Source organism: Grampus griseus (genome assembly GCF_964374135.1).
Source record: "Grampus griseus genome assembly, chromosome: 6".
Taxonomy (NCBI): Eukaryota; Metazoa; Chordata; class Mammalia; order Artiodactyla; family Delphinidae; genus Grampus; species Grampus griseus.
This window is the reverse complement of record NC_139000.1, coordinates 10,322,206-10,453,835: the sequence shown is the minus strand read 5'-3', so window position 1 is coordinate 10,453,835 and position 131,630 is coordinate 10,322,206. Positions and strand designations below refer to the sequence as shown.

At 48.5% G+C, this 131,630-nt stretch overlaps 5 protein-coding genes across 6 annotated transcripts; 3 read left to right on the top strand and 2 right to left on the bottom strand.

The window, feature by feature from the left end:
- Positions 1 to 2,058: 2,058 nt before the first annotated feature.
- Positions 2,059 to 24,849, top strand: OLFML2A (olfactomedin like 2A; the record flags this gene model as incomplete). The annotated part of the gene is made up of 8 exons (XM_082656786.1): positions 2,059 to 2,196; positions 10,302 to 10,565; positions 15,128 to 15,235; positions 17,367 to 17,576; positions 19,376 to 19,622; positions 21,776 to 22,010; positions 23,077 to 23,258; positions 24,245 to 24,849. The coding sequence occupies exons 1-8, from the start codon at positions 2,074 to 2,076 to the stop codon at positions 24,847 to 24,849; spliced, it is 1,974 nt and encodes a 657-aa protein (XP_082512912.1). The 5' UTR covers positions 2,059 to 2,073.
- Positions 24,850 to 58,505: 33,656 nt separating this feature from the next.
- On the top strand, positions 58,506 to 62,597 carry WDR38 (WD repeat domain 38; the record flags this gene model as incomplete). The annotated part of the gene is given in 11 exon segments (XM_082657306.1): positions 58,506 to 58,574; positions 59,460 to 59,565; positions 59,568 to 59,569; positions 60,588 to 60,705; positions 60,820 to 60,917; positions 61,265 to 61,302; positions 61,304 to 61,343; positions 61,550 to 61,681; positions 61,815 to 61,964; positions 62,386 to 62,433; positions 62,526 to 62,597. Coding segments are annotated over 11 exon segments (873 nt in total).
- Positions 62,598 to 62,895: 298 nt separating this feature from the next.
- Positions 62,896 to 67,488, bottom strand: RPL35 (ribosomal protein L35). The gene is made up of 4 exons (XM_082656019.1): positions 67,416 to 67,488; positions 66,807 to 66,943; positions 65,568 to 65,649; positions 62,896 to 63,078 (listed from the first exon to the last, which is right to left on the bottom strand). Exons 1-4 carry the CDS (start codon positions 67,416 to 67,418, stop codon positions 62,929 to 62,931), a joined length of 372 nt encoding a protein of 123 aa, XP_082512145.1. The 5' UTR covers positions 67,419 to 67,488; the 3' UTR covers positions 62,896 to 62,928.
- Positions 67,489 to 71,138: 3,650 nt separating this feature from the next.
- On the top strand, positions 71,139 to 79,073 carry ARPC5L (actin related protein 2/3 complex subunit 5 like). Its single transcript, XM_082655831.1, has 4 exons — positions 71,139 to 71,402; positions 75,632 to 75,703; positions 76,932 to 77,108; positions 78,230 to 79,073. Exons 1-4 carry the CDS (start codon positions 71,253 to 71,255, stop codon positions 78,290 to 78,292), a joined length of 462 nt encoding a protein of 153 aa, XP_082511957.1. The 5' UTR covers positions 71,139 to 71,252; the 3' UTR covers positions 78,293 to 79,073.
- A 620-nt stretch (positions 79,074 to 79,693) lies between these two features.
- GOLGA1 (golgin A1) lies at positions 79,694 to 131,390 on the bottom strand. Of its 2 annotated transcripts, none has more exons than XM_082656944.1 (23): positions 131,275 to 131,390; positions 130,422 to 130,471; positions 129,284 to 129,581; positions 124,505 to 124,595; positions 122,436 to 122,510; positions 121,402 to 121,499; positions 119,960 to 119,992; positions 117,432 to 117,560; positions 115,989 to 116,158; positions 115,396 to 115,507; positions 107,937 to 108,062; positions 105,898 to 105,993; positions 102,073 to 102,168; positions 101,045 to 101,194; positions 100,388 to 100,483; positions 88,573 to 88,662; positions 87,655 to 87,757; positions 87,392 to 87,552; positions 86,909 to 87,055; positions 83,886 to 83,945; positions 83,158 to 83,328; positions 82,546 to 82,632; positions 79,694 to 81,960 (listed from the first exon to the last, which is right to left on the bottom strand). In XM_082656944.1, the coding sequence occupies exons 3-23, from the start codon at positions 129,416 to 129,418 to the stop codon at positions 81,880 to 81,882; spliced, it is 2,307 nt and encodes a 768-aa protein (XP_082513070.1). In that variant the 5' UTR covers positions 129,419 to 129,581; positions 130,422 to 130,471; positions 131,275 to 131,390; the 3' UTR covers positions 79,694 to 81,879. The 2 variants fall into 2 exon arrangements, with proteins under 2 accessions (XP_082513070.1, XP_082513071.1); XM_082656945.1 differs by having other exon boundaries at positions 131,172 to 131,284.
- Between the last annotated feature and the right edge of the window lie 240 nt (positions 131,391 to 131,630).

The following is a 131,630-nucleotide window of genomic DNA, read 5'->3' as shown; positions in this document are numbered from 1 at the left end:
TGAAAGAAGCTAATTTATACTGAACACCTACTGCACATGATTCTTTAATTCAACTGAGAGTTATGGACCACCTGACCTTGTGCTGAGCCAGTGGTTCTCAAATTTTAAATCCCCTGGAGGGCTGGTTAAAAACCGCAGATTGGGGACTTCCCTGGTGGCGCAGTGGTTACGAATCCGCCTGCAAATGCAGGGGTCACGGGTTCGAGCCCTGGTTCGGGAACATCCCACATGCCGCGGAGCAACTAAGCCTGGGAGGCACAACTGCTGAAGCCTGCATGCCTAGAGCCTGTGCTCCGCAACAAGAGAAGCCACCGCAATGAGAAGCCTGTGTACCGCATCGAAGAGTAGCCCCTGCTTGCCGCAACTAGAGAGAGCTCACGCGCAGCAACGAAGACCTAATGCAGGTCTTCGTTGCAAAAAAAAAAAAAGCAAATTGGATCATTTCACAGCCCTGATTTTAAAAAACCTTCTTTAAAACAAACAGATTGTTGGGACTTCCCTGGCGATCCTGTGGCTAAGAATCCACGCTTCCGCTGCAAGGGGCACGGGTTCGATCCCTGGAGAAGGAAATAAGATCCCAAAAGCCGCACGGTGGGACCAAAAAAAAAAAAAGAAACACACAGATGGTTGGGCCCCACCCCTGGAGGAGCTTCTGCTAGGTTGAGGCCTTATATTTGCATGTCTAACAAGTTCCCAGGTGATGCTGAGGCTGCTGGTCCAGGGACCACACTTTGAGAACCACTGAGCTAGCTGCTTGTGGACAAAGTATGTGGACAGGAAGGCCTTATTCCTCTCCCACAAGAGAAGGCATGAACAGACACAAAGAAACACATACCAACAATATAGTTCATAAAGTGATAGATTCCATGAGGAAAATGAAGAGGGTGGAGGAGTGCAGGAAGGGGAAGTGCTGGAAAGTAAGGATAGGGTAGGCGTGGAAGGTAGCAACACTTGAGGGCACAAATCAGTGTTCCTTTTTGAGCAGTTGAAGTTTACAAAGCCAGGCAAGCACACACAAGAGGAGGCTTCTTGGGCTCAAGGGAGGGGTAATCTACAGACGTAGTGAGGAGAGGTTAGAAAAGGGGGTCCACTCCCCCTCACCCCCACCCCCACCCCCACGGCGTGCACAGAGGCAGAAGGACTTGTAGAAGTGACTGAGTCGTCCGCGTTGAGATCCGAGGGCAAATCCGAGAGAGGAGAGTTGGAGAAGGGGGCGTGATCAAGAGCTGTGGATTCTGAGAGGGTAGAGAGGTGCCGCTTTGGATTGGGTTGCAGGAGGGCCCAGAGACCCCAACAAGGCATTTCCATAGTGAGACTGAAGACCCCTGGAGCGCCGGGATGAGCAGGGAATTTGAGGACTGGCGACCGCAGATGGTTCCTCGGGAAAGTTTTGTTGCTCAGGAAGCGGAGAAATGAGGCGCTCCCTCAGGCGGATGGAGAGGGTGTTTAAAAGGTTGCAGTGCTGGAGTTTAGTTGGGGGTTGATGGGAGAGATCTCGGAGGGAGGAAGAAATGGAACATGCAGGAGAGAGGGGTCTGAGCCTTGAGAAGGGTAGAGCTGGCAGGGTCTGAGTGTTCAGAGAACTCAAAAGTTTCGCCTGCCCTGGAAACATCACTCATCTGAAATTTACAACCAACTCCAAAAGGAAAGCACTATTTTCCCCGTTTAACAGACGAGCAAACTGAAGCTCAAAGAGGTGAAGAGACACGTCCAAGGTCCCACATCTCAAAGAACAGGACCTCACTCGGTGTAGGGAGCCCGCGCTCCTCTCACTACCCCCGCTGCTCCTGCGGGCTCCGAACAAGACCCTTTTTTGTGTCCTTACAGGGATGCCCTTTGGAGAGCCGCCCAATGGCAAAGAGGCCCGGCTGAGAGCGGGCCCGCGGGGTGGGGTGCCCCCCCTTCATCCTAGCTCCGCCCCCAGCGGCGCGGGAGGGGGCGCGGGGCGGGGAGCAGCGGGCAGACGCGGGGCGCGCGGGACTGGTAGAGCTGGCGGCGGCGTCCGGCTAGCAGTGCTGCCCGCGCTTCCCGGCCTCCGCGCCCACTGTCCGTGCCCGCCTTGCCCGTCCCACCATGGCCGCAGCCGCCCTCCCGCCCCGGCCTCGGCCCGGGCCTGGGCCCCGGCCGCTGCCTCTGCTCCTGCTGCCTCTGCTGCTGCTGCTGCTGCGTGCCAGCCCGGTGCGCGCTGACAGTAAGGTACGTGCGGCCCTCCGACTAGGGCGCAGCTCGGCGTGTAGCCTGGCGCGAGGGGGCGCTGTGGCTGGGGGTGCCGGCTAAGCATGGTGTCTGGGCCAGGAACAGAGGACCCAGAGAGGGGAGACTTAACAGGGAGGCCGCAGGGGCAGGGACCCTGGGAGAGGAGTGCGTGGGGGAAGAAGGGCTGGAGATAGATGGCAAGGGTGCTTGGGACCCCGAGCCTCTGGAAGGGGAGCTGGACACAGTCCAGTGCGGGGAGGAGGTCAGTACTGAAACCCCGGGCCAGGAAGAAGGGGTACTGGGAACTTAAAGGCAGCCCAGACAGGGAGATGCAGTCCCCAGCCTAGGGAGGGGATTCCCAGGAGCGCTGGGCAGGGGCAGCCTGGAGATCTGGCTCAAAGTTTCCATGGGAGGCTGACCCACGTGGAGACAGACCCCCGGGTAACTGCTACCTAGCAACTCCTAGGTTTGCAGCAGGCCCTGGGCCAAGGCTTTCAGGCCATACGTGGGACCCAATGAACCCAGCTGGGCTGGCCACTCTCCTGACCTCTGGGTGTTCCTGCCAGAGATCTGATGCACCCTCCAGAAGACACGGTGTCTCCAGAAGTGGCTGAGCTGCTCTCAGTTATAGCTGAAAGGATCTGCTCTGGTGTCAGGCAGACCTGGGTTCAAATCCCGCCTCCATCTCTCAGCTGGTGACCCTGGGCCTTTATGATCTCTAGATCAGTGGGATCAGGCCTGGGTAGTGCTTAGCAGCACTCTGGCACCTAGTGGGTCCAATAAATGATACTGTGATTTTGAAATCTTACCACAGAGACCCCAGAAGGGGGTGTGATCCAGAATGTAGAGAGGAGAAGCACTTAGAGTCAGTCAGAGCAGGGACCTCTTGAGCATGTTCTAGAAATGACCCGGTGAGGACTGGGTTGGGACTGGGGGCAAGTGAGAGGCAGGAGGGAGGTACTGCAGAGCATGAGAGTAAGAGTGACTTCTCTTGATGTCTCTCCAGCCTCTTTCCTGGGTAGGAGGTGAGGCTGCCCTGTCCACAGGCAGGTAAAGGGCAGAGGTCACTAGCCACATGGTAAGTATATAAGCAGTGGGCACTGGCAAACCTTCAGCCTGAAGATTCAGCTCAGGGTATGCAAACAAGTGAGCTGCAGTCCTAACCACGTGCTCCAAAGACGAGGAGGGAATGAGTATCATTCCCATTTTACAGATGGGGCAATTAGGATGTATAGAAAGACAGCTAGCTTGTGGATCAAAAAACCTAGGTTCTGGCCCTTTGTTGTTTTTTGTCTGTGTGACCTTGGGCAAGTCACTGACTGTTTCTGGACCTCTGGACATCTGAAAAACATTGTCTCCCCAACTTCCCTTCCGTATAGGGCCTTCTAGGATTCCCTGACCTGGCTCAGGTAGGGGAACAAGTGAGCAAAAAACCCCAGCTAACCTGGTCAGCACTCTGCCACCTCTCATCTCTCTGGCTGGGAGGAATATTTGGTCTTGGGCATCCTCTGAGCCATGCAGAGAGCTGTAGAGCTTGTGGGGGAGGGCTCGCATTCAAAGCAAAGCAAAGACAAAGAAAACCCAACACCCTGTTTATGTAGTGAGTCAGCCAAACACTTGCTAGGTTGGGGGGGTGTGTGTGTGTTTATTTGTCCCAGGGCAAGCTGGGGCTGGTGGGGTGGGGAGGCACATCCTAGAGTTTGGAGGGTGAAGCAGCTGGGGGACTCAGCACAGCCCTCCCCCAGACACCTCCCACCCCACACCACTCAGCCAGCTGGGAAAAATAAAAATCAAGTGATGGGTGAATTTACTCTGCATTCCTCAGCACAGTCGGACTCCTGCTGGCTCTGTAGAGAGAGCTGTTTTCATTATCACCCTCCCTCCCCCAACAATCCTCCTTCCTCTTCAAGCCTGTCCTATTTTCTGAGGGTGAGGGGAGAGCCCTTTGGAAGGCCAGTCTGGGACTTGAAATCTATCTAGGGCCCTAAAGGGTTAAGTTGGCCCCTCCTCAGACTTCCTGCTCCTGGGCAGTCCAGCCTCACCTTCTGCCCAGTACTTTCAGGGGTACAGGGGCAGCTCAACCCCAGTACTCACCAAGGAACTCTGTGGTCTTGGCCAGCTCCTCACTCAGCATGTTTCAATTTTGTGTTTATAACAAGGTCTCTCCTAAGCAGGACTTGGGGTTTCCATCTAAGGAAGTGCTTTGCCCGTCTTGGGAGTGGGAGAAGGAGTTCACAGCTTCCCTGGCATATCTGAGGGGCTGCCCAGTGTGAAGGTTAGGATGGACAGACAGGTAACCACGTGAAACCCAGGCACAGCACCAGAGACCTCTGGGAACCTGCTTTTTGCTGCGTGTCCTAGGAATGTGGCTAAGAATTCCCCATCTCTACCTCAGTTTCCCCATCTGTGAAAGGGCTGCTGGCACCTCATGTTCCCCATGCATCCTGGGGTGCGAAGGGGGTCTTTGGTCAGCCCTGCTGCTTATCAGAGGCCCGAAGACAGTGGGGAGGCCAAGGCCTGTGGCAGCTGGGCCAGGGCAGCAGGAGGGCTAGCACAGGCAGGCGGTGGTGTCCCAGGCTGGATCACATGTTCCCGGCGAGGCCGGTCCCGGAGGCTTAGGTGTTGCTGCCCCTCCACTCGGGGAGTTGCTGCCTGTGGGTGTAATCGGAAACAGGCTCCAGAGCAGGCGAGGGCTGCACAGTGATGGAGTCCTCCTTCTGCACACACAGAGTGTGGGACCCAGTGAGGCCCCGCGGGCTCTCTCTGCAGGGAAGGTCTTGCTCCATCTCTCCTATTGGCTGGGGCACGGGAAGAGCATCCTGGGCGCCAAGCCCCTGCCCAGGATTTACATTCAGGATCTCACACAACACTCTAAGACTTCAGTGCTCCCTCCCCGTTTGACAGACTTGAACACTGAAGCTCAAAAGAGTCAGGTTGGGGCTGCTGAAAAATCCAAGATAGGCAACTTGGGGTGTTTGGAGATGCCTGGGACTCTAGGATTCTCAGCCTTTAGTGGGCATCCAAATACCTGGGGAGCCTGAGAGAGTCTGAGTGAAGGGATGTGGAGTAAGGACAGGGCATCTGCATTTTCCAAGTCATTCCACCCCAGGTAATTCTGAGGCACATCTCTAGTTGAGAACTCATGGAGGTTTGTGGAGCAAGAGAATAACAGATCAACAAAAAGGAGCTTTTGGAAGGTTAATCCAGCAGAGAGGTGGCTCCTGTATTGCCCAGGTAGCAGCTGATGCAACCTGAGCTTGGGCTGCGGCCAGGGAGTAGAGACCAAGAGATTGAGATAGGAGATATTTAGAACGAAGCATCCATCGGAAGAACGTGACTGATGGGTTCCAGAGTAGGAAGGAGGCTCAGAGACCTGGGTTGGGCAGGAAGGTAGGTAGACACGGGTTTGGGAGAAGATGCTGGGCCCAGTTTTGGATGGATTAAGTTTGGGGTACCTTTGGGGTGCATCCAGAGGGAGGTGTCCAGCTGACCATGGGCTCTAGGGGAGGTCTTTCCCTGCAGGAGGACATGGAAACTGTCTCTCAGTGAATCTGGGCTGGCCATGAGAGAATAGGGAAGATTCAACCTCAAGGTGACACAATTTGAAACTGTTCTGTTTCTAGAACATTTTATCGGTTGAACCCCCTCTTCCCCATTCTGGCCAGATTTATCCATCTCCCTTCAGAAATATCAAGTTCACCTTCTCGCCATCTTATTGTGGGATTTCCTTGCAAATTGCTAGGGAGCTTTTTAAGCACAAGCTACCCGCACTCCTGGGGGCTTTGGCAGCAGTGTGTGCTGAGCAAGCCTGCAGGGAGGGCTGGGGGGCTGAGGCAGCAACTCCAGCCCTCAGGCCAAGGGCAAGGTGGGTCAGGCTCAGTGGGAGCCCCATTTCCCCTGCCCCACCAAGGCCTGATCCAGGGCCAGCACCTCTATCCCAGCTCAGTTGCTGGTGGAGAAGCCCCTGCCTGGTGATTACTGGTGGTCATAGGAGGAAGAGCATGTGAACTAAATTTTGGAGTCAGCCTGTGCTGTGTGACCCTGGGCAAGCCCCTCATCTTCTCTGATGCTCAGATTTCTCCTCTCCAAGATGGGTTCGTGGTGAGAGCAAAGAGGTAGAAAATGATGTACAAACGTGAGGGAGGGTTATTGGGAGCAACTTCAGTAGCAAGTAGACAACAGCTGTTCTATGCCAGGCACTCTGCATGCATTGACTCATTTTAGCCTCAGGACAAGCTTATGAGGAAAGGAGTGTTATCCTCCCCATTTTACAGAGGAGGAAGCTGAGGCTCAGAGGGGTCAAGGTCATGCGGGGAGGACACGTGGGAGCTGGGATTTGAGCCCAGGCCTGGCTCCTTTCCATGGTGCTCTGCCGCCTCCAGTCAAGCAGCACAGGACATAGTAACCACAGGAGGTAGGGGCCTGCCTGGGCTCCTGGCAGCCGGGGCTGGAGCAGAGGCCCTCTTCTGACTCCATTCCTGACTCCTGGCCTGTGTCAGGGCCTTGGCCGCCCCCATCAGGACGTAGCACCTCATCTGAGGAGGGAAGGAATGTTGCAGTCTGATGTGGAGGCCGCTGCTGGTGGGGATGGGCGTTGGATTATGGGTGAGTCCTGAGGAAGAGGCCTCTCTGGCCTGGCCACACAGAACACACACACATCCCCTCACTGGGCTCTTACCCCAACCTGGGGGAGTGGGTGGGGGGTGCCTAGGGGTTCCAGCGGAGCCGGGAAGGGGGCCCAGAGTCTCAAAGAGAAGGCAGGCTTACCGTAGTAGCAGCGATCTAAAGAATGTACAGCATCTGAGCCTGGCTGTCCGCGTTCACAGGCGGGGAGAATTGCCCAGCAGAGCCCAGGGTACACTTCGCCCACAGACAACCAGGGACAAAGCTTCCACCCGTAGCCACCTCCTTCCCCACACTCATCCTCCAGGGGACAGCAAGTCTACCCACCCTGGGCTCTGATCCCCTTGAACAAGTCATTTGATGGCTCCAGGGCTATTTCCTCATCTGGAGGACACTGCTAAGAATATCTACCAGTGCACCCACGTGGAGAAACAAAGGGAAAAACAAGCCCCTGTCAGGATTCTTGGTGGTAATAATAACAACTACAACATATTCCTGGTATTCCATCTCTCAGTTCTCACACAGTCCTTTGCTGGGTACACACTAGCTGTACCCTAATTTTACAGATGAGGAAACTGAGGCACAGAGAAGTTAAGTAATCTACCCAAGAGCACACAGCTGTAGGTGGCCCATGGCTGTGTTCCTAACCACTGCCCCACACTTCCCCAGCACTCAGTGAGTTCTCAGTAAATGTCTCCTCCCTGGGCTGTGCACCCCAGGCTTGCTTCCTCCACCCACCGTCTGTCCACAGAGCAGCCTGAGTGAGTGTCCCATGATGCAGATCTGACCCTGGCTCTCTCCTACTTAAAACCCTTCATGAATCCCCAGTGTTTTCAGGAGTAAGTCCAGACCCTCAGCCAAGTTTCAGGGCCCTCCACGAGCGGCTCTACCACCCCCAGCCTTAGCTCCTGCCACCCAGACTCTGCAGGCACCAGCCAGAGTCAACCTCCTCCAAGCTTCCAAAGTGCCAGGCCCTTGCTTGTCTTTGCATATATGACTTGCTCTGCCTGGAATGCTCTACCCATGCTTAGAGATGTCCCCCGGGGTGCCCTCCTCTGAGCAGTCTTCATGGGTGTCTCTTTCTGTGATCTCAGAGCTCACTACATCAGCTTCTCTCATGGTTGAGAAGGTCAAGGATGTACCTCTATTTCTTCTGCACCTCCAGCTATCACCCAGAGTCTGGCTGAAGCCAGGGGTTCAAACAGGTGTCTGAGGGCTCAGAGCAGAAATGGAGTGCCTGCTGCCCTTCCCCAGAGGGCCCTGGGACACTCATGGGGACTGGGCTTGACAGAAAGCCCAAGGGAGCCTTGATCTCACCTGGGTCCTGGTGGCTTCAGTGAGAGCTTAGTAGCCATGAGGCCTTTGGTGTTGGTTTGTTGATAGAGCCATAAATAGCTGTGTCCTGAGAGCCTGGAAGCCCAGGATGGGCTGGCTGAACCAGCTAGGGCAGTGGCTGGCTGGGGCTCCGAGAGCCCGGCTGGTGTGTGAGGGCAAGGTAGGCTGGAGGCGGTGACTGGGCCTGGCACCTACCGCTGATCTCACCAAGCTGAGTCTTGCAGGCACAAAGTCCTGCTGCCCCAGGGACCAGTGACCACACTTAGACACTGGGTATGTGGCCTCCCAGGGTGGGATTGAAGGAAAAGGGAGGAGGGAAGGGAAACCACTAAATGGAGGTCATTTGAGCCTCACTATGAAGAGGCCGGGTATGGAGAGTCATCCATTTTACCACTGAGGAAATGAGGCTCAGAGAGGTTATGTAACCTGTTTAAGGTCACACAGGATGTGGGGAAACAGATTTGTAGGAGACGCAGCATAAACCAGTCATTTCTATCTGGAGGCAGATATCCAAAGCTGGATGTTCCCAGGTGAAGCTGTGTGAACTTGTGACTTCTCCTCTCTGAGCCTCTGTTTCTTTAGCTGTATGAATAATGGCTCACACTTAAGACACACTCACTATTGCTTAGGCTCTGTTCTTTACCTATATTAACTCTTTTAATCCTCACGACAACTCCGTGAGGCAGGAGCCCATTTTACAAATGAGGAAACAGAGGCACAGAAAAATTGGGTTGCCCACAATCTCACAGTTACTGGCCTAGGCTCCAGACACCATGCTCTCAGCCCTGTGCTCTAGAGTGTCTGTAAAATACGGGCTTGTTGATCCAACAGATATTTCCAGGGCTCCTACTATCAGCCAAGCAGGCACTGTTCTGGGGATATAGGAGGGAACTAGACACAAGTCCCTGCTTCTAAAGGTGCCTTCAGTAGAGTTGGGGAGACAAAAAATAAGAAAACACAGATATTTCAGATGGTAGTACGTGCAATAAAGAAAAGCAAAGCCACTAGATAAGGGGACAGAGAGAAATGGGAGGTGTGTGGTCAGGGAAGGCTTCTCAGAGGAGGTAATGTGTAAGTTAATGTGAGGGAATGAACTCAGGGAATATGGGAGGGATACGGGTTTCAGGATGAGGGTACCAAATCTGCAAAGGCCCCTGAGGCTGGAGTGGAGTGAAGGAAAGAGTGGCAAAAGGAGGGCCTTGAGGGAGGGTGTCAGCTCACATAGGTCTTGAAGGCCAGGCTAAGGACTTTGGAGATAACGATACCCCCCCCCCCCATGCACAGGTATTATTAAAGGGTGTAACGCACCTGAAACCTGGGATGTAGTAAGTGCTCCGTAAAAGGTCTCCATTCATATTTTTTTACTGTTGTGGCAAAATACACATAACATAAAATTTACCACTTTAACCATTAGCAAGTGTACAACTCAGTGGCATTTATGTAGTGCATTCATAAAGTTGTGCAACCATCACCACTACCTAGATCCAGAACATTGTCATCACTCGCTCCAAAAGGAAACCGTGTACCCACTAAGCAGACACTCTCCATTCGCTCCTCTCTCTACATCCTGGGAACCACTAATCTGCTTTTTCTTTCTATGGACTTGCCTATTCTGGATATTAAATAAGTGGCTCTTTCATTTAGTATAATATTTTTCAAGGTTCATCCACGTTGTAGCATGTATCAGTACTTCATTCCTTTCTATGGCTGAATCATATTCCATTGTGGGGCTATACCACACCTTGTTTATCCATTGATCAGTTGATGGACATTTGGGTTGTTTCTACCTTGTGGTTATTGTGAATGGTGCTGCTGTGAACATTCCTGTACAAGTCCTTGCTTTAACACCTGTTTTCAATTCTTTAGGTATATACCCAGGGGAGTAGAATTATTGGGTCACATGGTAATTCCATGTTTAACTTATTGAGAAACAGCCAAACTGTTTGTCACAGCGGCCATTACTCTTTTCATTGTTGTTATTATTATAAGGTTTCTATTTCCTTGTAAGGAAATTTGTTTCCTTCTCAGCCCACTCTAATGGTGCCCCCAAAGGCCAGGGGGGCCGGATCCTGCTACCTGTCCCTCCCTCTCCTTCTCTCCCCCTCCCTCCAGCGCTGGCCTTCGGCTCACCGGGGCCCCTCTTGCAGGTGTTCGGCGACGTGGACCAGGTGCGCATGACCTCGGAGGGCTCAGACTGCCGCTGCAAGTGCATCATGCGGCCGCTGAGCAAGGACGCGTGCAGCCGGGTGCGCAGCGGGCGGGCGCGAGTGGAGGACTTCTACACGGTGGAGACTGTGAGCTCCGGCACCGACTGCCGCTGCTCCTGCACCGCGCCGCCCTCCTCGCTCAACCCCTGCGAGAACGAGTGGAAGATGGAGAAACTCAAGAAACAGGCACCCGAGCTCCTCAAGGTAGACTTTCTGGAGTAAAGGCCGGGATGGGACCGCACTCCTGCGTGAATACCTAGCATAGGCTGGCGCTGGCTATCCCTCCAATGAAAAGGCCACACGTTCTAAGGCAGGGGTCCCATTTCACAGGTGAGGAAACAGTGGCTCCCTGAGAGGAAACCAATTCCTGCCTAAGAGCATTCGGCCAGTCAGCGATGGAGGCAGCATCCTTTGGCTAGCTTACCTGGATAGAGCCCTTTACCACCTAGCAGCATCTATCCCAGTGTCCTGTGGTTTACCCAACCAGGTCATGTGTTAGCACCTCCATGTAGTATTTTGTGGCATTTGATTGTTTTTTATGTAATAACGTTTCCCATATTCACGTACCGCCTTCGTGCCAGACGTTGTGCTGAGCTCTTTTCTTTTTTTTTTTTTAACATTATTTCTCTAAATTCTTAAACCGTTTTGTGAAGTATGGGATCTTTGTCCTCATTTTAGAGGCAAGAAAACTGAGGCTTGGAGAAGTTAGGTAACTGGCCCAAGCTCTCACATAATGACATGCAGCCGCAAGTCTACACCATATTTTTATGTAAATTTTGTGCTTATAGTCCCCTCCCCCCACCCCACCATAGGAAGATTAGAAAGAGGCGCCACCTCTAGGTGTCACAGCCCTGTGCCGGGCCCACCACCAGGACCCATGGCTTGGACAGGCATGTGCAGGGAGACCACAGTCCCCCATACAGCCCGGCACCTTCGTGCCATTCACACCATGCGCAACTCCGTGCTTGGCGGGCCTGGTGGGGCTGGGATGTGAACTCACGGCCTGCTGTGTCCAAAGCATGTGTTCTAAATCACCCTGCTCTCCTGTCTTCCTTTCTGTAATAGCCAGATAATTTGGTGGCTTTTGAGAGGATCCTTTTCTTTTATAATTCCTTCCAAACATGTGTCTGTTTTGCCCTTTTCGTGTCAAGAACTGTGAAGTTGACTGAGATGTTACCCTACTTGTAAGCTAACAAGTTAGCCTGCTAGTTTCATGGACGCTGGCAGTAGACACGAGCCAGAGACAAAGGACTTTATTACTCACAGTCGCCAGAGTGTCTCCACTTTCTTGCACTGGTTCTCCCACTCACTTCCCACAGGGTGATGCAGTGAGGGCCAGATAACACCTGCACACACAGTGGGATGTTTTCCAAGAGAGGAGCCCCAACTTAGAGAATCCAGATCTCTTATAATGAGCACCAAGCACACCTTCCCTGCTCCAGAGGGAAACACTCTGGATGCTCCAAGGCTGTTCACTCTGCAACAAGATGGCCTGGAACAAGGACAGTCAGTGCCTCTGCAGGCAAGACATGCAGAAAAGCAAGAGGCCTGGGAAGAACTGTCTCCCAACATTTGGCTAAAAATGTTTTCTTTAAATTTAACTTTAGTTTTATTTTTGTAACTACTGGATGGATACCAAAACTCTCGAAGTTGGGGGTGGCGATTGAATTTTAGGCCAAGTAGCCTCTTGACAACTTGGCAGTTCCTGGACCACACTGTCTCCCAAACCCAGTAGGGCCCTGCAGACTCCAGGCACTGAAGCCATAGGCCAGTCTTCAGTTACAGGGACAAAACCAACTTTTGCTCAAATCTACTTCTCAACAACTGAATTGTAAGCATACTTGACATGAGGATAGACAAAACCTTTTCCTAAATGCTGGCTAATTTAATCCTTGCTACAGCCCTTTGGAGAGGGAACTTATGTTCCCAGCTTTACTTGGGGGAGGAATCTGAGGCCCAGAGAGGAACTGTGACTTGCCTAACATAACACAGCAAGAAATTTGAATCCAGAATTCTCTGCTGTGTCCCCTTGCCCAGTGGAGAGGTCACTGGGCAGTTCTCTCAGCCGGGAGCTGTCCCTTCAGTGCACAGCAGCCATGGGGGGTTTTATTCAGCCTTAAAGGACTGGAGTGGGGCAGTGGTGGGATTAACCCAGCAGGAGGGGTCGTAGGAGGAACACAGAGAAGATACTCCGCCTCCTTGATACTGTAGGAGTATAAGTGAGTACCCGACAGGTACCCAGTGAGCCCCAAGAGGAGAAGTGGACAGAGGCAGTAGGAGACAGAGCTGAGGCCCCTCTCATTTGACTAGGCTCCCCCTCCCTCAGTGGGCAGCCCCCCCCAGGAGAGGAGGTTAGGGGAAGCCACTGCGGAGGGGAACAGGGCAACCCACCCTATACCTGCCCCTGTCTCTACCCCAACCCTTCCCCTCAAGCTAAGAACTGCAGCTGTGATTTAGCCTTAGTTGCATGGCTCTGAGGAGGAAGAATGGGATTCTAGATTCCCTTTCCTTCTGGACCTGAATTCAGCATGGCCCCACCCTTGAGGAATTCCAGTCCTATGGGGACACAGCTCCTGAGCCCAGTAATGGCAGTGCGGTCAGTGCCGGGCCAATGGACGTCCCAGGGACTGTGGGAACCCAGAGGAGGAGGTAACATTACAACTGGGCTTTGAGGGATGTGTAGGAGTCCCTCGAGCAGAGCAGAAATAAGAACATTCTGGGTGAGAGTAAGTGGAGTGGGTGTGACCCAGGGTGCCTCCCTACCCTCTCTTTGCCCCAGCCCCACTAGCCGCCTGTCAGTTCCACACTGTACTTCTCAAACTATATGTGGTGAAAGACCAGTTTTTCAAACAATCTGTCAAGAACTGGGAATTCCTTGGCGATCCAGTGGTTAGGACTTGGCGCTCTCATTCCCAGGGGCCCAGGTTTGATCCCTGATCAGGGAACTAAAATCCTGCAAGCCACGTGGCTCGGTCAAAAATAAAGTCTGTCAAGAACCAACACTCTTGTAAAATACTGTAAAAATGAATTGTTAGGAAAATGAATTGGAATAGAAACAGACACGCAAAATACAAGTCCAGTGTTGTATTATTAGAGTCTACAGATATAAAATTTCTCTGTCAAATGGCTCTGAAAGTTTATAAAAGCCTACGCTCGCTTTCTGTAATTATTTTATCACAGACTGGTAACGAGCAGCTTGGACTTGTGCTGGTCTGCAGACTACATTTTGAGTTGCTCGGCTCAAACACACCATGTGTCTTCACACCTCCAGCTCTTTGCACGAGCTGTTCCCTTTGCCTGGAATGTCCTTCTCCGGCCATCGTTGTCTGATTTGTGCTCCTTCTTCAGAGCTCAGTTCAAACAAAACTTCCTGCTGGCAGCCTTTACTAAACCACACACACTCCCAGACAAGGTCAGTGCCCCATCGTTAATGACCTGGGCACCTGTGTGTGTTCCCACCTGCATTCCCCGATCCAGGCACCTCTGTGTTACTCTGCACTCCTTGACAGCCTGTAAAGGACCATGAAGGCTCGTGTCTGTATTGTCATCACTGTCCTTAATGCCTGGCCCAGAGTGAACATTTGCTGAGGCCGAAGAAGGTGGCAGGGGCAGATCAAGAAGGGCTTGAATGCCAGGGTCAGGAGATAAGTAGTCACACTTGGGCAGTGGGGAGCCACAGCAAGTAATCTAGCAGGGGAGAGACCCATGGTCAAAGTTTTGGGGGCCATGAAGGCAGCAGAAGTGAAGCTAGGAGGTCCCATTTAGCCACCTGGAATAGTAATCATCATTGCTGGTATTCATGAAGGCCTTGCTGTGTGCCCATTCTGAGCTGAGCCCTATCCAGACGGCACTGCTCCGCTCCACAACCCTGCTGCCCATTTCACAGAGAAGGAAGCTGAGGCCCAGGAGAGTCTCCGTGCATGGTCCTCAAACTGAACTCCACAGAGCCCTGGGGTACCATGCAACCCCTCGGAGTCTGAACAAGGTTGTAGGGGAGCAGAGAAGACTCGAGGCCCTATCCCTGCTTCCACCAGAGCCCCCCACCCCCTTTTTCTGTTTTAGAGATCAAAGTCTATTCAGAGAAGAACTCTGGCTTAAAACAGCTTGAACACCCCTGGGAGAGTGGGAGTAAAACTGTGTTGGAAACAGCTGGCCAAGGCCAGACAGGAGCACCACCATGCTCAGGCCCTGAGAGCGCGTACAGGGGTGGCTGGAGGAACCACCCGCTAGAAGCAAGGGAGAGCTGATCTCCCAACCGGCTCCTTGTGCCAAGGTTTCCCTGACACTCTCGCTGGCATCTTGGCCACTCTAGCTAGGATGCTGGGCTACTAGATGCCCACACCAATCAGGCATTGCCTACAGGCTGCCCCAGGAGGACATAGACTCCCAGGCATTTTGGTGGGCAAATGGCTCTTTGAAGAGAGTCACAGATGCAGACTGTTAAAAGGAGGCACATGGAAGCCAAGGCTGGGCACAAGAAACAGAAGCAGGGATCCAGGGGATGTGGATGGAGCTCCCCCCGTGTCCACTGCACACCTCGTGGGGTTGTTCAGGATTAAGTGAAATGGCTCATTCAAGCCCCTATGCAGTGTCTGCCATATGGAAGTGCTCAAAAGAGCTTTTCTTGTGTTTATGAGCAGGCTGGGTCTAGTCAGGCAGACCACTCAGAGGCTCTGGGGTTCACGCTCTGGTGGGGCTCCTTTTGCACCCTCTGTGCCTGGTCGCGTGCTGTGCCTTTTCCCTAACCCTCACCCTTCCCCGGGCAGCTGCAGTCCATGGTGGATCTCCTGGAGGGCACCTTGTACAGCATGGACCTGATGAAGGTGCACGCCTACGTCCACAAAGTGGCTTCCCAGATGAACACGCTGGAAGAGGTAAGGGCAGGGCTCGAAACAGAGGCCAGGCTGGTGCAGTGTTGGCGGCCAAGGGCAGTGTCCGAAGGGGCCTAGGTAATTCTGTCTGGACCCTGGTGGCTGTTAGAAGCTGGACTCCTGCAGGGAGCTGGGAGAAGGAGATACAGGCCACAGGGTCCAGCCTTTGAGGAAGAGGTCTGACTGGGCCTCAAGGGCCTGTAGGAAGCTGGAAGGCTGGGTAGAGAAACTGAGGCACCTGCTGGTTGTATGAAAGAGGTGCAGAGGGGGCTGAAACTTGCAGTCGCCCTCAGTTCGCCAAGACCAGGGCCCATATATTGCACAAGTCTGGGGCAACCATTCGCATTGTGCAGGACCGGCCAAGCCCACGGGGGCCAAGCTCGAGGTAGCATGGCTGTTCAAGGACCCACCTACCGTGGAGGCAGAGGTGCTAAGTGTCTTCTCCTGGTCAGGGTAAATGTGCTGGAGGGCTGGGCGGGTGGCTGATACTGCCCCCTGAGGACAGGGACAGAGCTGAGTGAGCATGGAGGTTCAGGCTGCAGGTTTGAGGTTTGCATCTCTGCTGGCACAGCCTGGCCTCCGCCTGTTTCCTGCATCCGGTCCCTGCTGGGCTGCTGGGAGCCTGGGGATATGCAGCTGCCAGGAGGGGCGTGAAGGCTTCCTTTCCCAGCTTCCTTTCCACAGGGAGGGGGGCACCTGGGCATCCTGTGCCCCACGAGAGGAGATTAACCCCTTACTCAGCCCAAAGTTGGGGTCACAGTGGCTTCAATTATTCAAAAAGTGTTTGGTGAGTATCTCTTATGTGCCAGGCCCATGCCAGCATGGCAGAATGGTGACAGTCGTTGAATTTCTGCTGTGCACCAGCATTTCCTGTGCATCTAGTACATGCCAGGCTCTCCTGTTGTTGGTTCTACAGTTAGCCTCCTTTGACCTCTCCTCTGGTAATCTTAGGAAATGTTAACTCACTTCACGCAACTGTGAGCCAGACGATCTGGAGGGTATGTCTGCAGAGTCTGGAACAAACCAGAAATGATTTCTGCAGCCACAAGGAAATGATTTTTAAATTATCTTCTGTTTTGCATTATCTGTGCTTTGCTTCTGTTCACTAAGTGATAGCTATGAAAAAAAAAGAAAAAGAAAAAGTTTTTGCTACCACGGGGTGGGGGGGGGGAGGCGGAGAGAACAGCCTCACTGAGGAGGAGACGGCTCCCTCTGCCTAAGGGAAAAACATCGCAGGAGGTCAGGCGACAATCTGGGGTCCCAGCTTCCTTCTGCTTTCTTCCCTTACATCAGTGTTCTCAACCAGGGGTGATTTTGCTCCCCAGGGGACAGCCGGCACTATCTGGAGGCATTTCTGGTTGTCACAGTTTGGGGGAGGTGGGTGGCGGATGCTATCGGTCCTAGCGGGCAGAGGCCAGGGACGCTGCTAAACATCCTACAGTGCACAGGGCAGCCCTACAGCGCCCAAATGTCAGTAGTGCTGAGGCTGAGAAACCTGCCTTACACAGTGTGCCTTCTGTCCACCCTGTGATCCAGGTGGGAGTGGGGCTAGGGGCTGCTAAAGCCAGGCAGAGTCCCCAGCAGTAGGGAGACAAAGAGGCAGGGCAGGAGAACAAGAGGAAGAGTAAAGGTGGGGCTTGGTGCGGTGGGAGGAGCCAAGCCTGCCCAGGAGAGAAGTCGGAGACCTGGAGACTAGGAAGGGATCAGAGACCGTAGCAAAACCCCACAGAGTTCCGGTGTTTGAGTATTTTATTAAAAAGAGGTATTTATGTATTACTTGCTAAATTAAAAGGTAATTTTAAAGTAGCAAAAGATTGGTAGCAACTTAAAAGGTGGATCCATAAGGGACTGGCTAAATACATTTTGGCCCATCCATACAGTGGAAACTGTGTGGCGAGAAAAAGGTATGGGGAGTGCTATATATACAGATATGCAAGAGTTCCCAAAATAGGCTCAAGTGAGAAAGCAACGTGCAAAGGAAAGGAAGGCAGGGAGGAAGGGAGGGAACGCCCTGCCCGTTCCCCCAGGCCCTGCTCAGGAGACTGGGCAGCAAAGCCTGATGGCAGAAGCTGGGGTGTCCCCCGGGGCTGGGGACAGTCAGAGGCTGGAAAGGTCTTGGGTCCCGCCCCCACAGAGTATCAAGGCCAACCTGAGCCGGGAGAACGAGGTGGTGAGGGAGAGCATGCGCCACTTCAGGGAGCAGCTGGGGCACTACGAGAACCACTCAGCCATCATGATGAGTATCAAGAAGGAGCTCTCCAGTCTGGGCCTCCAGCTGCTGCAGAAGGACGCGGCCACGGCGCCCGCCGCTGCCCCAGCCCCCAGGCCTGGCAGTAAGGCTCAGGTGAGGCTAGGGCTCTTGCGACGGGCCAGAAGGTGGGTGGGCTGGGAGCACAGTGTGCCAGGACCTCGGCCCTGAGGGCCAGCTGGGTGGGGCTTCGGGTCTGCGGGATGGGCCGAGGGCTGGCACAGCGGGGGAGTCCGTGGCAGGGCGGGGGCAGGGGCTGCCTGCTGCTCAGTGAGCCATCAACACAGGTGAACTGGGGGCAGACGTGGGGCTCCAGCCCAGGGACACGGTTGTAGAGATGACCCTCCCTGCCTGGTCCTGGGGAACCAGGTCGGCTGCGGCAAAACCACTTCTAACCTCCCCTGCTGCGGCTGGGCCCCTGGCTGGGTCAGGCCTGCTCATGGGTAGATGGACAATGCCTTGGGGACCCCAGCCGACTAATACCACTTCATCCAACCCATCCTGGGGTGGAGAACTCCTGCAGCAAACACCCAGCCTTCCATATTCAAACTCAGCGCACAAAATGAGCAAAGGCCCTCACCAGGCTGAGCCACCAGACACACAACACACCTTCGGGCAGATTTGAGAAAGGCCCTCTTGTAGGCAGACATGCTGCAGAAAAGGCTCTCCCACAGGCCAGATAAATTAAAAGGAGGAGCCCCCTTTGGGTGGATAAATTGTACAAAGGCTCCTTCCTGTGACAGACACGTACCAGGGTGTGCGGCTTGGCAAATGGAGTACAGACTAGACTTCAGTCCCATTCGTGCCCTTTTGACCAGTTCCACATGCAGGATACAGCCCACCACTCCCACAGCGGCCTTGTGTTTTGGTGAGTGGAGGAAAAAGGGAGCTGACTTCTTCGCAGACATTATCTCAGTTAATCTTATAGCCACCTGCGAGGAAGGATGCTCGTCGCCAGTTTGGCAGATGAAGAAACACGGAGCGGGGTCACTCAGAGAAGGTGGCTGTGTTGGAACCCGGGCCTGCCTGACAGCCGAGCCCACGCTCTTCCTCTCCACCCCTCAGCCTCCGTGCTGACGTTTTGACAATGGGGCTATTTGTGTCTGCAGCAGGGACCACCTAGATGCTGATAAAGCAGGGAGGAAGCCTAGTGTCTTGACCCAGAGCTGGCTTCCTGCTCATTCGTGTGCCAGTTCCACAGTAAGAATGAATCCCGTTTGGGCAGTGGCACAGAAGGTCTAGATCCTGTACTTACTGTATCTCCTAGAGACCCTGCCTAACAATGGGTGATGTCACCGGCCCTAGGTTCTTGTGCCAAGCCAGCATCAGAGGCATTTAAAAGGAAGCAAAAATAACAAAATTCACAAAATGTTAGAAACAGCATGCCCTAAGGTCAATGCCCCGGTGACCAACCATCCCAGTTTGCCCGGGACTGAAGGGTTTCCCAGGATACAGGACTTTCAGTGCTAACACTGGGAAAGTTCCATCACACGGTGATGAATTGGTCACCCTGCCTTGGGGCCTGAGAACCTCTCCCTGCCCACACACAAAGATCAATGAGTGAGAGACAGGGATGGGAAGCTGACTTCCCCAGGGAGCACACCGTTGTAGTCTACCCCCAGCGGGGAGTGTACAGGAGTTGGGAAGTAGAACAGGAATCTAACCTATCAGGCTGGGCTTCAAGCCTGCAGGGGAGCTAGAGAGCTGAGTGGGGAAACTGAGGCACACCCCAGTCATGAATGTAACTATGGGAGGAAAGCTGTGACTTCATGAGCACCTGGGATGCAGGGCCAGGAGCAACATGGCCATTACCAGCCCCCACATGCTGAGCCTCCTGACGCCCCGCAACATCCCTTCTACCATCCTCCAAATCTGAGACTTCCCTTCTCCCCCAGGACACAGCTGGAGGGAAAGGCAAAGACAACAACAAATATGGCAGCATGCAGAAGAGCTTTGTAGACAAGGGCCTCCCAAAACCTCCTAAGGAGAAGCTGCTGAAAGTGGAGAAGCTGAAGAAGGAGGGCAAGGGCAGACTCCCCCAGACCACAGCCAAGCCCCGGGCCCTGGCCCAGCAGCAGGCTGTGATCCGAGGCATCACCTACTACAAGGCGGGCAGAAAGGAGATGACCGAGGCCATGGCTGGTGAGTCAGAGGAAGATTGGAACCTTGGGGAGTGGGGGCCCCTACAGGGACCCAGGGTCTTCTCTACAGTCAGACTGCCCCAGATCTCAGCTCCATGGGTTACCTGTTGGTGCCCTTTGCTCGTCCTGGGGTTGTTGGGGATGAAATGATCAAATCAACACAAAGGGCCACTCAGTTCCTCTCCAGTAGTTATAGCTGTCTCCACCCTCACTGGCCTTTTCCTTCTTCATTGAAAGATGTGCGGAAGGTTCACTATGTACGTGCTGTACCTTCCGGACTTTCTGCCTAACACGGAGCTCACAGTCTAGTGGGAAAAAGCAAACCCATAACCAGGCAGCTGCCTCTGGTGGGCGGGCAAACACAGGGACCAGACCAGCGTTCTGGGAAGTGACCTGGGGCCTTTGAGGCACCTCCCATTTCCAGACTGGCCTTGGAGTGGATGGCCTCTCCAGCACCTCCCACTCTTTTCTCCCCAAAGAAGAGCCCACAGACTCTTGTATCTTTCTTACAGCTCCCTGCCCGATCACAGTGAAGGACAACAAAATAATGAACCGAGAAACAAGAGACAAAATTTCCAAGAGTTCCCAAATTTCTGGGCCATCCCCACTGGTGTGGCTCCTGATTCTTCCCCTGAGCCCCTCCCCAGATGCCTGCTCTCCTCTGATGTCCCTGAGAGGTGTCCCAAGCCTGCTCCCCCTTCCAGGGTCCTGCTGACCACCTCCTCCAGTGAGGTTCTCTGCCCAGCCCATGCCCAAGGGGGCCAGGGGTAGAACTGTGAGGGACCAGTCTCCCAAGAGCCCCCTCAATTCTTGGCCTCTCAGGGCTCAGGGGCCTCTTCTCCCAGCTCCTGGTGCCAGCTGCTGGCTCTGAGTCCTGCCAGGTCAGCCTAGCCACGGCATAGAGCCTCTGACCCCTGGCCAGGGCTCTGCCCAGGAACAGCTGCAGGCATCTGACTCTGCCAGTGAGGGCCGTGGGAACAAGCCCCTGCCCTGGCAGGCTGCCAAGGCTGGGCCCCACTGAGGCCTGCTGACCAGAGGGGGTGCCCGCATTCCCAAGAGACTCTAGGGGCTGCTCCACAGCAGGGCCTGGCTAAACCTCCGTGCAAAGAGGAAGCCCAGCAGGGAGAGAAAAGGAAGAAGTCAGGTGATTGTCTTGGAGTCAAGGGGCCTCAGTGCATCTCTGGGGGCCACACCATCACGGTAACAACAGCACCATTCCTTTGTCTCTGGCATCACAGCCTGCGGAGTCCTTTCACACATGCTGTTGCACTTGATCCAGCAGAGGAAACAAGCTCAGAGAGGTGAAGTGACAGCCTCCAGGTTTCACGGCGAGTTAGTGGGACTGGAACCCAGAGGCTGAGGAGTTTTTGTCCCCTGCGCTGTGCCACTGAGTCTTTCCCTACCCAGACCCCATCCATTCCAACCCAGGAAAGCGTGGGTCAGGGAGGACGCAGAGATGGCCCCAAACCAGTCCCACGGAGCTGAAAAAGTCTTCCTATCAGCAAAGCCTGTGCCAGCAGGAGTGGAAGAAGTGGGGGAGGGATGCCAAGAAAGCTGAGAGATGGGAGATAGGAGATGAACGAGGGGGCAGAGACAGAGAACTGGGGTCCAGAGGTGACGGGAAGCTGGCTGCACCTGCCCTGCCCTACCTGAAGTGGCAAATCCTGGGTGAGAGAAACTAGAGGGTGTTTCCAGGGCAGCGGACTAGGAGAAAGTCTGTAAAATGGGAGCAAGGGTGTCTGCCTCCTGGAATTGGATCCAGGAAATGAAGGAATTGGTACAAAGGGACATTGAGGGGGGAAAGGGGTCTCACATCTGGCACCTCATATTTGCCAGGATCTGTGCAAATGTCTTGTGCACATTTTCCTCTAATCAACACAACAGCTTGACGTGGTGGACCTCATGACTCATTTCACGGAAGGGGAAGCCGAGGCCCACTGAGGCAGGGGACTTGGCCGAGGCCACTCATCTCAGGGGCCTATAGCCAGTCTGCTGACCATGAAGCCTTCCCCACCTCCCACTTTTCAAGGCCTTTCACTCCTTAGGGGCCACCCGCACGTCTCCCCCATGGCCCCAGCGCTGGGACCCAGTGGGCCTGGACCCCGGGCAGCGGCAGTGCTGCTGGGATGTGAGCACAGGGTCTTCTCTCCACAGATAACGCCCTCAAGGGCACTTCCTGGCTGGAGCAGCGGCCGCCCCGGGTGGAGGGCAGGCAGCCTGAGCCCAACTCAGCAGAGCGTGACGAGACTGGGCCCAGGGCCTCTGAGGGAGCGGACTTGGCCCCTGGCACCCCTGCCTCGGATCCCACCCCCACCCCTACCCTGACTCCCATCACCAGTCCCCTGCCCACCACGCCACCTTCACGCCCAGAAGTCCCCAGCCAAGGTGAGTAAGCCTCCCAGGGGTCAGCAAACTACAGCCCGTGGGCCAAACACAGCCTATAGCCTGTTTTTGTACAGCCCTTGAGCTAAGAGTGGTTCTTACATTTTTTAAGGGTTGTTAAAGAATATGGGACAGAAGTATGTGGTCTGGAAAGTCTAAAATGTTTGCTATCTGATCGTTACAGAAAAAGCTTGACAACATTAACAGTGAAACAAGGTAGTGTTTCCAACAAATTCTTCTTAAAACGTCACCTAGAACCCCATCATCAAATCCAGCAACTATTTTCACTTCTGTATTTCCTCTGTCTAGTCTTTGGCCGTTTTTATCTCCATGTTTATAGTTTTGGCTTGTGTCTTTGGTAGAAATCTTCCTCATTAAGTCATCGATGGAGCCCGTCCTTCTGGAGGGCATCTTGGCTATCTGTGATAACAAGACAAAACCATTCCCTACTTTGGTCCACGTGCATTCCACTTCTAGGAATCTCTTTCCTAAAGGATCCATCAGATATGTGAACAACAGCTGCAGCTTAACTGGTTTCCTTGCAGCCTGTTTCTAACGTCAGAAAACTGAACATAATCTAAAGGCCTAACACTGAGGGGACTGGTTAAATAAATTCAAGGGCGCAGCTGTCTGGCGGCCTGGTGGAACCTTGAGATCACATCATTAAAAGGCCATTTAATGATGTGAGAGATTGCTCAGTGGAAGGAAAAAACAGGATACCTAAAACTGTATATTCAGAATCATGTTTTTTCTTAAGTATGTCTGCATGACTATACATGCAGAGAAAAAAAAGGAAAGGAAGGAAATACCACATGTTTAAAAATTTCTTTGAATAATAGAATTTTGAATGATTTTTATTTTCTCCGTTCTCCTTTTCTGAATGTTCTGTGTTTTCTACAATGATCAGACATTGCTTTGATCACGAAGAAAGAAAAAAGAAATACATAAGGCTGCAAACAAAACCTCAGGAGGGATTTAAGTAAGACCCAGATAACGTTCCCAGGACTGTTGCTCTGGCTCAGCGTCTGTGGGTCTGTGTACCAAATGCTGCACCCCTTGCTCCCCACAGGCAGAGAGACGAGCTGCGAGGGCACCCTCCGGGCCGTGGACCCCCCTGTGAGACACCACAGCTATGGGCGCCATGAGGGAGCCTGGATGAAGGACCCCGCTGCGAGGGATGACAAGATCTATGTCACCAACTACTACTATGGAAACAGCCTGGTGGAATTCCGCAACCTGGAAAACTTCAAGCAAGGTCAGGGACCCCTGTGATGGGAAAGGGGCAGGTGTGGGTAGCCTAGGGAGGGTCCCCCATGGAGACTTGGCCCTCCTTTGCCTTGTGGTTTCCTGTGGTCCAGACTTCCCCTGCCTGGCCTAGCTCTGAATGGTCAGCCACCACAAGAAGAGGAGTCTGGGGGCACCCCCTATGTGCTGGCCCCAGGCCAGAAGCTGGAATGCAACAGCAAACAAGATGGACATGGTCTTGCCCTCATGAGTGTAATTTACTGTCAAGGGTAACAATGCTTAGAATTTCCACTTGTTGAGTGCTTATTATGTGCTAATCACCAGTGTGTATCAGCTCATGATATCTTTGAGGTGGGGGTTATCACCCTGTTTTACAGATGAGCAGAGCCCCAGGCCTTACAGGACCTTCAGGTCTGGGCAGGGAAGGGCAGAAATTTGGTTATCAGATCTGGAACATGATGAGGGGAAAGGGTCATTTAGACATGAGCTGCCCTCCAGAAATGCACAATCTGATGTGCATGGCAAAGGCTTCAAGAAACAATGTCAATATAGTGCTAGAGGGAGGCCTCGGGGGCTATGGGAACCCAGCCTGGAGATCAGGGAAGACTTTCCAGAGGAGGTGATGCTGAGGCATTCCCCAGGCAGATAGGATGGGAAATGGCAGTCTAGGCAGAGGAAACAGCGTGGGCAAACGCCCTGAAACAAAGCACAGGGGCTGGTAACAGCCTGTATCTAAATCCTGGCTGTGCTGTTCCACAACCAGTGACCTTGAACCCTCTGAGCCTGTTCTCTCCCCGGCAAATGGGATAATAATAGTACCTCCTTCATGGGACTGTCTTGATGGGATCAGATAACTGGCCCAGCTCCAGGCCCATAGCTCACTCAGTATCCTTGCTGGGCCACCCAAGAGCCCTGGTCCCTGGCCTCCCTGGTCCCTGGGGTGGGCTGGGGTTTTTTCGGGAAGCTCTGGTGTGACCTTCCGCCCTCCGCACGCAGGCCGCTGGAGTAACATGTACAAGCTGCCCTACAACTGGATCGGCACAGGCCACGTGGTGTACCAGGGCGCCTTCTACTACAACCGCGCCTTCACCAAGAACATCATCAAGTACGACCTGCGGCAGCGCTTTGTGGCCTCCTGGGCGATGCTGCCCGACGCGGTGTACGAGGACACCACACCCTGGAAGTGGCGCGGCCACTCGGACATTGACTTCGCCGTGGACGAGAGCGGCCTGTGGGTCATCTATCCCGCTGCGGATGACCACCACGAGGCCCAGTCCGAGGTGATCGTGCTGAGCCGCCTGGACCCCGGCGACCTGTCGGTGCACCGTGAGACCACGTGGAAGACGTGGCTGCGGCGAAACTCCTATGGGAACTGCTTCCTGGTGTGCGGCATCCTGTACGCCGTGGACACCTACAACCAGCGGGAGGGCCATGTGGCCTATGCCTTCGACACGCACACGGGCACCGACGCCCGCCCGCAGCTGCCCTTCCTCAACGAGCACGCCTACACCACCCAGATCGACTACAACCCCAAGGAGCGGGTGCTCTACGCCTGGGACAACGGCCACCAGCTCACCTATACCCTCCACTTCGTGGTCTGAGCGAGACCTGGGCTCACGGGAGAGGAGTGGCCGTGGGCATGGGGGGCTCCCCACAGTGACTCCTGCAAGGGACTCCCTCAGCAAATATTTATTTACTGGGCCCAGGCCTGGAGCTAGGTGCTAGGCAGTGGGCACAGCCAGCGTCAAGCTTCCTCAGCACTCAGTGGAGTAATAATCACTTACATTTGCACAGCACTGCCAAGAGCTTCATGTGCACTAACCCACTTAATCCTCCTGACACCCTTGGAGGTAGAGACAGTTAAGCCCATTTAACAGGTGAGGAGACTGAGGCCTCACTTTTGATCCGGCAAGCCCATTTTACAGATGAGACCTGACCATGCTCTACCCTAACCTCTCCCCTACCTCCAACCCTCTCCCCTCTCCCCTCATTTCTCTTGTTCTCTCAAGTCTATCTCCCTTCCCCGGGGCTACTCAAAACCAGAGGCCTTTGGGACCAACACACTAGTGTTGGGTGGAGGCCCAGCTCTGCGTGCCACCCCAGGCCCCTGTTCTGACGGAGCTGTTGGTGGCCCTGGGGCTTTGGGCCCTTTGGCTAATGGGCTAATGTCCTTGTTCCATGCCTTTGGCCAGCCCCCCATCCCCACCCCACCCGCTGTCTGACCACATTCCAAACCTCCACAGTCACCCAGCCACTGAGCAGAAACCACACCCCGAGAAAAAATACCAGCCCCCGTTCCAAGACCCCCCGCCCCGTACTCATTTTTATTTTCTCTTATTCTTCATCAGTGCCGTCACTTGTTTCTGCAGCAGCAGCTGAGAAGGCTGCAGGCAGCTGCCTGTCAGCAGCGACTCTACCAGGGTGGGGAACTGGGCCAGGCCCCGAGGCTCCCTTTTCACCCAGAAGTGCTGGCTTTGGCCACATACCCAGGCTGTGGGACCTCTCCCCAGTCCCTCCCAGAGCCTTTGCGCCTGGGGTCCACCTCATCCTTTCTCTCTGGGCCTTTGAACCCACAACCTATACGCACTCAGGGATACCTCCAGGTCGGCCACGAGCAAGACCCTAGGCCTGAGGCTGGGTGGCACCAGGATGAAACAGGTTTCTTCTTCCTTGTCAGTCCTAACCTGGTTATTTGGTGGGCTGGCCTGGGGGACCGGGGGAGGCTGAGATCTGGGCAACCAGGTCCAGAGGAGGCTTCGGACCTTCTGGGTGCAGGGAGGAGTCAGAGGTGAAAGCTGGGAGGGAAGGAGAAAGGGATCTGTGGATCAGACTTTTCCTGGCTTCAGAGATAATGGTGCCAGGGCTGCCCTGAGCCCAGGACTTGGGGCTGAGGGTGCACAGGTGGGCTCCCCCGAGCCTCAGACCCAGCAGCCCCGGGGACAAGACCTTCAGGCCTGCCCCACATCTGCTTTGAACAGTATTTTTAGAACTGGAAGAAGTTCTCCGGTCTGACTCCCTATATCTACAAAGGAGAAATAGGCCCAGAAAGGTTTAGAGAATGGCTCAGGGCCACACTGGGAACAGGACCCAGCTGATCTCCTTCCAGAAGGGCTTTGTCTTTATCCTTTATTCTCCACGCTCAGAGGCAGCTAGGCAATAGACCACCCAGCACCCAAGTCATCCCAACACCTTTGAGGGGTGTTTACTGCTGATCTCTACACAACCCCGGACCCTGCTTCTTTCATTCTGTCCCCATGCCAGCTCCCAGGTATCTGTATATATGAACACCCAGCTGCATACCCAAGAGTGTAAAGAAATGCATTTTGTGCAGGATACATTTCTTTCAGGCATTGTCAGGTGATGTTGTTTTGTTTAAGCCGTAACTCACTCCCGAAGTAAAGGGGAATGATGGCGCCCAGCCAAGCAAGGCCTGACTCATAGTGGCGGACACATCCAGCCTCCCCCGCCCAACTGAACTCTGAGGGCTCCACTTAGAAACTCTTCAGGGGGCTGCAAGTCCCAGCGTTTCCCTTGGCCCTGGGTGTGGGTTTTAGAAGACTCTGTCTTTCGTGATATCACAGCCCAACCACGTGAGAAATGTTCAGGCTCCTCTTTCCCCATTAGTCTTAGAAAAGGGAAAGTTGGAATGGACCAATTTTGGAAAAGGACAAGCAAAATGGTTTTCTCGGGGAGAGGATGCTGGCTGCAGCCTCTAAACATTCACTAAGCCCCTTCTGTTTTCAGGCCCTTGTATGTGGGTTATGTTGTAGGTACAGTTATTTTCCTCATTTTACAGATAGTCAAACTGGAGCCCAGAGAGGTTAAGTGGAGGCAGGGTCAAGTGGAAAGCCAGGTTTCCAAATCGGTAATATTACCTGAGCATCAACAGTGGGCTAAGCAAGCCATGTGCATATTCTTGCATCTTCACAACAGTGGAAGGGATGTACTCTGAGTGTGTCCATTTTACAGACGAGGAAACTGAGGTAAAGGGACTTACCCAAGCATAACAGCTTAGCCTGTAGCACAGTCAGGTTTTCAGGGCTGGTCAGCACATGTTCTTTGCCAACTCTGTGTCACTCTAGCAGCAGCTCCAGAAATGGTGGTCGTTGCTTTTAACCAGTGTAGCCAAGCCACGAATTGCATCTACATAGGAGACCCAAGAAGGAGGTTGGGGTCAGTTTATAAAGAGCCTTGAATGCCAAACCAGAGAAAAGAAAATTCCAAGACAACTGGATTTTGTTCTATCGGTGACAGGAGGCAGGGAAGAGTTTTTGTTGTGGGATTTGTTACAGTCGGTAACAGGTACTTCAAACAAAGAAGGAGAGGGCTAGCTTTTCCTACCGACCTCAGCTGTGACAGCAAAGGAAGTTGTCTCTGGTGTTTCTGAACAACATGCTACGTGAAGGGGCTTTGGCTGCCACCTTTGAGTCCTCCCAAGAGATTTCTAGACCTTAATATTTAATTTGCTCTGTCTGGGAGGCAGCCCTAAAGGTGAGGCTGGGCGTTTTTCCTGGGAATGACTTGAGGGCTACTGAAAGCCCGTATGTTCTAAAGCACCTTTTCCTCCATGACAGCACTGGAAACCACTCTGGTGACAGGAGGACACAGCACTGGATGCTTGTCAGGGAGCCCTGGATAGGAGTTAGGGAGTACTAGGTTAGAATCCAGCTATGCTTCTGACATGCTGCACAGAGGGGACAGATGTCAACTCCCTTTTATGGCTGAAGACCTGCAGCTTAGTGAGGACAAAGGGCAGCTGAGGGCCCAAGCAGTACCCTCCTAGAGCTAGAAGTCACCTTTACATACATTATCACTAATCCACCCAGGAACCCCAAGGTTGGCATTACTTTTCCCTATTACAGGGAGTGAACCTCAAGTTCAGAAGCGTTAAGCAACCTGCTCAGGGTCACAAATCTAACAAGTAGTAGAGTCAAGAGTTGAACCAGGTCTGTTTTTACACCAAAGCCCCAAACTAACTGTTGTTAGGAATTTTGTAACCAGTCAGGTTTTCTTCCTTGCTCTGGCTAATGGGAAGCTCAAAGTCAAATTTGAGATTATTTTTAACAATTGTACTGGGTCTCCTACTGGACTCTGGCTTCATTCTGGCTTTCTGCTTTTACCTTTACCCTGATCTCTTTATTTTTATTATATTGTATTTTGTCTATTTTTGTAAATTGCCACAATACCTTTTTTTGCAACAAGGTGGAATATACCTAAATAAATACGTGATCAAAAGCTTGATTTAAAAGTCTTGACTAAATGCTATGGTCTGCATCCTTATCATAACACAGACATTTAATAACTTTAAAACAATACTTTGTTATGAGAATCGGCCTTGTTGCTAGAAACTGATCTGGATTATGAACTAGGGCAGAAGAATCCAACTCAGGCTGACAACCAGGCCCCTCCCAGTGAAGAGGAGAAGCAAGCCATTCCCAAAGGTATGCAGACACTACCTTGCAGCCCCGCCTTCAGCTGCAGAGAGAGAACCCCAGGGAGGGAGCCTTGAGCATCACTTAGTCCCATGTTCTCAAACTTCAGTCCTTCATGTACAGACCCTCGTTGTGATCTTTGTCATTTCCCTCTACCATCTTCAGTATAGTTTTCTATTTCTTTTTTCAATCATTTCATTCTTTTTACTAAAATAATTTTATTTCAAAGGGAAGCTTTATAAGCTGTCAGCAAAAACGAAAACAAAAAGTCTTAAAAAAATTTTTTTTAAGTAGGAATATTACAATAGTAAAAAGAAAGCCAGTGACCACAAACACAAGGTGACCGGGATGCGACACAGAGCAAGCAGCACTGTCGCATCCCACTGGACACCGTGCCGGTGAGGCCGGCCAAAGCGCTTTGTGTAAAAAGGAAGATTAGCAAATGTTCAAGGGACATAAAGGGCAAACCAGCAGCAAGTGGATATTGTCCTTGATGTAATCAGAGGGATGGGATTGGAAGGGAATAGCTTCTCCCATGTGGCTTAATGGCCCTTCACGTGGTGGCTTAGGTACCTCCAAGGAGTTCTCAAACCACTGATGGGTGACTTGGATTTAGACTAGCTTCCCAAACACACACACACACACACACTCATTCAGCCAGGCCTTCCCTCCCCGGCCTCCCCCAGCTACAGGCCAGCCTCGGCAGAGCCCCTGCCTTGCCTGGTAGCTGGGCACTGTCCCTGTGGCCCTGGGCAATGACGAGGGTCCCAATCCCCACAGTACAGACAGGTCAGAAGCACAATGTGACACCTGCCATGGCAGAGGCTGATGGGAACATGTCCCTCTCACAACTCAGACTCCACTAGGGCTGACCCTAGTCCCAAGCAAGCCAAACATGGCTGGGTTTTAGGTAATCTGGACCATGGCCTCCCCTCTCTGACCCCCTCGCCAGCACCAGTCCCATCTGCTCTCCACCCCATCCTCCCCAGCCTTTGCATCAGCTTTGCATCCCTCTGCCTGGTACACTGGTGCCTGCACCTGTGCGTGGTTGCCTCCCTCTGGTCACTCAGGCCTCAGCTTCCCCAGGGAAACTGTCCCTCAATGCTGAGTCTAAAGTCATCCCCATCGGGCTTCCCTGATGGCGCAGTGGTTAAGAATCTGCCTGCCAATGCAGGAGACACGGGTTCAAGCCCTGGTCCAGGAAGATCCCACATGCCACGGAGCAACTAAGCCTGTGCACCACAACTACTGAGCCTGCGCTCTAGAGCCCGTGAGCCACAACTACCGAGCCCGCGTGCCACAACTACTGAAGCCTGCACTCCTAGAGCCCGTGCTCCGCAACGAGAAGCCAGTGCAATGAGAAGCCCGTGTGCCACAACGAAGAGTAGCCCCTGCTCGCTGCAACTAGAGAAAGCCTGTGCACAGCAACGAAGACCCAAAGCAGCCAAAAATAAATAAATAAAATTAATTTAAAAAAAAAACTTAAAAATAAATAAAGTCGTCCCCATCACAAGCCCTCTCGTCTCTTCACTAGCAGGTATTTATTTATTAGTTTTCCTGCTTAGGGCCTGTCTCCTGTCACTGGAATCTGAGCTCCATGAAAGCAGAGCTTGCTCCCTACTTGTTCATCAGCACCCAGGAGACCCCCAACAAATGTCTGCAAATAACCGAGTGATCTGTCTCAGAACCTTGGGCAAGTTCATGAACAGTCTGCTGAGCAAGCCACCCTTGGTTCTGAGGTCATGGCCACTGAATGGGCCACACTTCTTTCATTTTATTCGTGCAGCATATTTGTTGAGGCCATCTCTAAGTCAGGTTCCAGGCAGAAACCTCTAGAATGCAATCTCAGATCACTAAGGCTGGAGAGCAGATGGGATATTTCCAGTGACTCTCTCCATCTTGAAATTCTATGAAAATGAGAAAACCCATCTTCAGGAAAAAATACTCCACCTAAACACTCCATCCTGGGCTGCAGCCAGGGACCTGGGCAGCAAAAAAAGCTGTGGCGTTTCTGTTGTCTGTGGCAGGCACGCAGCTCTGAACCCCAGCTCAGTGCTTGAGGCAGCTCAATGGCCAACAGAGGCCAGAGGCTGTAGAGTTCAGTGAGCTTAGGCTCACCCTTACCAGCCTGGTTGACAGCATGACCTGCCAGAAAGAGCAGTGACAAGGCTTGTGCGGTCTTGTAAGCCCTAAGCGTGATGCCCAATACTGGGTGGGGGTTCAGGAAGCAGTAGCTACTGTTGCCATTGTAACCAGTTAATTCCCTGCTCAGAGGATCTGCCAGCATTGTAACCAGATAATTCCCTGCTCAGAGGACCTGCCAGCTCTCCTGGCAGGTCTGTGTCATGCACCGCGGGCTATCCAATGTGACTGATGCCTGTGTGCCAGCCTTGCGGGCACCAAGCTGAGCGAGGCTCACCCCTCCCCTTGAGAACCTGCTGGGAGGTGCGGAAGCCAGATGTAGCCGCACGCACATGGTGTTCTTGGTGCTTTGAGAGCCGAGATCCTGAGGTCTCCGTGCCTTGCCAAGGAGTGTGGGCTGCTCCTGGAAACACAGAGGTGCCAACACCTCCCAACCTGCCTCCCTGTCAGAGTGAAGAGCCTCCTCTGGTCCCCTCTTGGTGTGGTCCTCAAAGGGGACCTCTCTCTGCCCTCTAGATTTTCTCCCTAGGACTTTAAGTCCTAAAATTTCCCCTTGGCAGGTGGGAAACGAAGAAATGTCAATAACTATGTATAGGATAGATATAGATGTCTACAGCGTCCGGGTGTGTGCTCCATGCCAGGCGCAGTGCCAAGTCTTTTTTTTTTTTTGTATTTATTTTTGGCTGCATTGGGTCTTCGTTGCTGCACGTGGGCTTTCTCTAGTTGCAGAGAGCGGGGGCTACTCTTGGTTGCTGTGCGTGAGCTTCTCATTGCAGTGGCTTCTCTTGTTGCAGAGCACGGGCTCTAGGCACACGAGCTTCAGTAGTTGTGGCACATGGGCTTCAGCAGTTGTGGCACACAGGCTTCAGTAGTTGTGGCTCGTGGGCTCTAGAGTGCAGGTTCAGTAGTTGTGGCGCATGGGCTTAGTTGCTCCACGGCATGTGGGATCTTCCCAGACCAGGGCTCGAACCCGTGTCCCCTGCCTTGGCGGGCGGGTTCTTAACCACTGCACCACCAGAGAAGCCCAGTGCCGAGTCTTTACAGCATCGTCCCACTGAATCCTCCCACTGACCCCACAAAATAGGTACTGTTGCTGTCCACATTTCACAAATGGGGAAACTGGGGCACCAACTGCTATGTCACGTGTTCAAGGTCACACAGCTGTAGCACCACCCTCTCAAAACACCACACTGGTGGTTCTCAAACCCAGATCCCTTCAGAATCACTTCCAATGCCCAGGTGCCACCCCAGAACAACAGAACATGGCCTCTGGGGGCGAGGACTGAGATCTGGTCTGTTTTTAAAGCTGCCCAGGAGATCGTGCCATGCATTCAGGTTTGAGGGCCCCTGCCCCTCACCCTCCCAGTGCTCAGAAGGAGCACCCCAGGTGTGATGGGGTAGATCTGTCAGATGCCAGGCTGCACCTAGGGAAGCACTCTCCTCCCAGCTGCCCCAGAAGAAGAAGGAGAGAGAGCAGGCATTAGCCTGGCATGTCAGCCATTTCTCCCCAACAGGGCGACTGCGGGTGGGGGTGGGATTCCTAGGGCACAGAGCACAAAGGCTCCCTCTGCCCCCAGGCAGTGCCCAGACGCTACGCTACCCACCAGGTCCAGTCTAAGCTCTGCCCACAGCTGGGGCCAGCCCCTCGACCCCCTACATTCCAACAGGGACCCCATGAGGCAGGAACAGACAGGGCTTTCAGGATGCATGCCTGCCAGGGGGGATGAATTATTACCCCCCTGCTATGGCAGACTTATCTGCCATGAGCTCAGGGTGGCATTTCACGTGCCAAAGGTTGGCTGGCCCTGCCCTGGCCCTGGCCGCTTGGCTCCAGGGCCCTCATTCCAACTGTGCAAGGACAGAAACTTTATTCTCTTCCACTGCAAGAGGCCTCCGCCCCTCACCATCTGTGCAGCATCCCCCTCAGGGATCCCCCTGCCCCCACCCAGGGGCCAGGGCCTCCCTTCTCCATGGCTCAACACAGAGGGGATTAGATAGGGTGATTCCAAAGTCAAGTTTCCCAGGTCCTTTTAAGCCGGGGATTTTATTGACAGGGAAAGCCATTGTTCCCAAGATGTCCCACCCCAACCTGTCCTGCTTTCTGCATGAGGCCCTGACAGATTCGAACAGCTGCTGCAGCTGGAACAAGCTTCTTGTGGAAGGAGCCAGGGCTTTGGGAGCCAGACAGCCCTTGGTTTGAATCCCAGTTCTGCCACCTACCACCTGTGGAACTTGGGCACTCTACCTGAAGTCTCTGGTCTCAGTTTCCTCCTCGGTAAAACGGGGATGACAACCTTGATCTTCCAGGAATGTTGTGAGGTTGAAATGAGCTAATGGATGTGCGAAAGCACTGAGTGGGAGCACAGAGGGCGTACAGCAGGGCAAGGCACAATGCACCATGAGGGACCTCAAAGACTGACTTGGGGTATCACCCTCGGTCTGACCCCCAGGGCCTAAGGTCGGGCCAGACCCAAAGTGAGTTGTCGGCAAACGCGAGCATATCCTCCAACTGATGCTCTTCCTTGCCTTCTCTAACAGAGAGTGGAGAGGGCAAATGTCTTTCATTCAGTGAGCCTACTTGGATTGATTGGTAGTGGTCGTCTACGGGAGCTGCCCACGCAGGCCCAGGACAAGGGAGGAGGACAGTGAGGGATCAGCAATGTTTGCCACGAGAACAAGAAGTTTGGGTGGTGAGATATATGCTACATTTGCCGTTTCTGTTATAGAACAAGGTCTAAATAATACTTCTCATTCCAGTTTTTGCCTGGATTTGTGTAACAGCCTCTGCGTTGATCTTTTTGCTTGTTGTCCCTTCCTACCCTCTGATCTTCAACTTTAGCTTCTAGAGTGAATTTTCTAAAATGAAAATCTGCCCATTTCACTCCATTACCTGTCACTGTCCCTTGGCTCCTCCCATTGCTCTGAGGATCCCAGGGGTGGCTTTTAAGGCCTCCATTCACCTTCTCAGACTCATCCATGGCCACTCACTTCCAAATATCCCAACCTCAAGCCCCATCGATCTGAGGGCCTTCAAGAACCAAGATGTGAGGATCCGAGGCAGCTTGGAAAGTCAAACCCAAAGCCCTGTGCCCAGACTCACAAGATCAGAGGGGTAGCCAGAGAGTTCACTTCGTTTACCACCAGTGAGTTTAACAAACCAGAGGGAGCTGGTAAACTTCCAATGGACCCTGAAGTGCAGTTTAGCAAAGCTGTCACCTGCTCACCCTTAACCACACTGATGGGATTAGTCCGGAGTCGCCCCTGCAGAGGGGAATTTACACTGCTCTGTCTCCTGATTGCCCATTCCAAGACAAATCTCCTTGGCAGCCAGACACAGGGTAGAGGCTTCCAGGCACCACTGGGGTCCAAAGCTTTCTAGTCCAGGGTCCAGGCATGTATGAGGGCCCTTGCCCCACAGAAGGCCAGTGGGGTTCCTCTTCATTCCCTCTCAGTTCCAACTCTTGCTATTCCCCTGAAGACAATCAGATATTTCCGTCTTTCAGTTTCACAAACTCCTACCCTTTGCTACCGCTCTGGCCAGGTACGGAGATGAGCCTTGGGGATTCAGAGATGGCGCAATGCAAAAGTGTTCAGTGGACACTGTCAATGAGCCAGACAGGAAGGGCTGATGATCAGGGAGCATAACCAGTGCCACATGGCTGAGGAATGAGGAACTCATAAACAAATCTCCATTTGTTTCTAAAAGTTTGGGATGTCGACTAAAATGCTAAGGAAGAGTCTAGACTTGCCGAAGAGGCAAGCATATGAATGAGTTCCTTGAGGGAAAATAGCTTCTTTAAAGAAAAGAATCCAAACAGGTTTTTTTTTTTCTTTCTTTTTTTTCTATTTAACTTTTTACTTTGAAATAATGACAAAGTTATAGAAAAATTAGAAGAGTAGCACAAATAACTCCTAAATACTCTTCCCCTTGATTCACCAATTATTCACATTTTGTGACATTTGCTTTATCATTCTATGTACAGCTTTTTTCTGAACACTTGAGGGTAAGTTGCAAATATGATGCCCCTTTTCCCCTAAATACCTCAGTGTATATTGCCTAAGAACATGAACATTCAGATAACCACAGTACAATTAGCAAAATCAGGAAATTTAGAGATGACATAAAATTATATCTAATCTACAGGTCTTATACAAATTTGGTGAAGCTTAGAGCATTTTTTTTCCAGTTCAGGTTCCAATCCAGAATAACACATCACATTTAAGTCTCCCTTAACTCTAGAACGGTTCCCCAGCCTTCCCTTGTCTTCCATGACATTGTCATTTTTGAAGAGTACAGGTCATTTATTTTGTAAAATATTCCTCGATTTTCATTTTTCAGAGATTTCCTCATGATTAGATTCAGGCTATGCATTTGGGGCAGAGATACCACAGAAATGATACTATGTCTTTCTCCATACATCATATTAAGAAGCACTTGATGTCAATTTGCCTTATTACTGGTGATGGTTACTTTGATCACTTGGTTAAGGTGGTGTCCACCAGTTTTATCTACTGTACAATCCCTATTTTCTCTTTATAAATAATAAGTAATTTGCACGGGAGTACTTTTTTTTTTTTTTTTTTTGCGGTACGCAGGCCTCTCACTGCTGTGGCCTCTCCCGTTGCGGAGCACAGGCTCCGGACGCGCAGGCTCAGCGGCCATGGCTCACGGGCCCAGCCGCTCCGTGGCATGTGGGATCTTCCCAGACCGGGACACGAACCTGCGTCCCTTGCATCGGCAGGCGGACTCTCAACCACTGCGCCACCAAGGAAGCCCGCACGGGAGTACTTTGATGCTATATAAATATTTTATTTCTCATCAAGTTTTCACCCTCTGATTTTAGCATCTTGATCTTTATCTACATTAATTATTTCTCTGATGATTGCAAAATTGTGACCTAAAATTTCCTACTATTATGAGTCAATGTTCTACTGAAAGAAGAGCTTACAGTATACATACATACAGTGGATGATGGGCACATGAATTCTTATCTTATTCAATGGGTTATAATTCATTACTATTATTGGGACTTCCCTGGGGGCCCAGTGGTTAAGAAACCGCCTGTTAATGCCGAGGACATGGGTTTGATCCCTGGTCCGGGAAGATCCCACATGCCGTGGAGCAACTAAGCCCATGTGCCACAACTACTGAGCCCGTGTGCCACAACTATTGAAGCCCGCACGCCTAGAGCCCATGCTCCACAAGAGAAAGCCCACGTGCAGCAAGAAAGACCCAACGCAGCCAAAAATAAATAAATTTAAAAATTCATTACTATTATGATTTACTTGATAACCAAATTGTTCCAGATTTGGCCAGTGAGAGCTCATTCAAGGTGGCTGCTATGTCCTTTTGATGTGTCTCTCTTATTCGTTGAGCACTTCCTTATTTTCTGACACAAAAGGATGCTCTAGGCTCATTCTATATTTTCTCTGGCCTTGCCCAGGAACCAGCCATTTCTTCTAGCAGCTCTGGTTTCCCCAGGGGAGGATGGTATTGTGGTATTTAGAAGCAAGGAGCTGGGCACAGCTGGGCTCACTGTTCGCAGGGTATCATTGCTTCTAGGTCCTCTCAGTGGATAGAACTAGGAAACACATACACGTATAAATATGAATCCAAGAGTTCATACTGATGCCTCCAGTTCCCATCCAATACCACAGCGTTCTTCCTGGCCTTCCCCATTTCCTATTTGTATGTTCCTTCTACAACAGTGAGAAACCTGCCTCTCAACATCCTCAATATAGTTCACCTTTTACTCAGTCTGCCAATGCACAGAGACTAGTTTCATAATTAGTTGCTACGAAAAACAAGCCCATTAGGTAGAGTTCAGTATTTGTTTGCAATTCTTTTTATCTTTAGATTGAGCGTATATATCAAAGTTCTGTGTTCAAAAGTTACTTGGGGTGCTTGCAGTACAGATACTAAAACTGGAACAATACAGAGAAGATTAGCATGGCTCCTGCACAAGGATGACCAAAAAATAGCTACTTAAATTAGTCCTTTTTTTCACTTCAGTGTGGTTTGTTATTCATTTGAAACATAATTCAATAATTTATAAATACAGAGCTACTTCATTAGAGATTTTTACTTCTTTCCATAGCTTGTTTTAGTTCTCTTATAAATAACACGTAACTAAATTTTCTTTTCCGCACTTTTTTCAGCTTGTCTTCTTGTTTTTGGTTTAATAAAGGAAATTAACCCAGTTACATGTATAGTGAAAGCTAATATGTCTGGTCTTTTCCCTGACATCTTGTTTGTGTTATTTCTTTAATATGGATGGGAGAGAATTAGGAGAACCTTGTATCTGCCAGAGCCCAGCACCTGGTCTGGAGCGTAGCAATGCTCAGCAGATATTTGTGGAATGTTGGCTGGAAGCTCAACAAGCGACTTCCCCTTGTACCTGGATAGATAGACACAGGGTCTTGACCTTACTGTGATTATAACGATGACTATGGCAGTAGTTACCATTAAGTTGAATAATTATGAAAAGTCTTAGCAAAGGGCCTGGATGGGGTGATCACTGAATAAACTGCACCTGCTATTGATTGAGCACTGACTAAGAACCAGGCATGGTGCTCCATTATCTTATTTAATCCTCCCAATAATCCCACTTTACAGATGGGGAAACCTGGGGTTTAGGGAGTCATTTGTTCTTATACCTAGGAAGCAGTCAAGTTGGGATCTGAATCCAGACCTGACTTCAAAATCCACACTTTATCCACCATATGTCCCAGCCTCTACAAATGCAAAGACAAACACATAGAGTCAGCTAATTCCAGGAACTCTGAAGCTCTTGATCACAAGGTCAAACATTCCTTAGCTGGACCCAACTGCCAGCCAGTCCCCTGGAAACCCACAGCCAGAATAGAGGCCAATCCCAGGAAGTCAGGCCCATAAGGGTATAAGGAAATGCTCCTTTATTGGACTTAAAACATTTGGCCAGAGTATGGGAAACGAACATTCTCATGCTCTGCTAGTGGAAGCATAACGACAGCCAACATTAATGACAACTTATTCTGGACCAGGCCCTTTACACCGGGATTTTTCAACCTCAGCACTGTTGACATTTGGGACTGGATCATTCTTTGTTGGGGTGGGGAGCACTGCCCTGTGCATGTAGGATGTTCAGCAGCATCCCTGACCTCTCCCCACCAGATGTTAGTAGCACCCCACCCCAGTCGTGACAACCAAAGATCTCTCCAGACATTGCCAAACATCCCCTTGGGGGGCAGGCAAAGTCACCCCAGTTGAGAACCACTGCTTTATCTGTATTACACTAATTTAATTCTCACAACAAACTGATGAGATTGGTACTTTCATTATACAGATAAGGAAACTGAGGCACAGACAAGTTAAAGTCCTACCAATAATGAGCACAGAGTAGGGATTAAAATCCAAGTAGCTGGAGTCCAGAGGCCACAGTGCTTCACTGCAGTGGCCAGCCTATCTGATCTGACCTTTCCAGAGAACAGTTTGGCAGAATATTAAAAAAAAGTAAACATGCATACCCTTTAGCCCACAGTCCCATGTCTAGGACTTTAAAGAAATGTACACACAAAGCTGTCATCTCATTGTTTACACTCAGCGGAAAGCTGGACGTGTGGTAAAGACCCATCTGGAGGGGACTAGCCTTCCTCCTGGGCCTGAGCACTGAGCTTGAGCCAGACATAATTTTTTAACCATGTAATTTATTCTGCAGACAATAAAAAGGGTTATGCAGATTTGTACTGACAAAGAAAGATGTCCTTGACACTGGATTGAAATAAAAAAATTAAAAACCCACATGTATAGTATGGTTTTACTTCTGTAAAGTTTTATGTACATATAGCAAGGGGGGAAGTGCCATTTGTAACAAGAGGTGATTACAGTAGCTCTTGCACTCGTTTAGAATATTGTCTGATGGGATGCTTGGCATGAGAGGAAGGCCAGTCACAAAAGGCCACATGTTGTATGATTCCATTTATATGAAATGTCAGAACAGGCAAATCCATAGAGACAGAAAGATCAGTGTTTGCCAGGGCCTAAGGAGAGGGGGACGGGGGAGTGACAGCTAATGGGTATGGGATTTCTTTCTAGGGTGACAAAAAATGTTCTAGAATAAGATAGTGATGACGGTCCCACAACCTTGTGAATACACTAAAAGCCAGCGAATTGTATGCTTTAAAAGGATGAATGTTACAGTATGTGAATAATGCTTCAGTAAAACAGACTTTGACAGGGAGAAATTGACAAATCCAAAGCAATGATTAGGAAGCCAGTGACACAATAGAGAATCTATTCCCCCAGGGACCCAGAGGACTATTGGAGGGGGCATTTCCCTCAGTGCGTGGGAAGAGGAGCTGCAATTAGTTGAATGTTGAAGAGTGCCTGGACAACTTGGGGATGGCTGGGGCTGACACGTGGCTTCCGAATACACAGATGTATACCTGTTTCTCCTGCTTCTCTTTACATTACTCTGAGTTCAAGTTCCAGTAGCCTCTTGAGTTAGAGGCTACTCCCTTTAACAGGCTTTAGTGGCACCAAAGGATAAAGCTCTAGCTGCCCCCACCACCATCAACTCCACCAGCCCCCATTCCCACCCTAGGAAGCCCACAGTCCAGGTAAAAACAATGTGCTCATCTCGTTACGTAATCACTGTGGGATAAACCCTTCCTGCTTCACTTCCAACCAGATGGACACCCCTGAAAACCCAACTCAAAATCACTTCAACAACATGGGGACTTGTTTTCCTTGTATAACAAGAAGTCCTGGGCATGGCAGTCCAGGATTGTTCATTCAAAGGCGCAGTGACATCAGTAAGGACCCAGATTCTTGCCTTTTTTGCTTGGCTGCCCTCTCATCTTGTCTCATCCTCAAGGGTGCAAGATGGCTGCTGCAGTTCTGGATCACACCTTCACCATCAACGTCCAGAGGCAGAAAAGGGATTGACTTGGTCCTTCTCGGAAGTTCTTCTGAAGTTCCTTCCCTCCTCATCGTCAGAGCTGGACCACACGGCCTGGCCGTACCCAACTACTGGCAAGGGGCTGAGGACCACCGAGATCAGCTTAGACTCATCAGGATTTACCTGAGTAAAATAGTAACTTAGTGACCGGAGGGGTAGACGCCAGAACAAAACCCAGTCTCTGCAGCGATGGAGGAAGGGGAACAGGCAGCCAGCCACGGTGGCCACATCGGGATTCCTTCCCCACAGGCCTTGCCCTCTGCCCGGCACGCCTTTCTCAATCTCTCCAGATTTACGCCTCCTCTTCCTTCACATCAGCTGGGCACCTCCTCCAGAAAGCGCCCCCGTCCTCACTGGCTAGGTCAAAGAACCAGCACCCTCTTTGTAGCTCTGGCCGTAGTTGCAATTAATTAATTACGTGTGTCATTATATTTGATTAAAAGCTGTCCCACGGAGGCAGCTCCACCCTTTATCCCCAGGACCCAGTCAGAGTCTGGCACAGAGTAGGTACTCGGTAAACAGTTACTGGCTAGACAGATATATCAGTATGTTACAAGAAGCAGATGTGAGGTCTGGAAGATGATATCAAGAGTTTTCTCTGAGTGGTGAGATATTTTATTAAAACATAACCCACACAACAGAGTGCTGACATCTTAGGCGTAGCTTGATGACTATACAAATGAATACACTGGTGTAAGTAGCTGGAAGGTGTGATAATGGAGTAATTTTATTTTCCCCTCTGTCCTTTTCTGGGTTGTTTAAATCTTTTTCAATCTTACAAGGGGCTGGGTCATTTGTACAAAAACAAAACTTTTATTTATTTATTTTTTTAACAAAGAAAACGTCATTTTCAACTATTTGGATGTGGAAGGAACCCATGGAGTGCTAAGAATTTCTTCTTCTCTTGTTTTATTTTCCCTCCCTCCTTCCCCTGACCTCGAAGCAGGGGCATCCTCTTTGATAACCTCTTCCTATCCTCCAGGGGATAGGTATGAATTTGTTACAAAGGCCCAAAGGCTGTGCTGGGCTCAGGAATAAAAGTGAGGCAAAAAGGTAAATTTCCATGAGAAAATTATACAGGTGTTTGTGTTTTACTTTTCTTTTTCTCCAAAAGCAGGAATTTGGGAGATTCGAAACATCTGGCTCTTATAATAAAGAATTGGAATCTATTCTCAAAGAAATGCCCAGATTAATAACTTGTATGTGATGAAGCGTTCATTCACTCATTTGTTCATTCACTCATCTGTTCACTGGTGTCTGCTTCTGTGCCTGGTCCATCCCGAGTGTGAGGAGTATAGAGATGGATCAGATCTGGTGCCTGTCCCCAGGGAGATTCCCTAGGCAGGGTAGCCTTTGTAAATTGCTAGTTCCTGGTTTTGGTGCGATGGGTATTGGGCATGGGGGCGGTAAGACTGAACTGAGACTGGGGAAGCTGGTGGGGGCCAGGGCGAGTTTTCAACAGGAGAATGACATGATCAGATCAGGGTGCCTGCAGCGGGAAGGTGGGCTGGAGGGTGAGTAGAGAGAGTCAACACAGTAGTCAGAGCAGAGTGGTGTGGCTGGGCCTCGCAGGGGCTGTGAGCACAGGGAAGGTGGAGGATTCAAGACAGTCTGTTGGGGCTGAATTGTGTCCCCTCAAAATTCAGATGTTGAAGTTTTAATTCCCAGTGCCTCAGAAGGTGACTGTATTTGGGGATAGGGCCTTTAAAGGTCATTAGGTAAAATGAGGTCATTAGAATGGGCCCTAACCCAATATCCACTGATGTCCCCATAAGAAGAGATTAGGACAAGACAAGAACACAGGGGGGACCATGTAACAACACAGGGAGAAGGCAGCTACCTACAAGCCAAGGAGAGAAGCCTCAGAAGGAATCAACCCTGCGATACCTTGATCTCAGACTTCCAGCCTCCAGACAGTGAGAAAGTAGATTTCTGTTGTTCACGCTCCCCAGCCTGAGCTGTCGAGCTGTCATGGCCACCTGAGAGAACAATTGCAGAGTCCAGCCATAGAGTGGAGAGACTTGGGGGATGCCTAGATGTGAGAGCCAAGGGACAGAGAGGACAACCCCTGGATTCTGGCTGACACAAGAGGTGCAAAGAGATACCATCACTGAGATGAGGTAGGTGCTGGGGAGAAGGAGATGTGGCCCCCATGCCAGCCTCCACCCCGTCCCGTCTCCTGCCTCTTGGGCTCCGAGGACCCTGGCCCCAGGACCTGCAATGGCTCCACCAGTGCTTCAGGCTTGCCAGCTCCATGCCATGGTGACAGATGCTGTCATACCCTGCCCCTGTGCAGCCTGGGTGGGGTACTGCCAGCTGGGCATTGCCTCAGTGTGAAGAAGTGGAAGGAAGGGAGGCCCAGCTAAGGCCCAGGCCCAGATAGGGCCAAGGGCACCCATCCTTCCAGGAAAACAGTCTGGTCACCGGGATACGGCTCATCACCTTGCAGACGGCCCAGCCCAAGATGCAGTTTACTTGGGCGCACTGGGTTATTGGGCAACTCTTTCACTCCTGGTGATAATAAGAGCACCTGTTACCCAGGTATTGCATGTCTCCCCAGGCTCAGAGAGGTGAAGTGACTTGTCTAGGGACACACAGCTGGTGGGATAAGTCTGTCTCACGCTGGAGCCCATGCTCTTAACTGTTCTGATGGCACATTTCATTAAGTTTTCTCTCAAAGGAGGCTTGGGCGATCAACATTGGACTTTGTTAGTAACTTCTAGAGAGCATGGAGATTACATAAAGAGAAGTCATCTCTGAATATATGTTTCTGAACTTTATGTTTAAGAATATTTTTTAAGAAGGTTGCAAGGCTCATCTGCTAAAAATATTTAAGTGTAAGAACTTGGAAGCCCTTGGAGGCAGGAAATAGTAATTACTGCAAAGCTCTCAGTCGGCATGAATGCCTGCCAATTCCCAGGTCATCTGGGGAGTCCAGGCCCTGCCCCAGACTGGCCCTTGGGGAGTCCACCACCACATTAGAGGCCCCGGCCAAAGCCACTTCCTTGGACTCGGCTGAGCTCTGAGCCTGCCTGGGAGTTAGCCTGCTTCCGAGCTGCGGTTTTTGCCCTGATGTGCTAGGAGCCGTCCCGTGGTCTGAGGCCTGGCTTTGGATGATTCCTTGCCTCCCAGGGGAGGCTAAGGGAGAACTGGGGCCTGCATGCAGTAGGTCCTGCGTTCAAATCCCACCTCTACCTCCTAAAAGTCCACAAGACTTGAGTGTGGGCTGTGGAACCAGACCCTGGATAGAACCCAGTCTCGACCACTTCTCAGCCATGTGGCCATGGGCAACTCATTGCCCTGTGCATTTTAATTTCCTTACCTCTCACATGAGGATTAGAATGGTTCTGACCTCACAGGTTGTGGAGAGCATTAAATGACACAGTATGTATAAAGCCCTTGGAACAGTGTCTGACACAGACTAAGTGCCCAGTAAATGTGGGATATTACTGTTACTGTGTCTTTGAGCAGTGCCCTTTCACCTCCCTGAGCCTCAGTTTCCCCACCTGTAAAATGGGAATAATACTAGACCCTACCTCAGAGCACTGATGAGCAGATTAGATGAGACGATGCAAGGAAAACAGTTAGCACAGTACCTGGCAATTAGTGAATGTTCAACGAATTGTTAGCAATTATATTTATTATCCCAAAGCCCTTCTGGGAGGCTCGCACTCTGGAAAAGTTGCCTGAGAAGGTTTAAGGATTAAATTAGTGAGAAAAGAAGCAAAGCCATACCATTTAACAGTTTCTAGAGCAAGGGTGGCCAGCAGCCCCGGGGCACTGTAAATGCCTTGGTGAGTGGCACGGGATGGGCACAGGACACGGAACCACGGAGGGGCTGGAAAGCATCTTGTTTGGATGCTGAGGCTGGAAGCTGGCAGCAGGGAATTCTGGGAGTGGAATGGGCTGGGAGGATGTCGGTTGTAAGCTTGAGGGACTGGACTAGGGGGGCAGACTGCCAAGGCCAAGGGTGGGGTGGGGTGTGGCAGCCTGGAATCTGAGCCTGTGGGTGGGAGGGGGGCATGGTTCCAATCTGGCCACAAGCTCAGGCAGGTCCCTGCCCCTCTGAGCTGCACTTCCTCATCTGTTAAGTGGGGCCAATGATGTAATGAATGACTCAAGGCACACTTGTGTGCTCCACTGCACGCGCATGGTAGGGACTCAATTACAGGGTTGTTAATACAACCTGGAAGCCTGGTCAGGTGTGGGGAGAAGCTAGTGACTGATCCACCTGACTGCATCTGAGACAGCCCACAGGCAGGTGGCAGAGGGTGCAGGACCCTCAAGCCTGGCGTCACAGTATCTTGGGCTTCCCTCCGCTGCTCCCTCGGCAGGCTGAGACCTGGATGGTTTCCCTCGGGTCCTAAATGGGGAAGCAGATTTCCCAGCCTAGTTGTGGGACTGGTCCTGATGCCAGTGGGCACTGGAGAGGGGCCCTGTGGGTGAGGCTGTCCTCCACGTGCCTTCTGTACACGCCCCACGCCCTGCAAACTACTTCCTGAGACTCGCCCAGGGCCCTTTCTCCCCCCAGCTCGTCAGGATCATCACACCTTCCTCCCTAGGGCCTAAGCTGTGGGTCTCTCTGTGCTGGGAGTTCTGCCTGTAGCCTCACTGCCCTCCCAGCTCTGAGACCATGACCTCCAGTCACAGGAGCCCTGTAGGGGCTTGGCACACAGTCAGCCTCTGTCCTCTGGGGGGGATGCATTCTGTAGACTTTTATTAATAACAACAATAGTTTTGCACTTTCTGTGTGCCACGCACTGAACTAAGCTCTCGCTTGCATTGAGAATGAACAATGGGGGCTTATCTGGTGGCGCAGTGGTTAAGAATCCGTCTGCCAGTGCAGGAGACACAGTTTCAAGCCCTGGTCTGGGAAAATCCCACATGCCGTGGAGCAACTAAACCCGGTGCGCCATAACTACTGAACCTGCGCTCTAGAGCGCACGTGCCACAACTGCTGAAGCCTGCGCGCCTAGAGTCCGTGCTCTGCAACAAGAGAAGCCACTGCAATGAGAAGCCCGCGCACCGCAACGAAGAGTAGCCCCCCCGCTCGCCGCAACTAGAGAAAGCCCACGTGCAGCAACAACGACCCAACGCAGCCAAAAATTAATTAATTAATTAATTAATTTAAAAAGAAAATGAACAATGACCCTGTGAGGTGGGCTCCATGATCCCATTCCTAGGCTCAGGGACATCCCATATCTCACCCAGCATCAGGCAGTGGAGGGTCCAACCAGGGCAGACTGATACTAGCTGTTCCTTATGCAGGAACCACACTGTCTTTGTGGAAAGAGCACTGCTTTAGGTGTTTATAGGCCTGAGCTCTGCCTCTCTCAGGTGACCTTGGACAGCTTTCCAACAGCTGAGATGAGCCCTGCCCTGCCTCCCCTAGATGGGATCATGGATAACAAATATTACCCCATTACCCCCATATCAGTCGTGGTTCTTCAGAGAAACAGAACCAATAGGATAATCTATATCTATGTCTATGCCTATGCCTATGTCTATATCTATATCTGTATCTTTTTTTAATATAAATTAATTTAATTACTTAATTATTTATTTTTGGCTGTGTTGGGTCTTCGTTGCTGTGCACAAGCTTTCTTTAGTTGTGGTGAGTGGGGGCTACTCTTCATTGTGGTGCACGGGCTTCTCATTGTCGTGGCTTCTCGTTGTGGAGCACGGGCTCTAGGCACGCAGGCTTCAGTAGTTGTGGCACGTGGGCTCAGTAGTTGTGGCTTGTGGGCTCTAGAGCTCAGGCTCAGTAGTTGTAGCGCACGGGCTTAGTTGCTCCGCGGCATGTGGGATCTTCCCAGGCCAAGGCTCGAACCCATGTCCCTTGCGTTGGCAGGCAGATTCTTAACCACTGCGCCACCAGGGAAGCCCTATATCCGTATCTTTTTAAGGAATTTGTTCATGCAATTGAAATTCGTAGGGCAGGCTGGCAGGCTGGCAGGCTGGTAACTCAGGTAGAATTTGATGTTGCAGTTTTGAGGCAGAATTTCTTCTCTGGAAACGTATTTTGCTCTTAAGACCTTCAACTGATTGAAGGAGGAACACCCACGTCATTGAGGGTAATCTTCAGCGACTTAAAGTCAACTAATTGTAGAAGTCAGTGTTAACCACATCTACAACACACCTTCAAAGCCATAACTAGATTAGAGTTTGGTGTTACAGCCTAGCCAAGTTGACACATAAGACAGACCATCACATCCCCAATTCATACCAGGGAAACTGAGGTCCAGAGAGGTGAACAAGCAGCCCAGATCCCATAAATACAACTTGGAAAGTGGGAAACAGGATCCTTGTCCACATATATGTCTATGCTAACATCTTTAGGGAGTAGGATTTTAGGTGATTTTTACTTTTTTCTTTATATCTTTCTTACTGTCTAGTATTTTTTTAATTGTACATGGATAACTTTTATAATCACAAAAAAAGTAAATAATTTTCACTTTGAAAAAAAATGAGATTTTCTGAGACTATATCATCCTAGGTAGATAAAGCATTAAAAAAAAAAGTTATTAAAAACAGTGACAAGTCTACAACTGATTATCCAAAGACTCAGAAAAACAGCATAGATAGATCAAAGAAATGTAACCAGAGCTTAGCTAAGGGTGATTCTAGGTGGAAGATAAATTGATACTCATTGAATATACTTGGACATTTTCTGTGAACCTTATTGTTCAAAATAAATACTTGGTTGAGAGGGGGATTTCAAAATAACTGGAGAGCGGGAGTAAGTGTCGACATAAATGGGCCATACAGTCATTACCAACTGAGGTGATGGATATGCGGGGAAAGACTGCAGATTTCAAAAAGTTAAGAGCACGGGCTGTAATTTTTAGGGCAACCACTAAAAGTGCAAACTTTCCAAATGATTAGAAGGAAAAACAGATAATCGGAGTAAGATAAGAAAGGAGAGAAAAAGGAAATGTATAACAAAACAAGAAAAATAGAAGGCACAAAAGAAGAAGGTGGATTTAAATACCCAAGTAACTCGGGAATTACATTAAGTGTGAATGGACTAGATGATCCAACTAAGAGTCACCTCTAAAAACAAAGGATATAGCAAGGTCAAAAATAAAGATACACCATGAAAATAACAACCAAAAGAAAACCGGCATAGCTATATCAACAGCAGACAAAACACACTTGAAGGCCAAAATCACTACTAGAAATAATGACATTTTATAATGACAAGAGGTTTGATTTGTCCATAAAATTAGCAATTTAAAAACGATATGCACCTAGTAAAGTAACTTCAAAATATATAACACAAGTAGTAGAAGAAATACAAGGAGAGACAAGACAAACTTCACAGTCGTAACGGGAGATTGTAACATATTTTCCTCAGTAATTTATAGAAAAGACAGGGAAAAAAAAATCAGTGAGAATCTAGAAGATTAAACAAGATTAAGAAACCTGATCTAATGGAACCATCTGGAACGCAGCAGCCACATTTCCAGAAGGCACTGCCTTTGCAAGGACAATGCAACATCTGCAAAAAAATGACCACATACTGGGCCACAAAGTGAGGGACTGAGATCATTCTAAGCATGCACTCAATCTAGAAATCAATTACATAAAGGATAACTAGAAAATCCCCACACATCTGGAAATTACGAAACACACTTCAAACATAAAATCATTAAGAAAACCTTAAAAATGGGCAAAGGTGGAGAGACCCACTTGGGGCCTGGGGGAGGGGAACCTGCCTAGGAACCTCATCAGTTTTGTTTGTGGGGACAATGGGATGTGTGGCTGTCTGACCCCATTATTCCTGAGTGGTTTTGCAAAGCCAGCACTTATTGAGCACCTAGTGTGTGCCAGGTCTGTGTGCTCTCTCCTGATTTCTCACCAGGAACTTCTGTGGCAGGTCCCCATTCCATAGAGGACCAAACTGAAGCTTGAAGAGGTCAAGTGACTCACCCAAAGTCACTCAGCTATAAAGCAGCCCAGGGTTGTCAGATCCCATGATTGTAACTACCTATGAGGCTGGTAGGATATACTCCTGTTTTTCAGGTGAGTAAACTGAGGCTTATGGCATAAAGCCAGTAAGTGATAGGATTTGAACTGGGGATTTGAGCCCCGGTCTAACTGGGTGTTAAGCCTTTACGGAGTGGGAAACTGAGGGAGGGCCGCTGGGACTTGCATGGGAATGCACAGCTGGGGGTGACTGGAGGCTGGGATTCAGGCCTGAGCTTCTGGAAAGGCTGGAAAGGGAAACAAGTCTGAGAGGAAATGACTGCAAATGCCTCCCACCCGGACCCAGAGAGGAAGGGAAGGACAATGCCCCAGACAGACTGAAGGAGAGGGCTTCTCACCCCCTAGCCCCGGGGCTGACAGGATTCCATTATCGTGAGGTCTCAGGGGCAGGGGCAGCTGAGCAAACAGCAGTCCTCTGGCAAGACACAAAATGGCCATTGAGGAGGGTTGGGGCCTTGGGGGAGCAGGCTGGGGGGGCGGGGTGCGCGGCTGCTGTGACCAGCCCCTAGGTGGAGGAGGGAAGTGCTGCCTGCAGGGCATGCCAGCCACCAACCCTCTCAACGTATTGATGAGGAAGCCAAGACACTGACCTGGGATCACACTGAAGGTCAGCCCCCAGCACTCTGGCCGTGGGGTGAAGGACTCAGTGGCCCCCTGTGGGCGCCAGTGCGCTGTTCCTGGCATGAGCAGGTGAGCCCAGGAAGCCACAAGTTGCCTATAGTTAATCCTGGAGCTCCAGGTTCCAGTGGCCAAGAGCAGACCTAGCCCAGAGAGGCCCAGCAAGGAGCCCAAGGTCACACAGCAAATGGAGGCTGCTAGTCTCTCCCTGCCCTGCCAGAGCTGCTCCTGCTTTCTGGCCAGAGCTCCATTTCCCACTCCACCCCTGTCTCCCAACCCCCAAGTACCAGCTGTCTTCTTGGAGGGCAGCACAAGGCTGGTCAGATTTCCACAGGGCATGTGGTTGCCAGGTGTGGCTGAGACAGTTGGCAGGGCAGGTGGGTAGAAGGGGCTGTAGCTGCAGGAGGCTCCAGCTGGGATCAGCTGCTCCACACCTGCTCTGGGCTGCCTGGGGGGCAGGCACTCCGGGGTATGCCAGACCCTGGGTCTGCATCCTGACTCTGCCCCTGAAGCTGGCTGGTAATCCTGGCTTTGAGGCTCTTCCTCTCCCAGGCCCTCGAGTTCCCCATGTGCACACGCACTCACCCTATGTGATGAAGTAACATGGTGTGGGTGTGCGTAGCGTGGTGCCTGCTAGCATTGTGATGATTGGGTTATTATTATTATAATTACCTCCTGGTGGCCTGAGGAGAAAAGGTCAGGAGGCCTGTGGGCCATGTGACTCCCAGAGTTCAGTTCTTCCTCTCGGGTAGCCAGCACTCACTTCCTAAAGCCCAGTGTGGTCCACCCACTTGTCCCTGCGGAATGCCTCTCACTGCTCTCCAAGCGCAGTCCACAAATATTGTGAAATTAGAGTCATTCTGGCTGGAGTGGGGCCAGGGGCCCTGGGTCCATCCCTGGATCTCCTCTTCACAACCTTTCACCCCTGAAGGAGTTCTGAGGCTCCTTCTTGCACCCTCTGGGTTCCATAACATCTACTTTGAGAACCACTGGCCTGGCAATGTGTTCCAAGCCCCTTAGTCTGGCACTCAAGGTGCATTCCCTGCACCTCTCCTCAGCTTCTCATTCCTGTTTCCTGTGGATGTCCCCCCAGTTGCCCAGTGCCCCCCACACCCCATTCCTGCCTCCCAGATCCTCTCCCTGTTTTGCAGCTGGCAGATACCCCCTTAACTCCAGAAGCCTAGAAGCCTACAGTCTCAGCCCAGAAGATGTCCCTCGCTGCCCGAAGGGGGCCAATCCCTCCTCCCTGAGCTTCTTGGGCGTGGCAAAGCTCAGGAGCAGGCTCAGAGGGGTTGAGGGGTAGGGTTCAGCAAGAGCCAGAGGGAGGGATCTAGGTGAGAGGAAGGCAATGGGGGTGGAGGACAGAAACAAAGAAGGAAGGAAGGAAAGGGGAGAGGAAGAGGGGGGGAGCATGCCTCATCCCCCTTCCTGCCCTGAGGCGAAGCCCACTGTTCCCAGCTCCAGTGCGGAGGATTCTAAGATCCTCATTTTAGGGCCCAAGGTGGGCCACCAGCCCAGGGGACCAGGGGACAGAGGATAGGAGCCACCACCCATCCTGAGGCTCTTGCCCTTCAGTCCTCTGGGTAAAGCATCAGGCCAGATCTCACTGGGTGGACTCAAAGAGGTAGGACAGGGTTTAGTCTAACTCAGTGAGCAGAACCGTGGCTATGGCTGTCCTGCTGATGCTGTCGGGTCGCCCAGCCTGGGTGCTGTGTGTTCCACCTCTCAGGGCTCCACTCCCAGATGACCTGCCTTCCTGAGCTACTTCCCAGGGTAGGGTCATGTCCCCCCAAAACCCCAGGAGGTGGAAATAGGTCCACTAGATGCTGACCTTGGTCTACTACCTTCACAGATGCCCCAGAGCCTGAGCCAGCCTCACCCTTTTCTCCAACTCTTCTCCCCCAGAGCCAGGATAGACACAGGGAGACTAAGGAGCTGGGCACCAACTTCATCTGGATCCTATGCAGGGCCCAGGGGAGGCTGAACCCTGCTGGGTTAGGGATGGGCATCCAGGAGGACTTGGGCAAGTGTCTCAAAGCCTCACCATTAAGTTGGTGCTGAGCAAACAAATCCTGCATGCCTTTTTCCTGGGCATCCATGCAAGCACCTAGTGCTGCAACATCTACTGAGCCCTTAGTTTAGGCCTGCCCCATGCTAGTCTCAGGAGCCCCCAGAGCTGGCCCTGGCACCGTGGAGAGGGCAGTGGGGCCAGTGGAAACAGCTCACATGGCCTCTGACTTCAGACAGCTTGGGCTTGAGTTCCAGCTCTGTCTCCTTCTCATGCTAAGGCTAAGGCCTGGGGCAAAAAAACCACAACCCTATTTCCCCATCTGTGAAATGGAGGTGAGGCTTCCCAGCAGATAGGGTCATTGTAAAAAATCACATGAAATGAGGGCTGTGAAAGGAAAACCAAAGCTGTACTGATGGAGAGTATATATGATATATATAATGTAGCCATTGATTCATTCATTCACCTATTCATTCATTCGAAAAGCATCTCCAAGACCTCCTTTGGGCCCATCCTGAGCACAGCTATGAATCATTGGCTTGCAGTCAGTGTGGCTTGGCAGAAGGGACTTGGGTTCAGGACCCTGGCCTGGCGTCCATTCTGGTTCTACTGTCCACCAATCACGTGGTCTTGGGCAAGTTACTTCCCCACTCCAACCCTCGTCTCCTCATCTGCAAAAAATGGGACTGTACCCCATTCTGAAGATTGATTGAGATCAGTCGTCCCAAGTAGGCCATCAAGTGCTGGGAGTTTCATCCCTTCCTCTACCTCTCCCCTGAATTTTTTTGGGTTGGGACTAATTTCTTCTGGATCCAGTGAGAGGGCAGTAAGTGGGGTTTGACCCCAGGCTGCAATCTGGGGAGACAGAGGGGGTGACTGAGGCTTGAAGGGGCACAATCACACAAGAAGTTATTGGTAACCACTCAAAAATAAGTAGCCATTTCCTGAGCACCTATTACATGCAAGGTCCCAGGCCAGGCGCTCTGTTTACTTTGCCTCATTTAACTGGCAACACTTCCCTTCACAGAGCCCCTTGGACCAAGCATCACTGTCTCCACTTTACAGAGGGAAAACAGGGCTCAAAGGAGAAGTCACTAGAAGGACACCCACGCCCAAACTGTTCACAGCCATTCCCTTTAAGGAATGAGGCTGGAGGCAGTAGGTAGTGAGCGGACACTTGTGTTATTTTTTAGCCATATATATATGTATGTATATATGGCAGCCGGCATGTAATTTAAAACATTAAAAAAAATTAAAAACATTGGTTTGTGTGCTAGGAATAAAGTTGTATAGAAATGTGACGGGGGGACCTTCCTGGTGGTCCAGTAGTAAAGAATCTGCCTTGTGATGCAGGGGATGCGGGTTCGATCCCTGGTCGGGGAACTAAGATCCCACATGCCGCCGGGCAACTAAGTCCGCGAGCCACAACTATTGAGCTCGCTCACCTCAAGGAGAGAGCCCGTGTGCCGCAAACTACAGAGCCCATGTGCCCTGGAGCCTACACACTGCAACTAGAGAAGAGTAAACCTGCACGTCACAACTAGAGAGAAGCCCACGTGCCGCAACGAAGATCGCACCTGCCGCAATGAAAGATCTCACTAAGACCAGACACAGCCAAGAAAGAAAAAAAGAAAAAAAAGAAAATGAAAAAAGAAAATAAATAAATATTAAAAAAAAAAAATGTGACAGGGCCCAGAAGAGGCACAGAGGAGTGAGACCCAGGTTCAATGCCCTGTGTCAGCTGCAGGACCTGGGCCTGTCCCTTCCATCTCGGCAACAACCCCGGGATCATGGTGGGGTCATGAGCCACCCCAAATTGGCGTAATTGAAGGCACAGGCCTCACCCGAAGAATAACAGTGGCTGCAACACTGGGGGCTTGGGACAATGAGTGACTCTCCTGTCCTCAGGCTAGTCTTTAACACTGTTGTGTCCAGGATGTTTTAAGAATTAGAAAAAATTAAAGAAATGAAATAGCATAAAAGTCCTCTCTGGCTGGGCTGTGGCCCAGACTCCACAAGCTGCATGGGCCTGTCACAGAGGCCCTGCCCAGCCGTCCACCTGGCCCACCATGTTCCGTCTTCATCTGGGCCTGGCATCAGGAGGGTGGTGTGTCCGAGAACTCCACGGTGCTCGTCCCAGGGCCTCAGAGGTTTCTCCTTCTCTGTTAAGAGTCACTGGAACATGGGAGAGGCCCAGGGGGCCTGTGGGCAAGAGTTGCTGAACACAAGAGCTTGGAGCACAGGCATGGGGCCACAGCCCATGCTGGCGACAGGGGGTGGTGGTCAGGCTCCCTGAGCATCTCAGGTTCCTTCTGGCACCTGGGTCACTTTGCTACCCAAACAGGAAAAAAGTCTTAGAAAAAAACACACTAAAAATATAACAAGGTAAATAAGACCAAGTCTCTACATCTAGCAAATTGTACCCCAAGAGAGCCCGAGTGGAAGGTGTGACTGACACTACAGAGGCCAGAAGCCAGGAGCGAAGAAAGCAGCAGCATCCCACATTTTTAGAAAGAGCGAGTCCCCCTGTCACGGACCAGCCCGTTATTAACTGCCAAGAAATTCTGGACAGATCATTTGGTAATGATTTGAGAGCGCTCAGAAAAGGAAGTGGTGACCAGAAATGCCAACAAGGGTCACTGGGAATTAAATCAAATTGCTCTTGCCTCCCTGCTTTAATAACAGGGCAACTGCACCCAATCCAGATAATTAATACCTGGGTTTCTGTAAGACCTGGCAGTTCGTCTATGTATCTTTGGGGCTACAGTGGGAAAATGTGGACTCACAATGTAATAATGCTTTAGTAACAGCTGACCAACCCAGAGCACTTACTACATGCAGGATACTATTCCAAGCACTTTGCATGTATTAACTCAATCCTCAAAGCAAACCTTACAAGATGAGTATTAATTATCCTCATTGTAAACATGAGGAAAAGGAAGCACCGAACAGTTAGGTAACTTGCCCTAGGTCACTGCTGGTAGGTGATGCAGTCACATTTGAATACAGGTCTGGTCCCTGAGCCCACAGGTGCACAGCTGATTTTAAACTGACCTAGAGACCCCCACTGATTAACAGGGGAGGGTGGAGGTGGGGGTGGAAGTCCAGATCTCATTGGGACGGGCAATCAGGATGCTCTGCCCTGGCTGAGGAGTGGGCACATGACTCCCGCTGGGCCAATCATATGATCTCCAAAGATCCGGAAGTGCCCAGGCTTCACCCTGGATTCTCTGCCCTGCCTCCTGTCCTTCCCTGGCTGGCAGTGTTACAGTCCTTCCCATCTTTGATTTCTCCCCCTTCACCCAGCCCCTTCCCCTATGGTCCCTTTTGGCCATCGATGGTTTCTGTCATTTACAACCAGAGACCCCTGCTTGAGGCAGGAGCTCATAGCTCTCCTCTCAACTCAAATCCACCTCTAAGGCAAGGGGTCCTCCCCTAACCTGACCATTAGTGATGGGTGTGGATGGGTGCAAAAAAAGTGAGAATCTCCGGTGACAGGCCACAGGGCTCTGCCCTTATCCTCGTCCCGTTGATCATCATGTTCGCAATTTGGATTTAGAATACAGAAGGCCTACTCATAAAATTCGCAGCTGCCACAGCGCCAGAATTAATGCTTTGTGCAATGGCAGCCAGACTTACAATGCTTTCAAGACTAGACTGCTGGATGGGATCCAAAGAGATGACATTTAACCAGCGTAATGTAAGGTCTTTCGTGTTTCCGAAGAATCCATTGTGCAAGTACCAGATCAGGGAGGGAGAGTTGACTGTACAGTAGTTCATGGGAAAAAGCTCCCACCGCAAATTCAGTGAGTCACCAGAATAATGTAGCTGTTGAAAACACAAATGACTCTGGTAATGCAGGCTGCCGTTACTAGAGTTGGAGAAAACTGGAGATGACAGTCCCTTTCAACTTGGCACTTGTCAGTCCCTCCAAAGAGCATGTTTCCAGTTCTGGTCTTCCTACTTTAGGAGGGGCAATGACAAATACAGTGCATTAAAATAAGGGTGGCCAAGGTTGTGCAGAAAGGACTGAGACTCAAGGGTGTTGATCACCCTTAGATGATCCCTGCGTGCAGGGGAGTCCCAGAAAAGATGCCCCTGGCAAAACATTAGGGGACCAGCTGTGGAAATTACAGAGATGTTTTGATCAAAGCCCTTGGGGTGGCAAATAACCTAAACCACTGGAGCTTACTCAGCAAAATAAGGAATTGACTCTAAGAAAACAGGTGTGTTTCAGGACGGCAGCCTCGGGGACTGGAGCTGGGAGCTGGAAAGCTGACAGGAAGCAGGGCATCTGACTCTCCACCTCTCTCTCCTCTCTGCTTTCTTGCGACAAAAGTCTTCTCTGCTTCCTGGGGCACTGTTGGAAACCGCATCCTAGCCCTGGCACCACGTAATCCACCAAACTGCTCAGGCCTGGGGGTGATGGGGACAAAGAATGGGGGAGAAGGTGAGGAAGCCAGAAGAGGGCAGGAGAGGTGGGCAGGGGCCAAACAGGCAGGCCAGTTATTAAAGAATAATCCAACAAACACCTGGGTGCCCACTGCCCAGCTTCAAGCGCAAATATCACCAGGAGCAAGTACTCTTCAAGGCCCCCTGAATCCCCTTCCTTCCTCTCCCCACAGTTAACCCCTCTGGAGGTTTAGGAGTTACTCATTCTTGCTTTTCTTTATAGTTTCAGTACATATGGATGTATACCCGAGAAACGGAAGGTTGCCTTTGGCACGTCTTGATTTTTCTATGAGGGGGATCATACTTATAGTGTCTTCTGCTATGTTGCTTTTTTGCTGAACATTTTTTTTTTGGTTGCGCTTCATGGCATGTGGGATGTGGGATCTTAGTTCCCCGACCAGGGATGGAGCATGTGCCCCCCACAGTGCAAGCTTGGAGTCTTAACCACTGGACCGCCGGGAAGTCCCTTTTGCTGAACATTTTGTCAGATGTTTGCATGTTGATATGCAGAGCTGTAGTTTGTTCATTTCCCTGACTTTTGTAGCTTTCATTGTTTGACTGTACAACCATTTATTTCTACAGTCTTTGACTATTCAGGTTCTTTCCAGCCTTCTGGAACTACAAACAGTGCTGAATGTGTCCCTGGGAGTGGAATTGCAGACGCAGCCTGGGCCCATCTTCTACTGTGTTAGTGTAAGGTAGATTCTGACTCACCCAGGACTTTCCAACAGTCTGATGGGATAGGCTATCCTGCAGGGTAGTGAGATCACATTCACAGGGGTGAGGGCTGTGTGTTGGGGGTGGGGCAGAGGCTCATACCCCAACCTCCCCAAGCTTTACTGAAAGAGTGTCTGGTGCAAGGAATGAGCTGGGGGCTTAGGGGTTATTGGGCATGGGTTTAAATCTCAGCTCTACTACTCTCCAAGTGTGTAACCTTGAGTAAGTCATTTTCCTTTCTGAATCTCTAGTTTTCTCTTTAAAATGGCTGTGTACCTATAGCAGTTTCAGAGGGAACCAAGGGGCCTGGGAAGGAAGATACTTTGAGGAAATGAAGAGAGGCGAAGCTGGTCTCAGGACCGTGGGTTACCTTCAAGGGATGGAGTGAGTGGGCAAGTTCAGCACAGAGCCCCCTCCCCAGGCAGTCTGGACTGAGGGAGGAGAGAATATGGCAGGCTCCCTGAGAAAGAAGAGATAGTCAAGGGTGGAAAATATCCCCCCAAACCTCTCTTGGAGTGGCTAGAAACTGAGTGACTCCATCCCACGGGCAGAGCCTGAGCCAGTGAAATACTTCTGCTGCCACCATAACTGTGACCCACCCATCCCCACTCCTTCCCCTTGCTTAATGGTACACATCCTGCAGGTTCAGCCCCTGCCCAAACCCAGGGTTGGCCATACCTTCAGCCCCTGCTGGATATGAAGCCAGACAGCTCCTGATTACAAGGTCCTCTCTACATCATGAGGTGTATCTGCGCTGTGGGCCCCTTGGGTGATGGCTTAGGGCATTTGGAGCCTGACAAAGGGCATCCGGAGCTTTAGCTTGAAGTATTTTAACCTAAAGTGACAAAGATGGATGTCACCAACCACCCCACCCCCCGCCATTCTCTGAGCACTTACTGCACACCATTAAGAGGCACCATCTCACCAACTCTTGACAAGGCAACCACTGTCAGCACTCCCATTTTAGAGATTAGGAAACCAAGGCACTGAATGATCAGTTAGCTTGCCCAAGGTTGCAGAGCTAGTAGTTGGCAGAACCTGGGTTTAACCCAGAACTGTGGCTTTAACGCCCTATCTCTGGGGAAGGAGCTCTGACTTAGTCTGGGAGCTGGGCAAGGGAAGGCCAATCCAGGGGAAGTGATACTGGAGCTAGATTCCAAGGTAAGTGTCAGGCCAAGAGGGTGGGAAACACTGTGTGCACAGGCCCAGGTGGGAGTGAAGATGGAGGGATAGAAGAAAGAGCCCATGTGGATAAGTTCTGGGAGTAAGATGGGGCAGGGGACAGGGGCAGAATGAAGCAGGAGAGGTGGACATGTTTTGGTCTCTGAGGGCTCTGGAATTCATGGTGGGTGATTCCAACCACAGACTCCTGGGTCAAGCAGAAACATTTTAACCCCAGCTACACTGCTACGGGCTGAGTGGTCGCTGGGCCTGGTGGACAAGGTCTATCCAGGGGACTCTGGGAGTGATAGGCTGCGCTGGGGAAGGCGGTTCTGGGCACTTCAGGTAAAGCAGGAGCAGCTAGGTGGCTGGGGCATGGGCTGCAGGGCGCCTAAGCAGACAGAAGGGGGAGAGGGCCTGGGGAGGAGCCGTGTTCAGGACCCATGCCTCGAGCTGGGGGGATGGGTGGCCGCATAGGCCCAGATGGGTCCCTGGGGAGCCAATTCAGTGACCTGGGCCCTTTGGGCGTTAGAATGGGGGTGGGGCAGCCTCAAAGCCGCCATTGTCGCCCCCTCGCCCGCCTGTCTAGGACCTAAAATAGAGCAGGAGAACGGCAGATCTCCGTGAGAAGCATTTCTGGCAAAGAGGTCTGGGAGGAGGGGGTGTGAATCACCACTGGGAACACCTGAGTCTGAAGCTCCCAAAGCCCAGCTGTCCCAGCCCCATCCCCAGGGAGCCTGGAATCCACTGGCAAGTCGGGGAGTGGGGTTCCTCAGTCCTACTCCTGTCCAACTGTGGGGAGGGGACTGCATTCTGGCCCTAGCTCTGCCACGGAGGTGCTGGATGACTGGCCAAATCTGCCCCCTCAGGGCCTGTTTCCCAGACTTCATGTGCTGTGAGGCCCCTGGAATTCACAGCAGGTGGTTCTGATATAGGCCTCAGGGTCAGACAGACATGGGATGAGGTCCCAATTCTTTTCCTATTGGCTGAGTGAGCTTGAGCAAGTCCCCCGACCTCCTGGAGCCTCAGTTTCCTCATCTGAAAAATGGACATTGAAACCAAGTCCTGTTCTTTCTGGGTTTCAGCTGAACTATCCAACAAGGATCTTGACAGCTCCTGGGGCCTCCCTCCGTGTGCTCCAATGGCACACTCTGTGCTGCCAGGAATGTTAACAGTGACCTCACTTTTTAATGTCCTGTGCTTTGCATACTGCCTCTGGCTCTCCACATCCTGGAGGGCTGATATGAATATCGTTTCCAGCCCTCTCCATGGGAGATCTTCAGCCTCAGTACTGTCCACTCCTGGAGGAAAGGGGTCTTGGATCCCGACTGGGCCCTCATGGGCACCTACCTTGTGTCATGCCTGGAACCCTGGGGGGCAAGGATGAGCCTCCCCTTTGTGCAGATGGGGAAACAATCGATTGTCTCAAACTGTGCACCAGTTCGGTGCAGCTGCAGAGGCAGGCGCGGTTGTGTGGGGCTGGCGTGCCCTCTAGCGGCCACCGTGCGCCACACTCCGCCCCGCGGCTAGAGCTGCCCAAGGTCCGACTGGCAGCCGTCGACTGGCAGGGAAGTCCCTTCTTGGAGCCATCCGCGGTCCAGTGTGCTGCTGCCCCACCTCACCCGGGCTGACAACAGTCTCTCCCAGGCTCTCTCCACTCATGGTTTCCCAGAGACCCCACAGCGGCTGGGAGCCCCGCCCCGATTGCCATGGAGACCGCTTATACACAGTTTCCCCCCTCCCCTCCACGTTGTCCTAAGTAGGGCCGGCAGGTCGCCGGGGCGGGCGGCCACGGCCCCATGAACAGCAGGGCCCCAGGGACGCTGGCCGTGGAGAGAGTGAAATTCTTCGGCCAGCACCGCGGGGAGGTGAGGCCCTGTAGATCTCTGCCCAGATCTTAGGCTTCTTGGCTTTAGAGTGGTTTCTGGTTCTGTGTAGTGGGAGCCCGAGTGTTCTCTGTGCTCCAGTTGCGGCATGGGCTCTAGAATTCTAAGCACTGGTTCCACAGGGGGCTCAAACTCCTGGCTGATTCCAATGCTCTTTGGACTCTGGCTTAAGAGGGAACTCGGGGCTTAGAGTAGATTTTAATAGTTCTGGGCTTCAGCTCTAGAATGGGCTCTTGGCTTCTACAGAAGGCTCCAGCCTCTGGCTTCAGTGAGGGCTTGCTCTGAGCTTCAGGTTCTGGTCTTTTTTTTTTTTTTTTTTAATTTTTGGCTGTGTTCAGTCTTCGCTGTTGCGCACGGGTTTTCTTTAGTTGTGTCCAGCGGGTGCTACTCTTTGTTGCGATGTGCAGGTTTCTCATTGTGGTGGCTTCTCTTGTTGCGGAGCACGGGCTCTAGGCATGCAGGCTTCAGTAGCTGTGGAACGCGGGCTCAGTAGCTATGGCTCACGGGCTCTAGAGCGCAGGCTCAGTAGTTGTGGCGCACGGTCTTAGTTGCTCCGTGGCATGTGGGATCTTCCCAGACCAGGGTTCAAACCCATGTGCCCTGCATTGGCAGGCGGATTCTTAACCACTGTGCCACCAGGGAAGGAAGCCCCAGGCTCTGGTCTTACAGGACAACAGAGAGGGCTCCAAGCTCTCGGCTCCCCTGCAGGGTGGTTCCGGAGTTCTGGTTGTTGAGAGAGGCCTGAAGTCCAAGCTCCAACCCCAGGCTCCTGGGGCAGTATTTATGGCTGGCCCAGGAGTCTGGGGTTAGGGATGAGCAGAAAGGTGTTTCTTGCCCCAGGATAGGACTTTTGTGCTCTCCTTGCAGGTCAACTCTTCTGCCTTCTCTCCCGATGGCCAGAAGCTGCTCACAGCCTCCGAGGATGGCTGTGTATATGGATGGGAGACCCAGAGTGGGCGGCTGCTGTGGAGACACAGGTGGGGCTCTTCACCCCAGATGGGGAGACTGAGGCCTATGGCCCTGTTGTGGCTTTCTACAGAGCCTACCACAATGACCTTTGACATCTGAGCTGAGCATCCATGCAAGACAGCCCAGGCAGGGCAGGGGCAGGAGGGCAAGGAGACAGGACCTGGTCCCTGGGGTCCTGAGTCTCTGACTCTAACAGACCTGGACTCAAATCCTACCACTTAAAAAAAAAAAACTTTAAAAATCTGCATAATACCCTATTAACCATTTTAAAGTGTACAGTTCAGTACATTCACACTGTTGTGCATCTAGCTTCCAGAAGTCTCTTCGTATCTTGCAAAACTGAAACTCTATACCCATTAAACTCCTCACTCCTCCCTTTTCCCAGCCCCTGACAATCACTGTCCTGCCTTCTGCCTCCATTTTGACTAAGTACAATACCTGGTATAAGTGGAATCACACACTATTTCTTTTGGTGACTGATTTCACTTAGCATAATGTCCATCTATGTTTACCCACTTTTTTGACTGTGATTGAACTCAAGTCATGTCACCTTCTCTGCACCTATTTCCTCTTCAGAATGGGGATAATAGTTGCTACCCTATAGGATGAGATAATGCAAGCAAAGTACCTGGCACCCAGTAAGAACTCAGTAGACGTAACATGATTATTAAGACAAGAAAAAACAAATCTGGTAATTATAGGGCAGATTGATTCATGTTGTAATAGGGAAAGTCCAGGGGCTGGGGAGCTCTAAGAGGGTAATGAAGCTACGCTGGGCTGTCAAGGAGTTTCTGGGAGGTGTCTGCCATTTGATTTGGGTATTGATCTTCCAAATAGGCAAACTGAGTTGGGCATTCCAGACCAAGGCATGAAAGCCCAGGAATTTTCCAGGTGGCTGGAGGGTGAGGGTTAGAAGTGAGGAGAGGGGCGGTAGGCAACGAGACTGAAGAAATTAGCAGGGGTTGGACTGCAAGGGCCAGAGGTGGAGTGCAGTGCCCCGTTCCTTGACCATGGCCGCCCACCCAGGCCCCCGTGAGGTTCTGCCGCTTCTCCCCCGATGGCTGCCTCTTTGCCAGCACTTCCTGTGACTGCACCATCCGCCTGTGGGATGTAGCAGAAGCCAAGTGTCTGCAGGTCCTACAGGGTGAGTGGGCTGGGTGGGACTGGGAGCCAAGCAGCCAGGCCTGGTTTCCCTTTCGGACCCTGCTGTGTCCTGTGCCACCTCGCCCCTGCCTCGCCCCCTGGCCGGTGCCTGCAGGTCACCAGCGAAGTGTGGAGACCATCAGCTTCAGCCCTGACTCAGAGCAACTGGCATCAGGCGGCTGGGACAAGAGGGTGATGCTCTGGGAGGTACAGGTAGGTGGAGGGGCAGCCAGTGAGGCCTGGGATCCAGGGATGCACACCGTCCACAGTGGCCACTTTCCAACTGGGAAAGGTTGTTCGTCTTCCCCACCCCTGGCATCCCATTCTCTTGCATCTGGCTGCAGCTACCTCCCCAGTTCCCCTCTCCCTACCCTCATGCCTCAAGACCTCTGCCATGAGATTCCCCCTGCCTGTACTGCCCTCCTCTCTTGCCAAGGCCCGGGAAGCCTCCCCTAACCCCTATGCTGCATCACACTACCCAGGCAGCCCCACAAGGAGGGCCTGGGTCTGACTCACTTGAGGCAGAGAACCTGGCACGCAGCCTCTGCACTTTCTTCCAGTCAGGCCAGGTGCTGCGCCACTTGGTGGGACACCGAGACTGTCCCAAGCAGTGACTTCGCACCCAGCTCAGACTGCTTGGTGAGCCACACCTCTGCCTGGGCCCCACCTCAGTGGCCTAACAAGTGGTTAGAATTCTACACCTTGACAGTGACTTAGCTCTTCTGAGCCTGTCCCCTCCTCTGTAAGATGGGGATTCAGCAGGGCTTGGTGAGATGGTGCCTGCTTTCTGTGAGCCTAGCCAGTCGAGGAATCGGGAGGCACCATGTTATGGCGGCTGTCTGCAGGCCACGGGCTCTTGGAATTCCACCATCCGCATGTGGGACCTTCGGGCAGGGACTCCAGTGATCTTCCACCAGGAGCTGGAGGGCCACAGTGGCAACGTCAGCTGCCTGTGCCACTCAGCATCTGGCCTATTGGTGGGCTGGGTTGCCTAGGTTCCAGGGTGGCCCCTTGCTGACTACAACTCTTTGAGGGTCACTCTTTGAGGCCATTTTGGGGGCAGAGTATGCAGGCCCCAAACCTCTATGCTTAGAGCTGTCTGCTTTCCAGGTGTCCGGCTCCTGGGACAAGACTATCCACATCTGGAAGCCCTCAACCGGAAGCCTGCCTGTCCAGCTTAAGGGCCACATCACCTGGGTGAAGAGCAGAGCTTTCTCCCCTGATGGGCTGCAGGTGGCCAGCACTGGCTACTCCCACATGGTAACCCCACCCCATCAGGCCTTCCTTCCTGTGAACTCCTACCCCACATCCTCCCTACCGGAGCCCTCAGCACCCCATGTCCAGAAATGTCCACATCCCTATCTGCCCTAAATAGGAGGCTACCAAGGGCAGGACGCAGGTGCCAACTACTTCCTTACCGAATGCCTGGCACTAAGGTCTGCACTGGCCCAAATGTTAGTGGCACCGACATTTCTATGACTCAGCTTCAGGAGAAAGGAAAGTATTGCACTGAATTTCTCCATCAGCTATTACGCAGCCCTTGTTAAACACACCTCACAGACAACAAAACCCAGATCAAGAAGTTAACATGTTGGCTAAGACTCACCCCAGTGTGATTTTGTCAAAGATGCCAGACTTGCCTATGAGACTTCCCTACCCCCCAGCTTGTTTTGATTTCGAGGTCAAAGTCTGGGACTACAATACAGGAAAGAGCATTGAGACCCTGAAGGTAAGGTCTGTGGCTACAGCAAACAAGGGTGCAGAGGAAGGCCTGCTAGGGGAGGCCCGCACCCCCAGAGCCCCATACCATGCTTTTGGCAGGGAGTCCTGGATGTGGCCCACGCCTGTGCCTTTACCCCAGATGGGAAACTCTTAGTGTCTGGAGCTGCTTAGGCAAAATTCCAAGTTCACTGCAAATCACCCAGAGCTGCTCAAACAGAACATCACTACCTATGGCTCTGAAGACCTTCCATCCCTGCTTCTCCCTGCCCAGGGGGCACAGGACCAAAGTAACCATAAGAGAGTGCCCAACAGGCCCCTGTGGCCAGGGCTGCCATGGCCCCCCACCAGGGCCAACAGCAGCAGGCCAGCCTGCTGGGATCCATCAGACACCCGGTAACCATAACCAGGGCCACACCAGCCCTTCTCTCCGGCACTTAGTAGAAACCCCTATAAACACAAAGCAACACCAGCCAGTTTGTTTGTTTTATTGACACCTGGATGCTCAGGCCTTGACCGCGTACTTCCGGAGTGGGTACAGCCGCTCCTTCCGCTGCTGCTTCTTGGTCTTCAGGTTCTCTTCGTGTTTGTTGAGCCGGCGGCGCATGGCACGCGTTTTCTTGGGCCGCAGATCCAGGGGCTTGTACTTCTTGCCCTGGGTGAGGGGGAGTGGGGGAACATGAGGACCAGGGTTTGGGAGCTATTGCGGTAGCTAAGGAAGCCACAGAGTCGGAACTGAGATGCTGGGATGTGCCTGGGGAGATGCAAGCGTGAGGAGCTGTATGACACCCAGCCCAGGAGGGGACTGGAGACTGAAGTGTTGCCAGGCCATACTTTGCTTCCTAGCTCTTTAATTCCCCCAAGTTCAAGGCTGGGAAGGACTGTCCTCATTTTCCTTAAGTATATTGATTTGTTGGGCTAGGAAGTAATTTTGCCCAAATCTCAGTGAAGCTGTAGTGGAACTTGGGGTGCACACCCAAGTCAACCCACTCCCTACTTGGTGCTCTTTCCACCAGATTGCCAGCCGTGGAGTCAACATCACACCCCAACCCAGCAAGGGAAGTCTGGTACCCACCGAGTCCTGGGGGCATTTCCTGTTATCTTCGCTTAAATTATGTGTGTGTGTACGGGAGGGTGAGATGTGCAGCTTAAGCTGGTGCTCAATTTATCTGAAGGACCTGCCAGGTACCTGTGGTGACATTCCCACCGAACACATGCATCTCAGAGGGAAGACCTGGCTCGGCCGAGACCATCCTGCTATGAGGGGCCAAGCCCCTCTTCCTGACTTGGCTCGTTCCTAGACCTTTCTCAGGGCATTGTCTCTCCATCTCTGCTCCCACTCGTTCCCGAGCCACTTCCTCCTCAGTGAGGAGTCTAGGCTAAGGCAGCTCTCATGGTCCCCTTTGTTCTGCAAAGGTCCCCTGGGGCCTCTTCATTTTGAGGCCCTGTGCTGGGTGCTGGTTTAGCTACAAATGAGACCTGCTCCCTGCTCAAGGAGCTCCCAGCACAGTGGAAAATGGAAAACAAGTGGTGCATCAGTGTGGAGGAGGAAAGAGATTAAGGAAGGTTTCACCTAAATGACTGACAACAGCCTTGAAAGCAACGGGCACGTCAACTGCAAGAGAAACCAGAGTGGGCACAAAAGCCCTGAATAGTGACAGCTCAGGCTGGGAGCTGCCAACAGCCTGGAGGGGTAGGCACATGGCAGGCGTATGTGAGCTAAGCGGGGTTCAGGTCATGAACAGCCTCAGTGCAGAGAACTGCAGGGAAAAAGCTAAGCAGGAGATGAGGGCAAGCTCTGTGGGGGGACCTGGAAGCATGAATGTCTGTCCACCCACATCCCTCATATCAGTTGGTACAGGTCAGGGCTTCATCTGTTTCCAATTTACCAAGCACCTTAGAGCTCTGCTGTCCAAGAGTGGCCACTAGCCACACACTGTTTACATCCTTCAGTCACTGTGGCCACATAAGCACTTAATAGGCACGCATGGCCAGAGGTTACTGTATCGAAGATCAACGTCTCTCATAGAGACCTTACCTCTATCTCCAGGAGTCCTGCCTGGCTGTTTGGGGGAGTGTACTCACTGGATGGTCATGAAGGCAATTTTTCCAGGCCACAACTCTACATGGTCCCCTCAGAGGCTGATGAAAGCTCCAGACCCAATTCTCAGAATACGTTCCCCCAAACAATGCGCACACGTCCGGGGGTGGCAGCAACCCTCCCCCCACATGCTGCTGTCCCCTGGGCAGCCAGCCCCGGTGGCACACCGTGTTGACTTTTTTGATGTGTCAAACCCTCCAGTCATTCAAACACTGATTTGGGTATTGATATGAAGCCATTCTGCAGATGCTATCAAAGCCCCTATCAGTCAGCTTTAATTAAGAGATTATCCAGAGTAACCTGGGTGGGCCTGATCACAGTTGAAAGGCCTTAAAGGCAGGACTGTGGCTTCCCCCAAGAAATCCACCTGAGGGCAGCAGCTTCAACCAAACCTTGAGCTCCAGCTTGCTCACAGATCCTCTCTTCCCAACAAGTGTGTACCCCACCATCAAACAAGCCATTTCCTTGTAATAAACCAAATGTGTGCATACACAGTATATAAAATCTCCTACTGGTTCCACTTCATAGCTTGAACCCTGACAACACTAGTTTTAGGCACAAGCAAAAAATGATTATAAAAATTCTAGGCTGAGTGAGGGGCAGGCACCTGTGGAAAATCTCCAGGAAGCACTCAATCCACCCTTACCAAGACATGGTTTGGAACCTAGGCCCAATCCATTTACTGTAGGTGGCGCTGGGCAACTTAACCTCTCTAAGCGTTGAGGTCATCATTTGAAAAATGAGGATACCAGATGCTTGGCAGTGACTGACAGTGCTAGCAAGACCATTAAAACATTTAAACAAGACTGCCCAAACTCAGCTCGTGAGGTTTTATTCAAAACCCATCTCCAGCCAGACTCCCACATCTTTGATTTCTTGACAACTGCAGCCCCAAGGAAATGCAGTCTGCATGCCACATGCTAGTAAGAAGGCGAACACATCCACAAGCTGAGAAGTCTCTAGAAAGCCCAGTCCCAAGCACCCCAGCAGAAGCTTGCCATACTGCTCCTCTAGCCAAGCACCACTGTCCCTTAGCCACTAACCTTATAGAATTTCCTGAGGTTCTCTTTCTGAGTCTGGTTAATGACGGTGAGTACACGGGCGATGGATTTGCGAACAACACGGCTACAAAACAGAGACATCGATCAAAATGGGGAAGACACACAGCACTCCCCAAGGTATCTATTTCAGGGCCTGACCCAGATGTCATAGGGCAGGGGCATTCCCCATCAGCTCACCCACATTCACCCAGGAGGTACCTAACCCAGCCCAGGAGGAAGGTGTTCTGGAGGGAAGAGAGACAATGGATGAGTATCCAAGGACTGGGGACATGGAACGGCTGGCACATCCAGTGCTTTAGAAGAGTTGTGAAGTATTCACTGAGGAGGCTTAATGAGAGGTGAAGGGCAGATCAGGAAAGATCTCCCATCCCAGGCCATATATCCTGAGGACTATGAAGACGACCTAACCAATGCCAATCAGCTAAACGACCTAACCAATGCCAATCTGAATGAGCTGACTGGAGGGAATCATGCCGCAAGCTGATTAGGGAGTCACAGGAGGGGCCACTGGGGAGGGGACAAGGCTGAAGACAGGAACAGGCTGGGGTTAAGTGAATTTGCCGTCATGTTGAATATGAGTGCTGCTTAGTAAATGACTGGTAAACACAGTCTTGAGGATTCAGCATGCACCACCACAGGAATATTATTGGGTGCCCATTTTATAAAAGAGGAAAGAAAAACCTGGGTGGTGAGCCAATCTACCCACCAAGTAGGATGTGGCAGAAGTGGAATTTATGCCCAGGTTGACTAACTCCAAATCCATGCTCCTTTCACAAATCTTGACTCTTGCTCCACATACATCAGTAAGTTACACTACAACTCAAGTAAGGGGTGCAAGGGGTCCCTCAACCAAGTGAAGGGGGATGTGGAAAAAAATCCAAATGCTGGTGGGAGGTAGGAGAAAGGGATCAATGAGACGTTCGAAGGTACCATTAAAATGAGTCTTCAGGGACACCCAGTTCTTTCTCCAGCCAGAGAAGTTGAAGGAGGTTACTCCAGGCAAAGGACCACAGGTCAAAGGCAGGTCACCACGCACCTGGGCATGAGCAAGGGGAGCCTAGAGAGGCTGGCTAGGAAGGGCACGACATTCCGACCCACGGATGCATGGAATGGGCACTTAAATGGACACCTCCTTAAGCCAACTTCGAAAATCCACAAATGTTCCCGACGCATATGTCACCCCACGCCCAGAGGGCCGTAGTCTGGCCTCCCGTCACTTACATCTTGGAGAGTTTGGAAGCCGCGCCGCCTGTTACTTTAGCCACGCGTAGCTGGGACAGCTCCACTTTCAGGTCCTCCAGCTGTTTCAGCAGCTCCTCCTTCTTCTTGCCGCGAAGGTCTCGAGCCTTAATCTTGGCCTGAGCGAAAGAAAGGGTCTGGGTCAAACACCCAGCGGGGCCGTCTCCCCCTCGGCCACTTACCGAGGCTTCCACCGGCCATCGTCCCCTCCACCTGCGTCGTAATCAGCCCCTGGAGGGCGCGCGCCTCGCCCTGGGCCAGGAGCGCGCTGGAGGCCCAGCACTACCGTGCCTTGGGCAGGGCAACCCAGGCCGCAGCAGGCGCGCCCTCGCCCAGGCCTGCTGCGAGGCTGGGCCACTACCCCCATTCCGCAGGGGGAAAGACGGAGGCCCCGGCAGAGCGCGCGTACCTCTCCTGGTCTAGGCCTACGTGGGGAGAAAGCGAGGGGCCGGCTGGGGCGGCGCTAGGCCATTACGCAGGGCCTCCCACAGGCCGGGTTGGTAGATGGGCTCTCAGGGTTCGCCACGCGACCCCCACCCCAGTCCCTGAGCCCCACAGCGCGCGGATGGTGCCCGATTGTCCTACACCCACCATGACTGTACAGCCGGCCTCCGCTGCCTTCTCGGAGGGAAAGAGGAAGGGGCGGGGCTGACCTCCACAACTACAGCCGGGTGGCGGCGGGCGTGGTCAATAACGCTGGCGAGGGAGCCCTGGCTCCGCCCCTTCCGCCTCACCCCCGCGCGAGGAAAGCTGTGGTCCGGCCCGCCGAGCCCCGCCCCGAGGAGCCGGAGACCCGCCCAGCAGTGACCGCGTCTTCTTCCCGCGCTCTGGAGAATACTTGGGTTCGGCGTATTGCCCAGAGCAGCGCTGTGGGGAAGTCGAGGCCTGAGGTGGCGGCAATTTACTGGACTAGTAAAGACTCGGATTCATCCATTCATTTATTCATTCATTCATTCATTTGGTAAACATTTGCAGGTCGCCCAGTCTGTGCTACTCAGTGCTGGGCGCCGGTGTTCCGGGGGTACAGAGTATGAAGGTTGAGGGTTTTCAAAGATGAATTAACATGGCCTCTGCCTTGGAGGAATTTAAAGTCCAAGGTGGGCGGGGAAGGGCGGTGTCAGACAACTATAATCCAACTGCAAAAAAATTCTAGTGGAGACAGCATGCGTTAGGGGAAACATTCATGGCCTTTTCTTAGTGAACCTGACCCGGTTTCAAATTCTTATCCTGTTGCCTGGTGCTAGCTGACTCTCCCTTCCCCTCCCTGAGTCTTAGTTTCCTCACCTGTGATATGGGGTATTTATAAGGATCAGGAAGATAACATGTAAAACTCTTAGCACAAGACCTGATGCAGGACTTCCCTGGCGGTCCAGTGGTTAAGACTGAAGTTCCAATGTAGGAGGCAGAGGTTCCATCCCTGGTCGGGGAACTAAGATCCCACATGCCGTGGGGCACGGCCAACAAAACGAAACACCTGATGCATAACAAGCGCTCAAAATATCATCACCATCAATATTCCCAGTTGAATGAACACTTGAGATGGCCTGAAAGTTAAAAGGCGGATTTCACAAGGGAAAGTGCTCAGGCTTTCTGACTGGACGGTTGCATTGTTGCCCCAACCAGCAAGCATGAATCTGTGCTCTAGTGTCACTCCATTGCCCTTAACAAAGGCACATCCACACGTTAGAGCTCTAGTTAAAGCCAGGTTGGCCCCTTGCTGCTGTCACGTGTCTCCTCCAGGAAGCCTTCTCCCATCCCCTTATGGGTTTCCATTAATGGATAGTAGCCTTGGACTAAATTGGGACACAGACGGCCCTTGTGTGCAGAGCTTTCTGGGCAATCCTCTCTTTAGCCCCAAACATACTGAATTAAAATAAATTTACGTATCTATCTCCACAGCCAGCCTGGAAGTTCTCCAGGGGTCAGAACCATGGCTGACACCTGGTTTGGTTTTTCTCATCTCCAGGCCCAGCATATGGATGCCTGTTGGATGAACTGAATTAATCAGCTTTGCCCAAGATCACGGGGAGGCATGCTTCCAGGAAGTGGAGGGAGGTGGAGAAGAGAGAGCAGAGGACATTCTGGGCATGGATTAGTCTTAAATGGAAGTTGAATGGTGCACAGGGACTTGACTATCATATTTTCCAAATGCTTATAGTTCTGTTAAAGGTAATGATTGTGTACATCTTTTCTGAACTTGAAGTCACCTATGACTACCCTGTTTCTCTTACATGCCACATCCAACCCACTCCCAAATTCTGCAGCCTCTTTCTTCAAAATACCCAACCTCTTCCCACCACTGTTACTGGCACCTGCCTGGCCTGAGCTGCCATTGCCTGTCACCTGGACCATTGATGTCACTTCTTAAATCACCTACTTTGGCTCAGGCTCCCATGTGTTCTCAATACACATTTGAGGGACCCTTTTCAAGTCAGATCATGTCACTGCTCTGCCCAGAATTTCCAGGGCTGTCCCGAGTTAAGACCACATCCTTTCCTCAGCCTACAAAGCTCTACAGCACCCGCCCCTCCCCCCCACCTCCCTTCCATCTCATTTCTTCTCACTCTTCTGCTCCAGTATGGCCCTGCTGTTTCTGGAATACTCCAAGCCTGCCCTGTCTTTGAGCCTTTGCTCGGCTCCCTCCTTCACTTCCTGCAGGTCCTTGATCAGCGTCACCTCCTCGGGGACACTTCTCTTGACCACTTTATCTGAGTTACTCTCAGAAACTGCATGTTGTTTTTTTCTTCTCCTCAGAATACAGTCATCCCTGACATAGTGTGAATTTTTAATTCTGCCCCCTTGACTGGAATGGAGATCCACGGTCATAAACAGTGACATTATTTCATTCACCAGTTTATTTGGGGGCTATTTCCTTACTTGTAAAACGGGCATTTTGGTTTAAAATTCCTTCTGATCAGGATGTTCTGGGGATATGAATTTCTGTTGTCTTGTGGCCTCCCTAGGTCACACAGATTTCTTCCAAGGTATGGAGCTGATAGGCAGGTCTTCCAGGACCCGATACTTTTTTTTTTTTGCGGTACGCGGGCCTCTCACCGTTGTGGCCTCTCCCGTCGCAGAGCACAGGCTCCGGACGCGCAGGCTCAGCGGCCATGGCTCACGGGCCCAGCCGCTCCGCGGCATGTGGGATCTTCCCAGACCGGGGCACGAACCCGTGTCCCCTGCATCGGCAGGCGGACTCTCAACCACTGTGCCACCAGGGAAGCCACCTGATACTTTTATTTAGCACCTGCTTCCCACTGTAGGAGTCTATCTTTAGCACCCAAAATTAGGTAGCATCCTAGTCTGACAATATTTTTTGATCTGTAGACACAGTTCAATGGGAAGTATTCGAAGCAATGAAAACGAGTCACATCTCATTAACTTCTACTGGTCTTTATTAAAACGAAAACTATTATATGAAAACAAAGACCCAGTGTAGTCTCAGGCTAAGTCTCATTGATAGAACCCCTCAAGCAACAACCCAGGCACCTAATCTTGGCACTACAATGTTGTCCTTGACTCTGCCCTCTCTCTCCCCATCTCAGACTCTGGGGGTTCGCTTCCTACCAGGATATTCCTCTCCAGCCAGGCAAGATATCTCAGCCCCCGAGGACCTTGCCCTTCCTGCCAGGATGGTGGCCACAGGGTCATCCCCCTATCCCCGCCCCCTACACACCCGGTCAAGGTGACTGCTACAGACGCGGGGCCGCCGCCCGCTCAAACCCAAATGTCTTGTCAGCACCCTGGATACACTTAAACGTCTTTAAAGTCTCCCAGCCCATTAACAATACGGTCACTACAACAATAAGGCAGACGCAACCTCCACTGAGCTCAGTGGGGTGGCGTCCAAAGCTCCTAAAATCCGAGACTGAGGTTCTCCCACCCCAGGTCACTCCCCGGGGCATAAGAATTACTACTCATCCCTCAGGCCTCAGCTCGAAGGTTTCTTCTCTAAGAAGCCTGCCCGGCACTCGACAGGCCGAGCCGGGCGCCTTATCCTGGGGGCCCCGTGCCCCCTCAGTCTGGGCAGAGATGACACCCGAAGTCGGCGAGTGTGCCCGCCCCGGCCCCCTCGGGTGCAGGAGCGAAGCCGAAGTGCGCAGTTATGGCGTCCACGTGCTGGGCCTGCGCGGGATTGGGCGCCTGCTCCTCAGACGGGAAGACTTTACCTCCATGAAGCCAGGAGTCCCTCGGAGCTCCACAGGCCTCTTTCCCGGCGCTTCCCGACGCGCCCCACCCCCCCTCCCACCTGCACATCCGGTTCCGGCGTGGGCCGGAAGTGGGCGGGCGGCGGCGGCTGCGCGCGGAGGAGGTGGAGGAGGTGCCGGGTGGCAGCTTCCCGCCCCCGAGCCGGAGCCGGTTCCGAGCGGAGTGGAGTGGAGGTCTTCCCCGGAGCGTAGCTGCACGAGCGGGCGCCGAGCCCCCGCCATGGCCCGGAACACGCTGTCCTCGCGCTTCCGTCGGGTGGACATCGACGAATTTGACGAGAACAAATTCGTGGACGAACAGGAGGAGGCGGCGGCGGCGGCGGCCGAGCCAGGCCCGGATCCTAGCGAGGTGGACGGGCTCCTGCGGCAATATCCTTCTCCCGCGCGGCGGCCCGGACTCCCCTTTGGCCCGGCCTTCCCACTTCCCTCATCCCCGGCTCCGGCCCTTCAGGCCGACCTCCCCACTCCTCTCAGCCCCGGACCTCTCAGGTCAGTCTCCCGACTCCCTTCCGACCTGGCTCTCCTCGGGCCACGCATCCCCACTTCCCTCTGACCCAGCCTCCCCACTCTCCTTGTCCCCGGCCCGAGCCCTCGGAGCCTCCCTCAAAAGCGCGGCCCCACGCGGCCCCCGGATCCTGGTGGGCCGGCCTGCTCGGCGGCCCCAGGAGCGTGCCGGAGGGGCCTCCGGCTCGTAGGCCCCTCACTCTTGCACGAGACCTCTCCCCTTTCTTCCCCCTTGCCTCCCCACGCCCTCAGGCTGGCCCTTCCTTGGGCGCCCGATCACTCCATCCCTCCCATGCGGGAAACGGGGCTATACTCGGGCATGATCGGCGGGAGGCGCCGAGGTGAGCCACCGCTGAGTAATTGAGCGGCCAGGGCGGCTCCCAGGCACAGTCCTCTCGGGCCGAATTGCAGCACCACCTGAAAATAGGTGGGTGGATGGCTGCGGGGAAGAAAGGCCCCATGGGGGGAGCCAAGGCTGCAGCCTTAGTCCAGCCCTGAGGTTTGAGATCGCACCTCCCACCCCAGAATCATTCTGACCCTGCGGCTTAATGCCACTCTTCCTCACCTATTCTTAGTTATGACCATTCATTGGGCTTTGGACCTCGATGGTCTCAGCCACGTTCAACAAGTGAGTTTTGCCCCCCCACCCCCGCATAGGCTTCTTGTGCAGGAAGCAGTGGAAAAAACTAGTCGTTTAGAGCTAAGAAAAAACAGGCAGCATAAAGTGAGATGTAAAAGTAGAGCCCCACGACTGGAAATGACTGTTCTGTGGTCACAGAAAACAAGCATTTAGAAAACAAGATTAAAAATAGAGTTGGCTGTCACAGCCTGCTTGGTCCCTTAGCAGTTTGAGCACAGGAAACTGACTTATTCTCACAGGAAGGATTTTTCTTGATTCAAATGGTGTTACAGGAAGTGCCTACCCCTCCCCCGCACTGGCCAGGGCAGGGTTGGAGGCTCATGCTGTACTGTATATAAATCAGGTTCTGGGTGTTTAATCAGTTGACTCAGCTTGGGAAGTCGAGCCCATAGACTGCCTTGGGAGGAGTCCTACAGTGTTCCTCCAATGTGCCTTTGAAACAAAAACCTGCAGACTTTCTTTGTTTGAACAGAAATGTGTTTTCAAAGGTGGTGAGTCAAACGTGTATTTCCTGCCCCATCAGGGTCACCCTGCTTACCCCATTGGTGAAATGGGGCCATGAGAAGGGCCCCCATGAGGGAAGGTTGATTCTGCAGTCTGGTGTAGAACCTGGCTCATGGGCAGGCATTGCTGAAAGGACTCCAGCGTCAGGCCTGTGGCCCAGACCATCCACAAAAGGGGAGGGCAAGGTCCGGTTATCTGCTGTCTTGGTCTTGGTGCTGCAGAGACTTGTTGAAGGTCATCTCTTGGTACGCTCCTCACATGATAGGTTCCTTGAGGCTGCTTGGAGACCTAGGCTTAGCACATCAGGGGATGGTAGTTCCTCCACTAATGACAGTGTCAGAAACCTTGTTACCATGGAGAGTGTACCTCTTGGGATTGGGGAAGGGGAGGTTAGCAAATGAGAACTGAAATCCTGGCAAATGTGGGGCCCAGGAAGGAAGGAGGAAGGAGCTACTATTTGCTGAGTCCCTACCATGTGCCAGGTCTTGGATTTATGTTAGATTATTAAACTATAGAAAGGGCTTCTAGGAGTCTTAGAACAGAGGCGAGGGGAGTAGGGATAGGGGTTGGTTGATTGGAGTGAGGGGATGTAGGGAGTGGGCCTGTCCTAGTACTGTATAGGGAAGCGAGTCATGGTGGGAGATCACACACATGAAATAGAGCGTGGGCTGTGCATCCACACAGACCCAACTCAGTCTTCTATAGCTGTGTGACTTTGAATAGGTCACTTACACTCTCTGAACCTCAGTATCCTCCTGTGTTAAAAGGAGGAGAACCAAGCTGGGCTTATAGGTTCCATGGGACCATCACTGGACAACATCCCAGAAGGCTTTAGCACAGTGCTGGACATACAGTAAGTGTCCTGGACATGCACCTTGGGCCTGTGGGTGGAGTGGCAGCAGGGGATTGTAGAAAGAGCTTGGCTTTGGAGTCAGGCATCCTTGGGTTTGAAGGCCAGCTGGACAGCTTAGCTTTGTGACCTTGAACACATCATTTTCCTTCTCTGAGCCTCGGATTCATTGCCTTTAAAATCAGAATAATGATTCTTGTCACAAAGAGCTGTTAGCAGTGATGAGATGACATGTGAAAACACCTGGGCACAGGATCTGAGACCTTGTAGGGATTTTAAAGAATTGGCTCCTTTTCTTCCTTGCTGAGGCACCTTCTGGTCCTCTGGAGGGGGATCTGTCCAGAGCAGTAGTTTTGAATGATTTTGCAGTCTCCTCCCCTTGAGGAAATTTGTCGATGTTTGGAGATACTGTGTTTGTCACAACTTGGGGGGTGGGAGGGAGTGCTACTGGAATCTAGTGCATAGAGGCCAGAGATGCTGCTAAATATTGTACCATGCATGCACAGGACAGACCCCACATCAGTCATCTGGTCTAAAATGTCAGTCGTAGTGCTGTGGTTGAGAAACCCTGATCTAGAGGAGACCAGGGGCTGGGCACGGTTCCTTGGCCTCCACAGCCTGTTCTCTGGAAGGGCCTAAAACCAGCTGAGACAGGCCAGCTTGATAAATGGTATGCCCCTCCCTACTCCCCAGTTTTCCCCAGCTGCTGAAGGCCCCCTACCTATCAACACCTATAGTGAATGTTTGGTAGAGGGGTGCTGTAGAGAGATTAACTCTAAAGCAGTGACTCTTTTTGCCCCTGTGGACTAGTTATCCTACCCTTACCCATTCATCTTCTGAAATATTTTGTTTCCCAACCGTGCTGGTTAGTGAAGAGCGAGCGCCAGCCTTCGTTTCCTCTGAAGCCTCTGGGACTCTGCCTATTGCTCTGGGATGTCAAATTCGAAAAGAGTTCTGAGGTAGAAATTATCAGTGGCTGATATCACACTGGCCCTAACCAGGCTGGGAAAAAGGAATTCCAAAGCTGACAGATACAGGGGTGTGGGAGAGTGGGCTGCCTCTCAGATTGGAAGGTGGATCAGAGCCCAGCAGGGTGCTAGGGAGCTCCACAGGGGTGGCTCCCTGGGTGTGTGGGCCCAGCTCAGTCAAGATGGAGGCCACACTAGGGAAGACCAGGGACTCGGCTTTGCTTGGGAGGTTCTGGCTGTTCACACATGGGTATCGCTGCATGAACAGGAGTAGAGACCCGATTGGGCGGAAGCCATTTCTTGTTCTATTTTTGAAGCTTTTTGGCTGAAGCCAGTGTTTCAGATGAGGAAATGAAAGTCAACTGATGTAATTCAGTTTAAAATAGGTGTCACCTTTGGGGACCTAACCCAGATTGTAATTTTCTTTTGAGCACTGGCTATTCAGAGCTCAGCAAAGATTATGTCAGGACTCCAGCTAAGGTTTGGGGAGCAAGGAGGGGAGGATTGATTCATTTTGTTGGCAAAAGGTTCTTTTAGATTGTTAAATTTCCCCCAGTTGGGACCTCACTGACTTGGGTAGGTCTTGGAGGATAAAAGTTTTAGAACATCTTAATTTCTTTAATAGTTTAACTGATAGAAAACATTGGATTAAGAGTTAGGAGACCTCCATTTGTGCCTTTGTTCTTCCCTTTTGAGAATGAGAAGATGAAAATGATAACCTTACTCGGTGGTCGTGAGGGTCCAGTAGGGCAGATAGGGTGCCAAGTAAGTGCACATCAGCTCAGTCAGATTTTGCTGCAAGTTACCCTGCGGGGGCAGTTGCTTTGCTACTCCCTTCCCGGGAGGGAGCGAGTCCGTGTCCAAACTTGCTTTGAAGGGGAAGGTTTTGGGGCCGGCAGAGGAGGGGTTTGCAGGTTTGGCAGAGATGCCCCACCCACCCTCCATGTGGCTCAGGAGAGCCTGTAGGCTACCCTCTGAACTGGCTGTGCCCACCGGGAGGCCACAGTGGGAGGCGGGTGGATGTGGATAGATGCCATTTGACTCCACTCTCTTGAGCTCTTTTTGAAATGAGTTCGTTAATAAAAGCATGAACATGCTAGAGCCTAGCCATCCTTAACTGGTGCTGATGCACAGGGGACATGCTTCGGGCGTTTCATGCAGCCTTGCGGAACTCTCCCGTCAACACCAAGAATCAAGCTGTGAAGGTAAAGGGGGTTGAACTGCAGCTCTGCTGGGTGGGTGTTGGGACCAGGGCTGTGGTTGTCCAGTGTGAGCTCCCTGGGACTCTGGACAGCATCTGTTTCATCTCTGCATCGGTGAGTATCTACCAAGGAAGTGAGTTGGCACCGGGCAGTGTTTCCACGGAAGCCTCCTGGCGCTCCTAACACCCAAAGCTGTCAGTGTTCATAGTAAACGCTCCCCAAAGAAACGTTCACTCCTCCCCGTTCACTCCTCCCCGAGGCCTCATGGGGTGAGAAGTCAGCCCAGCCCTTCCTGATGAGCAGAGTTATAAATTAGCTTGCCATGTGGGACTTAGCAGTGGTTATGCTTTTATAAGCTATTGAATAAGCTTTATTTGCGTAAGGATTTTCAGTGCTTTTATGATTTCCTGCCTCGTAAAAACTAGGTGAGACCATACGGTTGTGCAGACTGTATCGGTTACGTTGTCTAAAAGCTCATCGCTGAGACTGTCTAAAATTTGGTCCAGGGAAAGGGTCTCTTTGGAGCTGGGGTTTTGCCATCTTGTGATGCCACTTTTTTTTTTTTTTGATGGCATCTTGATATAAATGGCTGCACCTATCAAACACGGAGGAAAATGGCCCCTTTGTTCCATTGAGGGTGAGCGCAGACAGAAGGTGCAGCCAAGTAGACCTGGTTTTTGTTAATCTCCATAGTTATGATCCTGTAGAGTTGTTTTTATTTTTTATTTTTTTTTTTTGCGGTACGCGGGCCTCTCACCGTTGTGGCCTCTCCCGTTGCGGAGCACAGGCTCCGGATGCGCAGGCTCAGCGGCCATGCCTCACGGGCCCAGCCGCTCCGCGGCATGTGGGATCCTCCCGGACCGGGGCACGAACCCGTGTCCCCTGCATCGGCAGGCGGACTCTCAACCACTGCACCACCAGGGAAGCCCATGATTCTGTAGAGTTTTAAGGCCTTGCTGGTGTCATCAGAAATAGGGATGCTTCTCCCCAGGAAACCGCTTATTTCCCCCAAAATAAGTGGAATAAATTACTGGCTTTGAATACTTCGGGATACTTTGAAACTTAAATCAATAAAAGAATTTCACTTAAGCATTCCAAATGAATTAGAAATTGGGCAGTGTTTCTAATGAGTTCTGACTACTTGGTTTGGTGTTTCTGAGCCTGCAGTGCAGGATGTGGATATGCCTGGGCCATGGCTCTAGGCCTCACTCCCTTTCTCTTTCCTCTGTAGGAACGGGCCCAGGGCGTGGTGCTGAAAGTGCTTACAAATTTTAAGAGCAGCGAAATTGAGCAGGCTGTGCAGTCACTGGACAGAAATGGCATTGACTTGCTCATGAAGTACATTTATAAAGGGTTTGAGAAGCCCACAGAAAATAGCAGTGCAGTGTTACTCCAGTGGCATGAAAAGGTATGTGAACATCAGGCAGCCCACTGAGTCACCCCAACCCCAGGGTTCAAATCAGCAGGCCAGGCCATCCCACACAAACAAAGGACAGTCTGATAGGCATGTGAGAATAAGGGGCCATGCCTCAAGCAACCTGGGACATCTGAGCACTTAACCTCTCCCAGGGAAGCACCTGGTAGGGATCTGCCGTCTCTGGTAATCGCCGTTGCTTTAGCTGCTGGTTTGTGCCGGGCAGGCGTGAGGGCAGGTGACTTGGCGTGGTAAGGTAGAGGCAGGCTTGCTGGTGGCTGGGACTTTGTAATACTTTCTTTGGGCTTGTGGAGGTGGTGGTTGTGGGTCTTAGATTCAGGCTGAGCCCTCCCATTAGCTCTGAGGGCTTCCTGCTCCAGCCTCAGCCTCACCAGGCCCAAGGGGGCAGTGGCAGATACCTTGGCAGTGTCTTTAACAGGGCCTTCATCCACCTGAAGCATGAAAAGCCTGTCCTTTGCTTGGGTCAGTATAAGAGCAGGGCCTTTCATCAAGCCTGTGTCCTTCCTGAAAGGCTCTGTTGAGTTTTAAGGGAGTGGCCCTTACTAAGGGATCGGTCGCTTGGGCAGCCTGGGGCTGGGCTGTGGCCTTTGGTCCTGCTGGTGGGTGTGCTCTGCCAGAAGGTGAGCTCCTAGGCTTAGTGGGTGGAGGTGGTCGTGGGGCTCAGGGGAACTGAGTGGTATGGAGGCCAGGCTCTCTGGTCCCTTTAAGGCAACTGGGTGCTCAGCCCTGTTGATGTTTCAGCTCTAATGGGCTAGTGTTTGTTTAAGTGCCTACGGCTGTGCCTATAGGCTGGGACATGATGAGCTTGTCAAAGGGAAACTGGGGGTCTCTGTGTGAGCTTGGTAACAATGTTCTCAAGCCCAGTTCTCCTGCCTCAAGAGCTAGCAGCTCTTGGGAACCCTTTGTTCCAGGACAGGGCCCCATCCCTTGAATGTGGACCCTGTTGGCACCTCTTAACCATGCTCTCGTGGGAATCCTTTTTCAGAAGGTCTATGACATGGTCAGGAGCGCATGGTCCCATCTTCCCTGGCAAGCTAGGCTCCCCTTGTCCAACCAAGTCTCAACTGACACCTTTTCTTTTCCTGCCCCTACAGGCATTAGCAGTAGGAGGACTAGGCTCCATTATAAGAGTTCTTACAGCAAGAAAGACTGTTTAAAAAAAAAAAAAGACTCATGTTACCTTGAGAAGAATTTTGGATGCACAGGCTGTTGAAGAAGGGATTGACAATGGACCATCTTCCTCAGAACTCCCAAGTAAACTATTTCAGGACATGCATCCGCTAAAGTGTATTTTATTTTCAAGGTGGAGGGAGAAATCGTCTTACTGTTTCCTAAATCCTTTGCAGGATCTGATAGTCTATGCCTTTGTCCACAAGTAATGCAGAACTGACATTGTGACTGTCTACCAGAGTGGCTGGCCCGCATTGGTCAGGTGTACCTGTGTGCACTGCCTGTGTAAAAGCGGGGAAGGATGACTTGGGCAGGTGCAGATTCAAGGGGTGTGGTAAAAAAGGGAGAGCTTGGTTTTTGTTGAAGTGGAAAACCCCCAAGGGTCTGTACAGACATCCCGACCTCCCAAAGAAGGCGGGCTCTCTTGGGTTCATTGTAAAGTGCCTGCTGCATCAATAAAGCTCTTGGCTTATTAGTATATACTCTGCAGTGTGTTTCATGTATATAAAAGAAATGGGTAATGGATGGTAATGAATGAGAGGTCGCCTGTTCTGGAAACTGGAATGGAGGGGGTAGACGTGTGTCCCCGCCGAGCCATGGGAGCGAGCGTGGCATTCCAGCCCTCCTGCCACAGCAGTACCTCAGGCCTGGGCTGCAGTGCTGCTGGCTGCTACAGAGAGCTGTTTTGCTGAATAACTATTTATTGTTTTTACTTCTTTCATTTGTGTGTAGTTTTGGAGCTTATTTAATAAAGTGCCAAACATTCAATAATTGACCTAAGCTTTAAAAGTCTTCAGTTTGTGTGACTGCACTTGGAGTCTTTTGGGAGCGGGCTTAGACGGGCCCAGTTACCACCTCCTGACGCTGGGTTCGGCTGTTCAGCAGGAACACCGTGATGTTGTTTTCTTTAAAGGGTTAAGAGCCAGAAACAGGTAGCAATCAGCCTATAGATATAAAAGGAACATTTTGTTCCCTGTAACCACTAACAATGGGGCCTCTCTGAAGAGCGGAGATGCTTTTCTTTCTTTCCCTTTTGGCACACGTAACTGCAGTTTGCTAAAGGTAGGGACCCCATTCATGTCCCTGAAGCTCTTCCCAGTCATGTGGGCCTTGGAGATGGAGGTTGACCAAAGTGACAATCCTCCCAACTCCTCTGCAGAACCCCACCCTTCCTGGGAGGTAGGACTGGGCTGCTGGCTTCATTAAATTACATGTAATGTTTACTCACCCAAACCTAATCTGGGGAGGTGCTTCCTGGAAGACTAGTGTTCTACAGGCCTTGAACTTGGCCTTGGAGTTTTAAATGTGAGACACAATGTACTAAATTTAACAAGTTAAAGAAATACTGACACACCAAACTATATCAAGTAAATCCACTGCCTCTGGATTGAAGAGCTTTAATCAAAAAGTGTATTGCACCACAAGTGAATTTTCTACAGCAGTTTTAGATAATACAGTCTCCCTGTGTACCACATGGAGGGTGAGATCAAGATCCAATGCTCATATAAAGGACTATATATACTGTCTCTATCACAGAACTTTTTATACAAGTAAAAGTGCATCAAATCACTTAGAACATTTACTCCGCTCTTCTTAAAGCTGAAGGAAATTCAACATGCAGGAGGAAAGCCTGATCAGAATGAATCCTCCCTGTGCAAGTACAGACTTAGTGAGGGGCCCCACAACCAACGATGCCTAAAATGGCCGGCGAACGTGGGTGGTGGGTGAGACCAGCTCGAGGGCTGGAGAAGCCACTGGGGAGTCGGGCGGGGCTCCCACGGCTGTGTGGTAGTCGCCTCTAGCAAGCCCTGAACTACCCAATCTTAGGGATTCTTTCCTGGAAGAGCTGGAAGAGCTACCTCCTATTCATCAAAATTATGGAACAGAAGGGACTCCTGTTTTGTGTGCCCACCAGATAAATGGAAAACAGCTTTCTAAACACAGGTGAGACATCTGCAGGGGGAGCCATAGGAGGAGGTAGGTAACCGGAGAATGGGTCACTTGGATGGCAGAGAGCCCAAGTGGGGACGAGGGTGATGCTGCCCTTGCTTGGTACTTCTAGGTCCACGGAACTGTCTTATGTTAATTGCAAATCCTTGTTTCCCTGTGAGATATACTTTATTTTAACCCTAAACATAGTTGAGAAACATAACTTTACATCATTGGATAACTGATGATAAATTTAGGAGCTCCAGTTATTCAGTTTTTTATTTAACCAATAAAACTTTCATCAAACTATAACTCAATATATGGTTTCCCTTTAGATTTGATAGTGTGCCTTATCCAGGGCAAGCACATTCCCTTTTCTTTATAATGATAACTAATACAAGTTTTTATCAGTCAGTTCCAGAGCCATTTGCATGCTATCAAGTACTGCAGCCAGCTAGGGGCTGCCTGGTTGCCATACATGAATGTAGTGTCATCTTAAATATTTGGGGGTAGGGTGACAGACAGGGAGAGACGGTGGCTCCACTTACAAGGCAGTCCACCCTCCAATGTTTTGGTCAAGACTGGGGAGAGGGACAGCTGCTGCTTCCTTTGAATACAGCAGACTGTCCTTAGCAGTAGAAAATGTGATTAGCATTTGCTCAGTGTTACAACACAGAATTAAGAGCTAAACAAATGAAACACCACCACTGCTTCAGAGGGAAGCAGATGCCAAAGAATGCTAGTGACATTACAAAGGGACAGGGCTCCCAATCTTAGAAATAATTTCCTCTTGATGCTCTGATTTTCCTTTAAGAACACCAGTTAAATGGATTTTATAATACAGAAGACATGTTTATAATAGCAAGGAACTTTAGCTATAAAAAATAGTTTAAAATGGTTTACCAGCAACCTATCCAAGACAAGTACATTCATTAAAAAGGCAATTGAGTGTATTTGGTACTAAGGATCTTGTTATACATTTGCTAGTTTTCTTCAGTAAAATGAGATGCTGTCAGAAAGGTGCATATTCATTAATCCACACTGGCCCCAGAGTACCTTAAAGATGGACACAACTAAAGTTCTCGGTGGTCTGAGAAACAACGTGAAATAATGTTTCCTTGGGAGGAAGAGTTAAAAAGCTGCTTCTAACTCATCTGAACCCAAACATACTGAAAGGGAAAGGGAGTTTTTAAAGGCCGGCCTCACTGAGTTGGCTCTTCGTGGCAGAACTAGGTGGGTCTGGGCTGCTGGGCACCATTTTGAAGGGCTGTCTATGTCCAGTGTCATCACCACACGATAGATCAGCCGCCTCCTCTCTGACACATGCTGAGGCCTTCAGCTTTAAGTGCTCACCTTGAAAGAGGATTCAGGGGCAGATGGGTGCTGGCCAGAGCTGGGATTTTAGCAGCACTGTGGAAATGTGGGTAGTGCCAGGACCCTCTGGTGACCAGAACAACAGGATCAGCTACCTCCTGAGGTTCTCATCAGTCTGCAGGAGTGGGCCTTAAGTCTTGTAAACAATGTTCAGATGCTTGTACAAAATACTGCAGTTACAGTGATTAAAAACCCACCCAGACTGGTGTGTCAGTGTTCTTTTCACAGAAAAAGTGTCAGCCCTTGGAGGTTCATCCTTGGGTGGTGCCGCCTAGGGCCATGGTATCCGAGGGTTGGAGATGGATGGCCGGATGCTGCCCTTGGGAGCTGGCTTGGACCCAAACCACGACATCTGGGTTTGAAACAGAAAAGGCTCCTGAGATGAGAATCAGGACTAGGTACGAAGCAGCTGAAAGAGCCCCTCCCCAGCCGTGGGCCACCACCCCCACCCTCCACACACCCGGACTCTGGCTGTGAGCAGAGCAGTGAAGACGATGGTTCTGGTAACCAGTGTGCGGGGCTGCAAGGCCCATTCTAAAGATGGGAGGGAGACAGGAGAAAAACCTGAGGTGACAGGAACAAGGGAGTGGAATTTAGGTAACGTTTCCTTAAAATGTTTTCTATTACAGCATTTACGCAGGTACTTTTTGAATATTTTTCATTTTTTAAAAAAGTCTGGGTGCTGGCCAGACCTGGGGCTGTTGATGAGGTGATACCAATGAACGTGCTCTGGAGAAGAACACAAGGCCCTGTTAGTCAAGTACAGCAGAGACCTGTGGGCACAAAGCATGTCCTCGGTAAATACTACCTGAGTCCAGTTCATCAACCAAAAGCACCTTCCAAGCTAATGATGCAGCTGTGGGATGGTCTCACCCGCCAGGGCTGGGATGACTGACTACATTTTTTGGGAGGCGGACAGCAGACCAGGAAACCCTACCTTATACTCCAGGGTTTCTCTGAGCATGTTCTCCTCCTCTTGTGAAAAGTTCAGCAACACTGACACAGCTTTTATAAGATGAAAAGCCTGAAACAAAGCAAATCTTGCTGCCATGGGCCTCGGTCAGTTATCAGGCGGTCAGGGGGCTACATGGCAGCATCTCCTGTCCTGCTCCTCCTATGCGCTCCAGGCTTGGTCAGCAAGGACCACGCAGAGGCTGGAGATGGGCATTCTGAGGTCTGCTGGTTCTTTTCCTCCCCCACCTTTTACTTCGGGGACTGACGAGACCACCAGGACGACCACCGCAGCCACCTGCTCTTCGGCAGGAGGCAGGACTGCTGGGCGGATTCAGTTCCCTGGACTCTGGCCTCAGCATCTGACCCACATCTCCTCCCAGGAGCCAGTTCCCTACTCGGCGCCCCCTGCTTGCTCCTCAACCAGCAGGTCAGTGCCCGCTGGAGAAATGACTGAGTGCTCACGTTGGTGGTCAAAGCAGAATGGGGGACAGGAAGAAAGAAATGGATTTGGTGGGAAGCCAGGCAGGGCGCGGACAAATGAACCAGGCCCTGGGGTGGAACTCAGTACCCAAAGGGCAACTCAAAAGCCCTTTACCTCAGATTCGCGACAGGACATGAATTTTAAAACCACATGTTTGAGGTACTCAAAGTTGATCTCGCGGGCATCAGTCAGGTCAGCGTTATTCGTGACAGAAGGGGCCATGTTTGTCATTTCAGGCCCAGGCTTCTCCCGGACTTCAAAAAGCTCGTTATCGGGTCTGATTTTCTGAAAAACCAATGGAAAGGTGCTACATTGAACCCTTCAAGACAGGTTCGAAAATCACAGGGGAGATTCACTTGGCCCTGGCTGTGATCACCTGCAGTTCTCTGCCACACCCTGCACAGAGTAGGGCGAAAAGGGCCCCACCTGCGAAGGAAGCACCAGCACCTGAAGAAGGCAGGGTGCTGGCTGAGGAGGGAGAGAGGTATGTGGGGAAGTTCAGCCACTTCCTTTACCCGCATCAGGACTCGTCTCCTGGGGCAGTGAGCACCCAGCCAGGGCAGAGGCGCCGCTCTCCCACGTCTGGGCCTGGCCTCTGCCATTCACACACGGCCATACGTCACCTCACTGACCTCTCAGACAACACACAGGCTCAGAGAAAGAGGGTTCGTGCCGGGGGTCACAGAGCCACTTTCCAGGAGCACGTTCAAGGTGGCAGGGCCACTGTCCCACCAGCCTGACTTCCCAGAGACCTCTTGCAGTCCCCTGGGGGGGAGTGTCATCAGGCAGGAGGAGCACAGAGGCAGGAGGGCATGGGCAGCGGGGAGAAGGGGGACACTCACCAGCTCCTTCTGCAGAGTCTTCTTGAGTTCCAGCATCCTCTGCTGCATCTGCTTTATGGTCTGAGGCAAAGCCCCACCCCCACAAAAGGCCATTCATTAAATGCACGTTTCACCATCTTTAAAGTGCAAAGGACCACAGAGCAGACAGACAACCCCTTGGGTCCCCATACACCTGTTAGAAGCCCCTGCTTCATCTCCTGAGGAGCTTGCACTGCCACACCTGCTGCCTCGGCCTCCTTCCCCCACGTGCTGAGGCTGTGCACAGCCCTGCTCTCCTGGCCCCGCCACTGCCGCAGTGCCGTCCCACCCCTCCCGGCCTGGGGCCTTAGGACTGCTTCTGGCGCTCGCCTCCACAGGCAGTGTAGCTAGAAATGCCTCTGCACAGTATATTCTGCCCTTCAGAATGATATTTATGTGCTATCATCCCCAAGTAGGATACTTGGGCCAAAATTTATGATTCTCATCATCACCATTGATCTCCTGAAATACCATAATAATTTTTAACACTTATTTTGAACAGTATTAAAGATCGTGGTTTTTCGGCACAACCCAACAACAATGGGTTTTATGTCTTTATTTTCCTTATTTATTTTTAGTGAGCTTATTAGTATTATGGGCCTTAAATATAATTTATTACACATTCCATTAACCACCCGAAAGGCTGAACTCTGTTTTCCCAATGAAAAAATTTAATGTGTAGTCGACATTACAGGGAAAAAATTTTAAATAAAAATTTCTCCAAAATCTCACAACTATATCAAAATGAGTTTTTCCTGTGGACTTCTAGTCCACGTCACCATTCTTGCACTGAGTAGCTAGAATTTTGAATAGTAGTTTTCATTTATCAGAGTTTCCAAAGCTTTATAGTTTTGCTAATTATAACTTTTAATGTGACAGTAACTCTAGGGGATGCCCCATGTCTTCTTGTGTAGCTGAGTTACCTTTTTTTTTGGCCACATTGCATGGCTTGTGAGATCTGAGTTCCCCGACCGGGGACTGAACCCGGGGCCATGTCAGAGCAAGCGCCAAGTCCTAACCACTGGACCGCCAGGGAACTCCCTGAGCTTCCATTTTCAAACAAAGCTGTAATAAGCTTCGTCGTCTCAAGAGCAGTATGGCCACGGCCCCCTGGGGATGAGACAGCTGGGAAAGCGCCTCCAGCTCCCGTCACACTGCCTGCAACACCCCACTGACAAAACGGTAATGTTTCGTTCCAATCTGTATTCTCTGCTTGACTGTGAAGCCGGGCATTCCCCCAAAAGTACATTTGCTAGTTTATGTTACTTGATTTTCTAGGTTTTGACTCATTCATTAACTTATCCAATGAATACCGAGTCTCTACACCGGCCTAGAGGCTGCGGAAACAGCAGGAAAAAAAAAAAAAGAATGTCTGCCCTCAAGAGAGAACAGTGTCAATAAGCAAATATACAGTGTATCAGAAGGTATTAAGAGGCCTGGAGAAAAAAAAGCAAGGTGAGGGGACCGGGAGTTCTGTTGGTGAGGGCTGGCAGGGTAGCAGGATGGCCTCACTGACAAAATGACACCATAAAGGAAGTGAGGGTAATTGGGGAAAGGATCTTCCAGACAGAAGGCTCAGCAAGTGCAAAGGCCCTGAGGCGGGAGGGTGCTTGATATTCACAGAAAGGCAAGGCCACTGTGGCTGAGAGGGAATGCTGGGGGAGAGCAGAGGGTACGGGGAAGTGGGCAGTAAGGAGCCAGACCACAAAGGGTTTGTGGGCCACTGCAAGGACTTTGGCTTTTATGGGGACAGAGTCATCAGAGGGCCGGAACAGACAAGTGACAGGGAAACCAATTAGAAGCCCAACACCATCCTCTAGGGAAGATAGGATGGTCACCTGGTCTCGGGTGGTAGCAGTGGCAGGGATGAGAAGCAGCTCATTGCGCGTACAGTTTGAAGGGAGAGCCAAATGGATTCCTTAATGATTTGGATGTTGCTTGTGAAAGAAACAAAGGGGACAAGGATGACTCCAAGGTTTTTGCCATTTACTGAGACAGGAAAGATGGCAGTAGATGCTAGAGAGCGTGGTCAGTCTGAAGTCTGCTTCTGGATGTTTTCAATTTCAGGGGCCTTTCAGACACTGACATAGAGAAATAGGGTAGATACAGGAGTCTAGAGTTCACAGGAGCCGTGTGGATTCAGGGTATGGATGTAGTGCCAGCAGCACACAGGATGGGGGAGATCGCCAAGGATGTGAGTGCAATTTGGAGAAGCTGTCGGAGGGCTGGACCCAGGGACACACAGTGTGCACTCTTCTATATTTTATATTTCATGATAAGAAATGAAGAGCCTGTGTGTGTGTGTGTGTGTGTGTGTGTGAGTGAAAGGGGGAGATGGGCGGGGGTAGGGGGAGATAAAGAATGACCACCTTTCTCCTTTGTTAAAGAGTAATCACACAATTTGGGGGCGGAATTTCAGGCCAGAGCACTGACTAGCCAGCACAGTTAACTTCACAGGACATTTTAAAAACGAGGCTCAAACGAGACCCTGCATTTACAGGTGCAGAGGCCAGGCAGGGTGGGTGGAATCATGACATTTATTAAGCCTCTATCAAATACCAGAAAATTTACAGGAAGCTAACAAACAGTTTCATTTCATCCCCCAACCTCCCCCTCACAAAACCACTGAAAGGCAGGTATCACCGCTCTCATTTCACAGCTGTAGAAAAAAGTGCAGAGGTAAGGTGACTGGTCATAGGACCTAGCTGGCGATGGCAGAGGGGGCTGGGGACACCGAGACCTGCCACTGTTCCAGCTCTAATACTCCAGATACCATCTCAGGTGGGGGGTCTGGGAGGAGACTGCACGAGTGTGAAAGGAAGAGGGCCGTGCAGGAGGTAAGCAGAAGAGGAGAACCAGGAAGAAGCCCTTGTGATGGAAGAGGTAACACCTCCCCCAAGAGGGGCCCAGGGGCATCAGCACAACTCTTGAAGAATGGACTAGATGGTTTTAGGCACAAGGACAGGGAAAGGGACATAAATAGCTGAGGTAAAGAGCGTCCTCACCTTATTTTTCTCTAGAAGTTGCTGCTCCAAGTCCTGTTTTTCCTTCTGTAGCTGCCCTAGATCCATGGCGGTCCCCATCTCACCATTTGGTATCCCCTCTGCAGCCGGAAGCTGGTACGCGGGGTCCTGCCCGGCCCTCGAGGTCACCTACAGGGTGGTGGCAGCACAGGACATGGTCAAGCTAAGCCACAGATCCCTAGGGAAGGGGGCCAGACTCATTCCAAAGGTGACGACTGATGTGCTCCACCAGGCAGCTAGCCAGGAACCAGACTTAAACTATGGCAACCCCGTCACAGAGCCTGCTGGGGGGACAATTAACTCTCCATGCAAGGAGCCTGCTGGGAAGGAAGGGCTTCAGCACCTGATCACTGACAGGTGTCGTCACATCGGATGGGCTCCTCAACACGCACAACCCCTCGCGGCGAGGCGCCCCCCGTTGGAGAGGAAGCTGAGGCACAGGGAGGCGGCTCAGGCGGGACTCACATGAGGCTCGCTGACCGAGAGCACCACGCCCTGCTCCTGGCTCCGCAGCCTCAGCAGGTCCTCCCGCTCGTTGGCCGCCTCCGACTGCTCGGCCCTCAGGCCCCTCAGGGCCTCCAGCTCACTCTGCAGCTGGCGCATCTGCAGCAGGGCGGAGTCGTGACCTAGGCCAGGCAGAGGGGAGGTGAGCGCGGTGACTGGGCCACCTCCAGGCAGGGGTCCGGGCAAGAACAGGTGAAAAGGCCCAGCCTTGGCAGACTCCTCACCTTTCTTCAGCTGGAGAATCTCTTGCTCTTTCTGGAGAATCACTTCAGTTTTTTCCTGCAGACTCTGCTCCTTCTCACCTCCTATGGCGATCAGGTTAGCAGCCTCGGAGAGAAAAACCAACAAGAGAGAAGGTTGGTAGCAATAATCCCATCTTCCCTAAAGGAGTCTCCACTTTTCCACTACCAGGGTCCTCCATGAATCCCTCCCTGAAGGCCACAGCCTAGAACATTCCCCAAGCTAACCTCTGCTCCTATAAACATGCACAAATCAGTTCTCCTCGGCAGGGGCCCCGCACAGGGGCAATCACCCTCACTGCCCCTCTGGCCTGTAGTGGGCCTACCAGAGACATGGCCTTTCTGCCCAGCCTTCCGAAAGCTGTCAAAACCGTAACTTCCACGTCCTGAGGGCCTGTGACGTGCCCAGCATTTCATACAAATGACCTCATTATCATATTCTTGAAGGTATGATTATCATAGGGTCTTTTCAGAGGCAACTCAGACAGATCTGTTAAGGACCGAACAAAGACCTAGAGCTAGTTACCTAGATCTGGGGCCTGACTCTTGAGTCTGTCCTCAAAGGAAGGCTTTTCCCACCCTTGCTGCTGAGAGCTCAACTGTATGTGGTCTCTGGGGCCTGCGGCCGGTGGTGGCCCACCTCACAGAATTAGAGCCCAGTAGTACCTGGTTCTGGACTTTTCCCCAGGTGATGTTTATCACATTAACTATCGAAATTTTAAAAGGCCATCCTATGGGGTGAGGGTTTCTTTCTAACATCTTTCTCCCATCTTCCTAGAGACATCAGGGGAATCAAGCAGCTGACGACACTCCTGAGACCTGTGTCCACCCTCTGCCCTGGACAGACCAGGAGGTAGGTTGGTCCTGCCTGGGACTGAGGTGGAGGCATCACAGGGGGCCTACCTGTTGCTGGAACTCTTCCCTTTGCTTCCGCACCTCCTCCAGGGCTTGAGCCATTGCCACACTCACAATTTCTCTTTGGCTCCATTCTTCCTACAATCCGGAAAATGGGTATGAGATTTGAGTCCAGAACCTCAGTTCACCTTTATTTAGCTGCACACTTCATGTGACGCCCACAGAGGGAGGGCCGTCTTGCAGGGCCAGACGAAAGTGTTTCCTGCTTCCCAAGGTTCCCAGGCTACTCTTTCGCTGCACTGCCTTCTGTTTGCCTCTGAGAACTGTTCCTGTGGACAACCCACCAACCTCTGGGAACAGGCACACCGTGGAAGGTCAGTCGTCCCATGAACACACCAGCTAGTACTCAGGCCAAAGGCTAGCGGACCTAGACTCAAAAGAGGTGGTCTAATGAAATCAACACAGAACAAGAAGACTCAGGCTGACGTGAATGGAGTAGCAGACTGGAGCAATCTGGTTACAGAAATGATAATAAGCAATTACTGAATTTTAATACAGGAAATGTCACAAATTCATCAAAATCATCCATATTACAGGAGAGAAAACTGAGGCTCTGAGAGGTTAAATAATTGCCTGAGGTCCTAGAGCTAGTAAGTGGCATGGCCACGTTTTAAGCCAGAGTCTGAGCTGAGCCAAGCCTTTGGCTGCTACACTCTACCACCAGTCTTTTCTACCACAAGCAGGGCTGCCCCGCTGCGTCCCCCCGCCAGAGCACAGGGACTCCCTCCTGACAATCACATCAGTCCTCTTCCCTGAGGCTGACGCCGGGCTCGCTGATCAACCCCTAGATGAATAATATGACTTCTCAGGTGCCTGCACACTGGTCAGGGATGTCTGCTGTTTATGTCTACCCAGAATCACCCCTTTTGGTGGGGGGGGGTAAGAGCCTCATCACTGCTATTCCCCACTCCCACCCCAAAATTCTACATGGTTCTGGTAGGGATACCAATAATGATGTCCCCATTTTGTGGCTACAAGAATAAGCATGTGGGCTTCCTTGGTGGCGCAGTGGTTGAGAGTCCGCCTGCCGATGCAGGGGACACGGGTTCGTGCCCCGGTCCAGGAAGATCCCACATGCCGCAGAGCGGCTGGGCCCGTGAGCTATGGCCACTGAGCCTGCGCGTCCAGAGCCTGTGCTCCACAACAGAAGAGGCCACAACAGTGAGAGGCCCGCATACCGGACAAAAACAAAACAAACAAACAAAAAAACAAGAATAAGCATGTGATTCGGGCCTGGCCAATCACAGTAAATCATCCCCTTGGCCAACTTGATTTGTCCAAAGGATGGCTCTGTCACCCAAGATGAACCAATCAAATCCCTTTTTATATCAGAATCTTTTTTTATATGGTGAAGCTGAGAGGGAGATGCCCTCTTTTCCCTGGGGTTGCTAAGTTGGAATGATACCAGCTTGGAGCTGCTGAGGTGATGTCCTCCCAACCTCTAGGACACAGTCTACATCATCGAGAAAAGCAAGGATGAGTTGGGTGACTGACAGGGCAAGAGACAGCATGACGCAGGCAGAGAAGAGATCTGAGGCCCCAGGTTCCAGTTGGACAAGTCTTTCTGGTTCAGTGGACTATTCAACTCCTCCTACGATATCTCCTTTTCCACTTACACCAGTCCAGGTGGGTTAATGGATGGAGACGTCAGCCTCATGGCCAGTGCCATTCTGGTTCCTACTGGGGAGCTGTCAGAATTGACATTCCGTGAGTCCACCTCTAGCAGACAAGGAAAATTGGTGCAGGAACTCAAGAGGCTGACAGTGAGACCTCGAACTACCCCAGACAATCCCCTTCATCGGGAGAAGCTCTGTTGGTACAGGAGAAGGAGCAAGAGATCTCAGGCTGAGTGGAGCTATGAAACCCTGGCCCTGCAAGCCCAGGTGGGCCGGGTGACAGGAATGTCATGCCTCCACAGGAGCCTTTTCTGGGGAAGTTTAGAAGAGACGCTATGACTGCTGATGATGTCTTAAGAGGACAGCAGGCAGGCTGTGAGTGAGAAGGCAGGAAGCATGCCAGGAACTGTACTTGGTACTTTTCATCCATGGTCATGCTTGATCCCCAGGGTAAACCTTTTGAGGTCAAGGGTTATCATCTTCAGTTTGAAAAAAGGACACTGGATTCCCTCAAGCATCAGCTAGTGAGGGGCCAGGGTGACACCCAGAACTGAGTCTACGTGGCTGTGGAGTCTCAGCTACTGCCACAGAGCCACACACGATCCAGGATTTGAGACTGATCGGCATACCTCAGGTTCACTGCAGAAGCCAGCAGGCTACCCATGAGCACAGCCCTCTGCACCTGGGAATGATTTCCCCAGAGGGCTGTTTTGAAAAACATGGATCCAAACAAACAAACAAACAAAAAGTGTGCATCTAAAAATAGTGCTTCAAAATACCAGAAGACTGACAGAACTAAAGAGAGACAGAGACAAATCCATGATTACAGCTGAAGATCTAGCACCCCTCTCAGTAAGCGATGGAATATACCAAAAAAGAAAAAAAACAAAAAACAGAAGACCTACAGAAGATTTGAACAATACTATTAATGAACTTGACTAATTAGCATTTATAGAACGCTCTCCCTACTAGCAGAATATATATTCTTTTCAAGTGCACTGAAATATTTACCAAGATACACTATAGGTTGGGTCATAAAACAAGTCTAAATAAATATCAAAGAACTGAAATCATTTAGAATATTATGAGACTATAATGGTATTAAACTAGAAATCCAAGATATCGAGAAAACTCGCTCAAACGTTTGAAAATTAACCACACTTCTAAACAGCCTGTGTGTGCTGGTTTTTAAGTTATTGCCTCAGCCCACACCCACCCTTTCATATTCTGCTCTGTGATGCTGTGCCTGGGAATCTGCAAACCCTATTTCTCCAGGTCGGGCTCCATATTCATATACATACTAATCTCTGCCAGAAGGGGGCGCTCCAGGGAGACTGGAAGGAGGAGGAGGGAGAAAGACTTGCTCCTTTCCGTCAGCTTCCAGTTTCTGTGAGCAATGCTGCTTGGCCCTGGCAGCTGCAATTTCTTCCCAAAGCAGCAGCTGCATCCACCCTGAAGTCTTCCCGACACTTGCGGCTGAATTCTTTTACTGCCCTATCCCCCAACAAACACACCAGGACCAACTGTACAGAGCCCCTCCTCACAGGTCTGAGTTTCAAATCTGTGGGGCTCCTCTTCTTAATTCCTAAATAATTCCAACATCATCACTTTGTTCCCTTAGTCCTAGGGTTGGAAGCTGTGTCCTGCAGTTGCTACTATCTTTTAACTGTTTCAGTGCTGGATTAAAAATTTTACATTAGAACACAAATTCTCAAATAACTGGGGTAGTTCCTCCCTCCTGACTGGACCGTGAATCACATGCTGTGGGGCAGATTTTCTGTTTCTTCTTGTGCACATACTTGCAATAATCACTGCCCTCCATTCTTCCCTCTACATCTTCCGTACTTCCATCTAGAATTTTCCTTCACCCGAAAGATGCTGTTTAGTACTTACTTTAATGCAAGTCTGTCGGTGCCTAATTCTTTGCGTTTTCTTGGCTTTCTTTAGTGCTCCTACAGTGCTGTGGCTGCATTGTAAAATTTATCCTGTTTGGATTTGTAAGGATTCTTATACCTGTACCTGTGACTTGAGAGCTTTCATCACTTTGAAAAATTCTCAGCCATTATCTCTTTAATGATTGCTTCTGTCTCATTTTTTTCATTTCCTCTGGGCTTCTACTGACACATGATAAAACATCTCACAGTACCCTGTATGTCTTTTATCTTCTCTTTTCTACATTTTATTCTGACCTTTCTTCCATTTCACTACTTCTCTCTTTAGTTCTAATCTGCTGTTAAGCTCATTCATTGTTTTTAAAACAACTTTACTGAAGTATAATTGGCAAATAATAAACTGCACATATTTAAAGTATGCAACTGATGAATTATGCTGAAACCATCACCAAAATAAAAATAGTGAAAATATCCATTACCCCAAAAAAGTTTCCTCATGCCCTTTTGTAATCTGCATTTTTACTTTCAGCTACTGCATTTTTCAGTTTTGGAATTCTAATTTGATTCCTTTTCTTTTTTAAAAAATTTTATTTATTTTTGGCTGCACGGGGTCTTCACTGCTGCATGCAGGCTTTCTCTAGTTGTGGCGAGCGGGGGCTATATTTTGTTGCAGTGTGCGGGCTTCTCATTGTGGTGGCTTCTCTTGTTGCAGAGCATGGGCTCTAGGCGTGCAGGATTCAGCAGCTGTGGCATGTGGGCTCAGCAGTTGTGGCACATGGGCTTCAGTAGTTGTGGCTTGTGGGCTCTAGAGCGCAGGCTCAGTAGTTGTGGTGCACGGGCTTAGTTGCTCCTCGGCATGTGGGATCTTCCCAGATCAGGGATCGAACCCGTGTCCCCTGCCTTGGCAGGTGGATTCTTAACCACTGTGCCACCAGGGAAACCCTAATTAGATTCCTTTTCAAAACTACTGTCTTCTATTATAATTTCCAAATCTCTGCTGAAATGTTCAATTTTGTCTTTTATATCCTTAAACGGAGTACGCACAGTAATATCTGAGCTTCCTAAAAGGTCTTCCTGCTTCTGTACTTGCCTCCTTTACAGAACATTTTCCACATACAGCCAGAGTAATCCTTTTACTACAAAACTTCTCACGTCACTCCTCTACTTAAAACCTCCAACTGCTTCCCCAATGACCTTCTATCATCCACGGCTCTCCCCCAGCCCACAGAGTGGCAGCTACAGTGGCCTTTGTGCTGTTCTCTGAACAAACCAAGCTTTTTTCTGCATAAGCGTGTTTCCCTTTGCTATTTATTCTGTCTGGAATATCCCTTCCCCAAAAAATCGCACTGCTGTCCCCTTCTCGTTATTCAGACCTTTTGCTCAAATCTCACTGACACCCTCCCTCGCCTCCATATATATCTTTTTTCTTAATTTTTAAATTTATTTTTTTATATAGCAGGTTCTTATTAGTCATCAATTTTATACACATCAGTGTATACATGTCAATCCCAATCGCCCAATGCATCACAGCACCCCGCCCCCCATGGCTTTCCTCCCTTGGTGTCCATACGCTTGTTCTCTACGTCTGTGTCTCTATTTCTGCCCTGCAAACTGGTTCATCTGTACCATTTTTCTAGGTTCCACACATATGCGTTAATATACGATATTTGTTTTTCTCTTTCTGACTTACTTCACTCTGTATGACAGTCTCTAGATCCATCCACATCTCAACAAATGACCCAGTTTCGTTCCTTTTTATGGCTGAGTAATATTCCATTGTATATATGTACCACAGCTTCTTTATCCATTCGTCGGTCAATGGGCATTTAGGTTGCTTCCATGACCTGGCTATTGTAAAGAGTGCTGCAATGAACATTGGGGTGCATGTGACTTTTTGAATTGTGGTTTTCTCTAGGTATATGCCCAGTAGTGGGACTGCTGGATCATATGGTAATTCTATTTTTAGTTTTTTAAGGAATGTCCATACTGGTCTCCATAGTGGCTGTATCAATTTACATTCCCACCAACAGTGCAAGAGGGTTCCCTTTTCTCCACACCCTCTCCAGCATTTGTTGTTTGTAGATTTTCTGATGAAGCCCATTCTAACTGGTGTGAGGTGATACCTCACTGTAGTTTTGATTTGCATTTTTCTAATAATTAGTGATGTTGAGCAGCTTTTCATGTGCTTCTTGGCCAGCTGTATGTCTTCTTCGGAGAAATGTCTATTTAGGTCTTCTGCCCACTTTTGGATTGGGTTGTTTTTTTAAAATTGAGCTGCAATTAATCTTGGAGATTAATGCTTTGTCCGTTCATTCATTTGCAAATATTTTCTCCCATTCTGAGGGCTGTCTTTTCGTCTTGTTTATGGTTTCCTTTGCTGTCAAAAACTTTTTAAGTTTCATTAGGTCCCATTTGTTTATTTTTGTTTTTATTTCCGTTACTCTAGGAGGTGGATCAAAAAAGATCTTGCTGTGATTTATGTCAAAGAGTGTTCTTCCTATGTTTTCCTCTAAGAGTTTTATAGTGTCCGGTCTTACATTTAGGTCTCTAATCCACTTTGAGTTTATTTTTGCGTATGGTGTTAGGGAGTGTTCTAATTTCATTCTTTTACATGTAGCTGTCCAGTTTTCCCAGCACCACTTGTAGAAGAGACTGTCTTTTCTCCATTGTATATCTTTGCCTCCTTTGTCATAGATTAGTTGACCATAGGTGGATGGGTTTACCGCTGGGCTTTCTATCTTGTTCATTGACCTATGTTTCTGTTTTTGTGCCAGTACCATATTGTCTTGATTACTGTAGCTTTGTAGTATAGTCTGAAGTCAGGGAGTCTGATTCCTCCAGCTCCATTTTTTTCCCACAACACTGCTTTGGCTATTCAGGGTCTTTTGGGTTTCCATACAAATTTTAAGATTTTTTTTGTCTAGTTCCGTAAAAAATGCCATTGGTAATTTGATAGGGATTGCATTGAATCTGTAGATTGCTTTGGATAGTATAGTCATTTTTACAATATTGATTCTTCCAATCCAAGAACATGGTATATCTCTCCATCTGTTGGTATCATCTTTAATTTTTTTCATCAGTGTCCTATAGTTTTCTGCATACAGGTCTTTTGTCTCCCTAGGAAGGTTTATTCCTAGGTATTTTATTCTTTTTGTTTCAATGGTAAACGGGAGTGTTTCCTTAATTTCTCTTTCAGAATTTTCATCATTAGTGTATAGGAATGCAAGAGATTTCTGTGCATTAATTTTGTATCCTGCAACTTTACCAAATTCATTGATTAGCTCTCGTAGTTTTCTGGTGGCATCTTTAGGATTCTACACGTACAGTATCATGTCATCTGCAAACAGTGACAGTTTTACTTCTTCTTTTCCAATTTGTATTCCTTTTATTTCTTTTTCTCCTCTGATTGCCGTGGCTAGGACTTCCAAAACTATGTTGAGTAATAGTGGTGAGAGTGGACATCCTTGTCTTGTTCCTGATCTTAGAGGAAATGCTTTCAGTTTTTCACCATTGAGAATGATGTTTGCTGTGGGTTTGTCGTATATGGCCTTTATTATGTTGAGGTAGGTTCCCTCTATGCCCACTTTCTGGGAGAGTTTTTATCATAGATGGGTGTTGAATTTTGTCAAAAGCTTTTTCTGCATCTATTTAGATGATCATATGGTTTTCATTCTTCAATTTGTTAATATGGTGTATCACACTGATTGATTTGCGTATATCCTTGCACCCCTGGGATAAATCCCACTTGATCATGGTGTATGATCCTTTTAATGTGTTGTTGGATTCTGTTTGCTAGTATTTTGTTGAGGATTTTTGCATTTGTATTCATCAGTGATATTGGTCTGTAATTTTCTTATTTTGTAGTATCTTTGTCTGGTTTTGGTATCAGGGTGATGGTGGCCTCATAGAATGAGTTTGGGAGTGCTCCTTCCTCTGCAATTTTTTGGAAGAGTTTCAGAAGGATGGGTGTTAGCTCTTCTCTAAATGTTTGATACAATTCACCTGTGAAGCCATTTGGTCCTGGACTTTTGTTTGTTGGAAGATTTTTAATCACAGTTTCAATTTCATTACTTGTGATTGGTCTGTTCATATTTTCTGCTTCTTCCTGGTTCAGTCTTGGAAGGTTCTACCTTTCTAAGAATTTGTCCATTTCTTCCAGGTTGTCCATTTTATTGGCATAGAGTTGCTGGTGGTAGTCTCTTAGGATGCTTTGTATTTCTGCGGTGTCTGTTGTAACGTCTCCTTTTTCATTTCTAATTTTATTGATTTGAGTCCTCTCCCTCTTTTTCTTGATGAGTCTTGCTAATGGTTTATCAATTTTGTTTATCTTCTCAAAGAACCAGCTTTTAGTTTTATTGATCTTTGCTATTGTTTTCTCTGTTTCTATTTAATTTATTTCTGCTCTGATCTTGATTTCTTTCCTTCTGCTAACTTTGGGTTTTGTTTGTTCTTCTTTCTCTAGTTCCTTTAGGTGTAAGGTTAGATTGTTTATTTCAGATTTTTCTTGTTTCTTGAGGTAGGCTTGTATAGCTATAAACTTCCCTCTTAGAACTGCTTTTGCTGCATCCCATAGGTTTTGGATTGTCATGTTTTCATGGTCATTTATCTCTAGGTATTTTTTGATTTCCTCTTTGATTTATTCAGTGATCTCTTGGTTATTTAGTAACATATTGTTTAGCCTCCATGTGTTTGTGTTTTTTATGTTTTTTCCCCTGTAATTCATTTCTAACCTCATAGCGTTGTGGTCAAAAAAGATGCTTGATATGATTTCAATTTTCTTAAATTTACTGAGGCTTGATTTGTGACCCAAGATGTTATCTATCCTGGAGAATGTTCCGTGCGCACTTGAGAAGAAAGTGTAATCTGCTGTTTTAGGATGGAATGTCCTATAAATATCAATTATATCTATCTGGGCTATTGTGTCATTTAAAGCTTCTGTTTCCTTATTTATTTTCATTTTGGATGATCTGTCCATACGGTGTAAGTGAGGTGTTAAAGTCCCCCACTATTATTGTGTTACTGTCAATTTCCTTTTATAGCTGTTAGCAGTTGCCTTATGTATTGAGGTGCTCCTATGTTGGGTGCATATATATTTATAATTGTTATATCTTCTTCTTGGATTGATCCCTTGATCATTATGTAGTGTCCTTCCTTGTCTCTTGTAACATTCTTTAAAGTCTATTTTATCTGATGAGTATTGCTACTCCAGCTTTCTTTTGATTTCCATTTGCATGCAATATCTTTTTCCATCCCCTCACTTTCAGTCTGTATGTGTCCCTAGGTCTCAAGTGGGTCTCTTGTAGACAGAATATAGATGGGTTTTGCTTTTGTATCCATTCAGCAAGCCTGTGTCTTGTGGTTGGAGCATTTAATCCATTCATGTTTCAGGTAATTATTGATATGTATGTTCCTATGACCATTTTCTTAATTGTTTTGGGTTTGTTTTTGTAGGTCCTATTCTTCTCTTGTGTTTCAACTTAGAGAAGTTCCTTTAGCATTTGTTGTAGAGCTAGTTTGGTGGTGCTGAATTCTCTGAGCTTTTGCTTGTCTGTAAAGCTTCTGATTTCTCCATTGAATCTGAATGAGATCCTTGCCAGATAATCTTCGTTGTAGGTTCTTCCCTTTCATCACTTTAAGTATATCATGCCACTCCCTTCTGGCTTGTAGAGTTTCTGCTGAGAAATCAGCTGTTAACCTTATGGGAGTTCCCTTGTAGGTTATTTGTCATTTTTCGCTTGCTGCTTTCAATAATTTTTGTCTTTAATTTTTGCCAATTTGATGACTATGTGTCTTAGCGTGTTTCTCCTTGGGTTTATCCTGTATGGGACTCACTGCACTTCCTGGACTTGGGTGGCTATTTCCTTTCCCATGTTAAGGAAGTTTTTGACTATAATCTCTTCAAATATTTTCTCTGGCCCTTTCTCTCTCTCTTCTCCTGGGACCCCTATAATGTGAATGTGTTTGCGTTTAATGTTGTCCCAGAGGTCTCTTAGGCTGTCTTCATTTCTTTTCATTCTTGGTTCTTTATTCTGTTCCATAGCAGTGAATTCCACCATTCTGTCTTCCAGGTCACTTATCCATTCTTCTGCCTCAGTTATTCTGCTATTGATTCCTTCTAGTGTAGTTTTCATTTCAGTTATTGTATTGCTCATCTCTGTTTGTTTGTTCTTTAATTCTTCTAGGTCTTTGTTAAACATTTCTTGCATCTTCTCCATCTTTGCCTTCATTCCTTTTCTGAGGTCCTGCATCATCTTCACTATCATTATTCTGAATTCTTTTTCTGGAAGGTTGCCTATCTCCACTTCATTTAGTTGTTTTTCTGGGGTTTTATCTTGTTCCTTCATCTGGTACATAGCCCTCTGCCTTTTCATCTTGTCTATCGTTCTGTCAATGTGGTTTTTTTTCCACAGGTTGCAGGATTGTAGTTCTTCTTGCGTCTGCTGTCTGCCCTCTGGTGGATGAGGCTATCTAAGCGGCTTGTGCAGGTTTCCTGATGGGAGGGACTGGTGGTGGGTAAAGCTGACTGTTGCTCTGGTGGGCAGAGCTCAGTAAAACTTTAATCCGCTTGACTGCTGATGGATGGGGCTGGGTTCCCTCCCTGTTGGTTGTTTGGCCTGAGGCAATCCGACACTGGAGCCTACCCGGCTCTTTGGTGGGGCTAATGGCGGACTCTGGGAGGGCTCACGCCACAGAGTACTTCCCAGAACTTCTGCTGTGTCCTTGTCCCCACGGTGAGCCACAGCCACCCCCCGCCTCTGCAGGAGACCCTCCAACACTAGCAGGTAGGTCTGGTTCAGTCTCCCCGGGGTCACTGCTCCTTCCCCTGGGTGCTGACGTGCACACTACTTTGTGTGTGCCCTTCAAGAGTGGAGTCTCTGTTTCCCCCAGTCCTGTCGAAGTCCTGCAATCAAATCCCACTAGGCTTCAAAGTCTGATTCTCTAGGAATTCCTCCTCTTGTTGCCAGACCCCCAGGTTGGGCAGCCTGATGTGGGGCTCAGAACCTTCACTCCAGTGGGTGGACATCTGTGGAATAAGTATTCTCCAGTCTGTGAGTCACCCACCCAGCAGTTATGGGATTAGATTTTGCTGTGATTGTGCCCGTCCTACCGTCTCATTGTGGATTCTCCTTCGTCTTTGGATGTGGGGTATCTTTTTTGGTGAGTTCCAGTGTCTTCCTGTCGATGACTGTCCAGCAGCTACTTGTCATTCTGGTGTTCTCACAAGAGGGAGTGAGAGCATGTCCTTCTACTCTGCCATCCTGGTTCCCGTATTCACCTCCATATTTAAAAGAGCCCTTTCCTCCCTCCTCTCTGTCCTTTACTCTGCTTTATTGTCTTCATAGCATTTATAACCATTTATCAAGTGTTTACTGTCTCGATGAATGGATAAAGAAGATGTGGTACATATACAATGGAATATTACTCGGCCATAAAAAGGAAAGAAATCGGATCATTTGTAGAGACGTGGATGGATCTAGAGACTGTGATACAGAGTGAGGTAAGTCAGAAAGAGAAAAAAATTATCGTATGTTAACGCATATATGTGGAACCTAGAAAAATGGTACAGATGAACCAGTTTGCAGGGCAGAAATAGAGACACAGATGTAGAAAACAAACATATGGACACCAAGGGGGGAAAGTGGCGGGGTGGTGGTGTGATGAATTGGGAGATTGGGATTGACGTGTATACACTGATGTGTATAAAATTGATGACTAATAAGAACCTGCTGTATAAAAAATAAATAAAATTAAATTAAAAAAAAAAGTGTTTACTGTCTCTAGTTACAAGCTCCACAGGTTAGGGGAGGGGGAATGATTTTGTCTGTTTTGCTCACTGCCACATCCCAGCACCTACAATGGGGCCCACAAGTACTCAGATGTTTGTTGAAGGGAATGCATGAAGAAATATTTGACTCTAAAGTCCATGCTTTCCATGACATGGCACTACTGCACTAGCACCTATGAGGTGCTACGAGGACAGAGAGGAAGGGCTGGGTCTCCGTGGTGGAGTGAAAAGTCAGAGCAGCACCACCTCTAACTATGGAACCTGGACAAATTACTTACACTCAGAACCTCGACGACATTAAATGCAAAATAAGCACAACTCTCCCTATGTCCTTGATCACTGAGAGGACTTAACGAGGTGACAATTTGTTGCAAATGCTTAGCAGAACTCTGAACAAATGCTAGTTCCATTCCTTCTCTACTCTACGTATAGAACGTTCACCTGGCCACTCCAAATACACACATGAAAGACATGATACTTTTGTGAAACTGATTCAATTAGATAAATACCTTCAGCTTCTTTAGTTCAAGTTGGTGATGTTGTAGAGAATGTTCACATTCATTCTTACTTTCTTTAAGGCCTGCATTTTCTTGCTCCAGCTCTCTCTGCAAATTGAGAAAAGTATGTATAAAAGAAAAGGTCTTTACCACATTTCCCCTGAGCACAGTCCTATCTCTTTGACATGGAACCTTTAAAAATGCCCCCCTTCCTTTTGTTGCCACTGCAGGGGTGGGAGATGAGAATGGGGATTGGGGTGAGGAAGGGAGAGTCACCTGACACACTCCTCACAAGAAGAACTAAGGCACTTGATTCTGAAGCCTATGGAACAAGGAGGGGGACCAGGGAAGGGAGAAGCCATTAAGGATGAACAGTATACATTTTAGAAAGGCAGTGGGAAGCCGCTGATGGGACTGGTCAGGAAGCACCAGGAAGTCCATGTGCAGCCCAAGGAAAAAGAAAACCCATTTGTTCAGGGTTTTTATAAAAAGCAGCCTTTTAACATCCAGTCTCATGAGCAGGTGTTTTGGTGAAAGATAAAAACTGCTCCAAAAAGTGGTTGCCTACTTCAGAGGAGGGCTAGTCTTCTTCCCATCAAACAACTTGGCAGCCGAGCCACACGTGAACGTGGTGCTCCCGTGCCCGGCCCCTCTCCTTTCCTCACTCACCACCTTCCGCTCCGCGGCCGCATGGTCGTCTGCCCGAGCTCTCTCCAGGGCAGAGAGCTGGGCCTCCAGTGTGTGGATCTGCTCTGTGCACTGCTGCTCCAGAGCGAGGACCTGCTGCTGTGCACAGCTGCTCTCCTTGTTTGCGGAGGCCTGAGGGGGTAGCAGAGGACAGTTATTCGTAGTGACAATGGGGGCTTTATTCTGTCCCTCAGTGACCCAAAGATGAGTGTCCAACAGAAACAACTCTCTTTCCTGACCTCCAGCCTGGCTGCCGCTGAGGTCCCCTGGCCTGCCTAGGAGCTGGAATCTGGGATTGGTCTTGGTGCTGGGGGGACAGCTCTGGGCACCAGCCAGTCCTAAGACACAGCCCTCCTTCACTCCACTCATTGCTGCCCTCTATGGATGAGGCTTTTCCCTGGGGAGGCACATAACACAGTGATGAAGAACAAGGGCTTTGACCTAGGAAGGATGTGGGTTCAGCCATTTACTAGGTGGGAGACCTTGGGCTAGTGATCTGGTCGCCTTTCTGAGCCTGCTTCCTCTGGAGAATAAGGATAACAGTACAGGCTCTTAGGTCTGCTGCAAGGACTAAATTAAAATACATGCAGAGTACTTAGCAGACACGGCAAACAGGCAACAAATGCCGTTTTTATTTCTCGAGTTTCAAGCTCAACACCTGACCTGGCGCTGTGACTACCGGCCAAGCCCTTGCCATCTTCTCCCCAGAGCCTGGAGCTGTTCTCCACAGCCCCGGCTGCAAGGTGAGGTTTGAAAGCCAGTGGAGACACCACCTCTAACAGTCCCAGAACTAGGCAGGGCTGTCTAGCCCGTCACTATCTCTCTGGGTAACTCAGACCTTCTAGCAGGTCCTGACTCCCTCTACCTGCACTGCCTATCTGCCCACAACTGTATCTAAGGTCAGGTCCAGATACCATTCCAGAATTTGGGAGTGAGTCTGGGGACCTACAAAGGAATAAAGGGAAAAAGCATCAAGGGCCTAGAACACAGCAGTCACAATACCCACTTACAAGCTCCTGAATCTGAGCTTCCTGAGCTGCCACAACGTCACTGCTCTGTTTTAGCTTCTCCTCAGATGCCTGCAGGCTCTGCTCTAGTTCTTTCACCTGAGGGGGGAAAGAGAAGCATCCTTTCATTCAAAAGAAGTAGCAACAAAGTGGCTTTTAAAATCAAATCTATTTAAATCATAAAACAGGTTCATTAAAGAAAAATTTTTACTTACAAAAAAAGAAAGATGCTCATAAGTCTACTATTATAAAACACTATCATTCTAATATAGTTTCTTACAGGCTATTTTTATGACTTTTCTTTCTTTCTTTTATTACAACTTCATATACAGTTCTAGTAAAACTTTGTATTTTTCCTCCTTGCTCAAATTTCCTTCTATGTTTCCACGCAGTCTTCAGACCTTAGATTATTTCCTTAAAGGATGTTTCATAATTTCCTGAACCGCTGCCTACTGTTTTCCATTTTGCACATAAAATAATGCAGCAGTTGACATCTTCATGCAAAAAGTGTTGATCTGGTTTGAATCTCTTGATTAGGACAGATTCCCAGAAGTGGAATTACTACTCATGATACAAACTTGGGTTTCCCTCATCCCACAAATAATGATCCAGTCTGACTCTGTACTTGGCACTGCACTAGGTCACAAGGCCAGCACAGTGGACAGGATGACACACTGCCTAGCACTGAGCTAGACATGGTTCTTCAATATGGCCTTTTCATCTGACTCAAGCTAACTTTGCCAATTTCTCTTTTAAAGTCCTCTTGTTTGCTGAATAAGGTTTGCCCTGGGGGAACTTTATTATTAAAACACAAGCTCATGGAAGGTTGCAGCTTTGTCAAGGAAAGGTAGGTACCAAATGAGAAAAAGAGTATTTTTAGGTCTCATGGTTTCTCATGTATGTTCACATGTAAGTTTTAACTGAAACAACCCCATGAGAACAGTGTGAGTACTTCCACAGAGAAGAATAGTAATGTTACTTGCTCATGATCACAAATTTTATTAGTGGTAGGGCCACGACTGAAACCTAGCTTTTATTTATTTATTTTTTTTAATAGGTCTTTATTGGAGTATACTTGCTTCACAATACTGGGTTAGTTTCTGTTGTACACCAAAGTGAATCAGCCATATGTATCCATATGTCCCCATATCCCCTCTCTCTTGAGACTCCCTCCCACCCTCCCTATCCCACCCCTCTAGGTTACCACAAAGCACCAAGCTGATCTCCCTGTGCTATGCTGCTGCTTCCCACTAGCTACCTGCTTTATATTCAGTAGTGTATATTTGTCGATGCTACTCTCACTTTGCCCCATCTTCCTCCTCCCACCCCATGTCCTCAAGTCCATTCTCTATGTCTACATCTTTATTCCTGCCCTGCAACTAGGTTCATCAGTACCTTTTTTTTTTTTGATTCCATATATATGCGTTAGCATACGGCATTTGTTTTTCTCTTTCTGACTTACTTCACTCTGTATGACAGACTCTAGGTCCATCCACCTCACTACAAATAACTCAATTTCTTTTCTTTTTATGGCTAATATTCCATTGTATATATGTGCCACATCTTCTTTATCCATTCATCTGTCGATGGACATTTAGGTTAGTTCCATGTCCTGGCTATTGTAAATAGTGCTGCAATGAACATTGTGGTACAAGTCTCTTTTTGAATTACAGTTTTCTCAGGGTATATGCCTAGTATTGGGATTGCTGGGTCATATGGTAATTCTATTTTTAGTTTTTTAAGGAACCTCCATACTGTTCTCCATGGTGGCTGTATCAATTTACATTCCCCCCAACAGTGCAGGAGGGTTCCCTTTTCTCCACACCCTCTCCAGCATTTACTGTTTCTAGATTTTTTGATAATGGCCACTCTGACCGGCATGAGGTGATACCTCATTGTAGTTTTGATTTGCATTTCTCTAATAATTAGTGATGTTGAGCATCTTTTCATGTGCCTCTTGGCCATCTGTATGTCTTCCTTGGTGAAATGTCTACTTAGGTCTTCCGCCCATTTTTTAATTGGATTGTTTGTTTTTTTGATATTGAGCTCCATGAGCTGTTTGTACATTTTGGAGATTAATCTTTTGTCTGTTGTTTCACTTGTAAATATTTTCTCCCATTCTGAGGGCTGTCTTTTTGTCTTGTTTATGGTGAAACCTAGCTTTTTGAACTGCTGGGTTCAGTAAATATCTATGCAAGTCCCAGTTTGCAGGCAGAACTCAAGAAAGATTCAGATCCTCAAAAGGTTATGCACAGAGTTATTATATGACCCAGCAACTCTACTCCTAGGAATATACCCAAGAGAAATGAAAGTATAAGCCCACACAAAAACCTTGTTCATACATTAATGTTCGCTGTAGCATTATTCACAACAACCACAAGGTGGAAACAACCCAAATGTCCCTGGACAAATGAATGGATAAACAAAATGTGATATATGTACAATGGAATAAAAGTCTTAGAAAGGCTTATTCAGCCTTAAAAGGGAGTGAAATTCTGAAACATGCTATAATGTGAATGAACCTTGAAGACATTATGCTCAGTGAAATAAGCCAGACACAAAAAGACAAATACCATATGATTCCACTAATAAGAGGTACCTAGGATCATCAAATTCATAAAAACAGAAAGTAGAATGGTGGTTGCCAGGGGCTGGGGAGAGGACAGAATGGGGAGTTATTGTTTTAATTGGCACAGTTTCTGTTTGAGAAGATGAAAAAGTTCTAGAAATGGATGGTGGTAATGGTTGTATAACAACGTGAATGTACTTTATGCCAGTGTACACCTAGAAATGGTTGAAATGGTAAATTTTATGTTATGTGTATTTTACCACAATAAAAGAACGGATATTCAGAAACAGAACTGAATTATAATAAAACAAAGCTGTATTTAGAGAAAATATAGCTTTATATATATTTATCAAGAAACAAGAAAGATTAAAAAAATAAGCTAAGCATTTGCTATGGTCTGAATGTTTACATCCCTCCAAAATTCATATATTGAAATCCTAATGTCTGACATGATGGTGTTAGGATGTGAGGTGTCTGGGAGGTACTTAGGTTATGAGGGTGGAGCTATCATGAATGGGATCAGTGTTCTTATAAGCGGCCCCACAGAGATCCCTTGCCACTTCTACCACTTCACACTCATTAAACTGGCAAGAAGGCTGAGAAATGCCAATGCTAGAAAAGACAGAGATGCAGCGATAGGAACTCTCATGCATGCTGGGCGAGTAGAGCCAGGTGCAGGCCTTCTGGGAACATTCCTGTCCTACTGAGTCACATTGAGTCATATGCACTTGCTATCCTTCTTAAGGCAAAAGGGACAAGGATGTTCACCGCAGTGTAATTTGTGGTGACAGAACGAAGGCAATCTGGATATCTAGCATCTAGTAGACAACTATAAAGTACAGTAGGTAAGAACAACGAAGTGGACACAGAAGATGGAGCAGTTGAAAGTAACAAAGAAGACATATGTACAGCTGTATCATTTACTTCAATCAACACACAGACACACAAAACAATGTCACCAGTTTTAAGGTTATCCAACAATAAAAGGGTCTCTATTAACCACATTAGAGTGGTTTCCTATGGGAAGGAGGGGAATGGGGATAAAGGGAATAAACAGAGAAGAGAACAACTTTCTGTGGAACAATGATGGTAATGTGGCAAGAATGAAGAAAACGACTACCTCAGTTCTCTACAAGTAAGATCCGAAAGAGAGTCCCTTTGGAAGAAAACCTCTGACCCAAGGGGATTCTCAGCCACAACCACATCATCCAACCAGGGCACCACCCAGATACAGGAACCACTGGGAGTGAGGTCAGTACCCGAGTCTCCAGGCTGTCAGTGGCATTGGCCTGGCTGCTTCTGGCTGCCAAGAGCTGCTGTCTGGTATCCTCCAAATTCTGCTCAGCAAGTGTTTTCTGTAAGTTGAAAGAAGAGTAAAAGAAAATAGTCATTTCTCCATTGAATAAATATTTACTGACATCTACACCATACTACGATTTGTGCGAGGCACGAGGGACACAAGTACGCACCAAAAAACCCAAAACAGTTAACAGAGATAAAATTCACACATCATAAAGTATACATATAAAGTATACATAAAGTATAAATTTGACAGTTTTTTGACCTTGAGGCTGGGGCAAAAACTAACCAAAAAAGTATATAATAGAGTGTAATGGTGTCCACAAAGGAGCAGCACAGAGCAGGAGATCCTCACTGCCTCAGGAAACTAGGAGGCTTCATTCTTCACAGGTGGCCAGGGCCCAAGGGAGCACCCAGGCAGAGGGATGACACTAGAGGTATGAGACAGCTGGGGGTGTCTGGGGAGCTACAGCTTGCCAAAAGTCAAGGTGATGGTGGGTTCAGGTCATGAAACAAGACTAGAAAGTTAGGCAAAGGGCCAGATTATGAGAAAAGCTTTTTATGCTACAGAAGGAAGTTTGAACTTAATTCTGTAGCAAATATTTTTCAAAGTGGAGTCATCCAAACACTTGCATTAGACTCATCTGGGTGGGTGGAGGAGTTTTTAAGTTTGAGGCTTTATTCCAGGTCTACTAAAATCAGAATTTCTGAGAGTAGGGCAAGACATACATACATATATATATATATATATATATATATATATATATATATATATATATATTTCTTTTTCTCCCCCAAATTTTTGGCTTGCAAGATCTCAGTTTCCTGACCAGGGATTGAACCTGGGCCACTGCAGTAAAAGTGCCGATTCCTAACCACTGGACTGCCAGGGAATTCCCTAGAAATGTATACTTCAAACAAACTCACCAAGTAACTCCTATGCACACTAAACTTTATAACAATGATGGTAGCACAGTAATGATTATACTATTAATAGCTGAAATATATTGAGACCCCATGATGTGCTAATTCTAATCATTTCCCAATAACAATTCTATGTGTTTGATACAATTTTAACCCTATTTTACAGAGGGGGAAGAAAACACAAAAAGATTAAGTTACTTGCTCTAAGTCAAAAATTAGTAAGTAGAAGAGGTAAAGTGCAAACCTAGGGAGACTGGTTCTAGAAATCAATCTATACCTTAGAAACCACGTTATACTCACTATAGACTGTAGGGTAACTGTGGAAGCTCTTTATGGGAGTGATATAGTCAGAAATGTTGTTTGGAAAGATGAGTTTAGTGGTGACGTGGAAGACTGTGTCAGAGGGTGCAGGAGAGGGTGTAGGCTAGTCTGGAGACTTCTAACACAGACTAGGCCAGAGTGGCTGGAAACCGGAAGTACAGCAGTGGCAGTGGAGATGGACACATTTAGTTGAAACTGACTGAAGACAGAAAGTGAGGGGCTAATCTAGGCCCAAGGCTTGGGTTTTGTCACCTTTGTCATGTAGGAGAGAGCAGAATGTGGGCAGACAACAAGCAAGTTCACCTACACCACTGGGCTAGAGGCCAGTTGGCTCAACTGCCTCCTTCGGCTAAGGAGAGTCCACTTGCTGCCCAAAGCAATTCTCGCTCACGCCAAAGGCAGATGGTAACTACTTTCCTTGGCCAATGTAAAGTACAATGGGTAGGGAAGGAAAGCAGGGCAGTAAGACAACAACCCAAATGGCATAAATCACTAGGTGGGGTTTATCGGTGATCAGGATGCCACTCCTTCACACGCATCTCTGAACAAAGTGCTCCCTTTCCTTCAGGAAAACGTCACACACAGGCAACATGATGCTGATTTTACCATAAGCAGAACAATCAAAAGTTGGAGGGAGTGATCTTTTCACCAAGCTCTTTGAAGACTCTCTGGCTCTGAAACTCTAGGATTTTATGAAATCTCCAGTGTTACCACGGCCCTCCCAACACTGGCCAGCCCAAAGGGAGCTAGTTACCTCTTTTAGAAGTTCCTGCACATGTTCTTCTCCTGATAAGTTCTGCTCCAGTCTCTTCTCCAAGGATGCAACCTTCTCCTGCAAATGTGTGATGAGTTTTTCTTTCTCTTGAGTTTCAGCAGTGGCCTGCAGGTGAAAGCAGAGATTACATTACACTGTCTCTCTCCCTCCCTTCCTGTATCCTCTAGAATCACCATGTTTCTCTGAAATTCTGTTTCCAACTGCATCCTAGAAGAACATACAGCCAGGAGATCTTCCCTGAAAATGGAACAGAGAATATATGAGATCAGAACCCAACACTACTCAGGTATCCGTTTCAGGCCTACTGCAGCAAGCAGCAAACACTCCCAAATTTAAGCACCTGGCAATCCGGGAAGGAAGAATGCTATTACGTCTGTGGAATCTAGCCAGGACCCTGCGAAGATGTTCCTCCTCTCTAAAATATCCCGTGTTGTCATGATCTACTAGCTAAAGAATGCTCCCCCTCCCACTCTCATCAAGCATAGGTTTAATCCTATTAATCCAGAGGCCAACAGGACCTACAACTTTACACCAGATGCCAAGAACCAGCAGAGGTAATTCCACTGAAGAAGCTCCCAGCCAGCCCTACAATGACCTACAGAACAATACGCCTGGAAACGTGGGGCTGGATGAAGCAGTCATGATGCCACTGTAGCTGCCTTAAGGCTGAAGACAGAACTGAAACAAACAATGATATTCACCCTGGCTCACAGGACAGGGAGCACCTCTGAATCACAGCAGCACCTTACACCATGGCCCCAGATCACCAGCTGCCCACTTATTTATTTCAGTCTACCTCTTTAGCAGTGATGGTAGTGGTGGCAGTGGTGGGTTGGGACTACATTTGTTCCTTTCACAACTGTCAATCTCCAAATGCTGCTCAACATCAAAGCTGAGGATCCAGAATCCTTTGAATATACAATTTCTTAGCTCACAGTGGTCCTTACATCCACTGAACATGCCCATTCTCCACTCCAAAATAAGGTCGCATGGCATCAACATTTCATTGTGAAGACTTGAACCTCCTCACAATACTGTGCTTCCTCAAATTCCCTCACCTTATGATCTGCTGCTCCATCTCAAGCCACAGACTTTCATGTTTAGCTTGCAACCCAGCCAGTTTTCTCCTCAGAATAAGATGTAGCTACTTGGGCCTAGGATTTTGGGAAGAAGCACTTGCCATTCTGAATTCTCACAGGGGGACAACATATATAGTGGAGGAGAAGTTTGAAGAATGGATTCAAGATCACATAATTTGGGCTTCCCTGGTGGCGCAATGGTTAAGAATCTGCCTGCCAACGCAAGGGACATGGGTTCGAGCCCTGGTCCGGGAAGATCCCACATGCCGCGGAGCAACTAAGCCCGTGAGCCACAACTACTGAGCCTGCGAGCCACAACTACTGAAGCCTGCACACCTAGAGCCCATGCTCCACAACAAGAGAAGCCACTGCAATGAGAAGCCCACTCACCACAACGAAGGATAGCCCCCGCTCACTGCAACTAGAGGAAGCCCACGCGCAGCAACGAAGACCCAACGCAGCCAAAAATAAATAAATTAAAAAAAAAAGATCCCATAATTCAAAAACTTTTATCAAGCCTATACTCTATGTGTTGTCTCTAGGAATATAATCAGCTATAGTTACTGACCCATAGAAGCATGGAGGCTGGTGGTAAAAAGAGATATACACACAGTTAATTATAAAACAATACAATCATGCTGTAACAGAGAGACATGCAAGGTGCTATGAGATATCAGAGGCAGAAGGGATTAACGGGGGCAATCAGATCAGGCCTCCTAAGCAGGCAAGTCCAGGTGGAAGGTGGGGGAGAGGAACAAGCATTCTGGGTAAAAGGCAGCATGTGTAAAGGGGTAAACAGACAAGTTCAACATGACCAGGGGGCTGGGTGAAGAGGAAAGAAGAAGTGAAGACAACTGCCAAGTCTGTGGCTCAGATACCTGGATGAATGGTAACATTACGCAAAGCAGAGAATACAGGAGGGAGAGGTAGTCTGATAGGAAAGAAAAAGGTTTTGGCCCAGCTGACCCATCTTTAACGGGTCTCTTACTAATAATGTTGATAACAGTAATAATTACAATAGCATGGTGCAGGAGCAGCTACAGTTTGCAAAGCATGTGCAAGCTCATCCTCTAGTCCTTACAACCATCCTTCACTGTGTCCATTTATAGGGAAATTGAAGCTTAGGGACTACTAGCCCAACAGCACACACCTTGGTGACAGAATAAGGATTCAAACCCAAGCCTTCTTGACCCAAAGTCTGTACTCCTTACATTACACATCAGTATGAACTTGAGAGATACATGTGACCCTTTCCAGTAACAACCAAGAGAACAAACAAGTCTTATATAAGTCACCGTGTTGGGCAGAGTCAGGAACAGAAGAATCAGTTGCCAATTTCCATTTAGTTTTCTTGTGCACCATATCCCACACAGAGCAACTCCCCACACTCTGGCTGTTTTACTTCAAGCCCTTAGCACCTAATGTGCTACAGCTAGCACCATACTTAATGGTGAGAAACTCAAAGATTTTCCCACTAAGATCAGGTACAAGGCAAGGATGTCCCCTCTCACTACTCCTTTTCAACATCATCTGGAAGTTCTTGCTAATGCAATAAGACAAAAAAAAGAAATAAAAGGAATGGAAGGCTTCCCTGGTGGCACAGTGGTTAAGAATCTGCCTGCCAATGCAGGGGACATGGATTTGAGCCCTGGTCCAGGAAGATCCCACATGCCATGGAGCAACTGAGCCTGTGCACCACAACTACTGAGCCTGCGCTCTAGAGCCTGCGAGCCACAACTACTGAGCCCGTGTGCCACAACTACTGAAGCCCGTGCACCTAGAGCCCATGCTCTGCAACAAGAGAAGCCACTGCAATGAGAAGCCCGCAAACTGCAACCAAGAGTAGACCCTGCTCGCCACAACTAGAGAAAGCCTGCGCGCAGCAATGAAGACCCAACACAACCAAATAAATAAATAAATAAACCTTTCTGGAAAAAATTATAGAACCTTATTGAGAGTCATTTTTAAAGTAACAGTGAATATCTAGAGAGACAGACACTGTGTTCTTGGATAAGAAAACTCACATGATAAAGTAATCAATGTTCTGCAAATGCATCTTCAGAGTCAACGCAATTCCAATCAATATCCCACCAGGTGTGTGTTTGTTTGTTTGTTTGTTTATTTAAGGCTGTGCACAGGCTTTCTCTAGTTGTGGCGAGTGGGGGCTACTCCTCATTGCGGTGTGCAGGCTTCTCATTGCAGTGGATTCTCTTGTTGCGGAGCACGGGCTCCAGGCACGCGGGCTTCAGTAGGTGTGGCTCACAGGCTCTAGAGCGCAGGTTCAGTAGTTGTGGTGCACAGGCTTAGTTAGTTGCTCCATGGCATGTGGGATCTTCCCGGACCAGGGCTTGAACCCATGTCCCCTTCATCTTTTCCAATTTTTCCTGGAGACATCCGCAGCCTGGACAATATCAACAGACACTCTCTTCCCTCTGGCATCTGGTTTGGTTCAAGGTTGCATTTGGGCAGGTGACAGTGCTGGAGGCTGGGAAGTCCACAATCAAGGTGCCAGCATGGTCACCTCTGGTGAAGGCTCATTTCCTAGTTCATAGCTGGCACTTCTTTCTGTGTCCTCACCTGACCGAGAGGCTAATGGTCTTTCTGGAGCCTCTCCACCAGGTTTTTTAAGGTGCCTGACAAGTTGTTCTGTGGAAGAGCAATAGGCCAACGATATCCAAAATACTCCTGAAAAAGAACTAGGTACGGAGACTTGTCTTGTGAGACACCAGGACTTAACCTAATACTGTAGCTAGTAAGGCAATGCTTAGTATTGTGCAAATACCACAGGTGCATACACCCCGAAGTCCAGGAGTGGTTCCATGTACAAATGGAAAACTGAATCATGATAAAGCTGGCATTGCAGATCAGTGAGAAGACAGATTTTTCTATAAATGGTACTAAAACAATTAAAATAAAAATAAGACACAGATCCCTTTCTCACACCAAAATCACATTTCAGGTATGTTAAAGACTTGAAAATAAAGTCAAGACTCTAAAATTTTCAGATAATAATATAGGAGAATAATGTTATGATTCCAAGTGAGGAAAGGTTTTTTTAAAGAGACAAAGTATAAATTTAAAGGAAAATAATAAATTCAACTATACTAAAATGAAGAGCATATGTTCAACAGAAGCAACCATAAAGAGTGTGGAGGCAAAGCCCAAACTGGGAGAACACATTTGCAGCCCACATAACTGACCGAGGGGCATGGCAGCCAGGATACATATAAAGAACTCTGACGATTAGTGAGAAAAAGACAGAAAATGTAATAGAAAATGGGCCAAAGATTTGAACCAGCACTTCACAGAAGAGCACGAATGACTGATAAACATATGAAAATATGCTGAACTTCATTAATAATCTGGGAAAAGCAAATTAAAATCATGGTGAGAGGGAACTCCCTGGTGGTCCAGTGGTTAGGACTCTGCGCTTTCACTGCCGAGGACCCAGGTTCAATCCCTGTTCGGGGAACTAAAATCCTGCAAGCCATGCAGCGTGGCCAGATTGGCAAAAATTAAAAGTCTGACAATATATCACCTGTCAAGGAAGCAGAGGAACCCAAATTCTTATACACTGCTGGTGAATGTTTGTAAATTACTACAACTACTATGGAAAAACTGGGCATTACCTAGTAAAGTTGAAAAGTACAAATCTTTTGACCCTAACTTTTCACATCTCAAATATACCCTACAGTTAACTCATTCACAGGCAGACAAAAGTTCACAGCAGCCTTGTTTGTAAAAGCAAAAACCAGAAACACCTTAATGCCCACTGTCAATAGAATGGATAAATGAATTTTAGTAACTTCATACTACACAGTTGAGAAAAGATTAAATTATAGCAGCATGTGTCCATATGAATGTGTCTCAGAATACAACCTTGAGCACAGAAAGGTAGCATTAGAAGAATACCTACAGCACTTCATTTATATAATGTTAACAAGCATGATAAATGAAAGAAGCCACTGTTTAGGGATAAAATTGTAAAGCAAAGCTAGGAAGTGGAGTAATTTCTAGATAAGCTTACTTAAGAAGGTAAAAAGAATGTGATGGAAGAGTAAAGGGCACACCAGGAATCTCAAAGGTAAACACACTGTTCTCTTTCTTAACCTGTGGGGTAGTAGCTACATGGCAGTTCATTAGCTTGTTACACTATTTACCTTACTTATGTTTCATAAATATTATTTCATATCTACTCAATATTAACAAGGACAACAAAGAAAAGGACTCTAAACTCATCATCTTTATGAGAAAACTGACCTTCCTTTAGTGCTATCTTAGCCTGATGACTGACAGCATCAGCCACTCAGGTGATTAAGCCAGAAACCCAGAAATCACCCCAAACACCTCCTTTCCTCTTGCTCCTCTCCTGTATTTACCACATTACCAAGTGGGTCCGTCTCCTCACGATTTCTTAAATTTGTCTCCTCCCCCGTCATTTCCACCCCGACTCTTGTCAAAGTCACCGTCTAATGCCTGCACAACTGCAATAGCTTCCTAACTGGAAACCCTTTCAATGTTTCCTCTAACAGCCAGAGTAATCCTCTCCCTCACTCTGTGTTACCCTTCCAGGCTTCTTCCACTTCCTTGAAGGCGCTACTCCCTTTACTGCCTCAGTTTCTGGGTTTATTGTTCATACTATTTCCTATTTAAAATTCTCTGCCATCATTCCTACCCTCACAAGCTTCAGTAGTTCATCTCAGTTCAAGTGTTACTTCCTCAAGGAAAGTGTTCTATGACTCCAACGCTAGATCTGATTTGATGCCCTCTTACAGGATCTCACAGCATCCTGTGGTTTTCCTTCACAGCAACACATCATAGTTTGTAATTATATATCTATGTGATTATTGATTAATGTCTCACTTCCCCTCTAGACTAAATTCCACAAGGGCAAGGGTGATATCTGTTTTGCTCACCCTAGTATTTCTAACACCCAGCACAGAGCACAGAGCTTGACACATAATAAAACTCAAATTATATTTTTAGAATGAATGAGGGAACTCAGTGGGACCAGAGTCTGGAAAATTACCTTTTCCAATTATGAAATGGATGGATGGTTCTAATATCAAACGGTCCCGTGAATCCCAAAGTTTTGTGTCTGTTATTCTCTCCAACCCCCCCGCCCCCCGCAAAATGTATTCTATACCCTTCTGTCTTCTCTGCTTCCTGCTGTCCTACCCATCCTTGAAATTCCAGTTCCTCCAGGAACAGTTCCTTGACTCCTGCACTGGAAATGCACTCTCCCTATGGCATATCCTTTGCATTTGAAAAATCCGTTTCACTTATTTGGGACTTACTGAGTTGTGAACTTTTTTCTTGTCAAACAGGAGGTTTGAGTTCTATCATGAAACAGTAGCCCTCTGAGACAAAACACTATAGGTGTCTAGATCTATTTACTGGGTGCTCCTTGTTGTGAGTCAACAAAGCCCCGTGGAACAAGCATGAGCTTTGGAGTAAGACTTGGGTTAGAATTCAGCTCTGTCACTTACCGTGTAACTTTGAACAAGGTATATGACCTCTCTCGGCTTCTATTTAGGTATCTGTAAGTATGCTAATAGCTAGAAGGGGTATATAGACTTCTCTTTTACACAAATCTTACTGTACTGTAATAATACTGTAAGTTTCTGGTGCACTTGAGATTAGTGGTTCTCAGGGGATGAGGGTAGGGTTTTTGGTACCACCTGTTAGGGGGTGTTTTGTCTATATGAGGATAAGGGCTGGCTTGTCAATGCCTGAAGGATGCTGCTGGCATTCAGAACACAGGGGCCAGGAAAACTAAATGTCCTGCAATGCATGGGACAATCACACAGTACATATTGTTCTGCTCAAAATGGTAAGGAACACACCACTGAGAAACACTACAGTCAATAATGATATTATTATTGTTCACCCTTATATTCTCAGAATTTAGCACGGGCCTAGAGTAGAAGGGAAAAAAATGTATGTTAGCCAAACAAAAAAAACGAACAGTAATGATATCATTTATGTGCGTTTGAACAAATCGGATTAGAGCCACGTATGTCAAAGGTACAAGCCTAGCCACGTCAACCACCGCTGTTGTGTCTTCTTGTGCTCAAGGTCCATGACATAGTAGTTTACAAGTCTGAGCAGATCAAATGGTGTGCTTTGACAGTTCCTGTCAGGACAATACTGACCTCTTTTGTTAAGCAACCCTTGCTCAACTACATGGCCCCTTCCATCTGGATGCAGCCTGGCTACACCAGGAACTAGGGCAACGTGGACTGCATGAGAAACAGAACTTTCACCAGCCACCCTGAGGCGCAAATTTCTGACAGATATAGTTTTTACCCCATTCATGAATCCTAGCAACTTGTGTCCACTCCTAGTCCTCTACTTACCTTTTGCAAATCAATGGAAAGTTGCTGAACGAAGGCTTGGAGTTCCTGTTCCTTCTGCTCCAGGGCTGTGATCTTATTTTCTGCACCTGTTTTTGAAGCTGTCACATGATCTCTTTATTGAAAGAAAGCAGACAATGAACAAATTTGGATATCCCACCTAAGACACATTCTTCCACAGGAAAAACACAGATGGTTCTTTACATGTCAGGGCTGCAAACATTAGCCTTGTGAAGATTATCAGTGGAAAAGACTCCTTCACTCTCTCTGAAGCAGGAGGCCCAAGAGAAAAATTCCACTCAGGTTTAGGCAAGAAATCTTTATCTACCTTTGGCTATTCAATAGCTTAGCAACTCTAAAACATACTAAATTGCTCGGCAGGGTTGGAGTGTCTGAGCCTAGGCAGGTGACGGGGAATGAGGGTTTGGAGGAGGTAGGGGGGTCCTAAAGCCCTAGGCAGGTAAGGATAAGTCCAGAAGACCTTGCCAGAATTAAGATCAGGAAGTGCTACAGTGAGCAATGGGGAAAGACAGGTTGGCTGTAACCAGAGCTACACTAACACCGCTACCCATGTGCCCCACAGACCAAGCAAGAACCTCTGCTCTTCCAGCGTTGAGTAGTTTCTCTGAAGCTCTTCTATCTTCTGGCTTAAGTCTGCTGACAGCTGGTTGGAGATCATCAACTCCTCCTGGGTGCGACTAAGTTCTCTGGTACGTGCTTCCAATTCTTGCTCCATTTTCCCCAAACTTTCTTCTTTTTTTAAAAGCTGATACAAAGATAGAAAGTTTCACTGGACCACTACTAAGAAATACACTTGTAAAAAAATCTGGACAAGGACTTCCCTGATGGTCCAGTGGTTAAGAATCTGCCTTCCAATGCAGGGGAGGCGGTTCAATCCCTGGTCAGGGAAGATCCCACAGGCCATGGGGCAACTACGCCCACATGCCCCAACTACTGAGCCTGCGCATCTCAACTAGAGAGCCCGCGTGCTGCAAACTACAGAGCCCATGCGCTCTGGAGCCTGCATGCCGCAACTACAGAGCCCACGTGCCCTGGAGCCCACGTGCCACAACTAGAGAGAAGCCCGCATGTTGCAGTGAAGAGCCAGCGTGATTTGGAGCCCGCACACCACAACTAGAGAGAAGCCCACATGTCACAATGAAGATCCCACGTGCCGCAACTAAGACCCAACGCAGCCAAAAATAATAAAAATAAAATAAATAAATTAAAAATAAAATCTGGGACTTCCCTGGTGGTGCAGTGGTTAAGAATCCGCCTGCCAATGCAGGGGACAGGGGTTCGATCCCTGGTCTGGGAAGACCTCACGTGCTGTGGAGCAACTAAGCCCACGTGCCACAACTACTGAGCCTGTGCTCTAGAGCCCGCGAGCCACAACTATTGAAGCCCGCACACCTAGAGCCCATGCTCTGCAACAAGAGTAGCCACTGCAACGAGAAGTCCGCGCACCATAATGAACAGTAGCCCCCGGGCTTCCCTGGTGGCGCAGTGGTTGAGAGTCTGCCTGCCGATGCAGGGGACACAGGTTCATGCCCTGGTCCGGGAAGATCCTACATGCCGCGGAGCGGCTGGGCCCGTGAGCTATGGCCGCTGAGCCTGCGCGTCTGGAGCCTGTGCTCCGCAATGGGAGAGGCCACAACAGTGAGAGGCCCGCGTACCGCAAAAAAAAAAAAAAAAAAAAAAGAATAGCCCCCGCTCGCCGCAACTAGAGAAAGCCCGCGTGTAGCAACAAAGACCCAATGCAGCCAAAAATAAATTAATTAATAAATTACAAAAAATCTGGACCAATAAGGCAAGCTTTCATAACATTTTTGTGAGCTTAGAAGGGGTCTCATATGCCCAGTAGTTTAAAAAGGAAAAGGAAATACATTTCAAACAGAACTTTTCCACTTTAACAAACTGAAAAACATACAAATATGATTAGTATCAAAGACAACTAAGGTATGCTTATCAGCAGTTAGAGAGTGATGACTAGCAAAATCATCTATTCAGGATTTAGCTTCTAAAACAAAAACGCATACCATGTGCTTTACTTTACTTAGTTCCTGCTGCTGGAACCCCTCTAATTCATCCATTTCATCTCTCCTTTGGAAAAGATTCAAACTCTGGTTCTTCATTTCCTGTAACTGAGCTGTCAGAAACCTTTTATCCTATGCAAAAGAAGATATCAGTTCAGGCAACTAGGACATTAGAAATCCGTATTATACAAGCAGAATTCTTAATAAAGGAAAATCTGAAGACAATTTCTTATCAGTAGCAATAATACATTGATAATGGGAAGTTTTACAGTAATTATTTACAAAATTATCTATAAATTCTTTAAGTTAGAAATAAATATGTTTTAAATGATAGCTGTGAAAAGGGGAACAAGAGCGACAATTACTTAACACTTGAAAAGTGCTTAAGTTTGATTAGCAATTGCAGACATCCATTTTACATGTCTATCTCAATGACACACTGAACTGGTTGAATAACATGAATAACTGGAACAAGACTGAATGCTCTTAAAAAATTAGACGCATTTAAGTAGAACTAATTTTGGTTAGTAAGTTCAGATAGCAAGTCAACAAAAATTAGACATGACTGGTGTCAGGAGGTTACAATTTACTAAATAATAGCTTCCTGAGATGGATTCTATTCAGGACAAACCCTGTTGTCGCAGTTTCCAATTCTTGATTAAAAATAAATTAAAACTGAGGGGGGAGGGGTGGTGGGACTGGGAGATTGGGATTGACATATATACACTAACATGTACAAAATGGATAACTAATAAGGACCTGCTGTATAAAAAATAAATTTAAAAAAAATTTTAAAAAAAGAACTTGCTGTATAAAAAAATTAAATAAAAAAAAATTGAAACAGTCTAAAAATAACGCTTCCAAAAATCACAGTGGCTTAAAAGACCTACATAGATGCCTCATTACTCTTTCCTGGTCTAAAATATTTCCCAACCTCTCCTGCGGTAGGGCGGGGGGATGGAGAGAAAAGATCTTAGTGAACTGAAGTAGATTTTATTTAGTTCAGTCCTATATGGATTCCCCCTTTACCATAATTTTAAAAGATGAAAAAATAGTCCAATGAGAATTCAACTGCTACAATCTTAAGAGTTTCTTTCAAGACAAGAAAACTTTAACCTAACCCATACCTTCATATTTAAGAAGACCATAATTAACACCATGTTTAGATATATATTTTTTAAGCACAAGTTTCTTTGGGACATAGCTTGACTCTTCTGTAATTCTTTCCTTACGTAAATACGTTAAGGCATTCTGATAGCTTGGGTAATCAGATTTCTACAGAACACACAAAGAAAATCGCTGGTTTAACTTCGTGTTTCATCCCAAGAATGGAGCAATAATACAACTCATCTGTTTAATAAAATTAACAGTAAATATATTTTACAACTGAATATATCAATCTAAGAAATAATTTTCTGGACTTCCCTGGCAGTCCAGCGGTTAGGACTCTGTGCTCCCAATGCAGGGGGCACAGGTTCGATCCCTGGTTGGGGAACTAAGATCCTGCATGCCACATGGTGTGGCAAAAAAAAAATAGAAAAAGAAAAGAAATAATTTTCTACCATAAAGAGTAACTTAGGAGTACTCAATGAAAACAAGGAATGAATTAGGAAGCAGCACATAATGTGGGCTGAGCAAATTGACTATTGATTATTTTAAATTAAAATGTCTTTCTAATTGTAGGTGTGAAATTTCATCTTCCTGTTCATGTCTGGGAGCCAGGAATACATTACATAAGGCACCTACACAGTGTTACACAAGCTATGGTGCTGGAATAATCAATTCTCCTCGTCTGTGTCTAGCTAAGAGGTTCTCTTATCTACTCAATGCTGAGCCTTCAGAAATGCCATCCTTCCCAACTGCATCCTCAAAAATTATTCCTAATGTTACCACTGTGTCAATCAGAGCCCCAGCAAGAAACAGACTCAAAGTAGATATTCTGCAGACAGTCTAATAAAGGGACTTTTCAAAGCTGTGGGTGGGGTAAGAAAACCCAAAAGAGATGATGTGCTAGTAACAGTTGGCATAAAGGGGCAAAGGGATAAATAGGTTACAAGAAACACAAAAAGAGAAACTCTATCAGAGGGTGAACCAAAGGTCCAGCTGAAGCTGTGACCTTGGGCCATGGGATGCATCCAAACTGAAGGGATCTCACATGGAGATGGCTGAGGGAATAAACTTCCCGACCACACTCTTCTACACATAGTTCTTTTTATGTTTCCCACAGGCACACTTAATTAGAAGCCAGAGGGCAATGGAGCCCTGCTGATGCATTCCCTATCAGCCTTCGTACACAGAGAAAGGTAGGAGAGGGGGTGGAGAGTGTACCTGGAGGGGCAAACAAAAGATATCCAGTACACCCACCAAGGAAAAGGAAGACACGAGCTTTCTAAGTCAATGTCTAATCACCCAGTGCCCTGCTTCCAAGAGGTGGTATAGCCATCAGTGTACTAGGTACTGAAGAAAGCATTTTCCAAGCCCCAGAGAAGAGGCCAACATTCACAATGAGACAAAAACAAAGATGAACTAACCTTTTCAAGCTGATCCATTTTTTCTGACCATTCCTAAAACAAAACAATAAAAAAGTACAGTTTCCAGGGAAGAGTATCAATAATACCAAGATCTTAAGAAAACAAAATAACCCTCTCCACCCAAAGCAACCAATCAACCAAACAAAACAGCAAATATAAAGAAAGCCAAGAGTCCTAAAAGGAAAAGAAAATGAACTTTATATAAAATTCTAAAGCACATACATAAGCCTGCAAATTTTTACTAAGCAGAGCACCCAAACAAGGCTGTATCTGATGTTTTGATGCAGTTTTCAGCTTATTCCTGAGGGTTTTTCTATGAGTACTATTAATATTTCTTGGGAGTGGGTAGCTGGGACCAGCTGTGTTGGTAATTCTACAACTGCTCTATAAAAATTAATTGACTGAAAAACAGGCGGGGGGCAGGGGTTGTCTTCAGCAGCCCCCAATCATTATTTTCCTTCTCATTTTCACTTTACCAATATCTTTTATGCCATCTGATAAAAGTTAAAGGAGAAGGGATTATGCCCCTTATTCACCAAGCACAGAAGAGGGGAAAAAATAACCACTGGTACAAAAGGCTATATCCCAACTGCCTACAATCAGAGTCCACCAATTTTAGATTATCTCTTCATTTATATAAATTCATATCACAGTTATTCACTAATTATTGGTGAATGATTTTTTTTTCTGGCTAGTAAATGTCTGACATGACTAATACACACTGTAAAACAAGTCAACCAACCACCCCACCTACTGCAGATGAAATAATGTATTTTCTTAAAAGGAAATGTAATATAATAAATTGACCCTATCTTAATAAATCAGAATTATCATTACAGTATTTTGATGCTTATCTTAAATTCAAAATGCCATTGAACAAAATATACTTTATAATTATTGTAAGAGCCAGTAATCGTATTAGTTTCTTATTGTCATTCATTCAGCATCTTTCAATGGATGGTTCTACTGAGATTACAGAAGTTCCTCTCAGGCTAGTTGGCTGGGGATGAGGAAACTTGGGACAGAGGTTGTAAGAACTATGTACTCCATGGATGATCACTAGCTTGATAGCATCTTCTCCACTATAAAGGCAAGTGTTTTGGGACTAGGCTTTCAGACAGGTTTTTGGAGGGCAGAGACGTTTTTCCTTATCTTGGGGTTCACCACCAGATTACGAACACACTACTTTCCTCTCCATTTTACAAAGTTATACAGTTTGGAAAATGATACTCTCACATTATGGACACATTTCATGATTATAACTGTAAAGTTCCTTAATAATTTCCCACCCTAAGGCCAAATGAAATCTCAAAGAACTTATATAGCATTCCTTTTCTCCTGGGTTGTAAATATCTTCTACCAGGTTTATGGCATGATTTTTGAAATCATGTCACTAAGTGAAATCTTTCCACCAGCCTTGGGCAGTGCCACATATAAAATACCTGGTCCTTTCTGGCTAATGCCAAAGCCAGTCCTTCTGCCATTTTGGCTCTGTTGGCTTGGAATGTCTCATTCTGCTCTTGAAATTTCCGCATGGAAGCTGTTAACAAAGAGGCTCTATTTGAGATATGGAGATATTTCAGAAACAGCATGTCAAATAGCCCATGTGATTACTTTACAACTGTCACCTAACAAAAAAGGCCAAGGTCACAGAGTGGATTATGAGACTGGGAAAAACCTGACCCATCTTGACTTTCCCAGAATCTTTTGCCCTTAGTAATAGACCACAGTTTTGTTTTAGCTTGTTTCCAATTGTTCTTGGTTTTTTGTTATAGTCAAGTATATACATTTAGGAAGATGCCAAAGGGTAACTTTCTAAATGATACAGTGATAGAACACTGAGTTAGGTAGGTTGCCAGAAAACACCAATGCTATTGCTAAGTGATGGCTACTACTACTTTATCAGAATTAAAACAAAAAGTCAAAACAAAGCAAAACACTTCTTCCACTTTATTTTCCTCAAAAAATTTTTTTTAGTATATATTATATCAACAAAAAATAACTTTCTACTTCTGTTAGCATCTTTCTTGGATTGAACCCAAAGGAGAACATATGATTTAGGGTAAACTAAACAAAATGTATGTTCTATTGTTAGAGGAGTGATGACAGATAAAGATTTTCCCCAGTTCTTGAACAAAGCAGCAATGAAGCTATGGCTAGAACCAAAGTTTCTTAATGTAGGCCCAAGGACCAGGCACTTGATTTTACTAAAAACTAAGGGCAGCCAATAAACCAGCCAACTGGATGAGATACATAATAACCTTCTCCTAAGAAGCATGCCCATAAAGCAACATAAGGATGAACTGTATGCTTATAACTATCAGATAAATGTTATATCAACTTGATTAAGAAGTACACTACTTATAAAATAAAGATCTGGGCTATGATGAAGGACAAACTTAACCATACGCTATTGTTTCATTTCAAAAAACTAAACCCTGGAAAGATTGAAAAAAGCAGGAAAAAAAATACGTACAATCCTGGTGTTTTTCTAATGCAATTTCAAGCTTCTCTTTTATCTTCTGCAAGTTTCGGACCTGTTCAGCATAGTCTTGGGTGAGGAGGGTGACGCACATACCAGGAATGGACAAACATCAGGAAAGGAAGTTAATTAAACAAAAAAAAATGAATGAAAATGATGATGATTTTCTCAACCTGAAAACCATTCCTGTTAAGGAAAGCTGGGCAGACAGCCTCCCATTAACAATGAACAACACAGGCAAACAGGTATAGTACAAACTACCCACAGTGTAAATGGTGAATACAAACAGGCAGATTTGTTTAGCCTTGAGAGAGAACAAGAACTGGGCCTGGTCTGGTCATCAGAAATGCCCCGCCATGAAAACCACTATTATCTCATTACTTAATTTCAAATCTCAGTTTCACCTTCCTTTCCAGTCTTAGCAGTAGGATAGATCAAAGGGAATTCACTGAACAGCTCACTTAAGAGTCCATACAACTGAGTGACAGTGGTTAGGGCAATAGCAAACATCTTACCACAGTATTGCCTTTGCAATAAAAGTACTTAATTCTCTAGAAAAGTCAGCTTCCTTTCTACACAGAACTGAGCTGCCTATGACATATTAAAGGTGAAAGTCAGAATTAATTACCTTGGTAGCCAAAGAAGATAGTATGGTATAGTGGAAAAGTAGACAGGCTTTAGTTCAAATCCCAACTCTGTCAGTCCTTAGCTGAGAGACCTTAAGCAAATTATTGATCCTAAGTATTAGTTTCTTCATTTATGAAATGATGATATTAATTTATCTACCTCAAAGGATGTATTAGATAATAAACTAAATGTTCTATATGCCTTAATTATAAAACAAACTAAGTGCTTTAAGCACGTTGCACACAATGCTCAATAAAGGGTAGCTGATACTGTGGTTGTTATTATTATTCACACTGAGCCTGTAGGTAAATGCCCAGGACATAAGTGGGCTTAATAAATGTCAGTCCTCTTCCCTGTCCCTCCTCTAACATCAGTCAAGCCCAAACTATTTAGGGAAGATCCATATTACCTCAGAGCTTTCTCCCCAACACTGAACAAATATAAAGTTACTTCACCTCTGTTACTGGTATTACTTACAGGTAGGGGTAACAGGATAATAACAATTGAGTTTAAAGCAGACTGTAGTGGTTTGGATCCCAGCTCTACCACCTACTACCTCTGTGACCTTAATGTCACTAAGCATTGTTAGGCTAGAGTGAGAACAAAATGAGATAATGGACTATCTAGGAGCTGTGAGTTATACTATATACCTTTGATAACTACACAAACACAAATATTTCACATACAACTTGGTGAATTTTGTAGTCTGTTGCTTTCATTACAGTAAAATGGGCATAAGGCCAAAGGACAAAAACAAACACAGAAGTCATTGACCACTTCACAGGCTGAAGCTTTCAAAATGTATCTACTGGCAGAAACCAAAATAAGAACTCACAACTCTATCACAAATATGCCCTCTGCTCAGGCAAAGAATATAATAGGAGTGGTGTACATCGTAAACTGCACATAAAAGACATAATGAGAGTTACAGCTTCTATACAGGTGCTGAAGTTAGAAATACCACTGAAAAGTAGCCCAAAGACCCAGAAAGACATTACACAGGTGATATGTATCTGTAGCAAGTGGCAACGTAGCACCAAACCCTGTCTGGTGCTGAAGAATCCAACATCTGTTGGCCATTCCCTAAAAATGCTATCTCCTAACCCTCTTCACCTGAAAGCAAGCTAGGCTAATGGATGAAAGATAGTTAAATCTACATATACTTTTAATACCTTTTATATCCACGGCTAGAAATCTCAGGAGCAGAAAAACGTCAGTTTTTTTTTTTTAACTTTAAAACTCAGTTTTGAATTTACACTATTCAGTACACTAACAAAAGAAGGGATTAAAGGGGGTACAAGTTGCTCCTTTTTGACTGAGAATATCAAAATATGTCAAAATAACTGTAAGGTTATGCTGTTTGGCTTCTTTATAGGCAAAGAGGGTCAGGCAAGGCAAGTTTCCTTTGTTTGCTTCTTATGAGTTCTTAGACATACCAGAAAGCCTGGCCTCTAATTTCCGTATCTGTTCATTCCTTCTCAAAAGCTGGGATGAAAGATCTTCTCTGGAGCTGCTTCCATCAGACGCCTGTTGAGACAGATATAAGAGGTTGTATTCATACCTGGATTTTTAGCAGCGTGAGACCACAATATTCAATCAGAAAGCAACAACTCTTATTTTAGGTTTGGTTACACTTTAAGTGATAACTGAAAAGTTTCTCTAACTATAAAGTAGAAGCAACACTACCTCCATGTATAATGTGAGGAGATACAAGATGCAAAACAGATAAATTGTGTGTGTGTGTGTGTGTGTGTGTGTGTGTGTGTATGCACGCACACACACTACTGGAATACACAGTGGTAAACAAATCCATTATGATCATATTACACCAAGTACATAATACAAAAAAATATATTTTCAGATAAAAAAGTAAAGCACTTTATTTTTCCAAAGGTAAAATCCTGAGGTAAAGGGAAGAAGGTTCTTTAGCAAGGGATCAAAGAAAGCCTGGTTGGTCTGTGATGAAGAACCTATCACTGACATTGATAAAGTTTCAGTATCTTCATCTGTAAAACAAAGGGGTATCAATCTATAGCTCTAAAATGCATCAAAAACTTTAGCAGATAATATACATTCAGTAAATCACTGTATTAATGAGACGCCAAATTTTCCCAATAATTTAGATTATCTTAAAACATGTGCACTACTACTACTTTGGGCACTGCTTACTACTGCTAATAAATAAATCACTTTATCTTTCTACTTTTGATTATAAAATTTTAAAAATACAGAAGAGTAAGGAGGGTGGTTTAATGAACACTCTCTCTACTTTAACAACTGCTGATTTTTCCCATATTTGCTTCATCAATTTTTATTCTACTATAGTACTTCAAATAGCAGACATTGACATTCATCCTAAATATTTTGATAAACATTTCTAAAATATAAGGACATTTTCCTTTATAGCCACAATACCATTATTATACCTAATATTATTATACCTATTATACCTATTATTCCCCATTTACTGCCAAAATGTATTTAAAGGTGATGGAACAACTCATTTTAAATATTCATTTACCCACTGAGCCACTTACTTGTCCATTATGGAGGGTATAGTTAAAAGGGAGTCTCAGGAGGCGGAAGGCCCAGGTTAAAGTCCCATCTTCACCACTAACAAACTACAAGAACTTGGACCAATTACTTAACTTCTCTGTGCACTGGTTTCCTCACATGTAAAATGTAACAAACATAATCTACGTCACAAAGCTGTGATGAGGATTAAATAAATGAATACTTGTCAGGTCCTGAAAACACAGCCTGGCACGTAATTAACTTTAATACGTGTCATCTGTTAGTAGTACAAGTTATGATTATTACTGTCAGTGAGACATCTATTCTTAGCACTGTGCTAAGCACTGGAAACAGTGGTGAAATGGAGTCCCAACCTAAAACAGCAGCAGCTGCAGCAACTATGAATTACCAAGTGCTTATTAAGAGCCAGGCACTATACTAAGTGTTTTATATACTATGCAGAAAAGAGTTAACATCCCAGGCCTGAGACTGCTATCCTTGGCAAGGCCTGCTTGTAAGGCGAGCCCTTGGCTGGCCTATGGGAACTTAGATTTTACAAGGGTTCTCACCATTCCTGATAAGAATGGCTCACTGTACCTAAACTAATTGTTCCAAAAATATGGTTTATGCTGAACACCTGTTTTCGTTCTGGGAGTCTGGAATTTTGGTAAATGCTAGGCAGAGGGTGCCTATATGACTAGCCTCCAGTAAAATTCCTGGGCACTGAGTCTCTAATGAGCTTCCTTGATAGATAACATTTTATCCTGTGTTGTCACAATTCCTTGCTGAGGGAAATAAGTGTGCCCTATGCAACTCCACTGGGAGAGGACTCTTGGAAGCCTGTGCCTGGTTTCCTCCAGACTTTGTTCATGCACCTTTTCCCTTTGCTAATTTTTCCTTGTAGTAAATGTTTTCACTGTGGTAAATGATAGTAGTGAGTAAAACTATATGCTGAGTCCTGTGAGTTCTTCTAATGAATAATCGAACCTAGGGGAGAACCTTGCCTGCCCACCCTGCCCCAACACACATACTTTAATAAAGACAGGTATAGTTCCTATCTCCATTTTATAGATGTGGAAATTAAGGCACAGAAAAGTGACAAAAAATTTTCCCAAGGTCACACAATAACGATGAAAGAGGAATCAAATCCGGGTCTACCTCCATAACCTGGCCTGAGTTCCTAACTGTTACTCTATTGCCTCTCATGAAGCTCCCAGTTTAGTGGGAGAGCCAAACAAGCAAATCATCAACAACAATGCAGTGTAACAGGTGATATTACAGAGGATATAGGAGACAAGGGACCAAATTCAGCCAGTAGGGATAAAGAGTAGAGGGGGTGAGATGGGCAGGTCGGGTCAAGGGGGCTTCCTGGAAGTAACACGTGAGCCAAGTCTTGAAGGATGCACACAAGTATGTCAGAGGAATTCAGAAGTGAGAGGAGGACATAGGAGAAATTCCAGAGAGAGGAGACAGAATATGCAAGCATTTGTAGGTATGATGGAAAGTTGTCCATTCCATAAAGTACATTAAGTTCAATGTACAATGGCTGGAGCACAGGGTATAGGAAAGTAGAATGAGATAACGGTAGGATGGGTTAGCTGTGACAAGACCACAGAGGTTTACCATTATACTATAATAATGACTTTGCACTTCATCCTGCAGATGATGGGGAAGCCACTGAGGAGTTTCAAGCATTGGACAGACATGAACAGGTCCGCTCTGGGGAGTTACCGGAGCCAGGGGGCCCAGATAGGCTACCACATTTGTCCACGAAAGAAAGACAGCCTGAAATAAAATGGAAGTAAAATGTACTACTAGTAAATGGAGTACAAAGGGTAAGTTTGAGTCAGGAGATGGAAGCCAAAATACTTGCTGACTAACTGGACACCAAGAAGTGAAGAAGCGAAGAGTCTAAAATGTCTCCAGGGTTTCTTGCTGGTGACTTGGGGGATGAAGGTGCACATGTAGAAATGGAGTTAATGAATTCAGTTTTGTTCATGTTAGAATTTGAGATACCAGAGGAAAGGCACCTGGTTGGAGAAATATATGCAATGGGATATAAAGGTCTGGAGATAGGGAGTGAAGATCAGAATGTATACATAAATAAGTTCAAACAGATAACTTTAGAAGTCACACAGCAAAGTATTTCCTGAATTCAGGCCAATCTCCATATCTGGAATACGTTCAAGATGAGAGACTTCATTTAGCAAGTCAGTGTGAAGGCAAAGCAAGTACTTCTGCCACAGAACTCAGATTAAAACTATGTCCTTCAGCCTGGTGATCAAATGTGCATTTATATTTCCTGTTAAATACAGGAGCCAATGATAATTTAGATCTGGTCATCTATTGTTCCCCCCCAATAACCTAATAGCTTCTGCCACGTAATCTGACCTGAACAGATAGTATAAGAAAGGAGGACTCATCTGACCATGGAAACAACTCAAGTATCTATCACTAGTAGAAGACAGAGACAAATTGTGGCCTTTTCAAATGCTGGAATTTTATACAGCAGTAAAAATAAATGAATCACCTATAGTGTACCATTTTTATAAAGTTTGAAAACAAGCAACATTAAACAACAGATTGTTTATGAATATATATGTATCTGGTAGGATATTTTAAAAAGCAAAGGACTGATATACACAAACTTTTGGACAGGTTACCTGAAGGGGCGGAAAGGGAAGGGAACCAAGAAGGAGCAAACAAGTGGCTTTGACAGCACCGATAATGTTCTAGTTCTCTGTATAGGTGACAGATTTAACAAGCATTCATTTTATTTTTATGCCTTATACTTTACACTTACATTACATACATTCTTTTACATATATCAAGCATTATAAATAACTTCTTTTAAGTTATCTAACTTTAAGAGGATCCTGTCATATGCCACCGACCCGATTTTAATCCTAAGGCATGACACTTACCTAACACAGCAGCATCCTCAAATCTTTCCGGCTACAAAGGTATTTTACAAATAAGGGATACAATGCAGCCATCAGTGCAATCTTTTCATCAATTTTCCCACTAAAATAGTGCTAATTCCCTGGCTAATTCCACACCAAACTCACAGACCTCGCTAAGCAACAATGACTTAGAGTGTATATATGTGCAGACACAACAAGCCAAAGTATTTCGAGAAACGAAATGTAAAAGAAGATGCACAAGGTATATAGATGAAAAAAGAGTACAAGAGGACAATGTAGAGAATATGCAAAGGGACCCACGAAAAATAAGAAAAATAGAAAAGCACCTCAGAGCAAGAAAAATCAGATATAAACTACAAATAATCTTGCAATTTTAAAAGAAAATACTTATTAGAGGGACTTCCCTGGTGGTCCAGCAGCTAAAGACTCCATGCTCCCAATGCAGGGGGCCCAGGTTCGATCCCTGGTCAGAGAACTAGATCCCACATGCTACAACTGAGAGTTCACATGCTGCAACTCAAGATCCTGCATGCTGCAACTCAAGATCCCGCATGCTGCAACTAAAGATCCTGCGTGCCGCAACAAAGATCCTGAGGGCCGCAACTAAGACCCAGAGCAGCCAAATAAATACATAAATATCTAAATATATATATATATATAAAAACGGCTATTACAAAATAATAATAATAAAAAATTTATTGCAAAGATTCCCTGAAATATTATTTTAAAAATACAATGAGGCTGTACCAAACATTAAAAACTAGAGAAGATACTTACAAAGTCATCTCCTGAGTCAGCTCCCATGGAGGCAACTGATTCCTTGCTCACTGATCGTGGGATCCTAGTAGCACCTCCTGGCCTCTGAGCGACAGCAGTCTCTTCTGCAATTTTCTTCTTTAGTTTTGCAAACATTTTGCTGTGTGGCTATCCTGCACTGATGGCCAGGTCTTGAACCCCCAACAGTCGTTAGGCCAGCAACCAGGAATTCCGAGACAGGTGCCTAAAAAGTTCCAGATATCCGAACTAACTGCATTCCCACTGAAATGTGGGCCAAAGGCTTGTGGCAATAGCGTATCTATAAATCAGATGAAAGAGCGCTCTAAGTTAAACACCAGAGAAATTTCACATCTGGGTTGTTTTGTTAAGCTTCAGGTTTCAAGATTAAGTTCCATAAGTTTACATGCACACTTACTAGAACACAATTACTAAACATTTGAAAAGCACTCAGGTGCTACAGATGCACGTACAGATAAGGAAATCCAGTCTCAAGGAGGTGAAGTAATCTGCCAAAGATTGTGTGGCTAAATGCAGCGTTGGCATTTGAACCCAGGACTCTGACTCACAAGTCCTTACTCTTTTTTTTTTTTAATTACACCACATTGGCTGTGGCATGTAACACATCAAGTAAAATTTCCCACGGCAAACATTAACATAATGCTTCTGAATCCTTCCCCCAATAATATTAAGTTCAACTACAGTTTAGACAAAAGCATGCAACTCAATACAGGGAGAAGGTATAATGTTCTAATGTTCCAAGATGGTTTGGAATCAGCTGTTCACTAGAAAATGTTGACAACTTTTTTCCTAAAAAAACAGGCAAGCCAGCCAACGTATCAGATATCCTTAAATGTTTCCTGGAAACGCTGTGTGGTTCTCTTTTTTAAGAGTGACTAAAATTACCTCAAGTCAATTTCTTTTCTCACAATGTTTTACATGATATTCAATCATCTTTCCCTCCTAACGTGCATGAAACATTTACATTCTGGGTCCAAACTTAACTTTTGATATTTTGTGTAGGATAACTAAGCTCCACTCTAAGATGTACAAATGACTTCTTACCACTTCAGAGCATCCACTTAAGTCTGTACAATTCTTCAAAAGTTTTACCTTCAATGTCTGTAAACCACCTACTCACCTGGCTTATCTACTAGATTTAAAACAGCTTGGAGGTCAAAGCTTTCTGTCCTGCATGAAGACAAAAATAAAATGCATTGAATATTTCCTCTCAAGTGTAAGGCCAAAATGTTGCGGGGTCGGGCCGGGGGTGTGGAAGAGGAGGGAGGAAGGACTAAGGTGAAGGGGAGAGAAAATCTGTGCTACCACAATCCTCAGGGGTCTCCCCTCCTTCACCCTGGTCTTTGCATCTGTGATTTGCCTAAGAGCTTCACTTAAAGGCACAAAGAACAGAATCTCTCATTGTAGTAAGTGGCTAAACTCACTTTGCCTTGGGAGGAGCAGTGAGCAAAAGAACTTAAACGAGATTAAGGTTTCCCAGGGCCAGTATTTATTTCAGTTGATTCTGACAGTCACACTGTTTACCCGGCCAGACCCCAGAGCCTTGACTCGCACTAAGAAAGTCGCTGAGAAAAAGGATGGCTAAGTTGGGTAAAAGACCTTTCTAATGCCCGGGGGCCAGCCACCTGCCGCGGCAGTTTGGATCCCACTCAGTCTCCTTCCAGACCCGCCCGTGCGTGGACTGTCAAAGAAGGGAAGGACCAATGTGTCTCCCATTTGACAGCAGGGAAACCGAGACCCAGAGAGGAAGAGTGACTGGTCCAAAGTCGCGCAGGGGGGGAAATTCCGGAACCCCAGGCTTCAGGTTCCCAGGCCGGGGAGCCCGCCTCTGCCCCCACCCTCGTCCTTTCTGCACCGCGGTACTGCCCACCGCCTTGGGTCTTGGGCAACCCAGTCGGGGCCTCTTTGGGCGCACTCCGAGACCACCGGGAGAAAGACGGGCCTGCTCGTGTCTCCGGTCCCCGCCCGCGCACCTGCCGCTCTCTGGGCAGCCGGCAAAGCCCCGCCTCCGGGGCCTCTCGTGAGCGCCGGCCCGCGTCACCAGCCCCCACAGCCGGCCTGCGGGCAGAACAGCAACCCGGAACCGCACTTCCACCAGCGCGCCGGAAGTGGCTGCGCGCGGGGCCGTCCCACCGTGCGCATGCGTGCGCCTGAGCGCCGTCTCCTCGGCGGCCGGCGCGAGCTTCGGGGTGGCGGTTGGGCCGGAACCGCTGGAGGGCGCGGGGCTGGGCGCTCCCTGAAGCCGGCCCGCCACGTCAGCAGGCGGCCAAATCCTCGTAGGAGGGCTGGATGGCTGAAGCACTTCTTTCCTTTTTTTTTCTTTTTTTAA

Coding starts and splice junctions, on each gene's coding strand:
- GOLGA1 (XM_082656944.1), bottom strand. CDS start 129,418: ATGTTTGCAAAACTAAAGAAGAAAATTGCAGAAGAGACTGCTGTCGCT. Junction 117,561..119,959: donor AAATGGATCAGCTTGAAAAG/GTTAGTTCATCT, acceptor TCTTTTGCATAG/GATAAAAGGTTTCTGACAGC. Junction 83,329..83,885: donor AGACTCTGCAGAAGGAGCTG/GTGAGTGTCCCC, acceptor TTGGTTTTTCAG/AAAATCAGACCCGATAACGA.
- ARPC5L (XM_082655831.1), top strand. CDS start 71,253: ATGGCCCGGAACACGCTGTCCTCGCGCTTCCGTCGGGTGGACATCGAC. Junction 75,704..76,931: donor CCAAGAATCAAGCTGTGAAG/GTAAAGGGGGTT, acceptor TTTCCTCTGTAG/GAACGGGCCCAGGGCGTGGT. Junction 77,109..78,229: donor TACTCCAGTGGCATGAAAAG/GTATGTGAACAT, acceptor CTGCCCCTACAG/GCATTAGCAGTAGGAGGACT.
- RPL35 (XM_082656019.1), bottom strand. Junction 65,650..66,806: donor GCTTCCAAACTCTCCAAGAT/GTAAGTGACGGG, acceptor TCTGTTTTGTAG/CCGTGTTGTTCGCAAATCCA. Junction 63,079..65,567: donor ACCTCAGGAAATTCTATAAG/GTTAGTGGCTAA, acceptor CCCCTCACCCAG/GGCAAGAAGTACAAGCCCCT.